This window comes from Osmerus eperlanus, chromosome 24 (assembly GCF_963692335.1).
Source record: "Osmerus eperlanus chromosome 24, fOsmEpe2.1, whole genome shotgun sequence".
In the NCBI taxonomy this organism is placed as follows: Eukaryota; Metazoa; Chordata; class Actinopteri; order Osmeriformes; family Osmeridae; genus Osmerus; species Osmerus eperlanus.
Genome location: NC_085041.1, coordinates 9,031,835 through 9,176,013, shown reverse-complemented (window position 1 = coordinate 9,176,013; position 144,179 = coordinate 9,031,835). Strand labels below are relative to the sequence as shown.

The 144,179-nt window shown below is 38.9% G+C and overlaps 1 protein-coding gene across 7 annotated transcripts; it reads left to right on the top strand.

Moving 5' to 3' along the window:
* Positions 1 to 26,687: 26,687 nt before the first annotated feature.
* adgrl2a (adhesion G protein-coupled receptor L2a) lies at positions 26,688 to 120,913 on the top strand. Of its 7 annotated transcripts, XM_062451011.1 has the most exons (28): positions 43,822 to 43,987; positions 58,816 to 58,885; positions 63,797 to 64,010; positions 74,578 to 74,687; positions 76,010 to 76,069; positions 79,214 to 79,228; positions 80,323 to 81,123; positions 96,262 to 96,558; positions 97,164 to 97,267; positions 97,705 to 97,890; positions 98,581 to 98,619; positions 99,960 to 100,143; positions 101,039 to 101,161; positions 101,629 to 101,834; positions 102,648 to 102,821; positions 103,248 to 103,457; positions 104,219 to 104,439; positions 105,197 to 105,263; positions 110,217 to 110,308; positions 111,658 to 111,702; positions 111,996 to 112,022; positions 112,673 to 112,841; positions 113,025 to 113,153; positions 113,959 to 114,055; positions 115,633 to 115,761; positions 116,467 to 116,484; positions 117,664 to 117,716; positions 118,678 to 118,795. In XM_062451011.1, exons 1-27 carry the CDS (start codon positions 43,946 to 43,948, stop codon positions 117,699 to 117,701), a joined length of 3,867 nt encoding a protein of 1,288 aa, XP_062306995.1. In that variant the 5' UTR covers positions 43,822 to 43,945; the 3' UTR covers positions 117,702 to 117,716; positions 118,678 to 118,795. The 7 variants fall into 7 exon arrangements, with proteins under 7 accessions (XP_062306990.1, XP_062306995.1, XP_062306989.1 ...); XM_062451006.1 differs by lacking the exons at positions 58,816 to 58,885; positions 117,664 to 117,716 and adding an exon at positions 26,688 to 27,270 and having other exon boundaries at positions 43,810 to 43,987; positions 118,678 to 120,913; XM_062451005.1 differs by lacking the exon at positions 117,664 to 117,716 and having other exon boundaries at positions 118,678 to 120,913.
* The last annotated feature ends 23,266 nt before the right edge of the window (positions 120,914 to 144,179 follow it).

Here is a 144,179-nt window from a genome sequence, read left to right as displayed (position 1 = left end):
TTTTCAACGTAAAAATTAGGCTCCGAAATCTACATATGCACCTAATATCACTCGTCAGAGGACGACAGTTTACCCATGTATTAGCATTCTGGTTGGACAAAGCTTCAACTTCAAGTCCATTTAAATAGGTAAATATGAATACCACCAAACCCAACACATTTCAACAAATCATCTCAGCAGCAATAAACACACATATGTAGCACCTTTGCCCTTAACAACAAACGCAATTCGGTCACTCGAACTAGTTCCCCTTGTATACACTTCAGTCCCTCGGACTGGCTCAATCTTTCTAATCACTTCTTCATAACCCTTTACATATTTCTTTAAACAACAGTAACATCTGTGAACTCCCACAAAATTAAAAATAAAACCATCGAACATTTCCAGACATAAACAAAAATATTCCTTAAACAACATAACATTTCCGTTTGAACACATAACTTTCTATAAAAGTTTCAATAACCCCGGGATTGTAATTCTTAAAATGAATATCGCTTTTGTTGCCAAAACTGGCCTTTTACCAATCATCCTACCCAAAAAAAATTTTTTCCAACGCATTATTCCACAACGAATCAAGCTCATAATATAGAAAATCGGTCTGTACATAATTTCCAAATCAAGAGTATGGCAACTCACAATATTTTCTTAAGTTCGACAAAGAAACAGAAACACACATCTGTTTTCCCAACCAATATACTTCACAATTCAACGTCAAATTCTCAATAAAATGAGTGAAGTTTTTTTGTTTGTTTTTTTTGCACTCATGTGTGGGCACTGCACGCAGAATGAGCTTCACTGAAAGAATCAACTTCCGCTAGGCTCAAGCGCATGCGCCTCTTTTCAAGTGGAGAATTCAGTCAAAGAATTAACATTAGCATTTTCAAAACAGAATGTCTCCGTCTTCAAAAACAAATGCCTTCTGGCGGTAATCAGACCGATGTAAAGTCTAACATCAAACATATAACGGTTAACACAGAGTTGTAAAACAATCGTCTCTCCTCTACCAACAGTGTCAACCGATAAACATTGTACGCCACCATTTCGGAACTCAACTTCCGGTCACGAACCCCTCTGATTTGAGAGTTTGCTCACAATTTCCAAAAAAACTTTCAACAGTGATGACACATCTCCGGACATTCACGTACATTTTGCTCAAATTCCCACAATTAAAGCACGCATTTTGGATTGACCATACCTAGCAATTCGTGCTGGCCTACATGTTTTCAACAGCATGTCAACACGCTCTGCATCAGCTTTGACCATAGCCCACAACACGCTTATTCCAAACACAACAGGGACTCAAACCCTTTGTTCCGGAGAGGACTTTAACCTTTCCTTCTTGGAAACACAATGGCAATTGCAAGTCAAGGCACAAGCTTCAATCTTTGCGGGAATCCAAAGCAAATCTATAAAAAACATTCCAGGATCCTACTTTCTTGACTTTTCCTAGATATAACCGGCTGTCAGAAGAAATGGCAAATGTCTGACCTCTTCGTATTCTGTTCTCGCATTCCCGCAAACCCTCATGCGCCCGCGCATCCTGCCGCAACACCCCTGGCTGCGGATGAGGCGAAATTTGTTTGCGGAACAGCCAGAAAATCTCAATCGTGAATCTGTGGGGAAATAGATAAAAAATTCCCCACACTATTCTGTCCTAATATTTCTTTATCCCTCTACCTATCTCCATCCAATCAGAAAAAAAGCTCTCCAATCAGGCTAAAATCTATTCTTTTCTCCACTTCAAAAAAAATCGTGTATCTATTTCTCTCCACGAACCCATTTCGCAATACAATAAGGTCCTTAAAACAAAACGACTCCACACTCGAAAATCCACATTTATCAATCCATATTTGCATTTGCAATAAACTATCGTTACCATACTTTTGCTTCATGTAATCGATGTTTGGACAGGTCAATTCTGTCTCCAGACCATTCATTTTCAGAATTACAATCCATAAACGATAACCAACAACGGAAAATAAAGACACAATTACCCCTTTTCTTTTCTAAAAACAATTAAATTCCGACTTCACAACTTTCAATGAAAATAACTGCACAATCATAAATTACAAATATTCAAACCGAAAAATAATTAAAGTTATGAAAAATAATTAAAATTTTGATTTTTGTAATTTGTATATAGGTTGAATAATAGACACCATTAGTTACTCATACTTCTTTTAACCTCAAAAAACATAACTTGCAATAAAAAAAATAAAAAAAATGAACACGCGTGTTGCAAACTTAAAACCTCTACTTTGAAATTTCACAGGCCCATACTTCCTATTTTTTTTTTTTGTTCTCCACCTTCAGGGACTCAAACCCTTTGTAAACACTCTCACTCACACAGCTGACTAGTATACTTTTCTCTCGGGACTTAGAATCACGTTTAGGCCGTAAATAAATAAGAACTGTTATGACCACCAAAGCCAATACAATTTCTCAAACTATCACTAACCCAACATATTCTAATCCTAGGGTCTCAAAAGACACATAACACGATATAACATGTGAATTTATCACCCTTTTGTGCGCTCGTCAGCACACTTTCCCTGCATGCTTTTTTACGACTTTCACGTAAAGGATAAGTTCTCCGGCCTTACCCGATTAATTTGTACGACTTGCACGTACAGGACAAAAGCTCTTCTCCGGTCTCCGCCCTATTAATTTCGTACGACTTGCACGTACAGGACAAAGCTCTTCTCCAGTCTCCGCCCTATTACTAACTAAACCGAATTATTGACCATAGTCTAAACAACACACATTTAGACAACTCAAATTACACAGAAGCCACAAAAGAATATTTACCGGTTCTTTCAGGATCCCGCGTCAGTCAAAGCGCAACCAGTCAAGCACCCCCTCGAATCGGCCCCGCTTTCTCTGAAAATTTTGGATAGAGGTTGCCGGATTGATCAGATCACCTTTTCTAAGGGAGTCCTTGTCCGTGATACGCCGAGCAGACGAGGATCCCCTTACGGGCCACCAAGTGATATGGTAAAATTCCAGTGGCACTGTGTAGATTTGAATAGTCAAGAGATGGCGGTTACAATAAATTTATTTTGCTTGTACAAATCAAGATTTAACAAAGTACTTTGTGATCAGTCTAACGAAGGAGGTGCTAGCCACAGGTCGTTCGCCAGAGTGATGCAGAACAATCACAAACGCTACCTTATATACACGTTAGATCAAATGGCATTCTATAAGGTCAATCCATCAATGTAATCAAGTCTATGATTGGCTTACTCAATTCAGTGACAGTTTGAAACAATACATCTCTGTACCATTTGTCCCACAATCCTTTGTGCAGGCCACTTCAAACAAGTTTTTGATTATAAAACTGCAAATGGCATCTCTACCAAATGGGTTGAATCGACTGTCACTGTATTAAGCTTCTTCAGACTTCCCTTAAAACTCATTCCTCATATAAAACACACACATTATAACTGTATTCCAAAATTTCCATGACACTTCCTGCTGCTGTGAGAGTATACAACCAGCACTGCTCTACACACACACACACAGGATTCAACCACTCCAAATAACTCGTGAAAAACTCTTAAAGTGCAAACTACTGTGCAATATTTATATTTGTTTATTTATATTTGGTCTCCATATGCAACTGGTGTTATCTTTTTATATCTTTTTTTATAATATCTCGTACTTACTTTGTAAATTGTATGTATACTTCTGTCCACTTTGCTGCTGCAATGCCCGAATTTCCCCATTGTGGGACGAATCTTATTAGGGCGCATCGAACAGCACCCGGGCCATTTTCAGTCCAACCAATGTTACATATCCTATTTGCAGACCTTAAAGAACATTATAATACGGGTGGATGAAATCAAGCATTCTGATTGGTTGAGAGGGAGTTCCGGGGTGTGCATTATTGAGCGATAAAGTACTGTGCGCCTTTTTACATTTACCTTAAAAGGGAAGCGTTCCATATTAGTGCGCACTTAAAAAGTAACTGTACACCTGTTTACAATTAAGCTGAGGAGCGTTCCGTATTGGTGCGTTATCAAAATAACGGTTAGATTGTGCGCGACCGTTATTCATTTCAAGCTTGACAGTAATCACATCAACAACATGTTTCGTGTTAACTTCGATCTTTTGGGGGGGATGACTTTTGATCAATGGTTAGCCGAAGAGGATGATTCAGGTGGGCGTCATGCTCTTATAGACAAAAAAGAAATTGAGGTCTTTGAAATGTTGCCCAACGAAAGAAACACTGTTTGCCCTTATTCTATCGAGTAACTCGTAACTATAGTATAGCCTATACCCAGTGCAAATTTGAATGATTTAGAATGTTTAGGCCTAATGTTTAAATTAAATATTATTTTATTGAAAGTGTCCCACGTACTTTATTGACGATAATGTACTGCCTCGAGTACCTTATTGCTTAAGTGTGAAATACCCTATAAACCTTTAATCTTTTTTTAGAAAATGTGTTTTTGCTTTGTAGTCATTATTTAATATTCATCTACCCGAGACAACCATTGAGTCTGCGAAAAGTGAAAAATGTATCTACAACTCGCAGATAGGCTGAAGCACATAAAACTGCCTTGGCTCTGGAGGCCAGTAAGCTGATCTTCTAGAGCTATAAGGCCCTGTTGGGTCACCTGAGCCTGTATTCTGTCTGAAACAGGAGTGGTGTGCTGACAACCAATCACTCAGAAGTTATGGCCTTTCAACAGTCTACACACCAGCCCTTGACATACTGAGTAACCCTACAAATGGGGGAAGCACACAGTATGTCAGCACTGTCATTGAGATATTTTATGATCACATACACAATTGTATCACTCTAGTCTGGGATACAAATTCCACTGTACTGGGAGATTTCCTTCAATTCACTATGTTTAGCTATAGTTAGCTATACCTGTGTGTGAATGTCAATGTATGTTCAGCAGTAGCCTATGTATGTTTTGTAGACATGGGCCCTATATTGCACCGAGCGCAATTGACTTTGTCAATCAGTATCATTCCTAGTTTGCACTCGACGCTAAGCGGACTTTTTCCTCCATAGACACACGTCGATAAATTAGGGAATGACCTTGCGCTCCCGGGGGCGGTTCAGCGAAAAAAGGAGGCGTGTTCCGGCGCAAACGTTCCCTGGTGCTATTTTGCAGTTTCAGAAAAACAATAGGGTTTACGCGGAAAACACTTCCGTATTCGGTAAAACAGACATCATCACTTCCGGATCTGTACGCTCTATGCTGGTGCTGTTTTACACAAGATGTAAAGATCTTGGTGAATTCTGCGCCAAAAAGGTTGAGGATGGCAGCCAGGGAAGAAAAAGTGATTCCCCATTGATCTGTCGACTCAGAATTTTGATTAGGGTCGTGATAGTCTTATTTGAGTGAGAACGGCTCGCCCGTTAGACTGCATAGTCTTAGGCTGCTGTAGGCGGCAGCCACGTCTCGTTCGCGTCATGTCACAAAGTAAATCATTTTACATGTCAGTCAATTTTACCCCAAAAAGGTCGAGGAGGGCAGCTTTCAAGATATATGGGAATTCTGCATTTAGCCAGGCGGTACGACATCAGGTCATCCGGACATTTCACACTGAGATACGCAGTAAAAATCACTGTTCGGATTTTCCCGCATCTGGTACTTAACCCTCGTGCTGCCTTCGGGTCACATGACCCAAAGGTTCATAACGAACCATCGTTGTGTTTACCCAATTTTACCCAATACAAAAACAAATAAAAATAATTTTCTTTTAACCTTCGCAATGTGGGGGGTCTGAGACAGCCCAACGGTTAAAAGAAAATGCTTCACTTTGTTTTTGTATGCGGTAAAGTTGTTGCAATACGACGGTGGGTCACAATGACTGATGGGTCAGAACGACCCGAAGATAACACAAGGGTTAAACGGTTTGGATAAATACATGGTCTTCAAAGTGAAATCATTTAAACGCCCAAAATGCTCATAATGATAATAATGTTATTGATTGTGTGAACTAGCTTGGTTTGCCGTTTGGTTAGCACAGCAGCGGAAATGATTACATCTGTTTTCCGGTTCGTTTCCTGGGCACTCCGCATAACCCCTATTTCGCCTCAGACCAGGAAAAACGTAGTCTAGAGTCAATGGCGCGTTATTCAGATGCTATTTTAAGGGTGCATGCTTGGCCCGTGCGCACTGCTGGCTAGGCCAGGGTCTTCTTCCTGCGAAGCATTACATTGTTTTGATTTATTGTATGGCTGTGTTACATTTCTTTCATGTGAATAATTAAAGAGATTTTCATGAGAAATGTCGATGTACGTATGTGAACTTAATTTGTAACAATTGTTACGCCTGTTTAACCAAAGCTAATTTGGGTGGGTTTCTTCTCACATCCCAATCAGAATCAGAATTCGGTTTATTCGCCATGTATGTTACACAAACACAGAATTTACTGTGGCAGGAAGGTGCAAACAATAAACATATACAGGTCTTAAATTAAGTTTAAAAAGTACAATGGTTAAACTAATTCTAAGAACTAAACAATTAAAACATATTACAATTTTAAAAATAAATAAAAATAAGACTAAACATTTGTAAAACATTTTCCTTGTTTTGCCTGTAGACAGTTAAGGTATCTGTGGAATTCAAAAGTGGCTGAAACTTCCTGGATGTATTTTGAGTGAACAAAATCACAGCATTTATTCCCTCTTTAAAAGTCCCACCACATCTCCACCCATTAGCTTGTCCACAGGCCTGTGAGGAAGAATGTTGACATGGAGTATACATTTTCCTGGATTTGACAGGTCATACATAATAAACATATTAATAATATACATTTAAGGTCCCATGGCATGAACATTTCACTTTATGAGGTTATTTAACATTAATATGAGTTCCCCTAGCCTTTGCTCCCCCAGTGGCTAGAAATGTTGATAGGTGTAAACCAACCCCTGGGTATTCTTCTCCGCCTTTGAGAAAATGAAATCTCAAATGCTCCGATCTGAAAATCTTCCCCTTATGTCGTCATAAGGGGAAAGGTTACCTCCCCTTTCTCTGCTTTGCCTGCACAGAGAATTTGGCCCTCAAATGAGAAAATGAGCTATGACCATGCGAGCGCAATATTGTTTTTTCCTCGAGAGACATCATGGCTTGCAAACGACCGAACCATGGCAGTTACCCTGCCTCTCTCCTCCTCGTAGCATTTAAAGCTACAGACCCAAAAATGGCACGTCCTAAGGAAAGCTCATTATGGGACTGCTCGTAGTGGCTGTAATTATGCACCAAGGCTGAATTTCAGGAAAGAGACTTCAGATACAGTATTAAGGGAACACTAAGGCCTATATAAAAGCATCCCAAAACAGCATGCCATGGGACTTTTAATAAACAAATACATTTTAAACTTATTATTCTTATCATTATAATTTATACAAAACTGTTCAGATCAAGAGGTGAACTCATGAAGGATATTCAAAATAAAATCACCTGTCCTCACTGTAGCCATGTTTTGACGAGACCATGTTATTTAATTGTTGCATATGATGATGCCAACTCTGTGACACTGATGAAAATTTCAATCAGTGTTGCAACTCAAATTAGTTTGTAAAAAATGCATGATTTCATAACAGTGACAACAAACAGAGATTCACCTTTGCAATTATACTAATCAGGAACAGCCCCCATGAGCAGAATAGTGATCAATATACCGAGTCTTTGTTCAAGCAATGATTCTTTCAAATCACTTCATTTTCATGTTCACAGTGAGTTGCTTTCAGATTAGTAATTTATGACCTGCTAACTGTGACTCGAAATTTGCTGCCATGTTGTGCTTTAGTGTCTAGCTGTGTTTCTATGTGTACACCCACTTCTGAATGTGGGGGATGGTCGTGGTTATTGAGGTGATTATTGTATTGAGTGTTACCGATTTGACAGCTGTTGTACACAAGGGGAAGCATAAGCTTGCCTCTCGCGGTTAAGAATAGGCTGTAAACAAGTAGGGAGTGAGAGCTGGGGTTAGAAGAAAAAAAACTTTGGACATGTTTTGAACCTGTGACTGAGGAATTACAAGGTCAGCTTTGCTATGTCCTTTACTGTTCCTGACCATCTCATTTGAAAATCCATACAAATGCATTTCTGTTTTGAATAGCAAATGCTTAAGTATGCTCGCCATAGTTTCCTAATAATGAATGACTGGGCTACGTACATACCCACTGTATGATACATAACTGAAACTTGAACAGAGATGCACTTACACACAAATCATTGCGAGAAACACAAACACACCCCTGTGTACACACATACACACTTTCTTGCTCTCTTTGTCTTTCTCCCCCTACCCTATCTCTCTTTCTCTCACACACACACACATCCGTATGCCCAGTAGCTGATAGACTGATGGACTATGTATTATAATATTTTTGGGACCCTGTACTGGGATTAACAGCTCATTTGGCAGGTGCATGCTTGGCCTTTACACTATCCCTTGGGAGGGAGACAGCTGTGTGGGGGTTATTTTAAAGAGATGTTTGTGGTGGTGGTGGTAGAGGAGTCAAGGGTGTATGCTTATCTAACACCACAGGGTAAATATGAGATGGCCAACACCACCCCAAGCACAACACACCACTGAACTTAATTGAGATGGGGGAAACTGCTGATTTCCAATTGTTATGAGACGCCTTATATCTGTTATCTATGGGAGATTGAACACCAAAAGAGTGGACATTTCTGGAATTGACTTATTCATTTAGGTTTTAGCTTCAGCTGAAGTAGTTATTTTAAATATAATGCAGTACTTTTAACGTATACATATCTTATATATCTTGTATATATACTTCTAATCCACTACTCCTTAGATATCCAAGAAACCTACTGTTGGTGATTAAATCCAAAAAGGGCTTACATTTAGTCATTTAGCAGATGCTCTTACCCAGAGCGACTTACAGTAATTAAAGGTCCCATGACATGAAAACTTCACTTTAGGAGGTTATTTAACATTAATATGAGTTCCCCTAGCCTGCCTTTGGTCCCCCAGTGGCTAGAAATGTTGATAGGTGTAAACCAATCCCTGGGTATTCTTCACCGCCTTTGAGAAAATGAGAGCTCAAACACTCCGATCTGAAAATCTTCCCCTTATGTCGTCATAAAGGGAAAGGTTACCTCCCCTTTCTCTGCTTTGCCCGCAAAGAGAATTTGGCCCTCCAATGAGAAAATGAGCTACGACTGTGCGAGCGCGATATAGTTTTTTCCTCGAGAGACATCATGGTTTGCAAACGACCGAACCATGGCAGTTACCCCGCCTCTCTCCTCCTCGTAGCATTTAAAGCTACAGACAAAGAAATGGCACGTCCTAAGGAAAGCTAATTGTGGGACTGCTCATAGTGGCTGTAATTCTGCACCAAGGCTGAATTTCGGGAAAGAGACTTCAGATACAGTATTAGGGGCCCACTAAGGCCTATATAAAAGCATCCAAAAATAGCATGTCATGGGATATTTAATATGAAAATGTGAGAGAACAACACAGGCTATAGGAAGTAATGTCCCCACACTCCACAAGAAATAAATACCCAGCCTGAGACACTGTAAATACATTTTAAAATGTTGGTTACTTTTTCTGTAATCTGGAAACCAGTCTTCACTTCTGTGGACATCTGAAGTGACAATGTGTGAATACTCGCTTCTGATATCATGAACTATGTTGGTGTTTGGCTCAGCGGTGAGGGAGTCGGACTAGTAATCTGAAGGTTGCCAGTTTGATTCCCGGTCATGCCAACTGACGTTGTGTCCTTGGGCAAGGCACTTCACCCTACTTGCCTCGGGGGAATGTCCCTGTACTTACTGTAAGTCGCTCTGGATAAGAGCGTCTGCTAAATGACTAAAATGTAAAAAAAAATGTTAAATGTTTTTCCCCATGTTCGACAGCTGTTCCTCTTTGCTTCTATTTGTTTTCCATGTATATCCATTCTACATATCAGTATGTATAGTATCTTCAAAACAATATGAACAAGTTTTAATGATTAGACAGTAAAAACAAGGCCCCATTCTATATAATAACATATAATAACAAATTTGGATGCCTTTTAGGTAATGTGGTTACCTATGCCACCTACGGTCTTCTTCTTCTTCCGGTCCCAACACAAGCTCTTCTCCTGTCTGGCCCCCCAATGGTGGAATCAACTCCCCACCTCCATCAGGGACACTGACTGTCTCCCCACCTTCAAGAAAAGGCTCAAGACGCACTTGTTGCAAGAGTACAACGGCACTTAGGAATGATTGGCGGGACCTGATGTTAGTTTCCTCCAGGATCACAATGTCTCTTGTTGAGAGACTTGTTGTTTTTGTTGGTTTGTTGTAACTGTCTTAAAATGATTGTACTCGCTGTGAAATATATTATTGTTGTTTGCTTTTTTCCACAGGTACACTCTTGCACTTTTGTGGTTCTTGCTGTTTAATTGTAACTTGTCTAACTACATGCTCTTATTGTTCTTCCTTTTGGGACTTATTTGGTTTTCACAATGTATGCATCATGTTTGGCTACCCGCAATGTTTGGGGCTATCTCGTTGTTATGATCAGTGACCTATGCACTTTTGTAAAACTCTCTCTTGGAAGTCGCTTTGGATAAAAGCGTCTGCTAAATGCATAAATGTAAATGTATTGTCGATGATGCACAAATGCCTCCTCAAACCTTGTTATTGCAAGTTAACATTTCAGGTCTGCTGATGGGCCCGCTTCTGCAGTCCTTTAAAGTCAAGAATCCCCTCCAAAACAAACACACAGGCTCCAGAACAGAGAGGAAAAGGGTAAACATGTGAAAATAGTGAAAAAAGTGTTATTTGCTTCAAGAAAATCTCAATTTGACAGCGTAATGCAGTATGACAAGGGAGGGGAGTTACTCTGTTGCTATTTCCAAGAAACTCCATATGTTCTTATGTCAACAATGGAACATTGTACTGTGCGTTATCCTTTCTATTGTATCAGGCACCATGAACTGACTGTAGTGTCATTAACATTAGAAATAGTCCAGCAAATCCAGGTTCCATCGCACAGTAAGCTGTCTCTCTAATCCAATCTAGACCAATGGTGTAGGCATGGCTGTACCAAGGCCTCAGCAGCAGGGGACTGCTTAGAGAAGAAAGGAAGGCCTGTATGATTTTGTGCAGTAAACCATGCTGAGGTCAATGGCTTTGCTTTGCTGGCTTCCTCTTGCTGTGTTGGCATGAGGTATGTTATGTTGGTGGCACCAGGGAACAATTATAGAAATATAAAACCCCAAATTAACCCAACTTTAATTGATAAATGTACTTCATGAACAAATAATTGATAAAGACAGTTGTTAAACCTTATTCCAAAATGGATTCAATTTATTGTTTTACTCAATTCTACACACAATACCCCATAATGACAAAGTCAAAAAAGTTTTTTTTATTAATTTTTCTTATAGATTTGCACAAATTTAAGAATGAATATATAAAATGTACATAAGTATTCACAGCCTTTGCTCAATACTTTGTTGAAGCACCTTTGGCAGCAATTACAGCCTCAAGTCTTTTTGAGTATGATGCTACAAGCTTGGCACACCTATTTTTGGGCAGTTTCTCCCATTCTTCTTTGCAGGACCTCTCAAGCTCCATCAGGTTGGATTGGCCATTTTCAGATCTCTCCAGCGATGTTCAATTGGGTTCAAGTCTGGGCTCTGACTGGACTCGAGGACATTCAGAGTTGTCCCAAAGCCACTCCTTAGTCATCTTAACTGTGTGCTTAGGGTCTTTGTCCTGTTGGAAGATTAACCTTTGCCGCAGTCTGAGGTCCAGAGTGCTGGTTCTCATCAAGGATTTCTCTGTACATTGCTGCATTCATCTTTCCATCGATCCTGACTAGTCTTCCAGTTCCTGCCGCTGAAAAACCCGGTGGTTCCAAAGTCTTCCATTTACAGATGATGGAGGCCACTGTGCTCATTGGGATGTTCAATGCTGCAGATTTATTTCTGTACCCTTCCCCAAATCTGTGCCTTGATTACAGTCCTGTCTCAGCGGTCTACAGACAATTCCTTGGACTTCATGGCTTGGCTTGTGCTCTGACATGCACTGCCAACTGTGGGACATTATATAGACAGGTGTGTGCCTTTCCAAATCATGTCCAATCAGCTGAATTTACCACAGGTGGACTCCAATCAAGTTGTAGAAACATCTCAAGGATGATCAGTGGAAACAGGATGCACCTGAGCTCAATTTTGAGTGTCATGGCAAAGGCTTTGAATGCTTATGTATGTGTGATTTAGAAATTTTGTTTAGATTTGAAAAAATGTGGAAAAACCTTTTTCACGTGGAACATAACGTGGAAAAAGTGAAGCACTGGGAATACTTTCCCAATGCACTGTATTATCAACCCATTATTATTATTATTTACGTTCCGTTGCATGGTTTAAGTAGAAATTGCGTTTTTGTGGTGAAAAGTGAAGCTAACGGTGGCTAATTTGCTAGCCACAGTCACTGACGTTACTAACGTCACTACGTCACGAAAACACGCGTGACTACCTGTAGCAGAACATTCGTTTCACGTCTGTTAACTTGGGGGATAGCTAGGCTAACTATAGCTTTACTGCAAGGCAGCTGCAGGAACGCCACAAGCAAAGAGGCCAGGGTGATAACTATTTACTCATTTTACTTTGTGATGTGAAACACAATTATGAAATGTAATGTACAATATTAGCTGATATTATTAAGGAAGTAGGCCCACATCTACTTTTGGAAACGGTAGTCTACTATTTCACTGAAGCATTAGCATCATGACATTAGCCTCTGTTGCCCGGGCAACACATACTACAGTGGTCTATGATGCATCTGTTTTCAATCTTTAAAATAAACATTCCTCACAAATACATTTTCGTTGTAGGATTTATTATGACATTACATTAAAAGTAAACGATTTGTGGGTGAAATTATCATTACCTGTGGTTTCAAACCAGTGTTGCTCACTGCAACGCTGTAGCCTACGCGAGACACTACAAAAACATCTACACAGCTGTAGGAAGTCAAACGGCGACAGAACATGTTCGGCACCCCCCTTACTTAAATCAAAAGTCTATCTAACTGCTAACCTTAACTTCATTGCCACAGCCTAAACTTTGTCAATCTGTTCATGAAAATAATTCATTTCAGCTTAAACCGTACAACGGAACGTTAAATCCAATTCAACCAACGCAATCGCTACCAAGACGAACACAGCAGTAGTCTACTGTACTGTAGTAGTACAATTTAACGGGGCAGCTTCTCCACACAGGGCTATATCGCACTTTGCGTTGTTACTGACAATGATCGCTACCAGTGAGCTTTTTATGAAAGCGATTTTCCACTAAATAAATGTCAAGCTTATTTACGTTTTTGGGGGCATATTTTCAGTTAGAAGATGGTACTGTTTGAATCGCGATTCAATCTTCTACTGCCGGTAACGTCGTAGAATAATCTTCAAAGGGGGTTCTTTATTCATGAATGAATGCAATATGAGTAGGCTAAATGCCTTAAAATATCACGAGAAGGGAAAAACATAAAAGGACGTTTACGTCATAGAGATTAGGTCAATTTTTACACCGGTCTGACAAATTTATTCGTTTTGATTCAATGATGAGGATGCCTTTTGCAGGGGAAATGAGAATATCTATTTCATTCTACACTTCACTCGTATTTTCAGTTGTAAATGAGCAGCAAAAAAAAAATGCTTTTAAATCTATGTAATCTTTATAAATAATAAGTATGCATTTTTATATAAAATATACAGAAATATCAGTTTTAAAAATGTCATTCAAAAACGGACCCCTGTGCAACCGACGCAAGCAAGCACACCCTACAATTTCCCCAGAAATTGTACCCTCTCTAGTTGGGTGTGCTTTGCCTTCGGCAAGGGCACAACCTTTGTTCTCTCACATATATATTATTTATTGTGAGAATGCTGTTCAGCATTCTCACTATTGTTTTTCAACTTCTTAGTTCTTCCGCTGTTTTTTAGCCTTTAACTAGTTCTGCATACTTTCACCGATTCCTACAATTTATGTATCAAAACGTTCAGCTCCTTCAGGAGATGTTGGCTATGACTTTTGGTATTTCTCACCTTTATACTTTTTAAGACATTAAGGTTTTTGTGCAAATTATTCTCCCATTAAAAGTAATGGTAAATCCTTTCAAATCATTAAAAAGCTTCCTCCTCTTTCAAACGTAACTACTTCAGCATACTTTCAGCTAGAGACACCATTCAACCTTTAAAATGTTCACAAGACATTCAGCTATTCCCAAATGATTCAGCATTTTCAAATATTCAGCCAATTTTGAATTATGACAGTTTGAAATACATTAAAATGTTTGCTCCTTCTTGATTTTTATGAATGAGCAGCTGGCTGCTCTTTTTCTGATATTCAACTAATTTGTCAAACAAATTCCTCTAACGTTCATATAGTTTAACTTACAGAAACAAGTTATACCTTAAAATGTAGGAAAAATTGTCCTCTTTCAGCCAATGTAACTACTAAAGAGCTCACATTTACAGATTTTCAGCTATGAGCCTTGAAGCGAGAGCAGCCTTTCAAATTCTCTCACTAACTTCAATGGAGAGGTGAGTAAAATCAGTCAGAGAAAGCAAGAAGGAACAAGATTTTGAAACTGCCGATAGAGTCGTATTTCTGACCGCACAGACATATAAAGGACATCTCTGGTTTCGGCAGAGTCTTGGGTCTCGGAAAATATCCTTATATTTTGGATTGGACGTATAGTTTTGCGTCTAGGTCAACTTGTTTGAGGTGTGGATGCTAGGTAAATGTTCGTTTTTCTCTCTGCCTAGCTCGTTAGCTATCACAGCTGCGCCATCACCGTGGCAACCAAACAAACAAGCACCAGGAAAGCAAAAGGAACACGTTTTTGAAACTGCAGGTAGAGTCGTATTTCTGACTGCACAGACATATAAAGAATATCTCTGGTTTCGGCAGAGTCTTGGGTCTCGTAAAATATCCTTATATTTTGGATTGGACGTACAGTTTTGCGTCTAGGTTATCTTGTTTGAGGTGTGGATTCTAGCTACATTTCTCTTATTCTCTGCCCTCAGCGCGTTAGCAATCATAGCTGCACCATCACCGTAACGACAGACACGCACCACTCAGTCTCTCACACAGGTGATTGGTACGTTTACTTGACCATGAGAAACACGATTACTAGCAATTGTCGGTTTATGCCAATAATACGATTACTCCGTTTACATGTGTAATTAGTTATGCGATTACTCAATAAACACGTCTACATGATTCTTTTTTATTAATCGTTGTATGCTCCACGGACAAAACTTGCACCATCATCCTTCTGCAACAAAGTGTCGCCGTGTCTTCCTGTATCGGTCCTACTGCTGTATGTTTCATTCCATCAACACATTGAATCCAACTAAGAAAGCCGAGTAAACGCATAGGCTACATCTGCTACTGCTAATACTATCCCAACTATAATTTAATCTGTTAAAACGATAATATTCTTGTTATGACTAGCTAGCCTACTTCTTCTGTTTAAGATGATGCAGTTCAGCTTCCACACTGCCTCTTTTGTGTGACTCACACATTTTTGAAATTCATTTCAGCTTGCGGGTATTTTCTCATTTCTCACTTTTATACTTTTTAAAATATTAAGGTTTTTGTGCAAATTATTCTCCCTTTAAAAGTAATGGTAAATCCTTTCAAATCATTGTTGGAATGCTGCTCCAGCCCCTTTCAAAAATACCTTTCGGTTGCTTTGAAGCTTCAGCTTATAACTTTCTACAAAATTTTCACTATTTTCAGCTTTTTTAGCATGGTCAGCTATCCCCATTCAGGTTTTCAGCATTCTCACTGCTGTTTCGCAGCAACAGCCGTTTCTAGTTATTGTGAGAATGCTGTTAAGCATTCTCACTATTGTTTTCCTGTTTCTCTTTATTGTGAGAATGCTGTTAAGCATTCTCACTATTGTTTTTCAACTTCTTAGTTCTTCCGCCGTTTTTTGGCCTTTAACTCGTTCTGCATACTTTAACCGATTCCTACAACTTTTGTATCAAAACGTTCAGCTCCTTCAGGAGATGATGGCTATGACTTTTGGTATTTCTCACTTTTATACTTTTTAAGACATTAAGGTTTTTGTGCAAATTATTCTCCCATTAAAAGTAATGGTAAATCCTTTCAAATCATTAAAAAGCTTCCTCCTCTTTCAAACGTAACTACTTCAGCTTACTTTCAGCTAGAGACACCATTCAACCTTTAAAATGTTCACAAGACATTCAGCTATTCCCAAATGATTCAGCTTTTTCAAATGTTCAGCCAATTTTGAATTATGACAGTTAGAAATACATTAAAATGTTTGCTCCTTCTTGATTTTTATGAATGAGCAGCAAGCAGAGTGTGCCACTCTGCTTGCTGCTCTTTTTCTGATATTCAACTAATTTGTCAAACAAATTCCTCTAACGTTCATATAGTTTAACTTACAGAAACAAGTTATACCTTAAAATGTAGGAAGAATTGTCTTCTTTCAGCCAATGTAACTACTAAAGAGCTCACATTTACAGATTTTCAGCTATGAGCCTTGAAGCGAGACCAGCCTTTCAAATTCTCTCACTAACTTCAATGGAGAGGTGAGTAAAATCAGTCAGAGAAAGCAAGAAGGAACAAGATTTTGAAACTGCCGATAGAGTCGTATTTCTGACCGCACAGACATATAAAGGACATCTCTGGTTTCGGCAGAGTCTTGGGTCTCGGAAAATATCCTTATATTTTCGATTGGACGTATAGTTTTGCGTCTAGGTCAACTTGTTTGAGGTGTGGATGCTAGGTAAATGTTCGTTTTTCTCTCTGCCTAGCTCGTTAGCTATCACAGCTGCGCCATCACCGTGGCAACCAAACAAACAAGCACCAGGAAAGCAAAAGGAACACGTTTTTGAAACTGCAGGTAGAGTCGTATTTCTGACTGCACAGACATATAAAGAATATCTCTGGTTTCGGCAGAGTCTTGGGTCTCGGAAAATATCCTTATATTTTGGATTGGACGTACAGTTTTGCGTCTAGGTTATCTTGTTTGAGGTGTGGATTCTAGCTACATTTCTCTTATTCTCTGCCCTCAGCGCGTTAGCAATCATAGCTGCACCATCACCGTGGCATCGACAGACACGCACCACTCAGTCTCTCACACAGGTGATTGGTACGTTTACTTGACCATGAGAAACACGATTACTAGCAATTGTCGGTTTATGCCAATAATACGATTACTCCGTTTACATGTGTAATTAGTTATGCGATTACTCAATAAACACGTCTACATGATTCTTTTTTATTAATCGTTGTATGCTCCACGGACAACTTGCACCATCATCCTTCTGCAACAAAGTGTCGCCTTGTCTTCCTGTATCGGCCCTACTGCTGTATGTTTCATTCCATCAACACATTGAATCCAACTAAGAAAGCCGAGTAAACGCATAGGCTACATCTGCTACTGCTAATACTATCCCAACTATAATTTAATCTGTTAAAACGAAAATATTCTTGTTACGACTAGCTAGCCTACTTCTTCTTCTGTTTAACAGTTCAGCTTTCAGCTTCTCCCACATTGTAGGCTATTTTAGCTCTTAGCTTTGTTAAGATGATGCAGTTCAGCTTCCACACTGCCTCTTTTGTGTGACTCACACATTTTTGAAATTCATTTCAGCTTGCGGGTATTTTCTCATTTCTCACTTTTATACTATTAAGGTTTTTGTGCAAATTATTCTCCCTTTAAAAGTAATGGTAAATCCTTTCAAATCATTGTTGGAATGCTGCTCCAGCCCCTTTCAAAAATACCTTTCGGTTGCTTTGAAGCTTCAGCTTGTAACTTTCTACTAAATTTTCACTATTTTCAGCTTTTTTAGCATGGTCAGCTATCCCCATTCAGGTTTTCAGCATTCTCACTGCTGTTTCGCAGGAACAGCCTTTTCTAGTTATTGTTTATTTTCGCCCCCCTAAGGATCAGTCAATATTTGGACTACATACACAACGGCGGTGTCAAAAGGTTCGTCTTGGTAGCGATTGCGTTGGTTGTATTTTTATTTACGTTTCAGTTGCATGGTTTAACCCTTGTGTTATCTTCGGGTCATTCTGACCCATCAGTCATTGTGACCCACCGTCGTATTGCGACAGATTTACCGCATACAAAGACAAAGTGAAGCATTTTCTTTTAACCGTTGGGCTGTCTCAGACCCCCCACATTGCAAAGGTTAAAAGAAAATTATTTTAATTTGTTTTTGTATTGGGTAAAATCGGGTAAACACAACGATGGTTCGTTATGAACCTTTGGGTCATGTGACCCGAAGGCAGCACGAGGGTTAAGTAGAAATTGCGTTTTTGTGGTGAAACGTGAAGCTAACGGTGGCTAATTTGCTAGCCACAGTCACTGACGTTACTAACGTCACTACGTCACTAACGTCACGAAAACACGCGTGACTACCTGTAGCAGAACATTCGTTTCACGTCTTAACTTGGGGGATAGCTAGGCTAACTATAGACCAATTATTTGTTTGTAAACATTCGGGATGCGCGCGCAATGTGGCTGCAGAAAACCGGGAAAGGATAGCCTTTATAATGGTTAGAGAAGTACACGGATTATACAAATAGTACGATTTAAAAAGACCAAAAAGGTCGAGAAGGACAGCCTTTAAGAGAAAAGTCGATTCCCCATTGATCTGTCACATCAGAATTTTGATTTGGGTTACGAAAGTCTTGAAATTTGAGTGAGAATGTCGCCCGGTAGACCGCATCTCATGCGGCAGCTATGTCTTCACGTCACAAAGTTCATAATTTTACAGTTTTACAGTCAATTATACACCTTAAAAGTCAAGCAGGGCAGCTTTAAAGAGATATGGGAATTCTGCTTTTAGCCAGCTGGTCCGATTATTTTTGTGATTTGTGTAAAACTGGCAATCTGAGTGAGACTGCGTCCCCGTTACACTGTTTTGACGTTGTTAGCCTCAGTTATACTCGGGTCGCTCACTGGCAGTGTGCACAATGTTGTATTTCACTCCATTCTCCAACGTCAGGGAGGACTGCCTTTTGTAGATACAAGCCTGCTGAAGATAGCCAGCATCTCGGATTTCTTTAACCAAGCCTGTTTCATTCATCATTTGCCTGAGAAAGCGACCTTCGTTAGCCAGGCTAGTTTTGCCCGAGCCAGCCTAGTTTTGCCCGTTTACTCCATTCTACAGTAAAAACATCAGGGAGGACTAACTTTTGTAGATACGAGCCTGCTGAAGATAGCCAACATCTCGGATTTCTTTAACCGAGCCTGTTATATTCGTCATTTGCCTGAGAAAGTGACCTCCGTTAGCCAGGCTAGTTTTGCCCTATCACTCGGTCAGGATATTTAAGGTATCGGGGGTCAAGTGACTTTTGTGCATGGACAAATGAAACGTAAATGTACTTGACCAAAGGACAAGTGCCTCAAAAAGTTAATGTCAATACCCTGAAATCCAGTGGCCAGAGATATATGATGACCTGATCGAAACTCCAAGTGTATTATACCCGGGAGAAGTTTGTCTTTTGCATCCGACATGCGCAGTTGAGCATGCTTGACAGTCGTGTGACGTAGGGTGCAAAAGGGTCTATAGCTTTACTGCAAGGCAGCTGCAGAAACGCCACAAGCAAAGAGGCCAGGGTGATAACTATTTACTCATTTTACTTTGTGATGTGAAACACAATTATGAAATGTAATGTACAATATTAGCTGATATTATTAAGGAAGTAGGCCCACATCTACTTTTGGAAACGGTAGTCTACTATTTCACTGAAGCATTAGCATCATGACATTAGCCTCTGTTGCCCGGGCAACACATACTACAGTGGTCTATGATGCATCTGTTTTCAATCTTTAAAATAAACATTCCTCACAAATACATTTTCGTTGTAGGATTTATTATGACATTACATTACAAGTAAACGATTTGTGGGTGAAATTATCATTACCTGTGGTTTCAAACCAGTGTTGCTCACTGCAACGCTGTAGCCTACGCGAGACACTACAAAAACGAAGTCAAACGGCGACAGAACATGTTCGGCACTCCCCTTACTTAAATCAAAAGTCTAACTGCTAACCTTAACTTCATTGCCACAGCCTAAACTTTGTCAATCTGTTCATGAAAATAATTAATTTCAGCCTAAACCGTACAACGGAACGTTAAATCCAATTCAACCAACGCAATCGCTACCAAGACGAACACAGCAGTAGTCTACTGTACTGAAGTAGTACAATTTACCGGGGCAGCTTCTCCACACAGGGCTATATCGCACTTTGCGTTGTTACTGACAATGATCGCTACCAGTGAGCTTTTTATGAAAGCGATTTTCCACTAAATAAATGTCAAGCTTATTTACGTTTTTGGGGGCATATTTTCAGTTAGCAGATGGTACTGTTTGAATCGCGATTCAATCTTCTACTGCCGGTAACGTAGAATAATCTTCAAAGGGGGTTCTTTATTCATGAATGAATGCAATATGAGTAGGCTAAATGCCTTAAAATATCACGAGAAGGGAAAAACTTAAAAGGACGTTTACGTCATAGAGATTAGGTCAATTTTTACACCGGTCTGCCAAATGTATTCGTTTTGATTCAACGATGAGGATGCCTTTTGCAGGGGAAATGAGAAGATCTATTTCATTCTACACTTCACTCGTATTTTCAGTTGTAAATGAGCAGCAAAAAAAAAATGCTTTTAAATCTATGTAATCTTTATAAATAATAAGTATGCATTTTTATATAAAATATACAGATATATCAGTTTTAAAAATGTCATTCAAAAACGGACCCCTGTGCAACCGACGCAAGCAAGCACACCCTACAATTTCCCCAGAAATTGTACCCTCTCTAGTTGGTGTTGCCATAGCAGTTTGAAGTTCAGATGGTGAATAGCCTTTACAATAAAAGAAAACCATGACATTCATGATATTCTCTGCTTCCTGAAAAAGGGTCTTGTGAGAGCTTAATTGAATGTGACATTTGAAAATAAGCTAAGATTTTTTATATTTAATATATTGAATTATTCAGAATCGGACACTGAACATTGAATTCCACTTGATTCACAACCAATTCAATTGTTCATCTGCTACACAGTTTTAGTCATGAGAGTATGATAGATACAAGGAGGATTGTGTTGAGGATCAAATGTTCAAAGGAACTGGATCTAAAATGTAATCTAAAGCACTACAGATCTCAGCGCATTTACAGAGTTACAGCTAAACATCATTGTCATGACAGTGGAGAGAATTAAGAGGAGGACAATTCCATTAACGTATTCTACATGCATGATCTGTATCTGACAAAACATACTAAAGTTGGGACATCTGTTTGACTTCAGGTCATTAAGCCTATAAGATAAAGCTTGTTGAATTTCAGATGTTCTAATTTACTGATGTCCTTTGTCCACAGAGGTCAAGCTACAAGAGGTTTTGCCCCCTCATCTGATGACATGCTATGCAAAGTGGATGACATGATTTTATAGCACTTCCTCATCTGATAGAAAGGATTCGTTTTGTGCCTACGAGCAGTCCAGTCAATTATTCTGCAAGTATACATAATGAACAATGTAACACTAGTCAGAATTTAATCAAAGCTGAGGCTGGCGCAAGTGCAGATGAGAAATGATTAACACAGTTAATCAAATGTCCAAGTATTAGTTTAACCATGACAAGCCTATCCTGTCATCTGAAATATGTATGGGATCCATTGCATATGGCAATTTTTCCATTTCCTTTTGCCTATGATCTTTTATTGCATCTATTAATTTGACGATTACTTATTTAGCTTCTTCAGTTTCTACAACTTTACCATTGACACCACAGAGTATTCATATGGTTTTGTCCAGCACACATTTATGTGATACTAAAGCAGTAGAGCACAGTATAGCAAACATTCAAAAAACAGCAGTTGACTGCAATTCATTATTATAATTTGGGTACTTGGGCAAATTCAATGCTACAGTCAGGAATCTTCCATTAACAGCTAAACCTGCCCTCGTCTGACAAGCAGACTAAACTACCTTTAAAATATGTCTTATCTTTTGCTTAGTTGGGAGGCTCTCAAACACCCATCCACACTATCTAATGAGCATTTTGGTGTTGTAGCTGGATAAAGTGGTGTTTTAGCTGTCTTCATTTAGGATTGGTGTTTGTGGTAGACTCCCAACATCAAACCCAGGAGAGGGCAACTAAGGGAGGAAGCATGATCAATGTAATGACTCTAATAACTCAGTATTTATGACACATTTTTATGGTATCATGAAGCCATATTTTTCCTTCAGATTTTTCTTTTTTTTGCAGTCCTTTGTGATGACTGGAATATATGAGGGAAGACATTACTGTTACCCACTTGCTAGAGTAATTAGAGATGATTTCAAAGTATCTCTTGAGAAACAAGTATAGAACAATTCTATTCTTTGTTTTTAATTTAAACATTGGGATGTGTTTCATTATGGAGCTCTGCATTTTATACTGACAAGACTTACTCATCTTTTGCGGGGAGAAACTTGCTGGTTCATGGTTTGATACAAAAAACTGGGGCTCAGTAATCAACATTTTGGACACTGATTTCTGTTGCCAGTACAAACTCAATTTAGCTCCTAGGGGGCAAATTAATTAGTGTTGACTAGTAAAATGTTCAAGCAAGTAAAACCAAGCACAATTTTAAACTTTTTAGGCATTACTAAGCAGTCCTTGCATGTATTTAGAACAATAATAAGCTATATGTACTTAAAACTTTTATAATTGCTGTCCTTTATACTCACACAAAGAAGTTACTTTTAAATTAACAGAATTAATAGGAATGCACAATTGGAAGAAGTAATGTGCATTTACCATGATGAATGCTTTAGAAAGATTTTGCTTCAATTAAAATTGCAGGCAATTATTCGAAAAGATTATTGACCTCTAAAGGGACTTGTGATGTCACATATTTTCTTTCTCCTCTCCCTCATAGTGTTCATGTTAATAAGAAAGAACAATGTGGAATGTTTTCAGGAGTGTACTAACTAAACTATATTATATCCTTAGTATATTTTTATTGTCTGTTTAGGTTGGGATGCTTTGTCCACATCGACATGAACAAATGTTTATGATTTTAAACATATGATAAAAGTAACATGTATTGAAGCTGTGGAAATTATAATTTATTTTAATGAATATTATCATTTCATAAAAAAATAAAAAGTACTTCCTCAGTCAGTTTCATGTTACACTGAGTCCAGGGATGACCCTTTTTGTAAAAAAAAAAACGTGTCCACATTCACACAAACCAGAGCCCAGCTTTGCAAAGCGAAGCAAATTAAAACTGTTGGCTTTTGCTCAACCATATTATTGGCCACCATAGAACACTGTTTTGATAGGCCATAAGTGATGCACATCTGTTTCCACTCTGCCAAGTTTTCATGGAATATTGAATATATAATTTTTTTATATCTGTTGTTTCTATATGTACCACTCATCAGACCTACATCAGTCACATACATGAGCCATTTGAATTCTCTGGCAGATAAATGATCAAGAGTCAAGGTGGAGAGAAAGAGCAGTTGTTTTAAAGGATTAATCCGAAATTGAAAACCTACCTTAAAATGTACCTTACTTATTTACAAATGTACAACTCTTTAAGATATTTCTATTTGAATTAGTTTTTTTTGCATGTAAGCAAAGATAATGAAAGAGATGGGAGATGGTCAGGTGATATATAACTGCAAATGAGTGTCTGTCATGTCACAGTAACATGGAGTAATGTGCCTTATTAGTTAGTTAAAAACAGATATTATTCCATTAATATGTAACATATCTTTTATATATTTACAAAGCAGACTCAATGTTGAGAATCCGGGAGGGCCCTTTCAAGGAACTCTGCTGTGTTTATGCCATGATACATCTTGTTGGAATCATTTGTTTATTTAGTGTAGTTATTTTGACAGTTGTGTAAGCCAGAGTTTTATGTGTCTAGGTTGGTTCAAATTTGATCTCAAAGCCTCTTGTGTGTTTCACGTCTTTTTAATTGCTTCCTGTCTGCGTATCAAATTATGAGGAATGGTGCTTGATGTGGACATTGGCATAGCAGGCTTTTAAAATCCAATAGTGGTTAAATAACTGAAATTCAAACTAAACTAGTGCACGTGATGCAGTCGGTGATTAAGATCGGTCAGTGAAACACACAAATACAGATTCCTTGAACTATAGATAGTGCATAGTGCCCGTGATAAAATTGGTGGCACACACACACAGATTCCTGGAATTATAGATATATAGATAGTGGAAAATGTGTCTGCTGTTTCCTATGTTATAAATTGATTATGTTATGTTGATCAAAATGTACTGTATTGGTTCTTTTGTTTTTTGCTATAATTTGCAATGTGCAGGCAGTTTTGACATAAGTAAACACATGCATTTATGTAACAAAATTCACTGATTTACATTTACATTTGGTCATTTAGCAGACGCTCTTATCCAGAGCGACTTACAGTAAGTACACTGATCTATACTGAAAGTATATCCACTTTATATTGTCATTCTGTTAGCTAGCCAGCCCCTTTGAAAGCAGCTGAATATCGGTTGTAAAAGCATATTCGCTTCTAAATAATTGGTATTATTGGTATGACTTGGTATGACTTGTTGCAAACATATTGCTTGGGTACTTGAGCATCTTTTGTTGAAGTAATATATTGTATGATTGGTAAAAACCTGTATTGATTGAGAAAGGATTCAAGAAGACTCAATTATTGGTCATTGATTTTGGGTCAAGTCAACGTTGCATTAAAAAAGAACATTTGTATTGATTTTTCAATGCACCATACTATTATGTGGGGTAAATATTCAGAATAGTAAAACCACATACAGGGACATTTCATTGTTACAAAAAAGAGTTTGAGAATTGTCACATTTCTATTCTATAATATTATGATGCTAATGTTAATAAGCTTACATGGATCATTTTATTAAAAGAATATGTTGTTTTCTAAGATGAAGGACACATTTGAACCATGAGATTTTGGAGTTTGGGGGGGGGTAGCTTGTTTTGCATACAAGCAATGATTTTACCTTAACCTTTACCAAATTGTATGAATAACAGCATTAGAAACTGCATGTGCAAGTTAGAAATATCTAGATTTAGCTGTGAAGTACACAACTCAACTAATCCATAACCCATCATTAATGGAATGAGTACCAAAGTGACTGTTCATCTGTGTACAAGATGACAATCAACAATATTTTGAGAAAGCATTGTTCATGGGACAACTCAGGGTTAAGAACAAGTCACTAGAGACTTGAGAAATTAAATACATTTTTTTAATCTCAAGTTTACTTCAGGTCCTTTGATGTGCCTCCTAAATATCCATATCCAACATAAAACATAGATTGTAATTACATATTCACCTTAATAGAGACTAGATGGCATTATAGTACTTCTCATTTAGATTTTTAATTCATTTAAGTCTTTGTGTAAGTTATAGTTAGGTCAAGAAACATGAGCAGGGAAGAGGCTTTGTCATGTTGTGCATCTGCAGACTACATATTGGTTAGTGATTATGAAGATGATTGAAAGAATACATGCAAGCAGCTCATAATAAACACAAACTATATTTGTATAGAACCACTTTGAATAGAAGTTCTAGAACACTAAAATACGAAACAACACACAGTGTTTCCTCATTCTTGTACCATTCAAATAATGTAATGTTTATCAGCCAATGGTTGACCTTTATTACATATGTTTTCTATTTTTATGTCCATAAAAATCTGGATTATTATGTCCAGTTATGCTTATGAAAACACTATGGCCCTTCTCTTTTATTCACCTTCACCTATAGTGAACATGACTTGCATTCACTTTTCTTCTTAGCAGGTTTTATTGAAGCCAGGTGTAAACCAGCCTCCTGCCTGATAATGTCCTTAGCTAAATTCTTCAGCCAGACCAGAACATGGCATCCCTGGATCATGAGATAAACATAATGGTTTCACATTAATATTATTGTAAACTTTATTCAACTGTTATTTAATGGTTACCCCTAACTGTATTATTTTTGCATTAAAAACAGATCTTCGGTTCAGTAAAACAACACTTTGGGGTTTATGCAGTTGGTTAATAAGCCAGTGGTTAAATGATAGGCCTACTGTAAGATGAAAATGTTTGTATTTAGACAAAAATATTGTATTATCTGAAATACACAAAATATAATATAAACGGTCAGCACTGATCTCTATTTTCTGAATAAAACATTGCTGTTGAGTTTTGTATAGTGCAGTTTTCAAATGTAGCCTATTTATTTTTTATTTTGGGGCGCTTTGAGTAGGCTACCACAAGACTAGCCCAATCCAGTTCCATTATGTTGAAGTTGAAGTTATGTTGAATGTACCAACATAGATTTGGTAGGCCTACATATAGATTGCTTCGACAATCTACATTGATAATCTATGTAGGCTTGTATGTAGGTAACTATGTAGGCCTATTCTTGATTTTGGGGTGAACTGACCCTTGAACATTTGTACTCTACAAACTGTATTCTTCTTTCGATAGCAAGGGTTTAAAAGCATATAAGTGTTCTTGTTGAACGTGCAAATAGGTTCACATGATTAGTTCCTTCAGCGCTGGGCTAGCCAAATCCAATTCAGCGTTGATTTGGAATCCATGTCATGTTTTGAAGCTAACCCATTCACAGACGGCTAATGCAGAAGGCAGCCTGCATTCGACTTACTGCACTTGCTCTGTTTACTGGAACCCTGCTCCGCTGTTTCAGGCAAGTGTCTCAATGCTGCAAGTGGGATATTTTCCACGGGAGAGACGCTGAAACTTCGCAGTCACGCTGACCGCCATTCTCTTATTCATCGGAACAAGGAAAGGACCAAGTCCACGGAGAGCAGTCCACGGAGAGCAGTCCACATACAATTTTCCCATCACATCACTTCGCACTCTCTCTCGTCAGACTCGTTGCTTCTTGTTGTTGCTTGGACTGCAGACAATCGGGGAGCTGAGAACAAATGCTCGAAGTGAATAGTTTGGGTTAAGACTGAACAGCAAATTGTCATGGAAGCTGTGCCCGGTTTAGGTGATTGTATGGGCTAAAAGCGGGACCGGTCGGTTGATTAATCCCCCACACAAAAAAAACACATATCTGTCTCGGATAAGTGGAGCATGCATCAGAACTGCAGAGGTTCTCTCTACGCTGCCTGCTGTGTTCTGAGCTGGAGAGGAGTTCCAATTACAAGTCTGTCTGCTTTCAAACACATTGCCATTGTCCAACAGATTTTTCAGAATTCAGCATATTTAACCCAAACCGACGGTTATAATCAGTAAGGTAAGCGTTACGATTTTATTTTTTATAGCTGTTGATGACACCTTTGTAATATTCCCTTTATGGTCTATTTCACGTAGGGCTTAGACCTTACAAGTTGAGGAACATGCAGCAACTTATTTTAACGTTACAAAGAAATCCTTGGTCTGTTTCATTGACCAAAAGTTGCATTGTCGACTAAGAAAAGACATGCTTAACGACTTTAATCATACAGCTTATACATTTAGGTTTTTAAACCAAATATACGCCCTACCGAAATACGTCAGTTTATTTAAATGAATCCCTTCCAAGTCATAGGTTGAGTGGCATTCATCGCTGTTTTTGTAACTCTTCCGATGAGATGTTGGATTGGATTTAGGCTGTAGTTTCTCTTTAGGAACAGATATATGTGTGATTCTTGACATAAAGGAGAGTAGGAACCTAATCTCTTGGGCTTTGTTCCTGATTGCACTATTTTGTGAACAGGGAAATTCAAGAAGTTTGTTTTAGTTTTGATGCAATAGTTATATTTCTTGTTGGCTAATCCAGTAGGCTATAGGTTTATTATAATTATGTAGTAGGCTAAAGCCATATACGCTTGTGTGTCATTAGAGTGTACAAATAAAAGGAAAACTGAAATTCGCACTCAAACATCTTTCAGTGTATTTCAAGTCTAAAATACAGATAATTTTTATGTGGCCTACTTTCATTACCAAAGCCGCCTTGTCAACCATGTGTTAACAACCGGTGAAAAGCCACATGCGGAGAGGGACTCATACCCGGGTCAGTTTTTTTGTAGTCTATAGACGACAGTGTGTTGCAGTAGAACTCCGAACATTAGGTCATTGTAGTAGATTTGGCTGCAATCGTTTTATCCACTAAACTACACGCACATGATTCGTGATCCTTGTCTTTGTGAAGTTGTGCGCCTGATGCGAAAAGCTGACAAATTCCTGACTGGATTAACCTCGAATGCAGGCAATTAAATGCATTTGTTTTTCTGTAACACACATACAGTGTTACAAAAGAAAAGCATGTGCCAGTCCAACCAGGAATGAATGTAATACTGTTTAAGTTCTTAAGAATGGTCCGAAATGTGCACCATCAGTGCAAATTTGCATTGGTCCGAAAACTCCCAAAAGCTATGACCATGTTCAGCATGGTCAGGTCCAGCTCGTCAGCGGAATATACTGTATGGTGACTGAAATTCTTGCTCAAACTACTAATCACATTTACTTTAAACAAGGATAATGCTATGACTTAACAGTTTGGTCAGAATCCGACTTTAAATATTTGGTTAGACAATGCAAAATGAGAAACGTAGTCTTGTTAGCTGTCCAAGACCACATTACAAGTATCATATTCTTTAGACCCTCGCTAATAAACATGTTATTTCACATATTTTTGCACAAAATGCTTGAATTAATGCAAGTGCAAATTCTTGCTGTTTGGAAGGAATATATTTGCATATCAAAGTGGTCATAGCTCTTGCTGAATGGAAAGAACTGTAGCTGGGTCCCCCATTAGTTTTGACTGAGGACGAAAGGGTAGTAAAATAGGAGGGGGCTCTTCTTTGTAACCTGTCTTTAGCCCCTTTCTTTGTGTCTGAATCAAAATAATACAAATACCAGAATCTTAGCATATTTTTATGGAAGAATCATCAGTCACACACTGACTGGTTAAAAGTATTTGCCAAATATTAGATGGCACAATCCCAAACATTCTGTCATAGTTATAAACATGTCAGACGGGAAACCATCTCAGTCCTTCAAAGCCTGCATGGAACTAGTGTACAAAGACCATCAAATGTGTCTCCATTACCGCTGCAAATTTAACAGCTAACAGCTTTGGCCATATGCGCATTTTAGCTATTCCGTTTTTTTGTCAATAGCATCCTCTGACTGTAGTAAACTTGGATCGCTCAGTCAACTTGTCCTTAAGCATATTATAGTTTGATTCAAACCAAAAAGAGCTTTTTCACTACAGTCTTGCATGAGAGTGATAGTGCGGCTACAGCTGTTGTTGATGTTCCAGAGCCTGGATTGCTTTTCTGCTTCTCTGTTCCTTTCCACTCTTAGATCAATAGCTCAGTCTACTATTGTATGGACAAAGGGGACAAAGTGCCAAATATTAACACTCACTTTCTATTCTTACTTGTTTTAATATTATTCTGTCTTGTAACACACATTAAAATGACAGAATTAACCTTTATTTTACTCATAGTAGTATGAAAACAAAATTAAAAACGCATGCACTGCAATGCGATAATACAAATGTGTGTGTACTCTATATAAAACAAAGTAAAAGTTTATCAACCAAACTAGACTCTTTAACACTTGAGGAAACATTTGCCATCGTTTTTTACTATCAAAATGCTCACTGGATACCGGCTAGTGATCCAACTGTGAAACATATTTTTTGGTGGAAATCACTCTTTGAATCTGTTATTGCTTATGGGCAATGTGATAAGTGCTTAGTCTCTCCTAATCAGTGGTGTCAAAGTACTGCTGTGCCTTTGACGGTACTGTCCAGATTGCTCTAGGGCTGGGCTGCTTTTATTCACAATGTAAGGACCAGCAGTATGACCGTAATCAAGAGCACCTGCATTTGCGCTCACAACGTCAAACCATGGGTAAAATACGGCACAGGGAGTTATTGGCCTGACGTTCCTAGAAATACTGAGTAAACATGCCAACAACAAAAAAAGGTGGACGGAACATGGAGGTCTAGTTAGTCACAAATGAAAGAAAATGAATTAACTTTGTGTTCAGCTTTTGGGTTTGTGTTCAACGATACAATCATTTGGTGGATCTCCTGATATGGAGCCTTGCTGTGGGGATAACTGTTCACCCTTAAATGGAATACACAGAATTTAGGCAGATTTAATTTTACAATTGGAAATCGGTTAAACACCATCAGCCAGGGTGTTCCCTTCTCTGCCATTTTGTGAAAATTTTATTTTCACTTGCCAAATAACTTTGCGGCAGTGGGGATTCCCTCTTCCCTGAAATGGCAGGTGGAACATTACGTTGGCTAATTCAGTAATCTCCTAGCAGAATGTTGTAATAAATGGAGAAGTGTAGAGCATAACGGTGAATACAAATGTTTGTGAAAGGAATAATGTTATTGACAATTCACGTTTTCCACCTTGTCCAAGTAGTAACCTTCCATAGCTTCTTTTTGGATTTCATTTATTCATTTTGTTCTGCTCTGCATAGAATTGTAAAAAATATTTATACTTACTGTAAGAGCAACGGACAAAAGCGGGGCTGAAAAATTTATCGTTACATTGCTCTGTGGCAAACTAAATACACCTGGTGGCCGATTGTGTGTGTAATTTCACAGGTGTACACAATTTCATAGGCAGTGCTACTTATTACTATGGGTAATTCTATAATGTCATAGTAATTAAAATAACAACAACTATAATAACAGCCAATGCATTATTATGAAAATTTATTAAAATATTTATATTATACCATCATTATTTTATAAAAGGGCAAGTTGTAGTTACATAAAAAAAGAAGACTAATTTCACATTTATTGATGTCATGTATATTACTGACAATGTACAATACATTAACATATTAATAATGCATCACAAACACTTCCATTCATAGAAAGATACACGTGCACACACACACACACCTCTGTCTCATAAGTGGTGGTATGTGAAAAGGACGCGTCTTATCTGTGCACAGCTGCAACAGTATTTGGGAAAATATTCAATTTCTCTGTGACAGAGGAGAACCTGGGAGGCAAGGCTCTAAGTCAACAGCAGTTATTGCGTCTCTGCCATGGCAGCCGCGAGCGAGGGCTGGCTCAGAGAGAGTGGGGATCTACAGACGTCTGCCAGGGGAAAGAGTCGTGTCTCTGCTGGATTATAGGAGAGCACATCACATCCACACCTAAAAGCCCTTTTTCCAACAAGACAGGCCTGTTATTTAGGGACGGTGTCGGTAAACATAGGAGTGTGCAATATATCCTTCAGATTGTCCTTGACAAGTGGGACTCACTAAGTGAAAAGAGAAAGTTTGTACTTTAAGTTATAGGGCCTACAGTTGTTTTTGCCTATGGCCTTCTGACGATAAATATCGTCATTGATAGTAATCTCTTAAAGAATGACGATGATGTATAGATTATACTTTTTACAAGCATTCTTTTCTGACAAATAAAGATTTTAAAATGTTTAATTTTCACAAATTCGAGGGAAACTAACGTTAAAAGTATTTGTTATGCATAGACGTTCATCTAACCTTTTAGCATATAATTTCATCCCTTCAAGTCATCATACAGTCTCAGCTCTGAATCAGTAAAACTGTATTAATCAATTCAAGTCAATAATCAAGACTGTCTTTATTTGCTTGTGTGGTTTAAAAAAAGTTTTAGTTCAAGTTTGAGTCTCTTTGTGACAGACTGATGTTTTGCATCGACCTCTGCTTTGGGTGTGTGGATATTATGTTCCTGCAAATGATTTTAACACCCTCATAACATAATTAATTCCAGTATTGGAAAAAACAGTGGTTTAGTTCTTTACAGGACAATAAAAGGCATGTTATTACTGGATGGTGAATATCAATGTCTGAAAACAAACTCTTCACAAACTAAATGTGAACTAACTGAGCTAGCTAAAAGTAACTGAAAATGTGTGAAATCTAAGAGATATAACAAAGTCAGAGATGGTTCTATTTAAACACTCAGAATTTTTTTTTTTACAAACTGTCTTTTTTGGTCTATTTCCTTGGTGTGTTAGTATAGAGAGTTTCACATAATTAGACATCAAGTTGACGACAACCACCTGAGGGTGTAGTGCTGCCCATGGTGACATTTGGTGGATTTTCTGTTGAGGCAACCTTTTTCATATGAGATTGCATGTAATTACAAAGATGGGGCATTTTGACAACCAACGCTAACCTGCATTTCTCATGCTAAATTCCCTTTTTATCCAAGAGAAAAAAATTGACTTTAAAAGAAAATAATGCTGATTCACTTAATTAATTACGTTGCTTTATAACAACTCTGTTTGGGAGGATAGAGCAAAGAGGATGATAAAATAACGTAATGCTTAGAAGAAGAAGATACGGCATCAGGATTAGCTCCTCTTGACAAATATGTATTTTGAGGGCAGCCTATAAACCCTAACAATAAGTGGCTACATCTGTGAACCTCATCCTGACTACAGTGTGGGGCCAATGACAACACTGCAACAGTCACTGCTGCACCTGCTGCTGTCTCTGTAAGAGGCTCTATCGGTTTACCGTATCATTCTTCTCTGCCTGACAGAACAGAAAAGAACAGGCAATGAGCTTTGCTTGGGTCAACTTAAGAGGAACCTCTGAGACAAACGTCTCTCACTATGTGATGTTAAAATCAAATCAAAATGTTGTTCCTTAAGGATGAGATTTAGTTCCATTTGCGGCCTGTATGTAATGTCTCTCGACAAAATGTAGCATTCATCACAAGGGAAAAATAGACGTAAATAGAAGTATTACTGTGTGTAATAAACGTAACTGTCCTTCACTTCTCTATACAAACAACCTATTTTTCCATACAATACAACAGCAGATGTAAATATGTCTTTCTGATTTTTATTTTATACCATGGTAAAATTGAATATGTAGCTGGCAATGACCTCTAAGCATTCTGAGGTTTTAGCATGTAGTTTCTGCACACTTGCACGTCTATGCCGTGTTTGACAACATAGCGCTAAACATACAATGGACTTTGGTTTGAGAACCGTGCTTTTGTGGAGAATGGCCTGTGATGTCTCCAACTGTGGAGAATCCTTGTTTGGGTGTAAAAACCAGAAACAAGAAGTTACTGTGTTGTGCTGTGAGTTCAAATTGTATACGTTTAGCAGTGGGTGAAATGTAGCAACAGTGACTATGTTGACTCCTTAGTTCTTTGCATGTGGCGCCTGGCAGTAATTGACGTTTGCTCAGAGTGTGCTAAATGTTCTTAATAAAGGCAAATAATCAAAGCCTTACACTTTAAAAGGCAACTATCATCAACTCTGTTACATTACAGTTACATTAACTACCATGTAATTACATAGCAATACCTATCTTGACAACTATTTGGTTACATGGGAACCGCATGCTATGTTGTTACAGTTTATTTTGTATTTAGCTCTACAGTAGTGCACGTTGTTAACATTGATCTAGTTTTGGTAGCACAATCTTCAGCTGCCTCTTTACAACATCTACCTACCACTCGCACTAATCTCCATACTGTGCCTTCTGACACTTTTGTAGGAACCTATACTGCTAATACTTAATACCATTAATTACATAGAAATCCCTACATATCTACAATAATTTTACTAAACCTATTGCTAGGTAGGTACATGGCAATGAATGTAACCTTAATGTACAGTGTTGCCCAGCTATTGAAGAGGTATGACCTTAAACCACAGATCAGTTAACAATAATTTAAGATAATGATTACTTTTTTACTTTTATTCTGTTTGGAATACTCTGAATATAATAAACAATGTTTGATCTATACCCTGCTATATGAAGCTCATGAGCACATAACCCTTGGTTATGTCCAGGAGAGAAAAATCTATTAATTATGTTTCTTGCATCATTGATAAACTGTCATTATGCTGTTTTCTTATGCCTGCATAGCCATAAGTTAGTTCAGTGGTTCCAACACACCTGATTCAAATGAATGGTCATACGCAGGCTTCTGCAGAGCTGGCTAACGACCCATTCATTTGAATCAGGTGTGTTGGAGCAGGGAAACATCTAAAACATGCAGGACAGGACCAGAGTTGGGAACCACATAGTTAGTTCTTTGTAAGGTGCTACTAGGAAAGGCATGTGACACTAGTGTAGGTCAGAGGTCACAATATTACCAAAGTGTATAATGCCATGCAACTTTGAATGAGGAAAATAGAAGGAACGTCAAGGCCATTTCTGGGAGCCCTATCTAAAGACCTAAACAAAATCTATCTAGCATGCAGTGTCCTATATCTGTGCTTGTGAAGGCTATGCTAAAAGTATCCTCCCATATTGTGATACTATTTAACTCCCTTGATTTCCTGTATTCTATGTCCAGTCTTCTGAGATACTCAACTTGAGTGTATCAGACACCTGCATATGTAATAAATACGTTGATTTTGTCTTGAACTTGTAATTAACTATTGCCTTCATTGACTTGGTACTTTCACAGCAATTGGGTATTATCAAATACGTCTTCACTATCTTAACACATTTCAACATTTGCCCATTTATCCATTAATAAAATACAATTGGTACCAGCTACCACATCTACATAAAAACTCACTTACCTTTTCATCATGTTTATCCTCTTGGATTCCACTCACATTTACCCACTTCTTGCTGAGGCACTAAGGGATGAACAGAAAATATTTCTCATATTTAGAATGATACTGTTCTAAGAAAGGGCATGTCTAACAGTTGTAAATAACTCACTGGACTAATTTATCTGCACAATTAATAAGAACGTAATTTTAGATGTATTGTTTGTATCAAGTTGTATTGTCATTCCCTATTTTGTCCCATTCATACTAACTTGTGTTGGCCAGTGGGAGAAATTATTAAAAAATACAGACCAAAAAAGGGGCGTGAAAGTAAGGGGGTGTATTTTACTTCTTGCAATGAGCGGCACTGGTCGCTTGTGGCATTTCCATCATTCACCACCTACAGCTGATTACTAGTGAGTCTGGAGTTACGTTCTGACAGGATGCAGCTCCAGTACCCATTACCATCAGAAATAGGTCCAGCAGGCCTGGGGGCAGCCAAGGAGGCAAGGCTCAGAGAGAGGGTTTGTTCAGAGCTTCTGAAAGTTGCTTTGTTGTGGCCTGGTTAAAGCAAGGTAGCTTTTGTTAAAAATAAATAAAAAATACTGTTGTTAACCATGTAACCTTTACTAAATTAACAGTGTGTGAAAATGTTGCCTCCAGAGCTCAACCATTAGTGAGAGGGTTACAACCAAACCTCCTATACACCTATATGCACTGTCCCAAAACAATTGCTATACCTTTGAACAAGGGAGCTTAAAGCTTTTGAAACATTTCAGCCAGTGCTAACAATAAGAAGCTGCAATCATAATACGGATTTCAATGCAACTGCTTACCTTTGTCATGTATTGAACAGTAAGGTTTAATACAGTATTAAGTATTGCAGAGCATGTTGATGTAGCCTATAACAGCAACAAAGAGTACATGTATAATCATGGGTGTGTATCAAAAGGACCTTTGCCCACAAAACGTGTATAATCTTCCACACAACAATCACTGTTATCATTAGAGATTGGATGGAGGTAGCATCTAAGATTTAATACATTTTACATTACACATTCTGGCAACTCTTAAAAGAGACTAATCCTGCTGCATATGTTAGCTAAGACAATATTCATGCCAAGACTTGTTTATACCACAGGAAAGAATCTTGGGTTTGGCCTTTTTAAACAATTACCTTTGCTACAGCAACTTTATTCTTACAATTAGATAATCTTCTAGTGCCGTGGCCTAATGCTGTATTTTGGTGTCAATGTGTTTTCATGTCAAGAAACGTTTTGGTAGATATCACAGAGGCACTGGTTTATTCCAATGAGGGAATCCCTCCTAACAAAGAGCAATTGTCAAGGTATTACGCTCACTCCCTGCATGGAGCTGTCATATCACACTCCATATTCATATTGAGTCTTATCCCCCTATTGTTATTTTGTAGCAGTCGGAACTGTGGCAATCACACTTCAGTGGATTACCTGTGCACAGACACTTAGATGCAGATCTCCAGCTCATGCTGTCTCCATGCATACCAGTTCAAAGGTGTGACCCAGAAAGAAATTTGTAGAACAGCTTGTAGAACATGAAATTGGTCAACCTTTAAGGGTTTGTTTTATGTGTATATGTATGTGTGTGTGTGTGTGTGTGTGTGTGTGTGGGGGGGGGGGGTTGCCTTATGACAGATAGATAACTTCACCATGTGTTTGTTTTCTCTTCCTTGTTATCACAAAAGAGCAAACACATTGTAAACATACACAAGGTGTAGAATTAGTGATTGCTGTATCGGCTGTCCTACCGTGGGTGGTGACAGATGATAAGGTTGCCACTAATCCATCTACATTAAAATGTATTATTTTATCATACCAAGATGGATTAATGGGAAAATTAATGGCAAAATATTTATTGTAGAAAATGCACATATCCCTAGAAAAAAAATATTACAATCAGGCTCTATATTAACACTTGATAATACAGTGCTTAAAAAAATATATTTTGTCGCCTCTAAAGTTTAGCTGTTTGGTTTTACATTTACATTTATGCATTTAGCAGACGCTTTTATCCAAAGCGACTTCCAAGAGAGAGCTTTACAAAAGAGCATAGGTCACTGATCATAACAACGAGATAGCCCCAAACATTGCAAGCAGCCAAAACATGAAACATACATTGTGGAAAACCAAATAAGTGCCAAAGGGAAGAACCATAAGAGCATGCAGTTAAACAAGTTACAATTGAACAACATGAAACTCCCCACAAGAGTGCAAGAGTGTACCTGTAGAAAAATCAACAGTAAAAATATTTCACAGCGAGTACAAGAATTTGAAACCGTTACAACTAACCAACAAGAGCAACAAGTCTCTCAATACGAGTCATTGTGATCCTGGAGGAAACTAACATCAGGTCCAGCCAAGCATTCCTAAGTGCCGTTGTACTCCCGGAACAAGTGCGTCTTGAGCCTTTTCTTTCTTGCCTTTTCTTTTCTTAGCAGAGGGTAACAAATATAGTCATTGTGGCAAATCATTTAAACATGTATTTTTTAATTTTCAGAAAATAATACTTAACCCTTGTGCTGCCTTTGGGTCACATGACCCAAAGGTTCATAACGAACCATCGTTGTGTTTACCCAATTTTACCCAATACAAAAACAAATAAAAATTATTTTCTTTTAACCTTTGCAATGTGGGGGGGTCTGAGACAGCCCGACGGTTAAAAGAAAATGCTTCACTTTGTTTTTGTATGTGGTAAATTTGTCGCAATACGACGGTGGGTCACAATGACTGATGGGTCAGAATGACCCGAAGATAACACAAGGGTTAAAAATAATACTACAATCCCAGTGTTTTTGTGGGACAATAATTCCTTTCAAGAAGAAGATGTAACTCGTCTTTACATTTATGATTTACCCTGTATCAAAGTGCAAAGTGAGTCACAATCCCAGTCTGTAGTAATCAACTCTGGGTCCCACTGCCTTGATAATTCAGATGGGTGTGTTCGATGAGCCAATCCAATATACAATCCTTTGTATAACTCAGGCGAAGATATGCTAATGCCCCTGTAATGACTTAGAAGAGAGCTTAGTCTGAATGCTGCTGTCTTATTTCATCACTCTAAACAGAATGCAGTGAGCACTGGGATTGAAACCGACTGAACCTGTTTTTTCAGAGAACGATATAGCCACACACTTTGAAACAAGTCAAGTTATGTAATTTAAGCATAACATTCCTGTTCTTGTCTTTGTTTGTGAGACTATGCTTCATGTTCATTGTGGAATGGAGCATGTAAACCATTAATTTGTGGGCAGCAGCTGTATGGACTTTTAGGTTGGTCTGTGTCTTTGAAAATGGGTCAATATACCTTCAGGTTTAACAAGCTGCATTACCTGTCAGTTATGTCATAAGTGAGTGGAGATTTATGTCTGACAACTGATTGCTCTCAGGAAAGACTACACCCACTTCTTTTGTTTGAGCTTCCCAATGTGAAGCAATGCTCTATACTTTGTTTGGGATGCTGTGACATACACAATTTCCCTCGTCTTGAAAAGGCATTCAAAATAAGCAAATGTAACAGTACTGCAGCATTGAAATGTGGAGGTTGAGGCATGTCATGTCGGTAACCATGCTGGCTGAATGTGTTTGTGTTGCTCTACTGTAAAGGTCCTCACATGACTTTCTATTTTTGCAAATGCTGAGATTATGTGGTGTCCCTTATTTTGGTTTTATTTATCCTTCCTCTCAGCCAAATGGGTCAAACGCTTCAATCAGATGCCGTGCTTACGCAAAAAAGGGGTACACTATAAAAATTTAAGAAATTGGTACCTTTGATAAAATGTAACATTATATTTTTATATTTTATGATATCATAACTCTGCCACATCTAACAGTAGCCATTCCCTTGTCTGTGAAGCTTTAACAAGAACACTGATAAATTGTCTGCTTACTGTTTTACCCCCTTCCATTTTAGATGTGGCTTCTTCAAGTCATCTTCTCAGTTACCTTCCGCATATTTTATGTTGCCACCCACCATCTTAAAAATTAATCATCCTGTTGAATAATGCCTCACAATCATAGTGAATTATTTATAGGCCTCTTCTTTAAACAGGGGACAGAGCAGTTTTTTTAACCATTTGACTGCACATTTTTTTCTCATACCGAGAAAGAATGACAAAGCTGCCCGCTAGTGCAAGTCATGGTAAATGTCCCACAGTTGAATGATCAAAGTGTGAAGTCAAGGACTGTACCTCGGAAAATGGAAGACTTTTTAGGAAGCTGCTTCTCTCTTCTACTCTTGCACTTTGTACTCGTGCATGTACTGTGATGTGCGATTCAAAAAGGAATCTACAGCCTAGATTGGCCTTATGGCGTTATGCCATGGCCTGTGCAACCTAACAGATTCTATAACTGTGCTCTGTGTTGTGTTTGTTCGATTTCATTCCAGGTATGTCAGCACAGATTAACCTGACAACATTGACCTGACACCCAATGCTATTTTATGCCACATCCCCACATCCCTGCTTTGACATTGCTGACAATACTATACTGTATTATTTTTGAATTAGTACAATACGGATGTACCATATTAAAATCAAGAAGATGAAGTTTAGAGAAGAAGTCTATTCCAACAGCCGTGCTTCGTTTGTGATCGCTAATTTGCTAAAACTAATTTAGGCAAATCCAAACACACAACAGTGTTTCTTTGATTGTGCTCAATGCATTCTAGCTGAAATCCTGCTAAATGCCAACATTGTATCTCCTGACATCCACAATGTTAAAGCGGTGCATATTCCATTGATGGAGAAAAGGGTAATGTCAAGGACTTACTGATATTGATTGACAGGTACTACTGTATCACCAAGATTGCCCATATAATGGTAGGCTTCTAAATTCCTGTCTTTCGCATTTATCTTTTTGTATCAATGTCAGTCTATTAATTTCTGGGCAGAGAAGCATATGGCAAAAACACTATTTAATGGTTATGAGTAATTCTTATCTCTTTGGACCTGAAAGGAATAGTCTTGTGCTATCAGTAAATTGTAATGACATTTTACATTTTGATTCAAGATTATCCTCTTCACTTCCACTGAAAGATGAAAATGATGGTGGCTACCAGGTAAGAGCACATACCACTAAGGCTGAAACCATGAGCCACCCTGGGCCATTTCGTGCATGTCTTTCCGTACCTTTCCCTGTTTTCCTGTCTCTCTCTCCAGCTGTCTCTTTATATAAATCTAAAAAAAGTCCCACACAAAATATATATATAAAAATCTTGAAAGAAAGTTTCACATAAACTTTCTATAATTCACATAAAGATGCAGGTGTTGGTATCTTTCATAATGAGTTGGATTGATTTTGCATTTACTTGACTGAGTATTAGTTTATGGATTTTTTTCTATATGGCCACTGAGACTGCAAAACAGCACAGACCATCTCAGGATATTATTATAGAAGGTACTCTCATTCCCAACTTTTGTATTTACAGGTCGCATAGTCCACCAATTAACTTTATATTCCTCAAGAAACGGTGTAATTATTGATTTACAAACTAACATCCAGTAATGACAGCAAATTGTACAATACCATGTTAAATGTTGCTACCTAGATAATAAATTAGTTTGACATTTTAGTCAGTTGGATTCAAAGCCAAATTTTTCAACCCATCTGTTTCATAAAATGTTGTTGCCGATTTATCACTGTATAGTGGATCATCTAATGTGTGGTATACTTGAGGTCTTGATTGTTTTAGCTAGGAAATGTAAACATTCACATTACATAAGAGCAAAGCCATCCGAAAGAACGCCTCAAAATAATGACAGTTTTCAGCTAACTTTTCTGCCTCCGCACTCCTAGATTTGCAAAGCTATGTGTGTTTGACCTGGTATTTCACTGGCTAGGCCCCAGCAGGGTTAGGGGCTTTGTTCAGGGCAACAGCAGTCACACAGTGTTTGGTTGTGGTGCCAGTCATACCCCTTGTTCCTGCACTGCTCCGTGCTGCTCTCAATCATTCCCTCCATGGAGAGGTCAGTGACTGATTTTGTTCCCCCATATCTAACTCAGTGGGGCTCCAGAGTCATCTGATCACTGACCCAATCTCTCCCAACTGGAGAGCGAATTTTCTGATTTACTCTTACAAATTGTACATCTTCAGGAGTGTCAAAGAAGAAACGCAATCTCTTTTAGGAATATATTTCCTCAGCAGCCTGAGTAGAATGCTCTATCAGACTGGGTTCCAAGGTGTCACACATTTTACCTAAAAGGCATAGATATATAGCAACAGTAAAAGAAAACTTGTGTAGTATGAATTCATGTGCATCTGCCTTGTGAACAAAACAGAATGAAAACCAAATGTATTCCTATTCAACAAATTGGTGCCTCACTGTTCCTGATTTACATTTCAGTGAATCTCTGGACCCATTTTTCTTGTTTTTTTCCTTTCTATTCTTACATCCTTGATGTTGCGTGACAATTAACATCCTAACTCTTTCTTCAAGTTATATGAAAGCCTGTGGGCTAATACAAGGGTCAAGCAAGACTTGCAGGCTGTCAATCTTTTGTTGTAACCTAGTTCTCTCCCCCTCTTAGTTTCTTTGTCCTGTGTCCTCCCCTTTCATACAGACTTGGTTTAATAGAATAGCCCAAATATTCCCCTATTCTCTAGGATACCTCTCAACAGCATGAGAGGGACAACTGGGAGCTTTGTCCAATCGACTCGGCATTCTTTCACATCTGCCTCTTGTTTAAAGCCCCCTACCATTCCAATTTCAAACTGTCTTAATCCATTCAACCTCCCCTTTCCTTTTGACAGGTCCTTTCCGCCCAAATACTTAGCTCTTTTGCATTTTGATAAGTGAACGCATTGGGCAATTGCCCACTTTTTATCAGACTTGCATCCAGTTAAAAACGGTCTGCTGTCACTGCTGTTGGAAAAAGCAAATATGTTGCGTTCACATATGTTTAAAGCCTCTGGGTCCATGCCCCTGTGGCTTCACTAACTCATAGAGTACTTAAACATCTGTCTGCATTAGCTTCATATTCAGCCAAAACAATGAAGTGCCTGTTGACATTTGGCATCTGTGCTTAACATTTACAGAACATTGCCTCTATCATAGTATGTCTGTTGAATTAGAGGGTGTAATCATGATTTCCCCATCCACACTCATGCACTCATGCATGCACATGCACATTCTCCCTCTCTGTCTCTCTCTGTCTATAAATCTATCTACTCACTCCAACACATAGGCAAGCTGTATACACACAGTACAACAGGATGTGGAACCTTACAGAACCAGTTTGAGATCAGATCCACGGTCAAGGGCTATTTGAAGAAAAAGTCAGGGTATGAACACTGAATGTTGCTGTACAAGCTGAGAAGGAAAAAAGATCTCCAGCTAAGAAGGGATACCTCGGCCTGCTTAATGAGGAGAACGTCAGTTAGACAAACCCCTCCCCCCATGGTTGCCTTTGGTGTCAGCATCTTAAACACTCCCAGCATGATATAAAGATTCTTAAAGTATCGGACTGTTGTTGTTGATTTACATTAAACCCATCTCCATGTATTAGGGATCTTCTATCTGTATTTATTTATTTTTTATTTTCTATGTGGGGAGTCCTGGCTGCCTTGGATGCAGCAGCATTGAAGGCATCATGTCCTTTTTTACAGCCTTTCTCAGTAAATAGCTGGTGCTTGTCACAAGCCTTACCCTAAACGCTGAATGAGTCTAAAGCATGTTCACTTTGTTACAGGATAATTGTCTCCAGCTAACAAAGGGACATTTTAGGTAATTTTTATTCTGAACCCCTGAACGACAATAGTGATTTGCATTAAAAGTGTTCGCTGTTAAACTGGATATTGACCACACAATTGATCAACTTGGTTAGGGTAAGGATGTAAAATAAAGTAAAGACAGGAGTAGTTCCAGGTAGACCTCGATCCTTCAAAACATTCCAGAAGTAAGGAAAGGCTTGCCCTCAGGCAAATGTTAAAAATTTCTGAACATCTCAAAAGTGGTCATCTAGTCTTAATCCAGTCCTGATTTGGGAACTAAAAGATGATCTATGTGAGAAGGGAATCATACTCAAGGTAAGCCTAAACTCATGCGTGCCCTTGGCTAGTAAGAGTGGACACATTCATGTGTCGGCTTGTGAGCATCAAATTCTCATTCAAACTGAATGCCCACATTCCTGTGGTATAGTGTAGCATTTTATTTTCACCTGTTTTGAATAAATGCATGTTTTCACTGTGATGTGTAATACTTCACATAATAGACTAATCAAATATTGTACAATTCAATGAGACAAACTTTATTACCACTGTACCACATTTACAGTGAACAAGAAAAGAAACAGATGAGAGGAGTTGGGTCTTCATGTAGTAATGCACATCAGAAACAGGCTTTTTTACCCTGACTTTTTTCTGCATTCAGCTAATATAGTACCGCTGCTTGCACTGTAGTTCTACAGTTCACTATATGGGGATTTGAGGGATGTAGAAATGGAAAAAAAAATGTTGTTTTTCAGTCCCTCAAAGCCGTAAAACAATTTTGTAATGGGGGTCCTGTGTGCTTGTTACCAGAGTGACAGTGTTTCCCTGGGTGCATGTGCTGATGGTTCATGGGAGAACAGTATGGGCACAGTTTTCAATGCAAACACAGACAAAACGGGAACTGTTTGGGTTGTGAAATGCATGTCTAGGCTCCAAGTAAGCACTGCGTTTTGCCTGTGGTTGGCCAGTGTTTTGTTCACTGTATTCATGTCAGAGGGTGGCTGTTTTTGCTTGTGGCAGTGAGGAAAACCAAACAGGCCGGTACGTGAGAAGCAGTTGTGTATGGTTTGTGATGGAAGGAGAGTGATTTAGTCTGGAGGGAGTTGGGGCCCAAGGAGTTAATTTGGATTGTGTTCTCTCACAACAAGGCATTGTTGCTAGCCATCTGCTAGCATTGCTTGTTTGTTTGTTTTGGGGAGGAGATAACTGAATTAGCAGGACTGGCTGTTGGTCATGTAGATGGGGAGGGGCTTATCTGCGTGGCTGCAGCTCTAGGCACACTCCCCTTGAATGAAATGGTCAACACTTAGCTTCCATTAAGGGATTTCCCTTCTCAGTATTATTGACCTTCTGGCCTTTTACTGGCTTGTATGGATGTGTAGAATTTCACAGTTTGTGGTTATATTCTTGTTGCAATGAAAGAAGACTGCAATTGCAATGAGGGGGTAACAAGGATGTCCTAACATTATGTATATATTGCAAGGAGAAAAAATAACTGAAAACCCCCCTGGAAGAAATATGAGGCTGAACGTAGGTCTTCCTTTGCTTTGCAGGTGAGAGGATCAACAATGAACATCTTTGAAAGCTGCTGGCCTGGACCTTTTTAACCACTCTTAATTCAGCATAATTTTGCAGAGAGACCATCCACATATAGCATGATGGCATGCTTTCTTTGGAAACCAACCTTCTATGGGCTTGTTGTCGTACTGGCCCAAGTACATTCATCAGAGGGTAAGTACACATGGCTCTCACTCTCTTTTAATGACAGCACATGGATTGCAGTATTGAAATGTTTCAAACTTAGCAATGTTCATGTCCGTAGTGGCAATTTGTTTTGTGTCAACTTTTATATTAAGAGAATCATGTTCAAGATAGGAAGCATTTGTTGTCATTCTCATATTTAGCAATATGAACCCAGAAGGGTCACTTTTACCAGAGCTGTTCCTTTGATTGCCTGCTCTACTTACAAATAATACTGTCCTGAAGTGTCTCTATGGAAAGGGATAATCTGAAGTGGTTTCATTAGTTTATAAATTGTGATTCATCAGAGATTTTCTGCTTCAAAGCATCACTTGTCCCTGGTGACATCAAAGCAGAATACATGTTTATTTCCATACACACACGATCCGTCTCATGGCATGCATATATTTTCAATAGAAAATGTCATGTTTAAATTGTACTAAATTATGATTAAATTAATAAAATGTCAAACTCTAGAACTATATCTCATATACACATTCATGTGGCTTACCAGGAATTGCACATAATCTTAGGTTTTAAACTTGGCCTTTTGTCAATGAAATACTTCAGCACAGGCACTAGTATTTCAGTTGATTTGTGCCAACTGTTCACTATTCCTTTGTGTATTGATTGTAACAGACTTGCACATTGATTAAGTTAAGATGGAAAAGGGTTTATTTAGTCAAACCCCAAATCAGATATTTTGGCACAAAATTACATAAATAATTATCAGTGTGTGATACTTTACATACAGTACAATTCTTAGCCACATTGCAGTCTTTTATGTGATGTTTGTTGACGGTCTATTTCATTGCCTGTGGGCTGAATGGATTTGGGAATGACCAAGGTTAGCACTGACGCTAATCATTCGTCTTACATGTATATGTCTGAAATGAGAGATATCATCCTTAAAATCAGCCTTAGGCAAAGTCAGTGGTCACCATTTTTAAGTCTGTGTATATAAATAGATGCGTCTGTCTCAGTATGATTCAATTTGTCATTCACCTTAAGTTTAGTATACTGCTTAGAACCCTTTGTCATTCTGTCTCATTCCACATACAAGAATCAGTTCAGTCCAACAACAGTTCATTATGAACAATATCCCCAAGTAAACATGCTTCATTAAACTGCATCCTGTCCCTAATATCTTTTTAATGCATTTTTTTAATTGAATTAAATGGGTTACTGCAGCCGTGCTGTAAATAGCTATACATTTTCTTGTTTTTTAGGAGACTGCAAGAGTAATGGTACCAGGGGATTTTGCTCCTTGCAAACATCCTTCACAAACTCACTTTGCATCTTCTGCATCTGACTCCATGAGTGGACTGTGTGGAAGTGCCTGTGTCCTTCATCTCTTACTTTCCTCATTATAATCCTCTTCTAGTCCACTTCTGTGAGATCGCCTATAGTAGCTGGAGGACATATTTTTTTCTAGTATATGGTTTCTCAAGTAACCATTAACTTGTTGCTTAAATGAAGTTAAACATTGTATCGACCTACAGATCTACTCTCAACCCTATGAGATCATCTTATGTAATTTTGTGCTTGAGATCACTAATACCAAGGCTCTTCCACATGAGAAATAGATTCAGTCCTTACCGCACCACTCATAGGTATGCTGTAAGATAACTTCATATATGTTTTGACTGTTCATTCGATTTTACTGTAACTCTTTATAAGAGGGTGTTAGGTACTTAAGCTTACTGAATAAATTACACAAAGGCTGTATTGTATCTAAAAAATATGTTGTATATTCTAATGCTGTGACCAGTAAGCCTGGTCACAGCATTAGCAATTTAAAAAGCCTTTTTTAAATTTGATCTTAGAGAAGCCTTCAAAGTATGACATTGAATTTCTTTTTTTTTTACAAAAAAGCTCAATTCTGATACCCTTATTTCAACAGATGATGAAATTAGCACAGCAATTTACACACGATTTTGGACATAATTTGACCTCTGGAGTTTGTCAGTAATAGCAGAAAGCACTCTTAGATCCTGTGTAATTTATGTGAGCCTTAGACAGACAGACAGATAAACAGACAGACAAAGGGAGAGAGAGAGAGGTACTTGGCATAACCTTTTTAGAAGAGAAGTGTGCCTGCTTGTAACTGCATGTTTTTTTCTGGTATGTAATGTATTTCTTATGGATCCAACTGATGTAACATACAGTTACATCAGTAGAACCCCCCACCCCTCCAACCAACCCTCTTCATAGGGAGCAGATGATTGTTTGTTTACATGTCAGGTTAGAAATTTCTCCTGCTGCTTACCTGTTCATTCACATAAGTTAAGGTCACGTAGAGCAGGCCAGGGTATGAAGCTTTTTTCTAGCTCATTCAGTGGTAGAATATACGTGGGTAATGCTGACAGAGAAATCTTTTTTCTTCCACTAGGCCTGAAACCCTTTTCAGTAGTACTCAAGGGCAACAGAAAATGGCTATTAAATGTCACTCTTTTGTTGATGTCAAAATACTAAACGTTTATGACTTCCAGTTTGAACAACAAGGTAAGGGGAGAACATTTTTTTAAATCAAGAAAATAAAACAACTTTGCTAAGAAACTAAGGATTGGCGTTTGAAGGCGATTAGATCACCCTGATGTCAATCTCGATTGTTTGTGGCAGACTGTTGAATCTTTCTTCCTAGGGCCAGTGTTGGGCCTATGTACAAAGAACCATCATGCTGCTAGACTCTTTCATCATTGGCCAGCCATTGCAGATAAGGAGATAAGAGGACAATAGCCCCCTGAGAGCAAGCCATGGCAAGGTGTGACTGCAGGCCCCCTGGTCTCCACCCTGATGAGCACTTTAAATCCTCATTAGGATTTTCAGCAAAGGAAGGAGGGATTTAATGGATTAAGGCTTTGTCACAGCTGGCCCCAGGTTGGTGTTTGTCATGCAAGACCATGGAGGGGACTGTGACAATATTCTAAACACTCATCACCTAAACACTCATCACCCTGATGGAGTGCTCGCCCACCTACATAGCCAACAAATACCTTGGGAGTGGAAGAATATGAAACATAGTTTAACAAAGGGAACACTTGATGATGATGATTATTATTATTAGCCTAATCCCTTGCCTAGGATTTTATACTTTCCGAGATGCTCCATGTCAGGTTCCGACAGTTTGGGCTGCTGCATCAGCATTACTCCTAATGGTTATTTATACAGGGATAACCTTGAGAAGCATCATTAGTTTGCTGTTTGCTGTCACCATCTGTAACTCACTCTGATCTCCCCCATCATACAGATTTGGCAGCACAGGCAGTGGATACAGTGTCTATAAACTACATCCACTCTCTCGATTTGTAAACTTAACAGTTGCAGTGAAGGCTTGGCCAACAGTAGTTTATGATCTATTTAACTACCAGTTACTTAGTTCTGGTCCTTGTATTTTGTAAACCAAAGCTAAAGGGCTTTTCTACAGGGAGGTATGCTAGTTGTTTAATTAAGTAAATGACAACTCATGGATTTCAGGAAAACAACAACAGAATTGTGTTAGTTTGTTAGTATCTCTCATAAATCCCAGAGGACCCTTACCAAGTGGGGGCTCTGCTTCTCTCTCTCCCTCTCTCTGTCTGAGTCCATAACAAGTATATCAAGAATAATCAGCATACCTTAGTCAGATAGCTACATATTCCATTCTCAGAACACTAAAAGGGGGACAAACACATATCTCATCAATCTTTTGTGAAATGTCCGATATCAAAACCACAATTACATGGAACATTTGTTGTTTTGCATTTTTGTTGGTTGCCTCTAATTTATCTGTTGCAGACGTGGCATGAGAAATGTTTGTTGTTGGGAAAAAAAGATCCTTGAATTTCTAATTGAGAATGGTTAGTGGCTATACTGTGCCTGTTTGTTATGTGAATCTCTCCTTTGTGAGAATTAACAGAAGGAAGTTGTTGCTGTAACTCATTTTTCCAAAACAGTTTACTTAAAAAGGCTGGGCAATAATGCAATTCCCTGATGCCTTATATTTATCATTCACACAATGAGCACTCAAAGCTGCAGTGTCTTGCCTTTACACAGTTGTTTGCTTTGGCTTCTCAAATTGTTGCTGTATTTCCACAAAATACTTCAAACATATATGAAAACACTTTTTGGAGGCTCATAAGGGAAGAATAAAGTGTAAAGCCAGTGTTTACTCAAGGACAAACAGATGAGGGAAGTTGTGGATTAACTAACAAAGATGTGATATAAAACTGAATCCAGGATATCTGCTACATGGTGGGTGCACAAGCTCAGTGGGGTCACAGTTTAAAAGTGAAGCGGTTTCCTGTTTGCTACCTTAATATTGTGGAATTTTGAGGTGATTAGACTGTACAGAATTAAGGTCACACCAATAGCAATATTCATTTAATGTGACTTGTGTTAGTCTGAGCACAGTTCTTATGTATGGGGCTTATGACTTCCTAGAAACAACTACTTGGCACTCATGGCATAGTCCAGTAGACCAAGTTATGATTGGCAAAAGTATAATGGTCTTTAATTCTGTATTCTGATTTGCTTATTGCCCCTTTGATTTTGACCCTCAAAAACCTTCCTCTTAGTGAGTGACCTTTGAGGAAAAGAGGATGAACTTCTTGGTGGAACACAATTCGTAAAGCCTTCAATTTAGGGGCTATTTTTTTTCAGACAAATAAAAAACATGTAACGTCAGAGAAACTGCATGTGTTCTAAGGTATGCAATCAATTCTGACCATTGAGAGGCATGGGTACCAAAGCACCAAAGAAATTCACGAGTTTATGATTGCTACCTTCAACATATATAGAAAACCGATAGAGGAGGGATTCAATGATAGTCAGGCTTTAAAGCAAAAATAAACATAACATTATACTGTATGTCACATAAAATAGATACAAGAGCCTAACACATAGTGGAACCATTTTACAGATCAATTCCCATACAAATTCAAGAAAGCTAAGTATTCCTCCTTGACCTCAGTAAACCCCCTCTGTCCTCTTGCTTTCAGGCCTGATTTAGAGCAGCTATAAATCCTAAAGTGAGTCCTGTAAACCAGAGGCGGTAAGGGTAGACACATAAATATACAGGATTTAGGAGCAATGTCTTATGAAGGAACTCTGAGTACCCACTCAGGGTTTTTCCTGGCTCAAAATGAGGTGGAGGTGGTAACATCCTGATCATGTGCACGTGTGCATGTGTACCATGCCTTCAACTGGCTCAAGCAAACACTTTTTACAAGTAGCAATTATTCGTTCAAATAAATTATGATAAAAATTACAATTATCACGTTAAAGCAAACTGTATTTAACTTTGCTAAACAAAGCAAAGCTGAATACATTACACTGATGCGATGTAACGTTAGTTAACTTTATATAACGTTTTACCTTTTTATGAAATGGGACTGGCTTGGATCCAAAAGACACATTCACCTATATGAACAACCATGAACTATCAGGGCATTCCGCCTGAAACATTCTAGGAGAAAAAAAGATTTGTCAGCGCTTTTCCCGGTGCACTGTGCTTATTACGATACAGCTCAACCACATTGGCATAATGCCGCAATTAAAGTTATAGACAAAATAACCACAGATAGCAACCCTTGTTAGAAAATTGTGTTTTCAATGAAGAGACACAAGTTTTGTCAAGAGCTGGAGGCGGCACAAACTTTGCCCACTCATGGAGGTAGTTTTGCCCAATCATTTCCCCCCTCTTTGTTCTGGAGTTTTTTTTGGGGTCTCTTCTCTGTATACCAGCCATTACTTGACGTGCCTAATTTTTAATCAGTTATTAATCTATTTAATCAGAAACGTCTGTATTTGTGGCTTTTATTTTGAGTTGAAAGCTCATTAAGAGTTGATTTATTTTCTGTCAAGCTTAGCATACGACAGCCAAGTCCTTGATGTATTGAGGAATCATTACAACCTCACCCTGTGAGTCAGCCCCTGACCTTGTGAATCATTTGACCTCTGAGTCTCTTTGTGTGTCAGAAGCCGCAGGCCTCCACACTTTGGGATGATTCAGAAGTGAATGATAGTTATGCAAATAGTCATTAACTAATATATGGTGTGTATTCCCTTTAGGAATCCTGTTAACAATCAGTATCAAAGTAATAAGTTGTTCATAGCGATCCCTTTTGGTTTGTCTGCTAGCCTTTATGATACTGACTTATCACAGCTGGAGCTTTGAGCTGGGTTAATTGTTGCCTTGTAATCTAATTTCCAGTACTTTTTTGCAATATTTTGGGGGAATTTCCAAATATATATAAAAAAATTGTCAACAAGCAATAATTAAAGCTGATAAGCATGAGAGACATCTGATAAACTTTTTAAAATGGGAACATCAAAGTCCTCGTGCTGTGTCAGTTTGAGTGCTGAAAACAGAGAGAAGAATGAGAATAGTCAGAGGTACGCTTTGTCCATGCACTTGATTCAAGGAGGTTAATCCAAATTTCTTATCAGAAAACCTGGCGAGGGGAACCTTTTTGATGTCAGAACAATAGATTTGAAAAAATTATCATTTGAAACAAGATTATTGTCAGCCGCTATACAGTTATGAAATTGTAATGCTATGAGTCGTTTTACTTTCAGATACATTCAGCGCTTGACATAAAAAAATTTACTCACCAGCCACTGTGGCTAGTGGTTTTCCAAAGTTACTAGCCACTCAGTAATTTCATTAGCCACAATTTTGTTGTTGGGAAATTAAGTTTTATTTGATTAAAGTTAACTACGGTTTGCTCCAATTGACTTGAATAACTGGTTTTACAATCCTTTCACATGTAAATTACCATTGTCAACACCCAAATAAAGATTATAAAATGTATATGTACAAAATATATGAACTAAACTGAAAAAACCCACAAGCAAAACTTTGTCAACTTAAATATTTATAAACAACATTATTTTTGTCTAATCAATTCCGATTCCCAAATGTCCTACAAACAAATGTTTATCTTATATTGTATGTTTGTGTATGTGTGAAAGCGAGAATGAATGTTGAATTGCGTGTGTCTCACGGTCAATGCGTGAGGCTTGAGAACCCTGCAATGAGTTTATTATTTTAGATGTGTTTTGAGAAGACTAGCCTACAACAGGATTGCAAACTTTTCAAAACACCTTGGAGTGAGATTTGGTGGGGCTGATTAGCAACTGGTGCGTCGAAACCCTCCCTCTCCCGTTCCACCCCGCGACAGGGCCAACCAAAATTGTGCTGCGCATCCCAGCCCCGAGACGAGATTTCACGGGTGTTCCGTGTTCGCGCGTCGTGAGCTTGAGTGTTTCTTCACTCAGTGTATCTGCGACTCGTCCATTACTGGTTACAACCTTAGCAGAACTACTTGGTCGTTTCCTTCTCAGCGTGAGAAATACAATGTGTGGCGTGAGAGCGTGTGAATTGGTTGAAATGCGAGAGAGTTGGCAGCCCTGCTACAATAAAAAAAATATGTAGAGATATAGAATTCAACCCGCCAAAGTGGCTAGTAAGACTGACTGCTTTACCCGCCACAGACGAATTCTACCCGCATTTGGCGGGTGGGCGGGTGCTAATGTCATGCCCTGGATACATTCATATTTCCTCTGAATTACCAAGGTAGTATCAAATGGGCATTCTGTTGGTCTCATGTGCTTAACCTTGAGCAAGGCCCATCAGGAAGGAGGCCAGAGCATTGCTCTGAATTGGAACAGTATTGTTTCACATAGCAATCGGCCCAACCCAGGAACTATTCTAGCCCAGCTCCCAGCCTTAAGACTAGTGCATAAAGAATCCACCTTGCGCACAAGCATCATGTGGGCATGTCTACCCCGCTGGCCAGGGAATTTAAATACCAGGTGGGGAAGCTCAGTCTCAATAATGTGGCACAAATGTATTCTCGTACAGGGAGGAAATGGCACCATGGTCTAAGCAAGGAACTCCATGTGGAAACAGAAATGGAGCAGAAGGACCCTTCTCATTTGCGTGAGCTGCCACAGCTGACTCAAGGGGGAATGCTCCCTTATTGGGTCGAGGAGCATAAAATGGTTCATTGGAGCAGAGATTAGGGGAATTCTGCTCTCTCAGAGTCTCTGACTGTTATTTTTGAAGTTTTAATAGAGGAAATGAAGTAGGGCCAAGTCTAGGTCAACAAACGATAACGTTATTGATGAGATGATAATATCGGAAGTATGTCAATTATAAGGCTTGCAGATACAGTCAAAAGGTCTGCTCGCCACAACTCACAATAGTGACCCCTCTCTCTCTCGACTCAAATCAGAGTTTGGTTGAAAGCCGCTCTGTCCTGTTTCACTTATCACAACATATTGTAAAAAGGCCCTAGACCACAGATGGCTATTCCAAAAGAACACAAATTGTCTGATGGTCATCCTAGCCATGTCATTACGTGAAGATGTCCTTACTTTTTTGTGACCTGGAAAAAAAAAACCTGGCCTGAGGGCTATCCAATATTCAACTTCAGAATGACACCGCCTGTGTTAGCGCAGTCAGGCAAAACCTGCAGATGATATGTAGTCAATAATGCATTATAAAAAACTGAATTCATGACCTTGATGAGCCCCCTAGTGCCTAATTAGGCTTAAATGTTGATTTACATACAAGTGTACAAGGATACCGATGAGCTTTATTTCCCTCTGGCTCAATGATGTTCTATTTCAACATTGTGCAGTGCTTAATGCTCCCCCCTCTCAGAATTATGAATTAATATACGATAGAAACCTGTTATCAAACGTTGAGCAAATAGTGTAATATTAATATAAATATACTCATCTGCTATGTGCATTGCAGTATATTCTGTATTTTAGTGATGCTGAAACAATAATGTAGTAACTGGATTCCTTTGTTATTCTATGCAAATTCTGTATATAGGGGTTCAAAACACTCATTTTGTCCCTGTGTGGGCTTGTGTGTCTATCCAGAAATGAGTAGGAGAGAGGGTTATGAAATCGGAAAGATTCACTGACAGGGTACATTCTGTTTAAAGAGTCCCACCTGAGCACCAAAGGGGGAAAAACAGCATAAGAGGTTTTTATGATGTATTTTCTGAGATAAATGACAAGATATTTTTCAGAGTCATGTACCTATATCAGAGATGCTTCTGATATCCCTCCCGCTGTTGCTATGGAAGGAGAAGATGTAAATGAACTGGAGGGAACTGGCTGGTGGAGAATACAAATGAGGTTGGCATCCCAGCACTTCTGTGTCACTGTGGAGAACCGTTGCACATATACACATGGGGTTCATTCAAAAGCCTGATATTTCGCATCCATCCACAGTGAGGCACAATACTGTATAGGACACATGACAAATGTTATTAAATTATGATTACAGTTATATTCTTTATTAGTACGGAAATTATTGTAGATGGAGATGTTTTTTTTTCTTCATACTAGTGAAGTGCCCGTTGGTGGCGATTGCTAGTGCAGTGCCTGTTGGCGGCGAACGTGTATATTTATTTCTCGCACAATCCATGGCTGGGAAAATGTGTCCAAACTTTTGACTGGTACTGTATTTCTATGTATTTTTCACTCATCCATAACAAGGACATCCTTGGGTATTGAGCAATAAACCTGGAAATTGTCAACTTCATACAGTGCCCAGTTCTCAAGATAATTGAGCCACACACACACACCCACACAAAGAGATTCCTGCCTTTATAGTTGGATGTAGACATCCAGAGACACGTTTTTTTGCCGTGAGCGACAGTGGGATTTGGTTTAAATGACATGCAGACTTGTCAATGCTTCCTATTTAAGACATTGTACCAACATCCGTTTTCAGACTATAATGTGTCATATCTATTTTTTAGAGGCAAAAACCATGTCTTAAGTGAATGGGTTTTACTATTAGTCAGCCCCAATACACAGCATACCTTTTTACAACACTCTTATCAAATCCATGTCAGCTGTTAAATGTGCCTGTAGTGGAATGGTTTGCAAACTAACCTTATTGTCTCTAAATTCAATGGTTTAATGACAGGTTACCCAAATAATATTAAACAGTAAAAGGGTAACTTTATAAATATACTGTTTTAAAGCTGCCCAGCTTTTAGGCTGGCAATATTTTCCTTCTCATCCTCCCCTGAGTGAACCTGACTTCTTTTGAATACATTCTTTTGTAAAGGATATCTCTGGATTATAGACTCAGCACTGTGAGAAAAACTTGACTTTAGGTTTAATTTTCCTCCATGGACTTCCGTTGCCAGTGCTGTTGAGGAGGGAGAGAAAGAAAAACCTGAAGGATTCCAGCTGAGTTTCCTGTGGTTACAAACTAATGCTATAGGCTACACTCTTCTATCAAACTCAATCCCCCCCAGCAAACAACCTTGTCATTGGAAGAGTGGACAAAAGGATAATGCTAGTAAATGCTAGGTCATTTATAAGCAGCTGTTTAGCCTTCATCAGAACCGAGACAAATCAAAGGCTGAATTAAAAGTAGACAAGCATAGTGGAGCGTCCTTGTCACACTCACATTTCCACTGAACAGAAAACATTTTTGGTTTCTCATCAAAATAATCTGGAGATCCTTTTTGTGTTTGGGCCACATTGGCCACAGTATGAGCAAGTGAATAGGCCTTTTGATAAGGTTCAGCCCCTACTTTGAGAGGCTTATTGAGTAAAAGAATTGCCATTTCAATATCAAAACCCTATATTGTATGCACAATTATCCTGGTGAAATATAACAGTATCCCATTCTGCATTTATATTTTATGGCTGATGATAGTGCAATAGCCATTCAGCTCTTTAATGAATTCCATCGTAGGGTCATCATGAGTTATTGGTTTAGCTAGTTTCTCAATATGGTCTGTATGTTTGCTAAGAGTAATGTCCCTACAGCCCTGTGTGATAGAGAAGGCCTACACATGGCCAGTGGTGATCCTTATGACACATTTGTGTGAAATAGGAGATATTTTGTTCATTACCTTTGCTTCAGTAGCACTTGCACCATGGCAGATGGTCACTTTCCAATTGATTGGGCTCATTGGAGGAAAAAAAACAGAATGAAAACATTATAATACCAGAGAGACCATAGGTAATACGTCCCTTTTAATTTCTTATAGTCTTTACTGTTCTTTGGTTCTAGTATGTGCATTGGCCTAATGTCTTGCACAAATTTAAACATAATAGTTGGTGTCATTCAGCTGGGTCTTTGGAGCAGTTCCAAAGCAACAATAAGGGGTGGTAACCCGTGGAAACTGAGGTCCTGAGTACCAATCAAAATAAATTCGGAGCAGGTCACTGATGCTGACTACACATGATCTACATGTGTTAAAAAAAAGTGATGTAGAAAGAAAATGTAAAAAGATTTTAAGAGTTTATTAGTCCATAGAAAATGAAAAAGGATGGTATTTTCCCAAATGTTCTATGCTTATCTTTAATCAGGGCTTCACCATTGTTATGTGCTTCGTGTTTTTTTTTTTACCAGAGCTTACAAGTTAATCACAGTCTGTGGACTGAAAGAGTGGGCCGTGGTCCAGATGAATGCAGACTATTGAGGCATGGGGCCTGCTCACTTGGAGCTCAGGAATGGCTATATACGTAGTAGCCTGACAGGAATTGAAAAGCTACTTGGCGAGTGACTGACCAGAATCCCGGATAAGGTGCTGTGTCAACAAGGCCGGGGAGAGGGGGATCTCCGCAATTATGGCAACTGGACAGGTTGCCATGGACACAGCATGGAGCTTTCCTCAAAATATATTTTTGACTAGCTCTGGTTCTTGCTTGCTGCCATGTAATTAGTAGGGATTGAATGTCTGTGTTTTCTCGTCACCTTTCCGTCTTTGATTTACATGTTTCTTTCTTTGCAGAAAGGGTTTTTTAGTGCAGGTGTTAACACACTGTCAAACAGCGACACTGTGTCAGAGCTGGTGAACGAGGATTACACCTTTTGAGGAGGCAACTGAAGTGAGACATGAGTGAGAAAAAAGGGGGGGTTGAATGTGGCAGAAAATAACACAAATAAGATCAATGTTCTTCTCTATCAGTTTTGTCACGTTTGTTCAACTGGATCGGAACAGGGCTCTATGGTCAATGAGTATGCCAGGTTCCTGTTTGTACATTCTGTTGGTTCTACATTCCTTCTGCATGGCATCAAGCCTGGTATTAGACTAGTCCAAGAAGCGCAATATATCAAGATGCTCTCCCTTGATAGTCTTAAATGTAAACGTTTTAAATGTTAAAACCCTTTGTCCGCTTAGTGACAAGCCAGCAAAAAAACGAAAATGTGATGATATAATTGAACAATGACAGGTACAGTTTCATTCATCTAACTACTTAGAGAGATGGTAAAGTAGACATTATCGGTGCCATACTTTATCATTGCCATACTGTATTATCATTTTGAGCAAAATCATGATACCCCGTCCAGTCCAGTACTTTGCAGCTAAGGTGGCCGCCTATGCAACAAACGCCTGCCGCCTTAACTACGTTGTCAAAAACCCCCCAGCAATATTCGTTACTCTGTACTGTTTTCTCCCTTTCATTCCAAACCGTGACCAACGCCAGTCTCCCTTCTCTGCAGGATGCATTAGTCTATCGCACAAACTAGCCCCCCCCCCCCCCCCGGTCTGACGGCGAACCCCACCCTACCACCTTAACTAACACATTTTCTGGGGGAAACCCTGCCCGTCAATCTTTTGGATGATGCAATTATTATGTACAAAAAGACATCCTGACACAATCAGCATTGGTAACCATTGGTGGAGATCATACTATTCTTGCATAATTGCATATGCATTGTTGTACAAGGCTATGACCAATGGTGTTTTTTGTCCCTTTGTCTCCTCTGTATAAGTTTATAATAGGTCTTTGAGAAAAAGGCGACAGGAGTGATTCATTAAAGCATTGCATTCTTTGGTTAAAAAATATTTGGAATAGATCATTAAGCTTATCCAAATCCTTTTCCTGCATAGCTAACATTTCATTTTCTGAGGAATAGCTTTCCAACGGAATAAAGCAAATGTAATTGGTGGAATTAATACTGTTTGTATTGTGTAATTAATTTGAGAAAGATCACAGGTACATCCATCTTTATTTTAAATTAATATAATATCTATATAAAGACATTTTACACAATGTACTTTGCTGTTGCCTCATGTAACAACACTGAGCTTACAGATGACTAAAATCCACAGGGACGAAATTGGCTAGCTGACTTGTTCACCTCCTACCCCCCTGCCCCCTGCTCCTCCCAAGTATTGATCCATCCATGTCACTCACCCCTTTGTCCTAAAAGATCTTCCAACACCAGGGTGAAAAAGTAGTTCAGCCCAGGGCCTAATCAATTGAGAGGGATATTCGGATGTTGTTTACATGCCTCGACTCCATGATGTATGAATCCGTCATTGAGTAGTTTGCGCTGGCAGATGACATGCTTTTAGTTTTATTTCCAGATATTTAAACAACAAAATTACTGATCACTGAATGGTCAGTTATCCTAGCTAATGGATACTAGTAACAGTTGTTCATGGCTCTTGTGATGTACTTTGTTTACTGACTATGAGGCTCTGGATTCAGAGTCACTATTTAAATATAATCACATAATTTAGTCTAAGCCAGAAGATGAGTGTTAAAGGCATTTAAGTTTTGAAACAATGTAGCCTGAAACCAGATGAATTTGCCAGCTCATATTTTATTTCAGTCTGGCCAGTTTCTCCTTCAAAGAGATATCCCTCCGTCTAGAAACTGGTCGGGCCAATCACAACCGTTTATCTAATATGGGGCAGGTTAAATGCAATGATTGTATAGAGTAGCACCATTGAGGAATTTTTGTAAACATCCAAGATGACGTTTCATTGCTTGGTTGTATCTATCCAATTGCATCCAGAACCATTTCATTCACCCTTGATTACGCCCCTTGTAAAACAAAAATCAACTGAGGAGCTCCAGACAAATATGCTTTTTGCTAATTGATTTGGCAATGCTAGGCTAGGGATGCAAAGCATGGGTGGTTTGGCATCATACTTTGAGATCAAACTTAGAGGCCTTGTTTATGGCCCATGATCCAGATCTATTCTAGTAAAAAAGTGGGGCAGTGCGGGCTAATGTATCCCATTGCGACTTGAATGACGGCAACCAAATTGATCCATGTGACCTTTCTATTGAGTCAAACTGGAATGCAATACAATATAGGCCACTGAGAAGAATACTTGTCTGAATGGTCTGAAGTTTTACATAACTATACTACTTTTGTTTTCAAGATTGAAATTGTGGATAATTGTTTTTAATTATTTGTGTTTATTTGTCTTGACAAATGGAATAAAAAATACCTGAATAATGAGAAAATATATTAATTATGCCTAGTGTGTTCTCTGTTCTCCTTGAAAATATGTAATGAACTAATTGTTTCCTGCACAGTGGGAGTACCTAGTTTAAATCATGAGCAGGAATAAAAACTCTTAAAAGGAAAAAAAATGTATGTCATTGCAAGCATCATACAGTATGTTGTTTCAATCCGAGACAGGCTTTTTCAGATGACAGACCATGGGACAGAAAAGCAATAGACGTCTTCATTATATATCCTATAGTCTCAAGGCGGTGTATGAAAATAGTAATTTGCCATTGATTGATGTATTACATAGGTTCTCCTAGTTATTGCGTCGTGTGTGACGGACTTTTGATGGAGCAATGCTGGAGTGCATTGACATAAATGTAAGAATGGCTGTCAAGTCAGGTTCCCAACGTGCCATGTTTCCATTTTTCCCCACTTGAGGTTTGTCTCATGAGCAAAGACCTCTGATGAATTGTGTATCACCTAAAGCATTCTCTTTTTTTCTCTGCTGTCGAATGAAAAAGTCTGCAAAGCCTTTGAAGTATGGTGAAAGTCTTGACAGACTTGAATGCTTTTTCTTTTTCATGTCTAGTGGTCGCAAGAGAAGGTTTGGTGTCAAACAGACCAACAGATCCCCTATGATTTTACTCTTCCAAACAAAGGTAAAACACTGGGACAACTATCAGAGACAAACACCTATCCTACTCCATAGAGACACAGCGTTGTTTACTCTTAAGTCTACCTGTCTCAATGTAAAGTAGCAACGCCGCTTGATTGGGACATAGAGTGAAACACTATGTAATTTAAATTGACATTTATCTCTCTTAGGAAAATACCATTATAGCATTTCTACTTAAGGGCCCAATACTGAAGATTAATTATTTGTAACAACAGTAGCATAGCTTTAAATAAGACAATGGGCAATCGTGTTGGTTGTTAATTGATGAAGCTTCTGCCAAATCAACGGAGACTGTGGACCGATTCAACGCTGTTCAAATATTGCCTTCCTGTAGACTGCATTTGTGAGACACAAACAATGTCACTCATGACAAGCAAAGGCCCTGGGTAATTATCATGAATAGCACCAAAGGATTGGTCTGAGTTTCCAAGTGCCAGTCTTACCAAACAAATTAGTGTATGGAAGGAGTAATGACGTTTTATTCAACCACCAGACTGTGAACTGAGACTCATTAGAGAGAGTTGTGTAAACACAAACGACCTTTGCTTCCACCAAGACAGAAAGTTTCAACTAACAACACTATTATTTACAAGGGCAAGGAGTGACCAGAGTTCCCCTCAGTAGTGCAAATGCCAAATGTGGCGTCTGTACTGTAAATTGTCACGGTTATACGAGAGGCTGGGCGATTAATTGTTTGTTTTCTTTAAAAAAAATGTTTTTAAGATGTTGCCTCCCAATGATTACAAATACAAGAAAATCCAGATAAAACTATTATTGTGTCTAGATAAAATGACCATACCTTTTTACAATGGTACTCGTTTTGTCTTGTGTTATAAATCCAGTGCACCCCTTTTCGTTCGCCCCTTTTTAAAAGCCCAAACTCACTCTCAGCCAAGCTGTTACGTGTACACTACACCCACAGCTCGTTTGTATGGGTTGTTGTTACTACTTAGCTTACCCACTCTGCTATAGATACTAGTCAATGGGGAGTGTGGCAGTAACGTTACTGCCGCACTCTAATGACTACTGGTGTGTTTTTCAAGGTAATAATGTGTGGGTACAGTAACGCTAAGAAAAATGAGCAACATGACATGATGTCAATATTGACAAAAATAATTATGATTTTTGCTATAATCGAGCAGCCCTAATTAAAACACGTCATGATAAGCATCTGCGAGTTGAGTTCAGAATTTTGGTCAGTGCTGTTCTTGTTGTAATTAAAGGAACTGTTTTTCTTTTTCATTCTTCTTCCAAGAGTTGACATTTCTTTGCTTGACGAAAGCTGTCCGAACAAAATAATTCATTGGGAGTGGAGGGAATGCAGCAAAATAGTTCACTTTACCCCAAGCGCAGCTATTTGGCAGTGTTCACATTTGCAGAGCACAAAGCCACGATATTGATTTTCTTCTCACCCCCCAACTTACCTCCCGCCAGACCTCCCTTCGATTGTCAGTGCTGTAAAATTGATTAAATTACACTTCATGTTGTTGAGATGGTTGTTTTGCTGTTTATTCTCTGATAGAAAAAAGATTGCAATAAATCACAAGATTCCAATGATAGACTTTGTTATTGTAATGTGTACCACAACATTGGCCAAAGAAAGACAAAGGCACTCAAAGGGCCCTATTTTAACGATCTGAAACGCAAGTATCAAAACGCAAAGCGCAAGTAACTTTGTGGGCGGGACTCCGGCTCGGTTGCTATTTTGCCGGCGGGATAAATGACTTTGTGCCTGGCGCAAATCTAAAATGGGTAGGTCCGAAGTAGCTACATTACTAATGGGTGTGGTTTGGGCGTAACGTGCAATAAACCAATCAGAGCGTCATCTCACATTCCCTTTAAGAGCAGCGCTTGTTCCATGGCGGATTGCTATTATAACGGCGGATTTGCCAGGCGCACGCCAGGAGCGGTTCACAGCCGAGGAGACCAACGTTCTAGTCAGGGCCGTAACAGATAGAGAAGTGACATTGTATGGGAAAAGCAGAGCAGTTTTCTCATTGCACTAAATTGCCCGCTCATGCTGCTCATTGTTGGAATGCTGCTTCAGCATTCCAAGTATTGTTCTTTGAATCTTTATTGTTGGAATGCTGCTTCTGCATTCCAAGTATTATTCTTTGAATCTTTATTCAACTTCTTCTATTTCTTCCAAGACACCTTTCAGCGCCTTCAAATCTTCAGCTATTAAAACCGTTCAGCTATCAAAAAATTCCGCAGTTTCAGGCCATGGGTGCTATGACTTTTCAGCTTTGTACCTCGTATGCTTGAATTAATATAAATCAATATTCATAATATTTTTAACATGGGGTTCCAATTCTTTCAAATCCTCTCAAACTTCTTTAAACTTCTTCAACTTCCAAATCCTTCTTCTTCCTCAATCTTTCAGCTAGAGCCACCATTTAAACTTGAAAATGTTGACAAAACCCTAAACTATTTTTAAATAATTCAGCTTTTTGATATCTATTCAACTTTTTTCAATATCACTGATTATGTTTCATGACTTTTTCAAGCCGTTTCTGAGATTTACATGGGTGTGTACGTGAAACCCTAGAGTGCAGACTGAAACGCTTAGAGTGGAGGGCAGCTTCGGATGTCGTTGAAAAAATATTTCTAGTTTGCCAGCATTGCCACAATTTTCGCTCTTCATGCTTCATTTTTGGATAAATAGATAGATAATTTTTTGCTGGTCGTAGACAGTTGTCTGTTGAATCCAACAGACGTACACATTTGTTCAGAGCCCCACGAAAGCGAGACAAAGACCAACTTTCGCCCCATAGAGACCAATGCAAATCTGGTGACAAAATCGTCAGAGAAAGCAAAAAGAACAAGATTTTGAAACTGCCGGTAGAGTCGTATTTCTGACCGCACAGAAATATAAAGGACATCTCTGGTTTCGGCAGAGTCTTGGGTCTCGGAAAATATCCTTATTTTTTTGGATTGGACGTATAGTTTTGCGTCTAGGTTAACTTGTTTGAGGTGTGGATTCTAGCTACATTTATGTTATTCTCTCCCCTCAGCGCGTTAGCAATCATAGCTGCACCATCACCTTGGCAACGACAGACACGCACCACTCAGTCTCACGCAGGTGATTGGTAGCTGATTAGTGGAGTCACAAGACAGAGTTTGATAGTATTTCAACCTAATACAATTTACAAGAGGTGACTCTGCAGGTGCTGCTAATATCTCCTTTACTACTATTGCTAATGGAACTGTTTTATTCTACTACGCCACTGAGTGCGTTTACTTGACCATGAGAAACCCGATTACTAGCAATTGTCGGTTTATGCCACACGATTACTCCGTTTACATGTGTAATTAGTTATGCAATTACTCAATAAGCGCGTCTACATGACTATTTTTATTAATCGTTGTATGCTCCACGGACAAAACTTGCACCATCATCCTTCAGCAACACAGTGTCGCCGTGTCTTCCTGTATCGGCCCTACTGCTGTATGTTTCATTCAATCAGCACATTGAATCCTACTAAGAAAGCCGAGTAAACGCACTCAATGCACACATCTGCTACTGCTATTACTATCCCAACTATAATTTCAGCTGTTAAGACTATAATATTCTTTTTATGACTAGGCCTACTTCTTCTTCTGTTTAACAGTTCAGCTTTCAGCTTCTCCCGCATTGTATTTCAGCTCTTAGCGTTGTTATATGATGCAGTTCCGTTTCCACACTGCCTCTTTTGTGTGACTCACACATTTTTGACATTCATTTCAGCTTGCGGGTATTTTCTCATTTCTGTATTTTCTGCAATTTAAGAAAAATAATTTAATCTTTCAGCATTCCAATGCATTTTCAGCAGGAAATGCCTTTCTAGTTCAAATTCTTATTTTTATATAGCCTACCCTATATTTTATTTTTTAAATTGTTTAGTTCTTGGAATTAGTTTATCTATTGTACTTTTTTTACTTAATTTAAGACCCGTATATGTTTATTGTTTGCACCTTCCTGCCACAGTAAATTCTGTGTTTGTGTAACATAGGCTACATGGTGAATAAACCGAATTCTGATTCTGATGGAGATGGGAGAAAAAACCCACCCAAATTAGCTTCGGTTAAACAGGCGTGGGAGAAAATTGCCACAATTGTTACAAATCATGTTCACATACATAGAGATTTCTCATGAAATCTTTTTATAATCATTGAAGAAATGTAACACGCCATAAATCAAAACAATGTAACGTAGCTTCGCAGAAAGAAGACCCTGGCCTCGCCAGCAGTGCGCACGGACCAAGCTTGCGCCCTTAAAATAGCATCTGAATAATGCGCCATTGACTTTAGACCACGTTTTTCCTGGTCAATGGCGGAATTGTTTTTCTGAAACTGCAAAATAGCACCAGGGAACGTTTGCGCCGGAACACGCCTCCTTTTTCGCTGAACCGCCCACGGGAGCGCAAGGTCATTTCGACGTGCGTCTGTGGAGGGAAAAGTCCGCTTTGCGTTGAGTGCAAACTAGGAATTATACTTGCGTCGTTGACAAAGTCAATTGCGCTGGATGCAAGATAGGGCCCAAATTGGTTCAAATTATTTAAACCCATGAAATTGCATGAGATTTGGTCATGCAACAGTTAGTCCCAACTAGAATGTAACCATTATAACAATAGTTATATTATAAAAATAGTGCAAAAGCAGTGAAATATCGCTACAAAATAGAATAAAGCCAGCAGATGGATCAACTTTACTTGGTACAATATTTTACTATAGATTTCCACATTCTATAGACTTCTTAGAACTAATTAAACACAGTTAGGTTTCTGCACTGCAACAGCGCTAGTTTTCTGTCACCTCTTTTGAAAATGTTGTCTTCATGGTCTTTGTAGAACCGACTACAATTCTCTTTTTGATTTTCTTTTGCACTGATAGAAGACTCCTCTTCTCCCCCTAGGGTTCAGTCGGGCTGCACTGCCGTTCGGCTTGGTAAGGAGAGAGCTGTCTTGTGAGGGCTATCCAATCGACCTACGTTGTCCAGGAAGTGATGTCATCATGATAGAGAGTGCTAACTACGGAAGAACAGACGACAAGATCTGTGACGCTGACCCCTTTCAGATGGAGAACATAAACTGCTACCTCCCAGATGCCTACAAGATCATGTCACAAAGGTAACCTTTTGGAGATGCTAATAATGTTAATAATAATGTTTAGAATAGTGTTCTGCCTTGTTAGAAGTGTATTATAAGACTTTGTACTGATTGTATGCCATCATTAATGGAACTACATTAAACCTACCCAAGCCTACCCAAACATGACCCAACAAAATGTTCTTAACATGAAAGGGATTGCTCTTCTGTTGAGTTGTTTGCCAAATCCCATTGCTCAGATTAAGGTCAGACTTCCTGGCAAGACGGACCACTGGATGCCCCACTTCTTCCAAACGCATTCTGTCTGAAATCACACTGCAGAAGAGGACAACAGATTAACAGATGACACATACAGGCACACACTACCACAGAAAGACAGCACACACACTTTCAGCTCAGTGGAAACACCATACACCTAAACTCATTGTCACACAAAGCTGCCCTGACCCAAAGTGTATTGGATAGGATAACGTATGACTGCCACAGTCAAATATATTGGATGGTATGAGACTGTCAGCAACTCTGGCTATTTGTCTTGGGAAATAAGAAATAATGAAATAAAACAGCGTATAGCCCTTGTAGTCAGGGGGGTTATTGTCAAGCCATATTTGATGAAGTCGGATAGCTGACTCAAAAAGTCTGCATTCCCCCAACCTTATCTTTTTTATTCTTGGGATCCTGGCTAAAATGTGCACATTGTTCATCCTCAGAGTCCACCAATGCACAATCACTAGTCACCCTTCCTTGGACAATTACCGTCCATCGATAGCCCATCTATTTTGCCAATCTTTTGATATCATCACAGCATGATCTTTGTAGGAGTTAGAATTACCCCAGTATGCATTGCATTTTGTACATTCTTTATATCATTAAACTATACTCTGTGCATAAAAGATTACTTTAAATAATGCACGTCCAATGTCTCATACTGGATGGAATTGACACGTTTTGGAGGGGATATCAAATAATGACTGAGCTGCCAAAATCAATTGGATGCAAAAAGAGTCTTTTAGCCAGAATCTCAGATTATTTTACATGACTTTGAGGCCAAATGTTTTTTTTTGCTAAAACAAACTGAAGCATTCCATATTCGGGGTAGATGATATTGCTCAATATTTTCTTTTTTCTATTTTCTTCAATCTTTTTTGCTAAAGAATTCCATTTATTAGGAATAGACCCTGCTAAGAGTATACATCGCGAATATTTATTTCTAGAATGATCTCCACCTACTTATCGAAGATAAGTAAGCCCATTAGCACTTGTGAAAACTAGGTTTACAAAGTGTTGTGATCCTGAAATGTAGAGAATGGAGCTTCAATAAATTCGATGGACCTTGTTGGCACTAGAAGTAGTTTTTTCGGGTTGGCTTATTATATGAGCACAATCATTTTGTGAAAATAGCTCTAGGACTGTTGTGGCTCAATTACAATGTTTAGCTGCAAGCAATTAGTCTGCTCAAGTAGGTGATAATCTGTACAGGAATTTTACAGGGGTACCCCTTCCAAACAGATGTGAAACTACATGTGTGTACAGTTTGTAATAATGGTTTAATCTCAACAAATAGTTAACTCACGTTTGCCTGGTTTCAAAGACAAAGGAATAGTTGCATCACCTATGAATAATACAATCATAAATATTATAATTACGACTACTAACATACAAAATATTAACAATAAACAAAGCTACTAATAGTACTACAACTTCAACAACTGCTGCATGAACCATTATTAGCTGTAGGACCTGCAACCTTTATTAAGCAGATTTACTAATTGAGCTGGTATGTGGATAAAATATGAGGAAATAAGACACATCCCTCAATTTCTTTTGAATAAGAATGTTCACTGTGGGTATTCAATACCAAGGCCATTGATTGCAATAAAATTATCTCGTACTGTTGGGTTTTTGAGTCATAGTTTTTTTTTATGAATTTATAACAAGAATGATCCATGCATATGGTCGTCTAAGAGAGAATAATTTCCTGGGATATTCATATAAAAGGTTCCAGTTAGGCTTTAAATGAAAAGAATTGTACTTTTTCTTCTAAAGTCAGACCACTGAAATGTTGGTTCACCACTACTATCCAGTTATCATCTGATAAAATTTTATTTTGGCTTTTCATTTGCGCTGTTTCTAGAAGATAGTAAGGACAAACTAAAAGTGTCCACCAGGTCTTGAAAATTGAATAATGCTCTGTGCTTACACTATTTATATCAGTGACAGAAGTGCTTGCAGGGGTCTCTAAGGATGCCCATCTTTGCCGCTTGACAGCCCACAGTCTTGTACTTCCCTTCTGTACATATGGTGTTCGTATTTATTTAAAGAATCTCCAGTTTTCATAGAGGTCTAGGTACACGTTGGGTTCCAAAACCGTAGACCGTAGTTAATTTGCTACCTAAGTAACTTATGGAAAGTTAATTCCTAAAAACTTGGTGTATATATTTAATGATTCAGATATAGTTAAATGTATCAAAAAAAGTTTACAGATGATTTTGAAAGATCCCCAAATTGGTTTAATTGAAATGGATTTTGTTATAATTACATGCAGTAAAGTAAAGTTTGTATATCTCTTTTTAAATTGGTTTGTCAATTCATATGGGCCAACAAAAAGCAAGGCACTGTAAACCACCTTTTTAAACAATAGGGCAAAGAATATGTATTACATACTGGTGATTGAACAAATTTGGGAGGACGGGACTAAAACTAACCTAGTTGTTTGTGTCAATATAGCAATAATCCGACTAGCGACCTAATGCAAATTTACTATATAATTTGGGTAAGGTAATACATCTGAAGTGTATCCCCATCTTTCATAGCTCTAAGTAACAAATATATCATCATACTGTATAGCCTATCAATCATATTACAACACAAAAATATGAATATTAAAAAGGGGCTAGGTGACCGAAAGTGAAAGACGCATCTAATCACTGCGGGCTCCATATAGGAATGAACAACAACTTTTACTCAACACCCTCTGATTTAAAAAGTAAAAACAAGATACATACAAGGTAACACCTTATTAATCACCAGGTAGGCAAATATGATCGATTCAGTTGTACCCAGAAGCTTGAATCTTCCGTTGGCATTTACATGCTCCCTGCTTCTGTGATGCCAATGTTCTTAAGGTAGCAGCACCAGTACCCCTGGCACCTTCGTGCTTATAACAATTACATAATGTTTGCACATATTCTGTGAAGCCGAGAGACTAAAGGGGTTCTTAATTTACAAATCTACTACATCTTCGGTAGGGTTAGTTATTCTGGCGGAGAAAACTGCTTGCTCCCACACATGCTGCTAGCTACTAGCAGATAGCTAGTAACGTTAGCTAGTAGCCAGTTAGCTACTACTGGATATGGCAAGGCAAATTTTACTAGAGAGGGTACCATTTCTGGGGAAATAGTGAGGTGTGCTTGCTTCGGTTGCAGATTACATTTTTTAAATATTTAATTAATTTTTACTATATCAACTCCAAACCAATTGTTTTAAACTAATATCAAACATCCAAACATTTGGAGAATTTTCATGGGTATACTTACATTTTACAACTGATATTTCTGATTATTTTAAATAAGTAGGCCTATGCTACTTATCATTGATGAAGATTGCACAGATTAAATAGCATACAACATACATTTGTTGCTGCTCATTTACACTTTACACTACAAAATACTAAGAGTGAAGTGTAAAATGAAACATGGTTCTTTTCTCATTTGAAGAGGGAATGGTGTTATGTGGCAGCCTCACATAGTTGAAACAGTTGCATTAAAATGAATAAATTGGGCAATCCTGTGTTAAAATGGTCCTAACCTCTATTATGACTTAAACTTCCCCTTAAGTTTTTCCCTTCTAATATACATGCATTTACTCATATTGCATTTAATTAATAAAGAAATCCCTTTGAAACAATGTGATTCTTACCCTTTGAAACAAGCTGATTTTAACTCTGGCACTATCACTGTTGTCAAGCAAGTAATTAAGATACAAACGTTTGTTCATATTTTGGTGATATATTAATGTATTTAGTATAGTTTTATCGGAAAAAGATAAAACATTTTAATATTTCACTATTGTAATTTGTATGAAATTTAATTGAGGAGGATGGTCCTCATCTGAGTAGTCTCCACTGATGTACTATACATACTGTATGACGATACTATATCTGAATCAGTTAGTTGTGATTTATAGTTTAACTGCATTTCCAATTGGTTTTCCAGGAAGGGAGGTTGTGGCTTCTACAGCACCAGTGAAAATATTGTAAACATGAGCATGTGACAGTGATTGCATCCTCTACATTGGATGTTCCATCATCAATTTGGTTGGAACTCAAGTTCAAAGATGTTGTTGAATGTTAACACATTTCCTCCAACCAATATATTTGTAATCTTATTAAGTCACCCCTTAGAAACATGGTTTAAATCTCATAACTATGCAGATGACTGTGTTTCCAGGGGGTATTTTATATTTGTTCTTTTTTGTTACAATACGTATGTCTACTATTTGTGGTGATGGAAATGATCTCTTTCAGTGGCTTTCAAATCAGCAGGACAGCCCCAAGAGCAGCAAGTCTGTCTTGATAATTGTGCCATGAGCCTCATCAGCATTACAGATGAAATGTTACTAGACGGGTCACTCTGAGTTTAACAGACTCTTAATTCGATTGAAATTCAAAGAGGGAGTTCTTGGAAATACATTGTCCGCTTTTGGTGTGGCAACGTATTTTGTCACATCGCCTTTCTCCACTACTTAGCCATGAGTGTTTGTTTTTTATTGCCTCTTTATCAACTGTCTATCAATAAAATGTAATTTAGGTCCATCTTTTTAAGATTTAAGAAAGCAAATATGTGACAGAAATAGCTAAATGGTGAAACGGTGACTCATTCAAACACAGAAAAACCATCTGGATGTGGAACATGGATAGCATTTTTAAACTCTATGTAATTTATGAATCAATTAGCCCTTATCTTTTGTCCAGTTATATCTTTGACTTGCTTTATGATCTGAATGTAAAAGGTCAAATTGCATGTGGATACATGGTAGCAAGAGTGCTATCAGTTATACCTTGTTGGCATCTTATCAGGCACTTACTGCTGTCAGCCAATACTCATTTCTAAAAAGAGTGCAGCGTTCTACCCTCTAATTGTACTGATACCTGTCTTCCCCAAAAGGTCAGGGAATGTGGTGGGATTAAATACAGAATACCCCTACTTTCAAGCCAGCATATAGAAAATAGAGCACATGAAATCGAAGGTAGTAGCATATTCTGTTTCAGGTATGGTTGATTATAATTATGATAATGATCTGTTCATTCATCACATTATTAGAATCTAAGGAGTCAGTTGGCTGAGCGTTTAGGTAATTGGGCTAGTAATCCAAAATTTGCTGGTTCTATTCCCTGGCCGTGCAAAATGAGTCCTTGGGCAAGGCACTTCACCCTACTTGCCTCGGGGGGAATGTCCCTGTACTTACTATAAGTCCCTCTGGATAAGAGCGTCTGCTAAATGTTTAAAAAAAAGAAGAAGAAGGATCTTCGTCTGGCAACATTGCAAGTTCTTAAGTTCTTAACTATACAATAATAATTTTAATATTAAACCAGTTGTTAGACTAAATGTAGATTAATTTGTTGATAAATCCTTTACTACAAATGAAAACACTGCAGATATTTACCGTTCAATAGTTCAGTTTGTCTTGGATAATCTTTCAATTACACGCCTTTACTCAAATCTAGGGTTAGTACTGTATATTAAAAAAGTAATTAAAGCATTCTTAATTGGTCTCAGGAGATGCCCAGCATTGCAAATTAGTCTAATTGTAAGTCACACATTCCACTGGAGGAGGGTTCCTTGCACCCTAGCCAAAAATTAGGGTAATACATCACAACATTCTATAAAGACTTAGTAAGACTAAGTAAAATGAAATATTCAAGGTTATTTTGTATTTCTAATGCTTTCCCATTATTGACATACATTTGCTTGGTAGGCATAGACAGGTCAGTGTCTTTGTGAGGTTATTTAGTGTCATACTAATGTTTAATGTTACAAACCAGATGTTAATCCTCCATTCGTCTTGCAATATAATTTACATTACTCTCACATGACAGGTAATGCATGAGCAAAGATAAGTTATAATCAAAGTGACTACATAAAATATGTAAAATGCTTCACACTGCAGACCAATAAAACACAACCTACAAAAATAGATGTAAATAATGCTGTGTAGCACAAGGGACACAGTATGAGGTCCTACCTTCATATGTTATCACACATTAGGGTTGTTGATAATGTGGGACCAGTATGAAATACTTCTGCCCCCAGTTTCTCCCCAGCTTGAATAGAGTCTTAGTGGCTGTTACAGTATATGGTCGGCCACCATTGTCAATATATTGGCTGTGAAGCCATATGACACCGTTTAAATGGGATTTTGCACTGAGCTTTAACTGCTTTTACTAATTCCAAAAGCAAAACAAATTACATTTGACAAAGTAAACATTCACCCTCTGCATTTGAAGAAGATGGAGCATAATAATATTAATTGTCAAAGATGCTGACTGAGAGGAAGAAGAGCAAGAAGAAAAAAAGAACGAGAGATTAATTGTCTTCAGGCCTGGTCAGAAAAACATCTAATGGCTAATTCAGCTTCCCGCTGTTATCATGATTTAGTGGGCTTTTGTGGGCTTTTGATTTTAACAGAGGCGCCGTTTGTTAAAGTCAGGGAATTTTGTGCTGCAGAGACTAAACATCGCTTTGTGTTGAAGAAAAAACAAAAAAACATAAAAAATGTTTTGTATTTATTAATTGGTGTCATTAACCCAATTATAATGTTGCCAGAGGTGATCAGCTGTAATTCCTAGGATCCTTAAGAGGGGTTATAGCCACTACCACAAGGGGCGCTGAAGTTAGTGACCAGTTGCTCAGTGGTCCGTTGCGTGGTCCTTGTGGTCCGGACCACTGGTTACTGCCTCTAGGGGGGCAGGTGGTCGGAACTAGTCTTTCAATGGGCCTTGTACTAACAGCTAACAGTGTAGCCAACACCGACAGAGAAGGGAAAAGGTGGATTAGGACCACAAATGCCACTCCACAGACCACTTACTAACGGTCTGGACTGCACTGGTTCATAAACAGTAAAAAAAAAAATATATATATATATATATATACGATTGCGATAGAGAAAAAATCTATAACCACAAACGGCAAAAAAACTGTGCAACAATAACAGTATAGGCATAATCGATAATAGAGTAGGTCAATATTTAATAGAAAAAATATTATGATTTCTGACATTTAGTGTTGACAACAACAGTGTTATCAACTCAGCCAGAGAAGGGAGAAGGTGGATTAGGACCAAAACTACTACTCCACGCAGACCACGCCGATAGAACACTGAGCAACTGGTCCAGACCACGAATAACACGCGTCCGTGTTTGCAACCATGGTCCGTGGACAGACTACTGCCGTTATACACTAGTGCGTCTTTTTAAATGTGTGTGAAATACCATACTTTACTCTTTTTTTAACAAAGACCTTCAAAAGTATTTTGCCTGTATGCATAAACACAAAACACAATCTAGAGAGTTATGACACTCGATTGGATTTTCAGAATCTTAAAATGTGACTGCTCACCAAAAGAACGAAGGGGAACCCACTTGTCTAGCAGATTAAGACATGTTCGTAGGTACCTGGCGAAAAGTAGCCTCAACTTTCCTCGACTTTTAGCTACGGTACTAATGCTGAAGGCTCGCTGTTAGTCTAGCACTTAGGTCCCTTGGTGCACAGAAGTCACTTTTTTCCACAAAAACTTAATTCAAGCCTAAACCGTGCAACAGAACGTAAATCCCAATAGAAGCAACGCAATCGGGACCAAGACGAACATTTTGACACTGACTTTGTCTATGTAGTCCAAATTTTGAGGGATCCTTAGGGGTGGGAAAATAATATTTGACTAGAGAGGGTACAATTTCTTGGGAAATTGTGGGGTGTGCTTGTGTCGGTTGCAGATGGGTTATGTATATCTGAGTCCACACATTCGTAGACATAGGCCTACGTTTCAACTGTATGGAAACAGATTATGAGGTCGAACGGATTAAATGAGCGAAAACGAGACACAATTTCCCCTCATCTGTCCCTATGAAAATGCCTATGGCAAGCTGACTAGTGCTAAGGCAGGGCATGTTAGCCATTTTCACAAACAGATTGGTGCACACAGTCACTTTTTGCCACAAAAACTTAATTCAAGCCTAAACCGTGGAACGGAATGTAAATCCCTATAGAAGCAACGCAATCTCTACCAGGACGAACATTTTGACACCGACGTTGTCTATATAGTCCAAATATTGAGGGATCCTTAGGGTTGGGAAAATACATTTTAATAATAAGGGGGGGATGAGGAAGGGAGGGGGGGGGGCAGTGTGGAGGAGGGAGGGACAAGCGAGGGGTTTGCAAGATGTCGGTTTAAGTTGACTGAATAGCTCGGTCATGTGACTCCACTAATCAGCTAATACCAATCATCTGTGTGAAAGACTGAGTGGTGCGTGTCTGTGTGGTTGCCACGGTGACGGCTAGATTGTTATCGAGCTGATCGAATGGCAGAAATGTACATTTTACATAACATTTACATTTATGCATTTAGCAGACACTTTTATCCAAAGCGACTTCCAAGAGAGAGCTTTACAAAAGAGCATAGGTCACTGATCATAACAACGAGATAGCCCCAAACATTGCAAGCAGCCAAAACATGAAACATACATGGTGGAAAACCAAATAAGTGCCAAAGGGAAGAACCATAAGAGCATGCAGTTAAACAAGTTACAATTGAACAACATGAAACTCCCCACAAGAGTGCAAGAGTGTACCTGTAGAAAAAACAATCAACGGTAAAATATTTCACAGCGAGTACAAGAATTTGTCACCGTTACAACTAACCAACAAGAGCAACAAGTCTCTCAATACGAGTCATTGTGATCCTGGAGGAAACAAACATCAGGTCCAGCCAAGCATTCCTAAGTGCCGTTGTACTCCCAGAACAAGTGCGTCTTGAGCCTTTTCTTGAAGGTGGGGAGACAGTCAGTGTCCCTGATGGAGGTGGGGAGTTGATTCCACCATTGGGGGGCCAGACAGGAGAAGAGCTTGTGTTGGGACCGTGCGCCCTTGAGCGGTGGGACCACCAGACGGTTGTCAGAAGAAGACCGTAGTTGGCGGGTGGGGGTGTAAGGCTGGAGGAGAGACTTGATGTAGTCGGGTGCAGTCCGTTCACCGCTCGGAATTTACCTAAAATCCACACCTCAAACAAGTTAACCTAGACCTAAAACTATACGTCCAATCCCAAAAATACAGATATTTTCCGAGACCCAAGACTGCCGAACCAGAGATATCCTTTATATTTCTGTGCGGTCAGAAATACGACTCTACCGGCAGTTTCAAAAACTTGTACCTTCTGCTTTCTATGAGAAATGTTGTCAGAGAAATTTAGAATGGAACATTATATTCTGAAAATACTGGTGCTAGCATTCCTTGCCAGCAGAGAACCCTCTCCCCACATGACCTATAGATGACACTAGGCTTACGTAAACAAACTGACCTAGGTTGACCATTGTCATACTACAGGTGCAATAAACCTTATCTGTGTTGAGTGAATCATATGGTCAAGCCTAGGGTCGGAGAACGCTTGTAAGTTTCCACGTGCACGCGCACTCTGTCTCTGGGATCGATCATATTGACAGCTGATATGCAGGGGAGGAGACTTCTCACCAATAAATGGTCTTACCTGAAGACTTGTGAACCAGACAAACTTTGTAGCACAATGGCTACAAATGTTTTTGTCTCCTTGTGGGCCGGCCGCAAGCAATAAATCTTTCCTAAACTTGTTCACCGACTAACTGTGCAATGCTTGATAGATTAATATTCCTGACAAATTTGTCACCAGATTTGCGTTGGTCTCTATGGGGCGAGAGTTGGACTTTGTCTCGCTCTTGTGGGGCTCTGAACAAATGTGTAAGTCTGTTGGATTCCAAGACAACTGTCTACGACCAGCACAACATTTCCTATCTATTGATCCAAAAATGAAGCATGAAGAGTGAAAATGGTGGCAATGCTGGCAAACTAGAAATTTTTTTTGTACCAGATTTTGAATCTCATCTCCACTCTAGCATTTCAGTCCGCACTCTAGGCTCTCACATACACAGCCATGTAAATCTCAGAAATAGATTAACAAAAGTAGTTTAGGGTTTTGTCAACATTTTAAATGGTGGCTGTAGCTGAAAGATTGAGGAAGAAGAAGGATTTGAAAGTTGAAGAAGTTGAAGTGGATTAAAAAAAAAAACTCAATTGGAAAACCATGTAAAAAATATTATGAATATTGATTTATATTAATAGCTGGAAACCCCTGAAACTGCTGAATTTTTGATAGCTGAACGGTTTTAATAGCTGAAAACTTGAAGGAGCTGAAAGGTGCGACGGAAGAAATAGAAGATGTTGAATAAAGATTCGAAGAACAATAGTGAAGCAGTATTCCAACAATAAAGATTCGAAGAAGCAGAATTCTAACAATTACTTTTGTGCTGTATGTAATGTATTAAATAGCTGCCGTTGTCCTCCAGGTGCAACAATCGAACCCAGTGCATAGTGATCACAGGCTCTGACGTCTTCCCTGACCCATGCCCAGGAACCTACAAATACCTGGAGGTCCAGTATGAGTGTGTCCCCTACAGTAAGTATGAAGAGTATTTAATGAAACTAGATGGACTCTTCATTTATTCTTTCTTTCTCCACTCTGTCTGCCTCTCACTATCTCTCTCCTTTACTCCATGCATATTCTTGTACTGTTATAAAACAGATAAAAATACAGATAAAAATAATACCCAGGTACCAGGCTTTTGATCTCTATAAGGGATTAAGACTTCTCATCCAAATGGCTCAGTAGACATTTTTAACAACAGGTGTGGGAGATATTACATAATTTTCTTTCAACACAATAGTATGGCACCATAAATACAATTCAACAAAGTAATATTACCAACATTTGGCTGCTCCTTGGATGCTAAAATATTAAATACTCTTTTGACTATACCATGCAGTATCATGCCTTCCATGTTGTTTCCTTTCAATAACTTAAATCTAATATTCCTTGCCAACCATAATATACACAGTAAATGCTGGTACTGGACCACTAGGAAAGAAGGCAAGAAGATAATATTTTGTCAAATAATCATTTTTCATTTGTTTGTATAAAGCAATCATAATCTAAAACATTTAAAAAATCTGTTTATATAGTTGTTTGCAGTTGATATCAAAATCTTTATTCATATGCTGCCCCATGTCTGTAAATACTGTATACCCAAACTACTTCCCTTCTTGTTCCATCTGAATATCTGACTGAACATAATTAGAAAGTGAACTCAAAACATTTGAAGGGGGTGTGGTGTACAGTACTTGCAAAGATATATTGCGATTAGTATAGTACATTCTATACTATAATGTTTATCATTCAAAGTGTTGAATTTGAACGAATTAATTTATAATTCATTATTGTCAATCAATTTAAACAGCCCAAAATACAGCAATCACAAAATAAGGACGCTTATAGATTTTCACCTCCTTGGTGAATAAGTTCCCTTGATTGTTCACAAACACAATTTCTTCACCTGGAGGGAGTGTCCTGATTTAGCCACTAAAATCATGTAATTATTTTTTTCTTTTTGTATATAGAAATATGGAATGAGTACTAGTATTGAACTTACTCAGGCCAGACGAAAGTGTCAATTTCATGCTGAAAATCTCTACCAGTGTTTTTATTGGTAGAGCTTGCTCAACTCATCTCAGGTATTTGCCAGACTTTAATGATAGGATTAACTTGTAGGTATACCTAAATACATAAATACATTATATTGTAAAGCAGTGAAACAGATGATCAAGGTACCACAAAACCACTGGCTGTAGTGACTTTTTTGAGAAGAAGAGCATCATTAAACCCTACAGAATCATAGAGTAAATATCTGCAGGACCATCTTTTTGCTTTTCGATTCTTGTAAGGTCCATGCCCACACAGAATTGGACCAAGAACACAGAATGTGTCGTATCGCAACTGCCCTGGTAAGTTCTTAGTGTACCCAGTCCAGTCTCTTCTCCCAAATTAGTCAAAATAGCCTGTTCTGTGATCCCTGCGATTGTTTTGGTATTTTACCCACACCAACCCTTTTGTGTCTCCCCTCTCAAACACAAACCCACTCCCTGTGACTAGTAATTCCACTCCACAATTTTTTTTGTAATGCATCATAAATGTAATTGACTCATTGCAGGTTGCTAAATGCAATACAATTCTAAAATAAAAAGGTCTACAGTCTACAATAATAATGATAATAATACTACTGCTACTACTACTACTACTACTGATGATGATGATGATGATGATGATGATGATGATGATGATGATGATGATGATGATGATCATCATCATCATCATAATAATAAACAGTATATGCCAACATCAGACTAAACAAAACATTTCTTTTGACATTGTCCTTTGATTTGGTAGAAAAAGACCACGGTTATTTACTTGATAAAGTCCTCTTGGTACCCCACTGTTAGGGTGAACAGATCCAAAAATATTATGCTGATTTGGACTTTGTTTATTTTTAGATTGTAACCAGGTCTCAGATACTTTTTCATTAAACAAAACCAACAATCCTACAGAGATGTACCAATCAATCCCTTTGCCTTTACCACTGGTATGATGTAACATGCTGTGTAATTTATTCATTGCTCTTGTCAGAGCTTTCTATTCAAACTGCCTATCTTGGATCTGGTGCTTTCAAAGTAGTCACTACCAACCACCTACAGTATTTTATTGAATACGGTACTTCTCTTGGTCTAATTTAGTTAATGTCAAGAGCTACCCTATTTAGCACATTATCTCAGTGTTCAGATAGTGGATGCAAATTTGGCCTTCACCTGGTATTCAGTAGCCTTCTGAATAGGCTGCATTAATTGCTTTGAAACCGGGCAACATAAAAGCAAAGAATTGTCTTCATTAAGGCTATTCTTTGCATACCATGTCGAGATGGCAAGGCTAAAATCCACCATGGCTATTGCTATGCCGTCTCATAAAAATTCAGCCATGCAAACCCATGCTAACTGGCTGCCAAGACAGACTTAATTTTGCTGAATGTCATCATCACCAGCTATCCTCTGCTAGCCTACCAACTCGACCACACAGGCATGCAAAGGTTTATTTTTTATAGTAAAGAAAAAAAACAGTGCTCTAGTTTGTGTTCAATCACATTTTAAACCAACCAATTAAACTGAACTATGTATTTGCAAACCATTGGTTGTGTAGTACTGTGTCCATAATATTGTCCATTAAGAGTTTAAATCATTTGACAATTGAATTTCTGCTCTTTGGAGCCAGTGATTGAGTCTGTGGACAGACATCTTCAACTAAGGTTTGCAGCCAGTCTAACAGTCTAGCCATTTTTGAAAGTGCATTACATTCAGGTTAAAGGAGCCTTAGCCTCTAGCATTTCCAAAGGCTTTGTTGGAGCACAACTACAGTAATGATTAAATAAAGATAGAGTTAAAAATTATCAATAGGTTCATATTCTTAATAGTCTCCAAGCAAACAGGGACTCTTCCACTGCAATGGTTTGAATGTGTATAGCGTTTTGCAATAATGCTTGTGGAGATTCGAGGAGGGTGTGTTGTTTGAAATGTTGATATTTCAAATGTAATTCACTCTTGTCTTCCCTTGTGCAATCTGCAGGAAACCTTCTTGGCACCTTGAATTATTCTCTTGCTCCTCTGACCGGTTTCTGATCACTCTTTACCTTTCCACTAACGTATGCTCAGGTCTTCCGTCTGGTCCATTCTTCTTTCCAGATTGTACTCTCTTTTCCTTTATCTGGCTGGCTGTGTGAAACTCAGCTTTGTTTTAATTTGTTTACTGCATTTGGTCTCATAGGTAGCCTGAGCCCTTCTCATTCTATCTCCAATTTCTTTATTCTCAAATCACTTTCTATTTCTACATAGGGGAGTGGTGTACTTAGGCCTCTGTGGATCCTTATTCTTTTACATCTCTCCTCATTCATTTGAGGAGTGTATGCCATGAATAGAGATAAATATTTTATACATTATGACTTCAGAATATTTGTCTTGTATAATTATAATACTACATATCATAAAGTGTACAAGCTCAAAATATACATTTTCATGTTAACAAGATCATTATATGGGTTAAATGTACATACAATTTGTACGGCTTTACAGGGTAGAGTAATATGTCTTCTTGTTTTAATGTCTAACAAGCTTCACAGATGTTCTTACTGTGTTTAGATTCACATAGCAGGCTACATAAGTTGGTGAATTGTGAATGTTGTGTAAACCATGCTAGATGTACTGTAATCTTTTCGTTACAATGCTACACCATGTAGTCCACATGTCATGTAAAATAAATTTAATATCCATCCATCCATCATCTTCCGCTTATCCGGGGGTCGGGTCGCGGGGGCAGCAACCTAAGCAGGGAGGCCCAGACTTCCCTCTCCCCGGCCACTTCCACCAGTTCTTCCTGGTGGACCCCGAGGCGTTCCCAGGCCAGCCGAGAGACATAGTCTCTAATCTAATATTAAAATGCTTACATATTTTTACATATTTCATTAATTGCCCAGTACTGTTGGAATTGTTTGTGTAATTTAATATAGCTTTGGGTTGTGAGTAGATTGTGTAAGTCTTTTAGTCCTAAAGACAGTTTAGGACATTTTGGCAATGAGAACAGAAGCTTATATATTGTTAGTATTGTTGTTAATCCAATATATTTGCATTCCTTTGTTATGCTTGGTTTTATGATAATTATTTTGAGGCATTATCATGACCATTTCCATGATTGATTTATATTATTAAACATGTATGCAATTTGTACCAAGGGAAATTACACTTGGCATGGTAACCAAACTCAACTATAAACTAATCTTACAAACAAAGCATAACTTTGCATGAATGCTCTTCCTGTACTTTTGGACCACTTTCAATGTACTAACCTTTTGCCTCAGCACTGACATAGGGGCTTCCATGCGGTATCTAATTTCAAATCTATTTTTGGTCTCACAGACTAGGTCTACCCATCTCTTGTCCATGTCTCATTACATGTTACTGCATATCTAACCATCGAGATGACAGTTAATTCACATTGATCTCTTTTCTTCCTTGCACCCCTTTCAATCTCTCTTCCAACGCTTAAAATAGAAGTGGAGCAAAAAGGTAAATAACTGACACAATCCAAACCCTAGCTCCTTGTTTTGTGGCATATGGTTGTTAAACCTTCCTATCCCCACAATTATGTCCCAACCCAGAGTATGACATACCTACAAACTTATCCCCATACCAGACAAAGCTAGTAAATTTCAATGAGGGGAGTAAGAATGATTTGATTTTTTTAAAAGATGACACAACACTACTAGAAGTCAAAAAATATGAGTGGGTGTATATTGACTCTAGACCATGGTTGCTTGTGCTACTCAGCACAATCTAATATTTCTTGGCTTTGAACCCTCCTTCAGAGTGTGCCATGTTAACTCATTCTGGCCCTTAAATCTATTGCTTCTACTGTCTTTTTTCTCTTTTGTAGCTCCCCCTTCTCCTCCTGCCTCCCCTAATCCCCCCCTGCCACTTGCTGCTCTTTTCCTCTGTTGATCTGTATGCCTCTGTTCAGAGCAGCAACAACAAAAACACCTCAGGAGACCCACACTCTTAATTTGTTTAAACTTTAATGGTTGTGACATTTGCACCACTTCGTAACAACAAGCCTCTCAGGTATATACTGTAGCAAGGTGTTGTGACAAAGTGACAAATGTCTCAGTACACACAGTTACAGGCCTGCTGACTCCTGCTCTCTCGTAACCTCCTGTCTGTTGCCAAGTGACTTTAGTTGGCTACTTTTTTGTTTACAGGACCAATATGTTTTTTCATTTCTGTTCCGTTCTTTTATCCCCTTATTTGTTTTCTATTCCCCTACAGTAGATGTCTAAGAGGCAAGGCTTCTTTTGTTTCAGACAATTAATTACATTATAACTTCATATATTATACATTATGCTTAACAACTTTCCTATTCCTTTTTTCTTTCTATGCACAAAACCAAACTCCCCATTCTGCTTGTGAACATTGGCTATAGCAGTAGTCGTCTTTTGGCCACTTTCAATGTGTGTTTGTCCCCACTCTTCCTGGACAACCCATATTTCAAAATGGTGAAGAGAGCTGAATAGAGCTATATTGAAAATAATCTGTAGTTTTTTTCTGATTCACATGAATGTGCTGTGACCAACATGTTTCTTATTCTACTCTTCTCCCATCACTAGTTTTTGTTTGTCCCGGGACTCTGAAAGCTGTCGGAGATCCTTCCTTTCTCTTTGAAGCGGAGCAGCAGGCCGGGGCATGGTGCAAGGACCCATTGCAAGCAGGCGACAAAATCTACTTCATGCCCTGGACTCCATACAGGACAGATACTCTCATTGAGTATTCTTCTCTTGATGACTTCCAGAATGCTCGGCAGACCATCACATACAAGCTCCCTCATCGTGTGGATGGCACTGGATTTGTGGTATATGACGGGGCTGTATTTTTCAACAAGGAGAGAACCCGCAACATTGTAAAGTTTGACCTACGGACTAGAATCAAAAGTGGTGAGGCCATCATCAATAACGCTAACTATCATGACACATCGCCATACAAGTGGGGCGGGAAAACAGACATCGACCTGGCTGTGGACGAGAACGGCCTCTGGGTGATCTACGCCACCGAACAGAACAACGGCATGATGGTTATCAGCCAGTTGAACCCTTACACCCTTCGCTTCGAGGCTACCTGGGAGACGACTTATGACAAGCGCTCAGCTTCAAATGCCTTCATGATCTGTGGAGTACTCTATGTAGTGAGGTCCACTTATGAAGATAACGAGAGTGAAGTCAGCAAAAGCCTGATAGATTACATTTACAATACCAAACAGAACCGGGGCGAGTACGTGGATATCCACTTTCCTAACCAGTACCAGTACATTGCAGCTGTGGATTACAATCCAAGAGATAACCAGCTATATGTGTGGAATAATTTTTACATCTTAAGATACAATCTGGAGTTTGGTCCACCTGATCCCGCGCACGGTAATTCATCTTTCACTTCTCCTCAACACACATCATGCACTCCTCAATACACATTACTGGTAAATTGCATTTTTGACATTGTGTTTTCAGCTGCCTACAAAGTGTGCTGGCATTCGTGGGTTTCCACACTGCCTGTGTGTCAACTGTCACGGTTGACAGATTTTTAATTTAGACTATAATATGTGTGAGATATGTTACGGAAGCTCTACAGTGTATGAAGTATCAAGGAGGGGTGTGTGTGTGGTGGGGTACTCTTCAGTAAACAACGTCTCAGAAGCCAGTTACCATATCAAACGGGTAACAGTATGTGGTGTATTTATGGAGGTTTACAACACAGACTTTCTCCAAGTCTCTCTAGTGCAAAGGCCCTGATAGTCCTACCTATCCTCTCTTCCACTGGAACCCTACCTGCCTAGACAGGTACAAAGTCTGCCTCAGGGCTAGGTTAGATTTTTCCCACAGGTACCAGAGCTTTAAATCCTTGTTGGCCGTTAAACAAACAGTTCACATTCTGAGGATGGTGTGAAGACCCTGTGTGTCTTCTGTCCGAGGTATACAGACACAGAGGGAAAAGGATCGATCACTTTGGTCATGTCAGTCCAGCATGTTATTAATTTAGCGATCATCAACTGAAATGAAGGCTGCCTCGGCCACAGATAGTCTTTGCATTGAGAATATAATAACTGTAATTGTCCTAATCCCTCCTCATCCAAATGTTTTAAATTCCACATAATGCTCTGTTTAGAGTGTGATAAGTGTAGAGGTCAAGCAACATTTCTACACATTACATGGCTCAATATTTATGTATTTGCTTGTCCACTTTAGTATTGATATGGTCAATGCGGTCAAACATGAACACCATAGTGAGACGCAGACAGGCTCTGTGATGTAGCACACTAATTTACACTGAAGCAGGCCTAAGGGGGAATTAGTATTCAAAGGTTGAACTGCATAGGATTGCAGCAATCAAAAGGAGAAGGAAAATTCATATTTCCCTTTTTTTGGTTTGTGAGCAACTTCTTTGAAGTTTTTCCCTTGCCTATGAAAAAGCATCAGCAGATTTGATTGAATATTTGCCGCATTAGAAGTAAATTGCAGTTTCAATATGAAATGTGTATAAGCAAAGCCTTGTTTCTTGTCTTCGATTTGTCATGATCTGATACTCAAATACAAAGGGGTGGCAATTAGCTTGAATACAAATGCTTTATTACAATAATGTTTACATATAGCTTTGGTAATAGTTGTATGAAAAACCCCTGGCAGTTCCTAAATGTACGAATACACTTTTACAGTACTAATATGCAGCAATAAAACTACAGGGATTAAACTGTAACACATATGTGTTCATGCCTGTTGGAGATTTGTGGAATAGGTTGCAGTGTATTTATTATTTTATTAGTATTTTTGCTTGGTTCAATGTACATTGATTGCTAATATAGAAATTCAAGAAAGAATGTTGCTGCTTGAAATAAGACTTTGTTTTTGTCATACAAATGTCAGAGTCATTTACGCTTATCTCTCTTGGTAAACATAGCCAAAGGGCTAAATTTAGGAAGTTCTAGTAGATTTAGCTGGTCTCTTAACCTGACAAGTGATATAAAAGATTCCACAGGCTGCTGAGTAATGTGTGTTGAGCTGCCGTCAGTGGGTGTGTGGAAGATGGCCTACAGTGATCCACAGGATGCCAATAAGCGTGTCCTCCCAAATAGCCTGCCAAAATATAAATGATGACACTTTTTGTAGCTGTCACAGGGGCCTTTTTCTGACATATTCCCTCAGTGAGCACACATTATCCATATCTAGCCATTGCTTCACTTTACACAGAGATCAAATGATTTTTTGTTGGTGTTAAAGACTAAGAAGAGTAATTGTAGTAGGCATCATGAAATAACTCACATAAGTAATATTTTTTTCTAATGTCTGTGATCCCATTTCTTATGTACAGTACTACTGTGTCTGAGATCTCTGATGTAAGTGCAATCACATTGTTATTTTACAGTAAGACAGTGAGTTTGAGTTATTCAGTTAGGTCCTTGTCAAGTTCAGATGCTGATCATGTCAGCGCTGGATAAACTTGTAGGATTATGTGGGAGTAGATGGGGTTGAGTCCAAACATTTACATTTACATTTAGTCATTTAGCAGACGCTCTTATCCAGAGCGACTTACAGTAAGTACAAGGATATTCCCCCCGAGGCAAATAGGGTGAAGTGCCTTGCCCAAGGACACAACGTCAGTTGGCATGACCGGGAATCGAACTAGCAACCTTCAGATTACTATCCCGATTCCCTCACCGCTCAGCCACCTGACTCCCATCAAACAGTAGTGGTTGCTGAATACGTCAAAATGGGTCAGTCCCTTTTTTGTATAACCAGTAATACCCAGATGTCCCCACTAAAGCTGCACTGTATGTTCCATGCTTTTCTCATATTGTATACCTCCACATCTTTTTCCCCTCTTTTGAAGTTGAAGCTTGTGAAAGATACACAACTTTTGTAATGACTGAATGACTATAATGATTGAATCTAAATAAGACGTGCATGAAAACATATTCAATATTCACTTATATGGGCTATTTATGCATGTATTTGTACTGTATGTCTCGAACTACTGAGTAAGCATCTAAAAATAAGCTTTTTGACTGAAAGACTGACCAGGTCCCATTTTACAACTTCAATGGGACACAGGTGAGTTAGGGAAACCCCTTTATTTATCCCGAGCTGTGCAATTATATTGTAGATTACCTCCATAAAAAGACCCTTTGCTGCAGTTAACACCCACACAACTCACAACTGCCTCTTTAGTTGTTTGGATGTCAATACATTTGCATAACATTTTCTCAGGGAGGCCTCAAATTACACATTCACAAGTGGAGCTCATAAGGCACAGAATGACCCAATTTATTGTAAATTACAATGTAGAACTACAACAAGCTGGCTGTGACACAACATGCCAATTAGCTAACCAGTCTCTAACTATGTGGTAAAAACATTTAACTTCTGCAATTTCTTTATTATTCTGGTTTAGTATTGTGGGGTGCACAATCCAATTACATCTAAATGTTGCAAGTGTTATCTGTTTTATACATTTGCAATTTATTAATAGACCTCTCCATAATTTTTTCTCTCAATAACATCAGATAATCCATAGAATCATTCAGTTTTTCAGTGTAAATGTGCACATTTTGTCAGGTCATAGCCAACTGAAATGAACACTGTGTATGGACATATTTAGTTAAGCTGAGTAAGGGTGGAGAGGCATAGCAGGAAAGAGAGGGAGCTTGTATAGAGGAGGGCATGCTTCCTCATGGTCATTGAAGTCACTCTGCATGGGAAAGGCGTTTACATCCTCTGCCATAGGTCCCCGATTCACACACAGAGACGGAGGTTCATTGGAAACTATTAAAGATAGTTTTGTTTGTTCATCCAAGTGGAGACAATATGAAAAGGAGAGCACCGTGTGGAAAAGGACCATTTTGTTTCTAGGTCCCTCCACCCCGCACACCACCCCCTCACCCTCCCCACTGCGGACACATGTCCGTAGGCCCAGTTTTACTGCAATTGCTGATAGCGAAGCCCTCTATTGTACTCCATAGTCAGCAGCTCTAGTGGTGCCATTTTTTGTCTGGATGAGATATGTGTCTGCTGGCCCTGATCTGACTAGACAGTGGCTCTCCGTTCGTACCCAGAGGCAATGGTTTGTACCTTTGCTCCTCTCCAGACTCAGATACCCGCCAGCAGTGTCATACTCCTGACTGGTGGTCTCCCTCAGCATCTGCAACAAAGGAATTAATTACCTATGAAATATGCACTGGGGATGGGAGCAACATTCTAATTCAATGACGGATTCTCCGTCATACAGTACATTTGTTTGATTTTTTTGTTTGTTTTTCATCTAATGATACCCAAGTGTTGTTATACCAAGATGTAGGAGAATTTAATTTGTTCTGTGGCTGGGATGAATATTTACAACTTTGTTCATGCCAATCATAACATTTTCCAATGTGACTCAATTTAAATAGTAGAGGAATTCAAGCAGTCCATGAGAGACTTTCCTAGAAATGTAATTCATGTTTCTTATTCTTTAAGAGTAGACAATTACTGTATTTTTGATGGTTCTATGTATTGTATGATTTCTTTGATGTTTAAAGTACTAACAATATTGATATTGAACAGCTTATGAATAGGCCTCTTCTGGGTCATGCAGTCTCAGCAGAGTGCCGCAAAATCAGCTCTCCACTGACGTACAATACTGTATGGGTGCAACAATGAGCCTGGGGATGTGTTTTAGAATGTCAGTGAGAGATGTGTTACATAAGAGAAGGATTACCGTGTTCTCTGAGGTCTGGCCAATGGGATCTGCTGTCTCATGTTTATTTACTGTTTGGAACAAGGCATATTAAAATAATAACTTCAAAGACGCCTTATAAGCCCCCCCATAACAATCCTCACTGCCTTTAAGGAAGTTTGCTTCACATCCTTTGTGTTTGTGTATGTATTCTTTTGCATGTGTGCTTGTATGAATTTACTGTGAAATAGACACCTGCTGAGCATAGCATCAGTATAGGCTAGTTTAGCACACTTGGAGCTAACACTTGAAATGTGAGGCACGTATAGTAGAGAAATAAAAAAGCAGACTCAAGTCTGGCAGCTGCTGTGTCTACTCTCTGTACTTTGGTGTGAGAGCCATTGAGACAGCTTTAAATAACAAGTAAACCAGCTACAATATTTGTTCATGTTCCCTCAGACGTCGACACAGACAAAGACACAAGGCTCTGAATTCTGGGAAATGTTATGAAAAAACACTTTGACACTGTATGTGTCAGGTGGCTGAGCGGTGAGGGAAGCGGGCTAGTAATCTGAAGGTTGCCAGTTCGATTCCCGGCCGTGCAAAAATTACGTTGTGGGAGAATATCCCTGTACTTACTGTAAGTCTCTCTGGATAAGAGCGTCTGCTAAATGACTAAATGTAAATGTATGTGCGTCTAAAGCAAACAATTCTTTGTAACGTGTTCTTTGTAACAAATAACGTGTCATGTAAGGGTCCTTGTGTATTATTGATATGAGAGGAGTATGTTAGAATTTATTGAGAAATCACTACATTACACTACTTCAATTTCAAACTAAATAATTGATTTAAAAGACTGTTAACTGTAACATACACAGTGACATAAGTGTACATTTCACACATTTTTGCATAAAAAGGACTTTATACCTTCCTGTTAGTTAAAAAGTGTCCTTCACCTGATTTAAATGGGGCTAAAAAAGGGTTCATTCTTTTAATGACATTTTTAAAGCTGATGGCATTTTAGTTTATTTCCTCTGCTTGCTTTTCTTAGCCTTTTTCAAAAGGATCTTGGCTCTTTTTTTCATCTGAGAAACAAGGTTTTAATAGTTTGAGCCACTGTAGATTTTTTTTTGTCAGCTATTACTCTTCCATTAGTAGGGGTTTGTCACATTTCAGTGTTACTAAAAGCCATCTTCAAAAGATTCCTTCACTTTTAACACTGGGCGAGCAATCACTATGAAAATCCCCTCAAGCATCTTATTTTACATTAGGCCCATATATTCCTGAGACTGAAAGCAGTGGAATACATTGAATTATAAAAATGACTCTTACTGATTTTGTAGGGTAAAACATTTCTGAAACAATTGTCCTACACAGCTCCTGTTGGTTTTCCTCTTTTTTTTTTGGCTCCCTCTGAATATAAACAGCTCCTGATAACGTGTATGAAACATTACTCTGGTGAACAACCATGCAGTGCACATCGTAAGTGCAGCCATTAAGCATAATATAAAAGACACACTGGCTGTCAGTTTTCATTTTTCACTCTGGTGTGACTAGTGAGGCCTGGAGAAGTCCAATCTGGTCTATGTGGAGTGCTGACAACACTAGACACCTCTAACCCCACCTCTTCTTTCCCTCTCCTCTGCTCTTCCCCTTTCTTCTGCATTATTGTGTCATTGTCTCTAGAGAATCCCAGAGGCATACTCTAAATCCCCAATGGGATAAAGCACAAACTCTGTGGGCTTTAATCATAAAGATCTTATGAATATGTCAATTTTCCCTATCTCCACAGTACTTTATAGGATATCTTTCATTCCACCAGTTCTCAATGACAATTGAGTGTCCCTGTTCGGCTGAGTGACACACATTAATTTAGGATCCTCTATCTGTTTCTGCTATGCAGATAGAAACAGAAAGAATGAGTGAGAGTGATTTCCCCCGATGTAATCAAAATAAATTTGTATGAAAAGGTATTTGAGGCTATCAGACAAATGTTTGTAGAATAACCAATGAATTTGAGCACCCAGAAAATATGTTTCATCTGCATGTTACATACATACTTAATAAAACCTTTGCTGTGTCAGCAGAACTTATAGTCGTCAGAACAAAACACAGAGGTAGGCCTTACATATATAACTGTCTCATGGACAGTCTGAAAGGAGTATCCATTTTAATACCTGTAGAGTTAATTCCTCCCCGTTTTCATTGGATTAAGTGAAGCTACAACATCAAGGTAATGAGATTATGGGGCTATAAGGATTAAAGACCAACAGACTGTGTACACTTGCATATCCCAGCATTGCAAAACAATATTTTGGTATCGTAGGCATTTCCATCCTATTGTGTGGCAAACTACTGCTTTATATTACAATGTGTTATGATATTTTATTACTTACACTAAACATGAAGTCTGAAGTAGGCTACCTTTAAGATTTACTGTTATAGCAGGAGCCCGCAATTCATTTACTGTATGATTACAGAAATGTGGTAACATTGCTACCAAAGCAATTGTGTTCTATGGAGCAAAATATGATTAACCAGACTAGATCGTCTGTAATGTAGCTTCATAGAAGAGAGTGTAATAGCAGATTACAATTTTTTATTCCAGAATTTCCATTACAAGAGACAGGACTGCACAGCAACTCTGTTAACTGTGTTAACCTAGCACAATTACTTCAAGAGCAGGTTTTCGGAAACAACTTCAGAGACACAATTGTGTTACATCTCTTAGCATAAACTACAACATAGAGCCCAGTACTTGAGCAAATTACTACAAGTAGTTATGTGTAAATGGGTGTGGATAATATACAATAGTCAGCTAACATGCTAAAGGAATGTGCTTGAGTTACAGTGGAAGCCACCTTGATTTATTGAATAGTAAGTCCCTCATCTTAATTCATGTCATACATTTCATACATGTCATTCATGTCATTCATGTCATGTCACAACGAGACAGGTTGGAGTCGTTTTCATTTAATTTAGCCTGGACTTTGATTAACTGAGTTTTTTTTATCCCCACCTAGAAAGATTTTTTTATCATTGTCTGTCACAATCTGTAAATGCATAGCTGTCACGTATAATGTTCCTGACATTTTGCCTACAAACCCCTCATGTTTTGTAACCCTTGTTCATTTGCATTCACTTTGACCCAATGTACACAGACCTGTGTATCTATGGAGGTGCCCATTAACATGCATAATACATAATAACATCTCAAGAACAATTCTAGTTTTCAGTTTATTGCTTTCATCTCTTAAAGATCAGCAATAGTGAAAAATAAAAGGAAGGTATTTTGATTGAGGAGCAAAAAAAAAAGGTGACATGCTCTGGTGAAAGGGGCCGTTGTCGGCCAAGGTCATTTCAGTTTTTTTACAGATTATGAAAATGCAGATTGTAAGCTTACAAATGATGTGTCATACATTGAAATCTGAAAATAGTTGAAGATACGCTTATCTGAATGTTGGTGAACCTGGAATGCTCAAGCTGAGAAATCCCCCCCCCCCTCCAAAGATGCTAGACCTTTTTACGCCTTCAGACAGGGCGTGAATGTTTTGGTGTTAATCATTAGAAGTGCCCAGAGCCGCTCATTTCACCGCAGTGAAGAGAAAAATATACACTACCAGTCAAAGGTTTTAGAACACCTCCATTTTTCCAGTTTTAATTGAATTTATGCAGTTTAATGTCTCAATGTACTCTGAAATTAAAGCATAGAACAAATAAACAATAGGAAATAAAAAAGAAATCATGGAATTGTTTTGTTTAACAAAATGTAATCAACATTTTTGACTAATCAAAGTAGCCACCTTTTGCAGATATAACAGCCGAACACACTCGTGGCATTCTTTCTACAATGGAAATCAAATATTGTTTGGAAAGTTCTTCCCAACACTGTTGCAGAAGTTCCCACAAATGTGTTGCACTTGTAGGTTGCTTTGCTTTCACCCTTCTGTCCAGTTAATCCCAAACCAGTTCGATGGGGTTTAAGTCTGGAGACTGTGCTGGCCATTCCATGATTTGAAGCCTACCGTCTTGTTATTTTCTTCTTAGGTAGTTCTGACATAGTCTGGAGGTATGTTTTGGGTCATTATCTTGCTGTAGGATGAACCCCTGACCAACTAGGCGTATACCAGAGGGTATTCCATGGCGCTACAAAATGCTGAGGTAGCTGTTTTGATTCAGGATGCCACTCACTCTGTGGAAGTCACAGACTCTGGATCTAGATCCAGCCCCAGACCATCACGCTTCCTCCTCCATGTTTGACAGTTGGTGTCACACACCGAGGAACCATCCTTTCGCCTACTCGACGGCATACAATAATCCTGCGTGATGAACCAAATATTTCCATAAGACCTTCTTCCAGTCTTCAGTAGTCCACATGCGGTGCTTCTTGGCCCAGGCAAGCCTCTTTTTCTTATTTTGCCATCTTAGCAATGGCTTTCTTACTGCCACTCGACCTGTCAAACCTGCAGCTCGAAGTCTTCTCTTCACAGTTGAAACTGAGACTTGCTTACTTTGACCAGTGTTAAGCTGTGCTCGAAGCTGTTGTCCTGTGAGCCGCCTATCACACAAGCTGTTGACTCTCAGAAACTTGTCTTCCTGTCAGAGTTTCCTTCAGTTTCCAAGTGCCTTTGGATGGTGTAGGAAACTGTACTCACTGACACCTTGGCTTTCTTTGCAATTTCTCTAAAGGAAAGACCTACACGTTTAAGGGTTATAATGGTCTGTCTGTCTTCCTTTGTTAATTGCCTTTTTCTCGCCATTATGACAGCAATATACTACTTCCTGCAGTACAATACTGTCCAAATAATGCTCAAGAGGGAGTAGTAACACAGTCTGTTCCAACACTGCTTTTATACAGACAGAGGGTTTGTAAATAATCAACAAATGTTGGGACACTTGGAATTGTTAGTATCAACTTTCAAGGCTTAATTTACTTCCATTGCTGCAGAACCGTTGTAAATTCTTAACCCATTACTGGTTCCCTGAAAAAGGCCTTTTACATTTAGTCATTTAGCAGACGCTCTTATCCAGAACGACTTACAGTAAGTACATTCCCCCCGAGGCAAGTAGGGTGAAGTGCCTTGCCCAAGGACACAACGTCATTTTTGCACAGCCGAGAATCGAACCGGTAACCTTCAGATTATGAGTCCGACTCCCTAACCGCTCAGCCACCTGACTCCCTTTTGGTATAATCAGAATCAGAAATCTCGGTTTATTCGCCATGTATTTTATACAAACACGGAATTTACTGTGGCAGGGAGGTGCAAAACACTAAACATATACAGATCTTAAATTAAGTAAAAGTACAAAAGTTTAACTATTTCTAAGAACTAAACAATCTAAGAATACAACAATTTAAATATAAAATAAAATATATATAAAAATAAGAATAGAATGAGCAGCGTGAATGGTCAACATAGTGCAATCGGATATGTACATGTAACTCTGAAATGTACATTATTTTTCAGTTTTTGGGAACCAAAACTATATATTTTTTTACCTCTGGCAGTTTACCGCTTACCTTTGTACCATTTCAGGTTATTTACTGGATTTGAGCTGCTTAAATTTAAAGATAAGTGGAATTGAAAAAGAGTTCATCACACCACAGAAGAATGTGTTGTTAACTACCCATCCAAATTCGAATGGGAAAAACACTGACAAGTATCTTTTTGACTTCAAAGCCGTATCGGCTTTGAAGTCGTGAGAAAATCAGCAGTCTTCTCTGATTAAGACTGGGGGGGGGGGGGGGTGTCGCCTGAAGGAGCTGAATCTCCGCCCCCTCGAATTTATTGAATTTAACACTAGCTAAATCAATTGCAAATGTCAGAACAGACCTACCTGCAGTCTCTGAGTGTTTTATGTATTAATTACTTATACCAGCTGAGTAACAAAATGCAGCCGCCTGTGATCTGACGTAGATAGGTCGCTGTGACGTAGATTGGTCGGGTTTTGGCTCTGTCAAACCTGAGCTGAAAACGGAAGATAAACTGTTCAACGGTGTAACTCCACATTTCAGTGCTACAACGTGTTTGCGCTTTGCACATGCTTTCAGGAACTCAATTCACACGTATATATTGTAGGCTACTGAGAAGCAAATCATGGAATTTGCTTTACAGGATCTTTAAATAAAAACTGGAAAAAATGGGGGTGTTCCAAAACTTTTGACCGGTAGTGTATCTTCGCACTCGATCAAATTCCAGGATCCTACTTTCTTGATATACTAGATATGTGTCTTTTCTCTATGTATTTTTTTCTCTTTAAAATAACACCATGAAATGCTAGTTTAAAGATATTTTCCTCCTGTCCAATTGTTGCCGGCAGCGCATTCGCCCATTTTTTCCTGTCTGCCAAGGCTATAATTCGCTTTTCTATCAGCAGATGTTGCACGGACTTCCTTGCACAAACATGTAATTCAGACGGTTATATTGTTTAAATATTTATATCCTATAGCTAAATATGTAGGCCTATAGCCTATGCAATTATGACAGATATATTTTATTGAATTCTATGAAGTTCACTAGCCTACATAGCCATTTGTGTGTACAGTTAAGTGCAATTCTTATGTTATGATGACATTAGCGGCAACAATAATTGTAATGTTAAAAGTTTATGGATGTAGGCTAAAACGAACATAGGCCATGACAACAATGTAAGCCAAACACGCAGAAGGCATTCTTGAAAGTTGACAAAACTATAGTGAAACATTATATTTAAGGGTACTTGATTCAAGACCTAATCTGCCGATTCACTTGTTGATGAGGAGGGGTTATGGAATATCACACTTTGTATAGACAAACACAGCCTACATACCGTACAAAACATTAAAGCTAGTATAAAATTATTGACTTTTATGGGAACTGCACTAGAAAGATAGTATACTGAAAGGAGTTGGGAAATAGGGGTAGAGTTTGCTTCTGTTATGATATCATGTTAAATGTCTATCTGTCTTTCTAGTTGTTGTAGATAGGCCACCAACCTTATTTATCAAATGCAAATTCTGTTTGCACGCATAATGCGCTACTGCTCATGCGTAACCCGAGATCCACACTTCCAGTGTTACAGTAAAAAATAAAAGGAGAATAACATTTCAGAAGATATTTTAGAATTTTCAAACAAGTTACACTTGCCTCTCATATTTGCAATAAGCCTACTAGAATGTTGATTAATGTCGAGCTACGCATTTATAGACCAACTGCAGTCTAACCCTCAATGTGTGTGGCATTCTTTATAATAAATATCATTTTGCTGAATGATTAAAGGGTTAAACAACAATTGTTCTAATGAAATAATCACTGACTACCAACACAGAAATTAATGATTGACGAAGGCCACTTCAGTTTCCGACCTTGCCTTGGCTGCGTGGATCATTAGGGGACCATTGACCGCCTATCCGCGCTAAAAGTAGCCTAGGGAAAACCGTCTGCAGCGTGAAACAAATCATATCGCGTCACGCATGGCGTGTCCACAACTCAACAGGAAGCTTAGGTAAACAAGAACAAAATCTGAGTATTTAGTCATCCTAAACATGTTGTTTAGTATATTGAATGAATTCTTTAACACTTTAACTGTTGTAATATGCAACAAAAAAAGATATATACTAGTGCTGTCAGTTAAACGCGTTATTAACGGCGTTAACGCAAACCTATTTTAACGGCGTAAAGTTTTTTATCGCAAGATTAACGTTTTTTTTTGGCCTAGCAAACGTTTTTTTCACATGCTTTTGCAACAACTACTGACGTTAGAAGAGTTACAACACCACACCGGATCTAGCTAGACCGGAAAAAAAACAACAGGCACGCCGCACACACTTGTTTTGGCTTGCGAGCCGGCTAAAGAGTAGTAGGCTAACGTTCACTTTGAGTGGATGGCGAGAAGCCAAAATGGATTCCAATAAGATTCTGAATGGAAAGTTTACTTTTAAAAAGTTGCCAAATGGTTCCATTGACAAGACCAAAGTTATCTGTGTTTTTTGTCGTTGTGAACTGAGCTATCATTGCAGTAGCCTGGTCCTAACCAGACTCTCGTACATTTCATTTGTACAGAGAGTCTGGGCTCGCTCCATTGACAAGCGTTAACTTCTTTGAAGGCGGGTACTCTGTTGATGTTTAAAACTATTGGATCTGCCCAGAGCCACTCTGGATCTGCCATAACCAATCGCTAGCGTTCGCCTTAAGGCCGATATATGCTTCTGCGTTTTTCGAAAAACGGACACATGGGAACACCCTCGTCTCCGTGGAACGCCCTCTACGAGCTCTCCGTCAGCCCTCGGAGAGCCCCGGAGAGCACCTCCTGAATTTTCTAACTATCCGTCGTAATTTCGGAGAGCGACGGAGAGCTACGGAGACCCCCTTGGCTGTGATTGGTCAGTATTAAGAACCGCTTGCGTCAGGGGCGGGGTTGCCGTGCACAGGACGAACAGAATCCTTTGACCGCCATTGCTGTAAGTTTTTAGAATTCATATTTCAGCTAAACAGTACATGTAAATCAGCATCTGAATTAAGATGTGACGAGAAATGGGCAGTGTAGTTGCTGAAAATGTGCGTATTTTATTGATGAAACGGCTAATTTGTAAATTTGCTCCGACTTCTCGATAACCTAGGTAAATAAACACTCGACGACGACTTACAAAAAAACGTTGCGCCACCTACTCTTTTGGCGGTGAATTGTTTTCAGCATCCACAGCCTACGGAGAACCATAAACAAAGTCTATCCGTCCGTATCCGTGCGCCCGCCCATCCGTAAACGGAGACGCAGAAGCATATTTCGGCCTTTAACCAACTCCTTCACGACTAACGGAGCTAGCTGAAAAATCAAACGAACCCCGTGGGGATCAAAGATTGTTCTTGCTCCGGCTTTAACTTCTGGATATTCGGCAGCGTTGCCACAATGGACCGAATGGCTTTGCTCGCATCTTTCTCTGCCGCCATTACGGAACTACAATAAAAGTAGCGCACAACATCAACGTCATCGTTCTCAGCCACTCCCTCTGTTCGCTGATTGGACAGGTAGAAAATTAACCGGAGACATCTGACTTACGTACCTCAAGCCCAGACCTAGTACAGAAGCAAAATCAAAATTGAGCAGAAGTACGTAGGAGGGCAGAGCCAGGCTATCATCGCAGCACGTCCAGTCTGAAATACCACTTGATGGCCAAGCACACAGCTGATGCGAATTGTCCGCCCCCTCGTCAAAGCCAGGCGATTGCAATGTTGTTTTGAATTTAAAAAAAAATTGCACTAAGCAATCCGATCCACTTTTCCATGTTGATAAGAGCATTAAAATGAGAAAAAATTATGGGACAAAAAGAAATCAAAGGACATTTAGAATAGATAAAAATGTGCGATTAATCACGAGTTAACTATGACATTAATGCGATTAATCGAGATTAAATATTTTTATCGTTTGACAGCACTAATATATCCAATACAAGCATACAATTTCACCAGAGCATGTCACAAATACAGTCATGTTTCCCAGCTAGCTAAACGGGGGCTCTGAGAGAACACTGAGCACTTATTTGTCTCTCAACCACCATGACAGACAGGTATGCAGTTTAGAATTGCCCTGTGTTGAGTATAGATTTTGTTGGTTGAGGGAGGGGGGGAGGGAGGGATCAAATCTGCCTTCAGCAAATACCTTGTTAAAATGTGTAGTCAGTCTGAAAATGCCTTCCTGTCACTGTCTCGTGCCCATGTTAAATAATGTTCTCCTGCTCCAGCAGGCCCCTGCTAGGAAGGAGACTGTTGAGTTGTCTTCACCGGTCAATAGAGACTAATTCCCAGCAGGTAGCAGGCCAAGCTCAAAGGCAATCCCTTCAGCCAGGCTGTGCTGATGTCTCCCATCCTCACCATGGGCTATCACGGGGGCACAACCAGACAGACATAAACTATTTCCATCAGCCAGTCCCATTATCCAATGGAAGGAATAGATATGGTGGTGCTGATGTCTTGTCTGACTCCCCTGCGGACAGGGCTGCCTCCCTCCTTAATATTTATCCGTCCCTCTTACTAAATATACTCAGCAGTTGTTTGACGGTCTCTTTTACTTGATTAAAATGGATAAAGCTACAGCAAAATCCCGCTGTGAATTCCCTGGTGCAGCACAGAAAATCAAAGTGTTCAATTATGATTAAACTTCACACATATTAGTATTCTGTCCCTTTTGCAGTTTGAGAGTGCTCTGCTAAATACGTAAACCACATCACAGTAGCTGGAGATGTGAAACATTTTTATTATCTGTATTTCACTGGTTGAAATGCTTTAATTTAGAACTTAAGGATATATATATATTTATACTATATTTACTAAATGTGATGCCATTCATCCCTACAAGAAAATATCTGATGGACCGTTGCCATTAGTGGTTCATGTTAAAGGTAACAGTGCAGTTTTTTTTCAGTTTCCTCTCACAGGAATGCATTGTTTTTGCCCTTGGCATGAAATGATTTACCACATGCTTTCTCAAAAATACAGCAGGCTACACAGAATAAGGGTGAAATACTTCAATGTAAGGCCAAGACCACACCTTGTGTTTCATGTGAAAATTAACCAGCCTTGCTTTAAAACCTCTCAGGCAAGACTGACTGTCAGGCAGAAAGATGTTACTGTAATTATCGTCTTGTTTGCTGTAGACTGATTTTCTTGGTAAAGACGTTGTCCAGAAAAGCAAATATATTCACAAAAACTGTTGCTTCCACCATTGTACTGTACAAATGTTGTACATTGTACAACATAATGTACATCTATACTGTAATATAATGTACCAAGACAGTATCTTACAGTATAAGTAGGCTTAAAGAGTGGAGAAAAAAATAAAATAAAGAATTCACACTAACCATAACCTTTTATCCACAGCTCCCCCTCCATCAGAGGTAACCATTGCTCCTCAGCCTCTGAGAACTACAACCACCACAACAACCACCACGATGCACAGAGGTGTAGCCAACACCACCACTCCAACAGGGCACAAGGAAGGGAGCAAGGGAGCAGTGAAACCCCCTTCGGAGGTTCTCCAGACCACGGTCCCTCCACCCCTGGAGAGCTTCCCCCTGCCAGAGCGCTTCTGCGAGGCCACAGAGAAGAGGGACATCCTGTGGCCCCAGACCCAGAGGGGCATGCTCGTTGAGCGACCATGCCCCAAGGGGACACGAGGTAAGCAGCCTGTTTACCTCAGGGCCTCATGCTCCTGCTCTGTGTTCCCAGGCAACAAGCCGGGCCTCAAGAGAACATTATGTGTTTGGTACATATCTCTGCTGTTGTTGTATTGTAGATGACTGGATCACTTATTGGTAGAGTGCACTAATTTGATGTGTTGAGGAAAGTATTGCAAATATAAAAAATATTACAGCTGTGTGAATAATTTACTGAGCCATTCTAGGCAAAAACATTGTTTATCAATCTGAAAGACAGCCTCAGCTGCTTTACCCAGATTGCTTAAAGATATTCAAGCCTGCCTAAATTGTGTGTAAAATTGTGTTACATTCAGAGTTTACTAAATGTGGTGTTATTGGAACGGAAGAAAATAATTGCTTTTACTTCATTTGTAGTAAAACTGAAATTGGGCTTTAAATGCTCTGTTTCAGGTAATTTCGTAGCTCTTTGACCAAAGACAATATTGGTGAATTATATTTTTTGAAACGTTCATGATAGGGTCCCTGTAACAGCTTGTTACTTTCAAATGTTATTCATACTGGAAAGGAAAATACTGTACGTGTCAAAGTTTAAAGAAGGCTCTTCTAACCTTCTTTCCCTAACAGGCACAGCCTCCTATTTATGTGTTTTTGCCTCTGGGGCTTGGCACCCAAAGGGCCCGGATCTCAGCAACTGCACATCCCACTGGGTCAACCAAGTTGCCCAGAAGGTCTGTACGAGTAACTCTACCACTGTTTTGATATTGGTGTTGATGTTTGCTAGCTGTAACTTGAGACTTTCACAGCTGTTTAATTTATGCAGAAGTGTTTTTTCCCCATTTCAACTTGAAAGAGTTATTGGCCATATATAGACATATACATATATGTTGCTCTCGTTGCTCAAATAAGTTACAAGGGATTTAAATGTGCTGTCATTTAAGCACAGACTTAGTAACACTCCTCACACTTCTAAATTCCCAATGTTAACAACTCACTATTCACATGCACAGTGTTTTTTATTATCTTTTGTCCAACTGCATCATCTGTTCTGTAGTGTGAAAATGTATTTTCATAATTGCTGACTAACTCATTCACATTGGCATTGATATCAAATGTTGAGTCACGTGCATTAATGAGCCTAATGTGTGATTGTCATCAAACCCTCCAGATCCGTAGTGGGGAGAATGCTGCTAACCTAGCCAATGAACTAGCCAAACACACCAAAGGCCCCATTTTTGCCGGCGATGTGAGCTCGTCAGTGCGTCTGATGGAGCAGCTGGTAGACATCCTAGATGCTCAGCTCCAGGAACTGAGGCCCAGCGAGAAGGACTCTGCAGGACGCAGCTTCAACAAGGTAATTGTCACTCCACATCTACACCCATCTCCACAATTGACTTCTGAAATCCTTGTTTCTTATTATGTAGTTATCTGTAATGGTGATGAATATGTGATTCGCCCCTGGTGCTCTCTGTGTCTCAGACACTGAGGACGTCTGAGGTGCTCTATTGAGTCGGTTGTTCTCTGATTTTGATGGTCAAAATGTGATTCCTCTCACCTTGCAAAAAGATGATGTGTATGATTATTGTCCTCTTTTTGTTTCTCCTATTAGTTATCCTCTGCCTTTGTCTCTGAAAGTCAAGTAAAAATATTGAACCGACAAAAAAGAAGGAAAACAATTACACTGTTTTAGATTCTGACACTCAGAAAGACAGATATTTGCAGTTATATTTGTTCATTTGAGATAATTGCTATAATTGGCTCTGCCAAGGCAATAGGTCTGTGATGGGTCAGGCGTCAGAGAAAATATAGCATGCCATAAATGGGAGTGCTTTTGTTCTTGAGGTAGTGTAGCCCACAACATAAGAGAGAGCACTAACTGAAAAGAGAGGGATTATCGGATCAGTCAGTCAGTGAGTCAGTCAGTCAGTCACAGCCTCCACTGTGAGAACACAGTGGAGGCTGTGAACACTTGTGCTCAAGTTCAGTAATTGTGCTAATTGTGTATTTCTTTGTTTGATATCTTCCTTTTTTTGGATGAAAAAAGCTTCAAAAACGAGAAAGGACATGCCGGGCATACATGAAGGTGTGTGAGCTATGCTACTCTAACACTCTGCTTCCACCGCACACCTCTGTCCACCTCCCTGTAGTCCGCCCTCTGCTCGGCTGCATGCACCCTCTCTAAATTGTCATGTAGACTCCTCTCCTCCCCTGTGCTTCCTGCATTTTTTTGTATTGCCTTCCAGACATTGATGTACCAGTAGAGTACATGTACGAAAGTGCAAACTACGTTTTGGAGATATCAATTGCAATTTCAATTGTCTTCTTTTTTCCTTGTTTTGTATTATAAATAAAAAAACATGCTTCAATTAATGTTTTTTGCTCATTCAAAATGCCTGGATGTATTGAACTTTGTAATATTTTTGTATTCCAGAAATATCTACAGTATTCTTTGTTGTTGATGCTAACTTCAAATGTCTCACCAATATGTGAGACCATTATCCGGGTTCAAGGGTAGCTATGTCATAATACCTGGCCATATTCCGACCTTTAAACTCATATTTCATGATGATTCATACGTCAGATTTTCATTTGTGTCATAAATTAGAGGAGTGAATGTGTGACTCTGTATGACTAATAAGACTGGAAGGCAAAACCAATTTGTGTCCTATTTTTTATGGCTCCAGCCCTCCACTTCCAGAGTATTTTGGCCCTATTCTCCCCCATTAGGGACATCTCCCTGTCCTCCACCTGCCTCTAAAGTCAAGGTCTCTCCCATCCACGTAGCTCCTTGGGGATGTGTTAAAATGTATTTGGCTAATTAGCCCTTAGATGGTCACCACTCTCGTAAAACATAAAGAAAAGGAATGTTACAGCACATCATGCCATATGGTACATAATCACAATCTGTACTTTTGTTTAAGTCCGTCGTGTTGCATGTCACTGTGGCACGTGGGTAATGTTTATGAATTCTTTTTTTGTTTTGGTTTTTGGGTTGATTTTTTTTAACGATTTCAATGAACATAAAACTGTTTATATGTTACTAATGACAATATGAGGGGATGTTTGGATGCCCAATAGAGCCCTTAGTCAGCAGCATTAGATGTGCAGACAAGCAGGGTCCTGCCGTTAATTATTTAATTAGACTGATTGATTTGAATATTGTCGGAGGATAATCCACTTATGTTTGATAGGCGTCTTGTGGCCACTATACCTTTCAAATACTGACACGCAGGTTTAGATGCTTTATTTGGTAACGGCCAAATAAATGTCATACTTAGATAAGCTACAATATCTGAAATGGGCAAAATTGATGTTTTTACTTTTGTTTTTTGTTTTGCGTTCACGTCTTGCTTCATGTGTAAACTTTTGTTGTGTCCAACATTTACAAAAGTGCTTATGTCACTCTCTTCCTGGTGGATACAGGCAATTGTGGACACAGTGGACAACCTTTTGAGACCAGAGGCTCTGAAATCCTGGCAAGATATGAACTCCACAGAGCAGACACATGCTGCCACCATGTTGCTGGATACTCTTGAAGAAGGAGCATTTGTCCTGGCTGACAATCTCATGGAGCCAGCTATTGTCAAAGTACCTGCTGACAATATAAGTGAGACAATATGTTGTTTTTATGTAAACAAATTATGCATTTTGGTTGAGTAATGCTTTGTGCAAGCTAAAAACTCTATTTAACTGGTTGTGCTAATGCCATGCTTTAGGATGGCGCAAGTTGAGGTTTGCAAACCCTGCTCGGCTTACGTGCCAGTTTCAGTTAAGATGTATACTTACATTCTCTTACAGTATGCACAAGTGTGTTATTTAATAGATGTATCTGTTTGATCTTTTTCCACAATGAGCCTTAAATGAGTCTATTAGTGACAATGTGATGAATCTCAGACAATTTAAAGTACTGGATTCTCTGATGGGGATTACTTAGTTTATCGATGTGTGTGTCCAGACCTTGCAACTCTATTCATGTATGTAGCATTATCCCAGCTGTAGAGTCTTGTAAATGATCAAAGATTGTTTAGACTTTGTATCCTTTAATCTAAAAACTTTCCGTTTATCAGGGGAAGGAATTTATTTTCAAATTTTCTGCTTTGGTATTTATCTGCATTTTTCAGTGACGTGTGGCTCAGTGGTGTAAAGATTATATTTGGCTTTTAGATTTTAACTTCAAGGCACACGTTAACATAGATCAATTGCAACAATGTTGGCTGTGTATAGGCTTGCACGGCCCCACAGTCTCATTCAACTGAGGAATGTAAGGAGGCAGTCCTTGGCGTAAACATCTCCTATGCTCTCTTTATTGCCCTCTTGTTAAACTTAAATCCATTGTAACGTCATGTATCTCTCCATCTCTCTCTTTATTTCTTTCCCTCCCAAAATTTCAATCCCTCTTCCCTATTCTTCCTTATTACACTTGTCTACCCCTCTGAACCTCTCACTCCATATCTCTATTTCTCCCTTCTTCATTGGGCCTGACCCGACTGGTCAAATCCAAGTCCTGGATGTTTATGTACTCAGCACTGATGGCCAGGTGCAGGACTTCAAATTTCCTCAAACCAGCAAGGGTGGTATCTCTATTCAACTGTCCTCCAACACTGTCAAGCTCAACAGTCGCAATGGTAAGTCTCAAACACGTGTGCAAACACACACACACACATACTGACACAGTACAAACACCAACAAAAAAGATCTCTCACTTCATTCACGCAGCTGAGGACTGTGAGAGTTGGCTTTGACGTTTGTTCCCTTTCCTGTTGTCTATGAAAAGGTGATGAGTCTTGTCAAACCAGTCTGCCAATACAGCCTGTCAAAACTGACTATATAGTGTGATTATTCTGCAGGAGTGCAAAAAAGGAGCACCACTGAGGATTTGATCTCTAAAACACAGTGCTATGATATTGCCTGAAAAATGACAGGGCCTACTTAAAAGTTTTTTTCTCTCTCATTCTCTTTGTGTTCCATTGTCGAGTCCATACTTGTATTTTTCATCCCCTTTCCTCTTTTTTCACACAGCAGTGTGTTCAATGTGATCAACTGTAAAGAGCATGTTTTCTTCTCTTATATTCTATCTCCACTCTGTGTTTAGGTGTTGCCAAGCTGGTGTTTGTCCTCTACAAAAACCTGGGCCAATTTCTTAGCACGGACAATGCCACGATCAAATTGACCAACGAGGCCTATGGTCGGAACATGTCTATGGCTGTAAACTCGGACATCATTGCCGCCTCCATCAACAAAGAGTCCAGTCGCGTGTTTAGCAATGACCCTGTTATTTTTACCCTGGAACACATTGATGTAAGTAATTTCCACTGTCTAAACTCAATATGCCCTACCCTCCAGCAATTGTAAAGATGTTTAGCAAAGTAGAAGAAATAACTGTAGTCGTCCCCTATCCAATATGCAAGTGGCTTCTTTTAGCATGTTGCTTAGGCCTATCTAATCCTCTTAGATTCCCATAAGGGTTTTTATGAAAAAAGCCGAGTCAAATCCTGGGTTTGAATTGTAAATGTCTAGCCAGGTCATCCTAATTAAGTAATTTAACATTAAATTATACTTGAAGTATTTTGGTCCTAATTGAATTTGTAATGAAAAGTAATTCCATAATCAACAGTAGGATATACATAATACAATTGTCTTTCTTTTAGTGTGTGTTTGTGTGTGTGTGCGGGTAAATTAACTCCAAGATTATCCGTACAATGTAGGAAGAAATTACTGAAGCACCAATTATCTTCTGTCTTTAAAGTTGTCACAAGAGAGATCCCGCAGGGCTTCATGTGATTAATCTCATTTATCAACTAAATTATGCAACTCAAAAGATGTCATCAAACAATGATATCCCCACTTTATAGCCTGGGATGCACTACTCTTGTCCATGATGGCCTGGTTGATTTAGAAAGTAACTAAATGAGATTAAATGCATGGATGGGTTTAAATGAAATATAAAACACTGTTTTCAAAGAACACAATGTGTTGTAGACCGTAGTTGCTGTGTTTAGGGGTTCAACAATTTTATCTTTTCACAGCTCTAATTTGGACAGTCAATTATGTCCATACTTACTGTACTTAGTTACATACTGTATACATACTTACTTACTCTATTATCATCAGATGGAGCACTACTTCAATTCCAATTGTTCCTTCTGGAACTACTCAGAGAGGAGCATGATGGGGCATTGGTCCACCCAAGGCTGCAAACTTCTGGATTCTAACAAGACCCATACCTCCTGTTCCTGTAGTCACCTCACCAACTTTGCCATCCTCATGGCTCATCGAGAAATTTCTGTAAGTAGCTCCATTTTTATGTATATTTCTGGGGCCTCTCTGGAACTTATCTACAGAATCATGTTTGGGATCTAGTAGTTCCAATTCTTGCTAGTTTTATTCAGCTTTCCATTAGAAGGGTTCCAAAATAAGGAACCCATCTGGCCTATGTTCTTCAAGTGAAGATAATCAAAGGATTTAGCCTATATATATTGTAACTTCAACAAAATGTTACTTTAAATGCGTCCCTAGTCAGTTCTCATCTATTAACCACTGATCACACTCATTTAAAGGGCTGGGCTTCTGATTGATGTGCACCTTTTCTGGTGTCTCCTGTGAAATAGTACAACAAATTTCCACCGACTGCTTGGCAAAAGTTATGTATGGAGGCTTCTTGCTTTATTGACAAACAGGTATATTGATTTGTCATATCCATTATCCCAACAGGGCAAAGATGGAGTGCATGAGTTGTTCTTGACTGTCATCACCCGTGTAGGGATCGTGGTCTCGTTAGTCTGCTTGGCCATCAGCATATTCACCTTCTGCTTCTTCCGGGGCCTTCAAAGTGATCGCAATACCATACACAAGAACCTGTGCATCAATCTCTTCATTGCAGAATTAATATTCCTGATCGGAATCGATATGACAGAACCAAGGGTAAGCCCTCCAATTGTACTGTACACATTTTTTTGTATCAATTATTTGTTTCACAGACCCAAAACAAAACAGTTAGTGTAAAATTGATGTGAATTTAAGCATGCACTTTGTTTCTCACCATCAATGCTGGTCTCTAACATGAGTGGGATAGTCCTGTAAATGTGCAGAGTAGTTGATACTGTTGATACTTTACTGTGCCTAGACAGGTTTTTTTGTAGTAAGTGTAGCGCCTCTGTCCTCTATACTACAGTTCTTTTCTACACATATACAACTCACTTTTTAAGGGATGACCTTTCTGAAGGTATATAAATGATATTCTCCCCTCCACACAGTCAGTAAAAACACTCCTCTGAGACCATAAATCACTGTAATTCAAAGAGGTTGGCCATTGGAGCCTAGTGCTTCCTCTTACAATACAGCTGTCATCCAGTACAAGCTACTGTCAGTACAAGGTTGAAACTTGTCTTTGAGAGAGCCCCTACATAAATCTCATAATTCTTATCTCAGGAAGGTATTATACAGTTTCTAATGGTTTTCATTCAAATGCATTTACATTATTGAATGTGTGATAACACCTAATTGAATGGCGTATTTTATCAAATGGACTTAACTGATAGTAAGTTTATTTCAACTTCTCAGAAGTTTGACTTTCTTTTTCTTCCAACTTTACATTAGTAATAATATGCAAAATTTTCAGGAACTATGCACCGTTACATTTAAATTGTACAATATTTCTATTAAACAAAACCACCTTTTCACAGATTGGTTGTTCCATCATTGCTGGGATTCTTCATTTCTTCTTCCTGGCATCTTTCTCCTGGATGTGTCTGGAAGGGGTTCAGTTGTACCTCATGCTGGTGGAGGTTTTTGAGAGCGAATACTCCAGGAAGAAATATTACTATGTATCTGGATACCTCCTTCCAGCCATCATAGTTGGTGTGTCTGCAGCTATTGACTACCAAAGCTATGGGACTAAGAAAGCGTGAGTGAAACTTACTGTCCTGTCTTACTTTGGTCTTTTCTACATTCTTCCTTATGTACTTCTTTACTTGTTACATTCCTTACTGTTGTAATAATGTATTTGTTACCTCAATGAAATTATTCAAATGAATAATGTTGTAGTATAACATGATGTTTATAGTTCTATAGGGTAACATATGGTAACCTCTTAATACAAACAACACGTTAACCACCCTGATTGGGGGAGATAGATTTAATTGTGTTTACCCCTGAGATCACTCCAAACTGATGTAAGCTCCAATTCCAGGAATGCCTTCTCCATTTTCTCAATGTCATTTGAGAGCAGGCTGACCAACACAACACTGTGGTTTTAGGGGGTCTTGTCTATGTTAATGCCTCTCTACTCAAAGACCCTCCTGTGACCTCTTGTTTCTAAACACTCTCTTAAAGAGAGGAGTGCTGTCCGGGAAGAGCCTTTTACATAGATTAATGATTGTATTTTAGCTAAGCTTCAGTGCTGAGACAAGGCAGAAGAGCAGCACTTTGTCCTTCTTGTTGGATCTGTGTGAGTTCAAGGCTTAGGAAGATGGTGAAAGTTTTTATTGTTTTTTGGAAATCGTTTACTTTGCTGTATCATGAGCGCTAGGTTCTGTTTTGACTCACAATCCATTTCCTTGCATTCATATTTGGCTTGAGGAGGTTGATACTGGTCTTAATTTTGTTGTAGTTTTTTCACCCAGATTTCTGATATAATGTTTATTTGTATACATTATTTCTAGTTGCTGGCTAAGAGTGGACAATCACTTCATATGGAGCTTTATAGGACCTGTCACCTTTATCATCATGGTAAGTTTTCTTTTCCTTAGACTAATAGAGAAAAATAGAAGTAAGGGGGTGGGAGAGAGATAGAGAAGAGACAGATAGATGGAGAAAGAGAGAGATATACACAGAGACAAAGAGAAAGGAGAGTATCAGATTTTTGTCAATGATGTGATTGCAATTACTACTAATGTCTGATGTATATCTATAGTACCAATGCCTTTTCATTGGAATCCAGTATCCACTCCTCCTGCTACTCCATGGTAATGGTTATGGTTAAATAAAACAGTTTTATTTGTATTTTAAACAGGGCCTTCTTGGATATCACCCCTATATTCTAATATATTATCATACAGTGCTGTCAATCTAAAACAGTCCTGAAAAGTTTGGAGTGTATAGTTTGTATTTAGAATAGATGAGAATAAATAATACAACCTGAAGGCTTTGGTTTTATGAAGATTTTCTATGGCCCTCATAGCAACAAATCCTCAATTTGAATGAGAGGATCCAGTGATTATTACATTCAGTTGTCTCTCCTCTATGTTTGCCTTAGTGTGTGTTCATTTCATGTACAAAATTGCTGATGACTGTCACAAGCTAGTAGCAGAGGCAGGCAGAGAAGCAGACTCTCTTGTTTGGTGAAGGACCACCAGGGTGAAGGACACACAGTGTATTATATTGACAAATGTGCTGTTTAAGCGTGCAATTATTTACTAGTCATGACATTATTATCTCTGACTCGATCAACAAGGACTCTAAAGGAACAGACCTGGGGGAGGTTTTTACTCCCCACAGTCAGGAAAAATATGGAGTAGCAGGTGGCATTCGTCAAACAGGCCCTCTGTGCCCTTTTGCACCAGTTATTACTTTGTCCCCTTTCACACCAAAGGGTGAATAACAGCTTCAACCCATGACCATAGAGTGAGGAATATATTTTTTTTAAATCAGTGCTGTGTTGATTATCTGACTTAATGTCTAGTATGTTCAGATGACACATCTTCCTCACTACATTGAAACAATTCTGGGTTCACAGTGGATAAAGAGGAGGGGGACTCTGTTGGTCACATGATGTTAGTTTGCCAATATGGGTAGCCAGAATTTATCACACAAATTAAATATCCCTTATGAGGACACACGCATACCATTTTTAACCAGGAAAATTATAGCGTTTGTCCTGTCAGAAATTATCTTCCACAGGCAGCCAGACCAAATTTATTTTCTCTAAATTGCATCCTCATTGTATTTCAGATTGTGAGTTGCTTTCAAAATGATTTGAATGAAACATGGATTGGTTGTAAGACGATGATCTAAATTCCAGTCCTAGTGACCTGAGACATAAAAACATGACCCTGATGTAGCTTATGTATTGTTGCAGTGTTCAAGTTAGACAGGAATGAGTATTTGCAGTGCTTTTGTTTTGTTGTTTGCAACAATTGACAACTACAGACAAAGCACAAAGGTGTGCAAGTGATCTCAAGGGATTGTGTGTAGGAGCAAGGTCTCCCACTACCTGTGACCCTGGTTCTTTTACAAATTGGCTTTGTCCTTGTCAATTAGAAAGAGAAAAATATGGAGAACGGTGAAAAAAGCTGAAGATAGAAAAAAGCTCACAATGCATGCAATGCAATGGCAGCCAAGGCTTCTGCCTAAAGCCCCCCCTGGCTCCTGCTGTGTAACTTTTGGTCTGACCTGAGGTGGTCTATCTCAAAGAAAAGCACTCAAAAACATGTTGTTTTTTCTCCTCCGCCCATGTATTTTTTTCTCTTTTCTTTTTTCCACCCTTTTTCTTTGCTGAAACCCTGTCTTAAAGTGAGACAGGAGTGAGTCTTGAGGAGGCACTTTGAGCCATGTTCTCAGGCAAACATTGTACGTGTCTTGAGGCACAGAGGGTATTAGCTCCATGAAAAGGTACATGGAAGTAATGAGTGTTGGGAGAGAGCCATTAGTATGCCTGAGATGCTTCAACGCAAGCCCCTCAGATCATGACACGTCGCGAGCAGTTCTCCTCATCCGGACAGCTCCATCTGCACCTTTAATATTTCATCCGGTTCACCCGGAGTTCAGTGTGCACACATACTCATGCTCTGGCAAAAAGCTTTCTCCTCAGTCCCACTGTGGCTAGGTGCTTCTGCATGGCTAGCGGTGATGATTCGGGAGGATAGAGAAAGGAAGGAGGAAAGAGAGAGAAGACAAGTGAGACAAGGTAACCAGGGAGTCCCTGGGGAGGGCCAAGAAAGCGTGTTGTGGGGGGCTGAGGGGGTAGGGACATGTGCTGTGAAGCTAGGTTACTTTAAAGTACTGTGTCCCTTTCCTCTGTCTCATCATATCCATGTCAGCACTTCGGGCTGTGTGAAAGGCATTTTCAAAGCGGCCCCTGCGACTCATACAAGGAGAAGAAGAGTGATATAAAGATGATGGCTGATGGCTAGGCAACAAAACACATTTCTCCTGATTCTGTGATATAAAAAGCCTGTGCCATTTATGTTACTCTCTTTTTTTTCTTCCTCTGTTCGCCTTTCTCTCACTGGATTATTATGTGTGGCTTCATGACTGGGTGGTGGAGGGGAGTTATTGATTATCTTTGGCCTTTTTATAACTATACTGAAAGGTATGACATACCATAGGAAGTGTGTTGGTGTGAGTTGCAAAACATGTAATTGGGTGTGCTCAAGCCTTCGGCGACAGCACAACCTTTGTTCTCTCACATATATATTATTGGGTGTGCTTTGCCTTCGGCAAGGGCACAACCTTTGTTCTCTCACATATATATTATTGGGTGTGCTTTGCCTTCGGCAAGGGCACAACCATTGTTTTCTCACATATATATTATTTTTATTTTTATTATTTTTATTATTCTTTTTGCCCCCCTAAAACTCAGTCAATATTTGGCCTACATAGACAACCTAGGTGTCAAAAGTTTCGTCTTGGTAGCGATTGAGTTGCTTCTATTGGGATTTACGTTCCGTTGCATGGTTTAAGTGGAAATTAAGTTTTTGTGGCGAAAAGTGAAGCTAACGGTGGCTAACTTGCTAGCCAGAGTCAATGACGCTACTTACGTCACTAACGTCACGAAAACTCGCGTGACTACCTCTAGCAGAACATTAGTTTAGCAGCTCGTTAACTTCTGGGAAATGGCTAAGCTAACTGCTTTACTGCAAGGCAGCTGCAGAAACGCCACAAGCAAAGAGGCCAGGGTGATAACTATTTACTCATTTTACTTTGTGATATGACACACAATTGTGACGTGTAATGTACAATATAAGCTGATTTTATTAAGGAAGTACATCTACTTTCGGAAACAGTAGTCTACTATGTCACTGAAGTATTAGCATCATGACATTAGCCTCTGTTGCCCGGGCAACACATACTACAGTGGTCTATGATGCATCTGTTTTCAATCGTTAAAATAAACATTCCTCACAAATACATTTTCGTTGTAGGATTTATTATGACATTACATTACAAGTAAACGATTTGTGGGTGAAATTATCATTACCTGTGGTTTCAAACCAGTGTTGCTCACTGAAACGCAGTAGCCTACGCGAGACACAGCTGTTTAGGAAGTCAAACGGCGACAGAACATGTTCGGCACTCTCCTTACTTAAATCAAAAATCTATCTAACTACTAACCTTAACTTCATTGCCACAGCCTAAACTTTGTCAATCTGTTCATGAAAATAATAAATTTCAGCCTAAACCGTACAACGGAACGTTAAATCCAATTCAACCAACGCAATCGCTACCAAGACGAACACAGCAGTAGTCTAGTACTGTACTGTAGAAGTAGAATTTACCGGGGCAGCTTCTCCACACAGGGCTATATCGCATTTTGCGTTGTTACTGACTGATCGCTACCAGTGAGCTTTTTATGAATGAGCGATTTTCCACTAAATAAATGTCAAGCTTATTTACGTTTTGGGGGGCATATTTTCCGTTAGCAGATGGTACTGTTTGAATCGCGATTCCATCTTCTACTGCCGGGCAACGTCGTAGAATAATCTTCAAAGGGGGTTCTTTATTAATGAATGAATGCAATGAGTAGGCTAAATGCCTGAAAATATCATGAGAAGGGAAAATACGCAGACCCCTGTGCAACCGACGCAAGCAAGCACACCCTACAATTTCCCCAGAAATTGTACCCTCTCTAGTTCTCTTTATTTTTTCCCATTTTGTCTTACCAATGTTTAGACATTGAAAAGATAAACAAATACTTTTGAAAGGCTTTATTTGGTCATAAATGAGGGTGTTAGTTGATATTGTGAACCCTATTGATTGATTTCCAGGTTGTAAACATACCAGGTTGTGTGAGTGTGTGTGCGTGCGTGCGTATGTACATGGATGTGGCATATAGTCCTGGAATAAATATTTAAAGAGTTATTTGGACCTATTTTTACTTTGTGTCTCTAAATCATGATTTTGACTTTCAAGGCCCCAAATAAATGCTCTATGAAAGAGCACAAAGTATGCTTGTCTGAAATTGATATGCACCACTGACTCAGGATTTAATGTGGTCTTAAATAAGGAAGTTGGAGCAGCTTGAATCTCCATCTGTCTTTCTCTCTCCTGTACACAATGTGGAAAAACATACCTAATTTTTTACATTTTATCACTTGTTACATGTTATGATATTTTATGTAATGAATAAATGATAGGCAACTGTACATGCTTGTTTTTCTCAAACAACAACACTGTCTGAAATGCTCATGTCTGTCAGCTCTACACAGTGCCGGACTACAACAGTGTATGTGGGGTTTTTTGCACTGCAATGGATTTTAATGGATTTCCTTGCTCTTGATTTAGAATGGCACTAAATTTGGCGCCAGTCTGCAGTTTTGTAGGACGATAGACTTCTATTGCATTAGGCCGTCTCTGAAGGCACTCCTCTTTTAATAGTTATAGAAAAATTAACAGTTTTTCTTCTCCTCCTACATTATGACATCCATCGTAATGTATTAACATGTCATTACTCTATTTTGACAGCTCAATCTCATCTTCCTGGTCATCACCATGTACAAAATGGTGAAGCACTCAACTACCCTAAAACCAGACTCCAGTCGGCTGGAAAATATAAAGTAAGTAAAGCTAATCTGTAACCCTTATACACTAAATTACTGGTAATATACAGTTATTTGTACTTCTTCTTGCCCCTTCAAACACACCGTCAGGCAGTCAGAGCCTTTTTTTCTTCTAAGGTTGAGGAAATATTTTTGGACGTGATAACATTTATGGGAAAAAGCATTATTTTTCTCTTTCATGTCAAATTCACTCTCCCTGACTTCTTCTTGTTCACAGTATCTATCTTTTTGGCCCTCTGGTAGAAATTTAAATTGTCCAGACAGAGCATTACCAGAGGAATTTAAATTCACTCCAGATATATACAATTTTACACAGAGGCTGGTGGTTTTGAATAAGAATTATCGCATGACCGTCCCATAATGATGACAACATTGACTTTGCGAGTGGTTAAGTCTTTGTTCTGTTCCACTGTGCTGCTGACCACAGGATTGTGTTGGCATGGAACACAGCACTCGGAGTCTGTGACTCAAGTATGCGCCGTGAGGGCGAGCCGAATGGAACAAAACATGTTTATAGTTCCAGCCCCACCCCCAACTCACTCCACCCCTCTAATAAGTTTGTTTTCCTCAGTTGCTTTACAATTTGCTAAATGTTTTGGTTTGTAAAACTAAAGAGAACAATTATTTTCCATCCCTTAATTGTTTGTTTATTATCTGTTAATAGAGGGTTGATTTCAGGCCTCCTGACAGCTGGGAGTTATTTTTATTTCCATACCTGTGTGGTATCGCAGGCTCCACTCCCTTCAACCCCATATAGGAGCTGCATATCTTTCTACTTGTATTTCCTTTTATTCATTTTCTTGATAATTATGTGTTGTAAGTGTGTTCTCCATTACAGTGCAGTTGCGAAACTACACCCATGATCAGTGGTTAATCTTTGTTGACTAATTAAGACATTTACCCTGTTTACTTTTGCAAGCCTTCTCACCAGACAGAGCATCACAGCTACCTTTTAGCATTGTTTAACATTGTAGATTTTTGTTATTCTGGGTTTTTCAGGCAATACAGCTTGTCGTAATTATTTTTATATCTAAACAAATATATAGCAGATCATTCAACGTATTTAGTATGTAATATATATAATATAAGTCTTGAAATACAGATTACACTCTTTCCAATCAAAATAAATTCTAAATGCAAAAAGACAAATTAAAACAGTTTACATCCAATTCTGTAAGGATGATGCTCTTTATAGTATTAAATTGCCTATGCCAGTTCTCAAGAGTTGCGAACCATAAAGTAGATGGGGGATCATTGAATGTTGCATGGTAAGAGAAGGCTAATCCACAGCGTCTCCTTTCTTTTCCTGTTGCATTTCCCCTTCTCTGTCCTTTCATTCACACCAGTAATTATCGCGTTTGTGATGGATACTATAATACCGATTTGCCAGGGTAAGCCTCCACTGTGCATCCTCAATGTCTTCCTCACACAATACACACACTGTAGCACAAATGCTAATTCCACCAAGTAGATAGATACACAGTACCAGGGATCTGACAGGATCCTTTACATACGGGTTAGGGTTAAAAAGCCCTCTGTTCTTGTTAGCTTCTTAATTTTATTATGTTTGTAATTTCTCACCCATCAAAGTTGAAGAACTTTGACACAAAATGGCAACCTACCCACGCTGTGATGCATCTGATCTAATTTGTGTTTCTCTTTTCCTGCTTATCATGCTCTCTAGCTATGAAGATAATAAACCATTTATCAAGTAAGGAACACTTAGCCCAGAAGTCTGTTCTCAGCTTGTAGTTGACTCTTCCTCAACATTCGTCCTTCAACTTTTTGTTTTGTCTCTCTCACTTTATCTCTCAAGCACTCTGCCCCAAGGCTATTCATACCATTGTCCTCACTTCCATTGTCCATCGTCTCTCTGTTCAGTTTGGTGTTGTGTATCTGTACAACCTTTGAACTTTAACCTTTAGGGGTGTCTGAAGGCTTCATAGGAACCTTCAGACACCAGGCATGGGTTTCCTTCTCCTCTAACTCTTTCCTCAGCTCCGTAGCTGCCCAGTTGTCAACGTTACCCTCAGTATAAATAAATATGGTGGAGACTTGTTGAAATAATTTCAAGAAGCTCTAGGAATAACGTGGAACACTCAGTCCACTTCCTTTTTTGGAAATGTTGCCCCAATACCATCTTAGCATTGCGTAATATGGACAATTTTGTCCTTCATTATGAAAAATAAATAAATGCAGTCTTTTAAATTAATCTGATTTCCTCCTTAACAGAACGAAGCAAACAACTATTGTAATCAAGCCTTATGATTTGGGTTTCTATTTACCCTTCTTGATTTATGCAGCTGTTTTGAACACTAACTCACAATGGATTTGTCTCATTGTGTGTTTGTTTGAGTCTAGGTCCTGGGTCCTGGGAGCCTTTGCTCTGTTGTGTCTGCTGGGTCTGACTTGGTCCTTTGGATTGTTCTTCATCAATGAGTCCTCCGTGGTGATGGCCTACCTCTTTACCACATTCAACACCTTCCAAGGAATGTTTATCTTTATCTTCCACTGCCTCCTCCAGAAAAAAGTAAGTTAGTGGTCCTATCCTGCACAAATGTGACAATTTACTCATGCAGTAATAGTACATTAATCACACTTCCGTTTAATTACTGACATGTTTCAGTTAAAACAATATTGCCTCATTTTAGCAAAGGTATATAGAGCTGTAATGTACATTGTAGCAAAACCTTTTGAATAATTGTGCACTCAGGTCCGTAAAGAGTACAGCAAGTGCTTCCGACACACATACTGCTGTGGTGGCTTGCCCACAGAGAGCTCCCACAGTTCTGCTAAGACATCCACAGCCAGGACGAGTGCCCGCTACTCCTCTGGCACACAGGTACGGTTTCTACCAGATTAGCATCCATAAAATAGGCATATATTGTAGTTCAATACAGTACAACATCAAAAGTGAAATAAGGAAATCAACTACAGAAAGTAACAAACATTGTTACCAAACTCCCTATGTTGTTATGATTGAGAAAGTAAGATAATTAAAGACAACATATATTTCAAATGTCGTGGGAATTATTTTCTACAGTAGTTACAGATTAGTGTAAATGGTAGCTGTGTCTAATTGTGCATACTGGAGAATAATCCAAGAATAACAAGCAAAATCTAGTATACTGCATGATTTTTTTTTTGCTCCTCCCCTTAGCACCTGCTTCTTCTTTTTTCTCTCACTAATGCCACATTCATGGAAAATATGAATGCACTTTTCCAAAGCATTATTTACTTTTTTACTTCAAATCATTAGTTTTTACTTAAAAAATCGAAATACCAGTTGATGTGAATTATTTCCCAAGGGCACAATACTTATTTTGGATAGGAGAAAATGTTCCAACCATTGAACTTAAAATGTGTAAAAACCTTAGCAAAATTATTTTTGCTTAAATCACAGGATATTCCCCTTTTAACTTCTAAAGCAATGGGACACCACGTTTTCATCAACTTCAAGATTTTGAGTATTAAAATGGTCATTTGCTGTTAAGATAATTCAGGAAGATCACATTAGGCACGTGGTACACTGTATAAGCTTAGGTCATTTAGGGCAAAGCTTACAATACCAGACGTAATGAAAGGGGATCTTTGAAGTGAAAGATGCTTCTTCAAGTCCGAATAACTATTCCTTGTTAATCTGACAGAGCCGTATCAGGAGAATGTGGAATGACACCGTAAGAAAGCAATCTGAGTCCTCCTTTATCTCAGGTGACATCAACAGCACTTCTACCCTTAACCAAGGTCAGTCACACACCTCTTTATTTCTTCACATATACCATTTACATGATAGATAGATAGATAGATAGAGGTCCAATACATACAATTTCAATTAAACCTGTTTGGCTTGATAGGACTTAACCATAGGAAGGCTAGCATCCCTGTGTCTGCCAACTGAGGATTACAGAAATCCCTTCTTCAAATACTTTGAGCGTTTTCACGTTGGGCAGCAAACATCAACCATGAATTGGGGGCAGCGCGGTGCTGTTTGTGCTAAAGTGCTGGCCATTCAAAGTTCAGACCTCAATCCACGAAAATAAAAAAAATGTCCTTACTCCAAACAAGTTATTTCTGCACAAAATGGTGTGCTTTACTAGCAGAGGCTCATTAATTGGTTAGCATGTGAGGTGGCTTCTGCTATAACAGAGATCCACGAGTAGAGTAGAGGAAAAAAACTGTCATTTATTATTTAACTTGAGCACAAATATAATTATGAGAAGATGATGTTCAACTCTGGGTGACCCTGAGTGCTTAGTGTGTTGTTCAGCTATGCTGCCCTGCCTCTATCTAAAATGGGTCTCCAAGCATGCATGGAAAAGTGGGGTTACAGTGAGGTAGTCTAGACTTTAAACCCATTCACTCCCCTGCACCTCCCCCCCACTTTTACTCCCCAGCTCTTCAGTCTGCACAGGGTAGAATGGTTACGACAGGTCACATGCCAAAGCATCAATATCTATCAGTACAGTTTTTAGTTTTTCTTTCTAGAATAAACCTTATGTTATATGTTAATGTTAAGGCTGAGTATCGATCCGTCTCTGGTGTGCTGTAAGATCCCTGCCTAGTTACCCTTGAGTATAGTGTACTAAAGAGGGTTCTATCTGAAGGAAGCTTCCCTTGTCATTAAAACATCCTCCGAGACCGCCTGACAAGACAAATGGCATTTCACACAAAGTGATGAATGGGACTGGAAATGCGTCATAAGGCTCTGTTCCATCTACAGAAGCACTACTACTGGGAGTGAATTTTAGTGTAGGATGAAAATGACATGGGGAGTTAGTAGAGCTAATCATAATCTGAATTAGTCAAGGAATATTCAAGCAATACATATGAGGGCGAGGCTAAGTTAGCCTTTCACATTGGGGTTTATTTCAGTTTAGGGGAAAAAAATCGGAACAATTATTTAACATTGCAGTACTTTTGTGGGTAACAGGTAAATAAAGGAAAAAAGCAGTAAGTACAGTGGCATTACATTGCCCCTCTTACTAAACAAAAGAAAGACGAAAAGCTGACGTAATAATTGCCTTCTGTAGTATAATGTTGCTTTGCAACTAATTTGTGCTAGATATCAGTACAATTCATCAGGAATAAAATCACAAGTAAATGTGAAGTAAATCTAACAGTGTAGATTTTCTTCTTTACTCATCGTCATTTAATCCTTAGCTTGATATCACAATGTCACGTTTCTTTAGTCATAATTAAACTAGCCCATAGATAAATGTCTTCAAAAAATGAATGAATAATACCGTATTTATTAGGAAAAAAATATTTGCCAATGCCTGACAAAGGAACCTGATCTTTCTTCTTCTATCTTGCTACTCCAGGAATGACGGGCAATTATCTACTAACAAATCCTCTTCTTCGACCACAAGGCACTAACAACCCTTATAACACCTTACTGGCTGAAACAGTCGTATGTAACACTCCTACGGCTCCTGTGTTTAACTCTCCAGGTGTGCTTGCTTTAACACTTAACACTGTTAATTCTCACTGTGCATTCTCTGTTTTGTATAGCAACTTTCTTATCTTGCTTGTTGATATCAACTGATTTATTGTGCCATTATTATAAGCAAAACAAGGAGTATCAACTTCTTCACTGTATAATACTTGCACTTACTAGCATTCACAAATGAATAATTGACACAGCACATTATTACCAATTTAGTGAAATTCATTATTATCTACCCCTTCTGGTGTGAGATTTTTTAAATAATCATAATATTCTTTAGAATAAAACATAAAGATTAACTTGAGGAAGAGAATACCGTATCTTCTGCCTTGCTTGAATGAGGAAAATGAGCTACACTCTAAATTGCATGATTATTTGAAATTTAAGTTTTAAGTCTATGCTTTTTTTCTTCTGTTTTCACGAGGATATTTCCCCTAGAGGCCTGCATGCTACCATGCAAGCACAACATCAGTTTATGATTTAAATTGAATATGTGGGTTTCGAGTTATTTATTGACAAGGAGTTGTGGTATCGTAATCAAAACCATGAAAAGCCCTAAAACATCCCTCGGTATTTAAGGGGTCTAGTTTATCCAGTATTTCAGAAATATGTTAAAGGACAATGAGTATGTATTGCAATCATGTTTTAGAAATTGAAATGACATTTTCTTTTTGTCGTGTTTTTGCTTTTCCTTTATGCTTTCCTCCAGTGACCTACAGAGAGACAAGTATGGGAGTAAAACTTAACTTTGCCTATCAAATGTAAATTTTGTTCAGCATGCTTATTAAAAACAACCAAACCCTGGCACAATCAATGGTTTATTTAAGGTCATTGACATATACTCAGTGGACAAGTGGTTCACAAACTATCAAATTGTACTTTTCATTCAATTCAGTCTTGAGTGTTGGTTGAGAATGGATTTGGGAAATTTCACTTCCCATTTCTGTATCTTTCTCTTTTTTAGAGAAATAAAGAGAAAATACTGCTTTGTTACCTTGTAGCAAAGGATAATATTTAGGAAATAGAAGGGGTAATGTACCTGCACAGGTTTTTCCCTGTAGCATTGAGCTGTCTCAGTGTCCAGTTGTATTCCCGTCACATCTGTCCCCAAGTGTCCAGACGTCACCTGTCTGAAATCAAATTGTCTAATCGCAATGCGTAAACAATTTGTCTGTATGTCATTGTGCCGGTGGTTTATTTTTCATTATCTTTTCCCTTTCATATAAATTTGTTCCTCATACCTTCGATAACTTTGTTGATACTTGTTTTATTCATCTTTGTGTCTGCAAATAACATTCCCATCTTTTATCTGAACAACAGAGTGTCACCACAAAATACCCATTCCTCTTAATCTCACTCTCGTATCTCTGAATTGATCTTAATTTTCTATTTTTGCCTAACCAACTATGGCAAACTCACTCACTTCTCTGTTCCTTTTCAGCCTTTTGTCCATCTGACTAATATTTGTTCTATCACTCCTGATTTCCACAACCCCAGTGCTTGCAGACATTCTTGAAATGACTGCCATTGACCTTCCTAGCTGTGTATTATTTTTTGGGGGGGACTGCTTTTAGAGTGACTGGGGCTACACTGGAAACTGTCACTTTGATGGATGCCGAGCACAGGGCAGCAGACTTGCTCTGACCTTTGCCAGCCTTGGGCACATACTGGCATGGAACAATTGGTACCAAACTTAAACAGGCTCAAAAACGTAATGAAAATATAAACCCTCAAAACCTAAACTGTTATCATTAATTCTGAAAAACCAAAAAGCCTTGATTGCTTGTTGATTTAATTTGCTGAACCCTTGGTCTGACTAAGTTGCAAAGTTTTTTTATTTTTTGTTATTGTCAGTGATTCTTCATCATGTTACAAATAAATCATTTTATTTTCTTTTGTACATCAGCTACTCTTAGGCCAGATAGCCTGAGCAGACAGACATGATGTGAGATGTCCAAAGTGAGTCTTTTCCACCTGCTGTGTGTGATGATGTCAGATGGTGCTTGTGGGCCTCCCCATGTAGTGAGAAAGATGGCTGTCCCGTGTTGACCATTACTTATTTCTCTGTATACGTCCATATTCTCCCAGTCTTGTTTTGATTTCCCCCACAACTCATCCTATAACGACTTGCTAGAGAATCTCCTGTCAGTGTTGTAGCTTACCCATTTGTGGCTACTCTTGTTACGTTTAACTTTGCTGTATGTTTTCTGATGGTCATGATTATTATTTTTTCTCGTTTAATGTTGTTTGGGATCCCCTCCACCCCTTTCTCACTAGTATGTTAGTCAAAGGCAACATGCTTGAGTGAATTGGAAAGGCTCTATACTTAACATTAAGTTACATCTACCATGTAATTACATAGCAATACCTGTAGTAACAACATTGTAGTTACATATGAACTGCTATGTAGTTATATTTCAGTTTTGCGATAATTAAATTAGTTATTACACAAAAAATTGAATATGGAGGAGGTTTGGATTTCTAGGGGTAAGTAGATGTTAACACTGATACTGTTTTTGTAACAAAATCTTCAATGTTTTTTGAAACATCCACTTACCTCTTACACACATCCCCACTACTGTGCATTACACTTTTGTAATAACCTATACTTATCATTTAATTACCTAGCAATTCCTATGTATTTGCAAGGTTTTCCTAGGTATTGTTGTGTAATTACATGGTTGTTAATGTAACCTTCATGTAAAGTGTTTTGATGCTGTGTTAGGTGCATGCATACATATTCTTAAAAAAAAGTTATTATATAGAGATAAACAACTTTTTGTCTTATGTCTTAACTAATGAACTGTCCTGTACAGCATTGAACCAGTTTTCTCACATAATGTCTCTCTCTCTTACATTATTAGAGAAATGGTTTTGACTAATATAAATCCACTCTACGTGTTTTATTTTCTTTCTCTAGGACACTCACTGAACAACGCGAGGGAAACAAGTGCAATGGATACTCTACCGCTAAATGGTAACTTTAATAATAGCTATTCGCTCCGCAACGGGGACTATGGCGACAGTGTGCAGGTTGTAGACTGTGGCCTCAGCCTAGATGATGCTGCCTTTGAGAAAATGATCATCTCTGAGCTGGTGCACAACAACCTGCGGGCTAAGAACAACCACCACCAACAACAGCAGCACCACCACCACCTTCACCCAGAACGGATCCCGCCCAAGGTGACGGTGGGTGGGAGTAGCGGTGAAAACAATGCCATCATGGCAGACGCCTCCTCCCTGGTGCATGGTGACACAGCGGGCCTGGAGCTGCACAGCCGAGAGCTGGAGGCACCTCTCATCCCCCAGCGGACTCACTCGCTTCTCTACCAGCCTCAGAAGAGAGTGAAGACCGAGGGGATGGAGAGCTGCGGAGGTTTTGTCAGCCAGACGGCAGAGCCAAACAACAGCCTGCAGTCCCCCAACAGAGACTCCTTGTACACTAGTATGCCTAACCTGAGGGACTCTCCATTCCCCGAGAGCAGCCCCGACGTAGAGGAGGACCTCTCCTCCCCCTCCAAAAGGAGTGAGAACGAGGACGTTTACTACAAGAGCATGCCTAACTTAGGATCTGGACACCAGCTCCAAGCATACTACCAGATCAGTCGAGGGAACAGTGATGGTTATATTATTCCTATTACTAAAGAGGGCTGTACACCTGAAGGAGATGTACGGGAAGGACAGATGCAGTTAGTGACAAGCCTTTAAGATTGAAATCACCATCTTTTCTTCTCCGTACCAGCCCTATCTTTTGGAGGACACACTCTGAGAGAGGTTGTGGAAGTGGCTAGAGCCCAAACCAAACTGTCCCACTACCATCCAAACAACGTCCCCTTTAACCCTCTTTTACCCTTACACAGACAAACAGACTTAAGTGCACAGCAACGGCAGTTCAGTGTTACTCCGATCGCTGTGAAGTTTACACAGAATGTACATACAATGCAGAGTCAATTTCAGTTTAAGAAATGAACCAATTATGTATTTAAATGTGATGCTGCTGTTGAATAACGGATACAAAAATATATATAAAAACAAAAGAATAAAAAAATAGGCTATTTCAGATCAGAAGTTTTCACTTCCATAATCCTTGTCAAAGCCTGTTTTTGTATCATATACAAAATAAAGCTTTTGGGCCAGGATGAGGACAACAATTTAACTGAGACGTTCCTGATGAATTACTTAATTAGGAATATAAGGTCCTAGAGTTACCCCCCATCACCGTGAAGTTTGGATTGTATAACCACTAGCAATCAAGCCCCTGGCCTTATATTTTCTCAATTGTACATTGAGCTGTTAAAAATGACAAAAATAGATATATTTTGTTGTATTGCTCGAGGAAAAAATTAATAAAAACAGTACATATAAAGAAACCTTTTAATTGAAAATCTAACATTTGAAGAGACTATTGTGTAAAAGTTGCACATGTTATAAAATGTGTTAATTGTTCTTACACTTCATTCATCTACATTTGAAGAAAAAAAAGATAATTAAAACAAAATGAGTCAACAAAGAACTTGATTAATGCATATTCACTTTTTCCACTTGTGAACAGTGTTTTCCTGAATGAATTTCATATTGTCAATTGCACTGGGTTTATTTGATAATGCCAAAACATGAAATTAATCTTTTCTGTCATTATATAGGTTCATGGGCAGCAATCACTTAAAACCATCTTCTGACAATAAAGTTTATATTCATTATATTATGTATTTATTACGCTTGGGTCTGGACATTAATTTATTGAAATATTTCCAAATAATGAATGGAGAATGAGCAAATATTTTCCAGCACTGGTATACATAGCTCATCTTTTTCTGTAAACTATTAAGGGGCCTATCACTATACTGATGTAAAGTTCAACACTTGTTTAACAAAAAAAATAATGTGAGATTTTTTGTCAAATGCCAGTTCCTTTATTAATTTGTGTTTTTGTACTGTTTAAGACTTCAGCTTTGATTATTTTGCTATAGACAAAATATATTTTTGACTCTTGTTTTCCTTTAGGCATTGCAGGTTAGTCAAGCTCATTTCCCCTTTGTGTTGGAGAAGCCAAATCTTTTCATGTAATTTAATAATGAGAACTCAGGTAGGGAAAATTCAATTGTAAATGTTACTCTGTGTGGTTGTAACACTCCAATAAAAGTTCCAGTAAAAATTACATCGGTTCACAGCATTGTCCACGTAGCATATTATTGAGCACTGCTCCAGACAACATTAAAACCTGCCGTAAAACATTGTATCTCTAGCTGGCTTCAGTATGTTGGTAGGGAATTAGTTTTAAGGGTCACTGTTACAGTTTGAGAAATGTGAAGAAAATTCATCATAGTTAATAAGTATATTACTTACACAATGTCTACTCAAGAAGTCAGTCTGACATGGCTTGACATGGCCACAGCTACTACTAAATGATGGGTCATTTCCATATGATACCAACTGAAGCAGAAAACAGCTCATGGCAGGGGGGCTGGAATTTGAACTGTTTACCACTGAAATAAGTTCCTCTGACACTCCCCTGTCAGAGGAATGTTAATGTTAATGCTGTGTGGGCTGTGTGTTGATTTGGCTTTTGATATAATTGAATATAAAACATTTTGCTAAATTCTTATCGGACATTATAATCTAAGAACTGTCTTGTTTTTCATTGATCCACACTTTGTTGTTGACCCAAATTGTTTGAGTGGTCAGCCAAATTAACTTAGCTACAATACGCAATACTACAAAAATGTACGGTAAATAATACGTTGAGTATATATATGTCATTCCTTTTTACAAATAGTTTGGATGAAATATTCTTCCTGATTCTACAGTATATTTCTCAACAAGAAGAAAAGAATAGATGTTACATCAGCTTGTTTTTTTGTTAATTGAAGATTTTTTTTATCAATGCAAATGTTCATTGATCAAAAAAAAAAATCCCTACTCCATTTCATATTTGATATAGGAACAAAACAAGCAAACAAATACACAACTCTCCTCACCTCCTCTCTGTAGTTTATTTACCTGAGCGCAGTGACCAAGAGACAATATGATCTGGGATGAGCCCTTCAGTCTGAAACAAGCTGTCTGGAATCAGCCCCTGCAACCCTGTGTGTGGCCTCCTTGTCGTTTGAGACCCTTCGTAGCTCCCGCTCCTGCACTGGGGAGTCTCACTCTTTGTCAAACAGTGATTTAGATGTAGGCCAGCAGCCGAGGGGCACTCGGCTCTGTGTCTCCCATAGAAAAGAGCCAGGAAACAGAAGGAGGCACCTATGCATTGGACTGAAAAACTGGAAGTATAATGCAGTGAAAGCAATGGTGATTGATAGTTGACTTAAAGGACAGCCACACTGCCATTTGATGAAATTGGGATAGAACATTGCAGTTGCCTTTTGGGATTTATATTTATTATGACCGTTACTAACATGCACACATATGTTTGAAATTACTTTTTGACTAATATTTCATTCCTATGTCAAATACATGGTTCTTTTTTTCTGAACGGGAATTGGAACACTCAATGTGTCAGCTTTAAAAAAAACAGCAACGTTTTAAACTGATTATCTGTTTAGAATAAACATGTATGAGGTTATTAAATATAGAGAACATTGTCCTGTCATACACTGTTGTGGATTTTACATCTGTACAATGTACACATTGTAATAACATCTACTTTATTAATACTGTCATTGCTCTCAAACGTCCATGTCATAGCAAATGTCATAGCAAACTGATCTACAGCAATTGATAAATAGTTCTATAAGCCCTTCTATAAGACTGATGAAGACCATTACCCCTATACATTATCTCAGCACATGTATCCTTATACACGTTATTACTGTATATATTGATGGCTTTGTCAAATATGTAACATGTATATGAAATATACATGTTGACCAACATATACCAATTTGTGAAACATCTGTATATATAAAAAAGGTTTTTAAAGTTGTAATCTGGTCTGGTGGGACCAGCTTTACCCCTTAGATTCCCTTAATTAATATTGGCATGCCATAGGAACCCCCTTTTAGACCAAAACACACCGTGCCAAATACTGTATGGTTGCTGTCAGTTTTGTGGATGGTGATTTGATCCTTCTGAGCATTACAGTGCAAAGTAACTTTAAAACTCTTTTAGTTAAAGGGGAACCTTTAACTATGCAGGCCTTTTCTTTTCCAAGCACTTTTGTCCTGTCCAACTTCAAATGCGTGGATTTGTGGCCTGTTGGAGACTTAGATCCAGTCCCTCAGAGGTGAAAACCCCAATTAACCTGCAGCTCCAGCCGCCAGCTCGATAATCCCCTCCCATAATTATGAAATTACCAGATACAGGATTTTGAATTTAAAAAAGGATGAGAATTTCCTCCACTGAAAAGCAACAAGGTGAAATAATGCCAAGCCAACATTGTTGGCAAGTTGATATTTACCTGAAGGAATAGAAGTTTTAATTTCGGATCAAGGATCAAAGGTGAAGCCCAATTGCATCTAACATGATTATTGTGGTCCTAAAAGTAAAAGTTGCAGATCATGGATAAGCCTTCAACTGGTTTTGTGTGGTAGGCTTTTGTGTTGCTAATAATGCATGAACACCTACATTTATGAAACATCAGTGTCATTTTGATATTTTGGCAATGTGCAATGCTTTTTTTAGGTTGAATACAAATACAATGACCCTTGTTAAATGTCACATTATTTATTCATTCGAATCAGGAACAATCTATTTTCACTCCAGGTGTTCAGGAGGAGAGCGCACATCCTCAGTGTCCTAACATTCACCTGATAAACTCATTGGCACTTGCTAGAAGGAAGCCTCAGGCTACAACCACTGAATCTCCTGCTCTATACAAGCTTCTGTAGGGCTATATGGGAAAATGCCTGTGTAATAAACAGCCCTGCACTCAGGCACAATCGAACTAAGGATTTTAGCTGTATTGTATTTGCATTATTAGCCTAACTGACATTGGAGTTAGTGATGGTTTCAATTTCTGCAAGGACTGTAAATACTTAAAGTATATAGTATGCAATCACCTCATAAGATCTGCTTCACTGTACATAAATGTGTTAGTTAACGTTCATAATGTACTTTGTAATGGCACCATCGTCTCATTGTTTTACTGGAGCAGTAAAGGCAATAAACTTTGATTCCAGGGAGAATTTGCTAAATTGACACTGTTCATGTTTTTGTCTTTGTTTTAATTGTGGCTGACTAATGTTAAAAAAAACTACTTTACTGAATAACACATTTTTGTTTTTTGGACAGATAATTACTAATTAGTCTTAAATATAAAATGACTTCTGTGTAAAGATGCATATGCTGTAGAATTCGCTGTACATTCTGTTTGGGTTGGTACTCTCTCTTCATTTGATCAGTGTTTTCACCTAATAAAAGAGAATGTTTTATACTTTCTTTAATATTTAAAGGCTTTTGGTAGGCACCACAAATATGTTATGAATTAATAACCTCGTCAAATTTTTATAACATGTTTTGGCCCATGAAACATTCAAACGTAGAATCCATGTCACAACTACTAGTGTTACAGTACAGTCTGCAAAACATGTTTTGAAAAATAAAAGGACTCGGATTATGATGAATCAAGCCACATGTTGTTGATTCTTATATATCAAGCTTGAGTGACAGTTACTTAGGATTTACAATCAAACACTGTCTGGGTATTGAAATGGGTGCAGATAAGGACAACAGAAGCTGGGACTGGAACTTTTTGTAAGTTCCCTTGCTGATGGCAAGAGTACAAGGTGACCAAGAAGACAATACATGAAATATAGTATACTCTACCTGTCTCTGATGTGTGTCGTCTAAATGTGTCTTTTTAAAATCTTAATCAAGATTCAAGGAAGGCAATCTGGGAGAAGCTGGTCATGCTTACCTTATTGTCTTACAGGCTTCCCTTAAAATTGGGAAAGGGTTGTAGAATATAAAAAGTTATTTTCAATGGGCACAGAACTGTTGGCCAAAGAAAAGTGAATCAATACTTTGTCAAAATATTAAAATGCATTTATAGGTATTTAAAACTCAAATCAGTGTCATGTAAATCCAATATCATTTGATTTGGATCAGTTCATTTATTGTAGTGTATTTATTGCACCTTTGTCATCTGGTTCACATGCAATATGCGTATATGTTCACAAATAATAATGCAGTTATGAGGCAAGCATCAGGGAATAATATATAAAGCATTCTCAGCTGGTTAGATTGAGGAATTCTTCCCCCCATAATTTAATGTTTTATGAACCCAAGGTCACTTTCAATATAACATGAGTGAAGTGTGGCGAGATCTAATCGAATTTCAGTTTATTAAAATAGGAATACATTTAAAGAAATCAATTTTGCTTTTTGATGTATATTAAAGATATTATTTTAGATAGCATGACTATCATAGCCATTAAATATCACAACCACTGTCCCTGTCTCATGTATTAGTGTGCCATGATACTGGTATAATAATGAAGTGCATCTCAGTTATAATATGTATCACATGACAATACCATTTATAATAGGTAAGGATGCACATTGTTTTATTTGATCTTACATAAAGTATTATATCTTCAATAAAACAACATAGCTTGTCAGCACATTCGCCAGCTTGCATCTGCAGAGCAAGCCCAGAATTATTTGTCAAGGATATTTTAAAGTATTAAAATACTTTAGTATTATCAAACTGCAGGTAGTGTTGCATTGACATCGCAAGAATAGAAAATGTTATCATGTGAATGAATGGCCAGACTACAGAGAAAGAGTCACACAGACAATGAATGCTGTCTGAGCTAAGGTTTCAGCAACCTTAACAATTAAAGAAAAAATTCTAATGGTCACAAGTTCCATTTGAGGAGCATTTCCATCTCTAAAAAATAATTCTTATGTTAATACAAATGGGTAAATTGCTTTGATCTTATTTACAATAATCTTACCAACTCCTCAGTAGTCTAAGTGGTTCCTATTACATGGTTGATTCTGAAATAGGCTATTAATTATTTCAATAATGATAGGACTTGGTATAGCCTATTGGATTAAGGTGGCACTGGAAGGCAAATTGATTTGTCTCACTTTATGTACACCATATGATCTTAGTCGCTTGCAGATTTCCTCAGATAGGATGCCTATAACACTCTGTGACTTGACAGCAATTCAGTGTGTGCAATGCTGTAATGATTAGTGGAGATGATCATTGCCTGTCTGTCTAGCAGGCTTAGGAAAATACCCTCTGAATGCATGCATTCTACCGTGCCATTAAAGCACAGCCGGGGGGATCTTAACAGATGTTGAATGGTTGTTTTGTCTTGAGTACATTAGGGTTTTATGTCTTGAAGGTGATATCAAGTATAAGACACATTAGCTGTTATATGTTACAGCTGTTGCTTGCAGATTAATACTTATTAGATATGCAGTAGATATTCACTGTGATGGTGGACATTTGTGTGTTTTGAGATCTTCAAATGTGTGGAACAGAAGTACTTGTTGTAACATCCAATTGACAGAAACTGGCCTTTGCAAAAACTGAAAGGTACATTTGAAATCTCCATTGACAATAATAGCTCATCCTAGGCAAAATTCCTTGTTCACTTTAGGTATAAACTAGTGTCATCCATTTAGCATTTATCTATTGCATTTGCATGCTTCTCCTACCTTTAAACCGTTAAAATTTGCTCTAAATCTGAGATGACCAGCAAGGTCATTAGTATTCGCAAGTATTCTACCTGTAGGGCTTGCCTTTATGTGCACAATGTGCCAAAGAGCTCACAGGATCAGCAGCCATGGAGAATCACAAGTGGTGCTCGGGCCTCTGCCGAGTATCAGCATGTGTCATCTGTAGAAACATGTCAATTTAAGTGTGCCACATCGCAACGTGTTGTGCCTTGAGCTGTGCTCCTCCGCATTAATTTCCTGTTCGGGAGTTCAAAGTGTTTGTCACCCAGTGTCAGTCACATTGTGGGGCTCTCCTGCACTGCTGTGGGACTGTTTGGCAAGAGCAGGAAATGTGTTCTTCCTTTACGCTACACTGAGTTACTTGGTCAATGGTGCAAAAGGTCCTCCGGGGTCAGGGCACGACTGACATGGGTGGGTCTGCCACTGTTCCATGATACTCAGTAGACTTCCTGCTCCAGACCCCTATGGTCTCCCCATGGGGGAAGAGGGTGAGATGAAAAGAGAACAAGAGAAGATAAATTACTATGAAAGCAAAAAACAAATATCCCAAATTAGAACATATTTGCTAGATATGCACTCTTTTGTTGCCTTGTGGTCAACCATTATGTGGTGTTTTACATTTTTGTCACTGAATAAAAATGTTGAGGGTATGACCCACAACTTTATTTGGGGTTCTCAGGCAGGGAGATAGGCTGGGAGACAGACAGGTTATTGGTGCTATGTTGAAACATTAGGCCAGGACAGTGGAAGACTGAGTGAAGGCACACAGCAAACCTTTTAGTAAATGTTTTACCTTTTTCACCTATAGTCACACTCTTAAAAGTATCTCTTAAGGTGTTTTCACTCTAACACCTCAAACACACCTTAACTCAACACACCTCCCACTGTTTTCACTCAAATGCTTTTAAATAATGATGAATTCATCCACATACAAAATATAGACATTGTAAATGACTTGAAATTGTTGAGAACTGGGAGAACATGACTGGGAGAGGGTAGAGGAAGAGGCACAGAACCAACAACATTGGTGGAGGTAGCTACTGTGCAAGAGTCTGAAGACAAATGCTGTTTATTTACTTGTTAGGAGTCTCCTGATTAATAGGGAATCAGCGTGTAAAGGAACAGAATCTTGTGAAACACACTAAGTAGCGAGGACCAATATGACGCTGTTGTCAATTGACTTGACTTCATGTACACATTTGATGTAGGGGTGATAATCAAGGGTTGAGAGTTTAATATGAATAATGAGCAGATACTTATTTTGCATTGAAAACCTTCTATTCTTGATAGTTTTCGGCATAAGGCAGGTTACCAACCACTTGTTGATTGAAAACGATACAAAGTCGTGGGTTCTGAGACACAATAGCAAATCAGTAAGCAATCAGTGTGCACTCTAACCATATGCTTACTGTTCTCTCTTTCAATGAAATTTGATTGATTAAAAAAAATTATAATTTCGGACAGCGTGCGTGGTTGCCTGTCGTAGCGTAGCACATTTATATTTTATTTATATTTTTATAACAATATATTGGGGGGGACATTTTGACCAGATATATATTATGATTACGGCCCTGTAAAGCAGGAAAATACACTTGACTTACAAAAAAACAAAAACTTGCTTTGTCCCAATGCGTTTTCATATCATACAGAGATTATTATACATATTCAGCGTTATTTGTGGGTAGGGCCGTCCAGTGGATTTGGACAGGGCCTAGAAATTAATTTGGGCAGGGACTTGTCAGAAAGTTATGAGGTATGTGAGCTTTAAAGCCATAAGCAACTTTGATAACTCTCTGAACACCCTCTCCAATTCTTTTTTTGAACAAGCAATGGATGTTTTGGAGACAAAGGTTAAATTAATTAACTTGAGCTTATGGTTGATCTGAGAATGAAATAAAAGTTTTTAGGAGGATGTAATAAGCATAAAAAAACTACAACAAGCAGAAAAAGTTGGATATGGAAGGCACACTGAAATGAACTAGCATGTATGTCATCCATCACAGGTCCGTCTGGTGGATTTCCGTCCATCAGATGCACCAAAGGAACAGTAATAAGATGCATTATTAATCTATTGTTTTCATTTAATTGTAAACTGTGAGGATGGACAAACCTGGCTGGTGTAGATATTTTCCACTTAGCACTCAAGCAAAGGATATGATTGAGATTAAGCAAAGGTTCAAGGGACCACAATTTGGGGGAAAGAATACGAATATGTTGAGATAGGATAACTTCAAACAATTTCTTTCTTTTTAATTCTGGATAGCCAAAGAATCCTTAGAAGTTGACAATAGCCCTGAACTGCATTGACTTTCCATCAAAGGTGGTGATCAGTTGAACTAGTGGTCTGTGTAAAATCTCCACCCCAAAAGCGACAGCCACATGCATTCTTTATGTTAAATATAAATTAATTACGCCAAGAAACAATCAAAATTATTCTCCATATATGCTGTGATTTAACTCATAATGTTATCAGAATCAGAATCTGATTTACTGGCCAAGTATGTTAACTCAACAAGGAACTTGGATATGATCATTGTTGGCTCTCAAGCAATACAGACAACATACAATGTACATTATAATGAACAGATAATTGCAATATACACGCAATATACTGATTGTATAGAAGACAAACTGTAGACATAAAGTGCAAGTGTGTGTGTGTAGTACAAAAAGTACTAACAAAAACTAGAGAGGGTACAATTTCTGGGGAAATTGTAGGGTGTGCTTTCTTGAGTCGGTTGCAGATGGGTCCGTTTATTAACTGTAATTTTTACAACTGATATGTCTGTATATTTTACATAAAAATGCCTATTTATTATTTATGAAGATTGCATAGATTTAAAAACATTGCCTACATTGTTGCTGCTCATGTACAATTCAAAATACAAAAAGTTAAGTGTAGCATGTCCCTGTACTTACTCTAAGTCGCTCTGGATACGGGCGTCTGCTAAATGACTAAATGTAAATGTAGAAATAACCTAACCTATATGACTTAAACGTCACCCTAAGTTTTTCCCTTCTACAGTAGTGATATTTTCAAGCATTTAGCCCACTCATATTGCATTCATTCATTAAGAACCACCTTTGAAACTAGCTGAACCCCCTTGAAACAAGCTATTCTAAGTAACAACGTTGTCACCGGCAGTATTAGATGGAATCGCGATTGAAACAGTACCATCTGCCCCCCAAAAACATCAGCACACATTAGCAATAGTGATGGGCATTCCGGCTCTTTTTCGTGAGCCGGCTCGTATGGTTCAGCTCACTAAAAAGAGCCGTCTCTTTTGGCTCCCGAACGGCTCTTTAAAATATACATGTTTTAACTATGAATTTGACTATGATAGGTGTGAAAACAATTTGAATTAAATTATTAAATGAAATCATACTCGACCGTAACCACATATCTTTAAAAATGCATTGATTTGTCATGGCTCTCCTCCCAGTTTTGACTACTCTCTCACTGTGTGTGAGTTGGCTCGGCCCTCCCTCATGCAGGATTGACAGGAACAGAATGTGAGGATGACCGTGTGCGCCTTTAAGCCTACAAGTATTTTTTTGTTGTTCTTTGAATTAGTCAATTATTTTAAATACAATTAAAATTCATTATTTCATAATAATTTAGTTTTTATAGGCTGTATTAATCTATTAAAAATAGAGTCGGCTCTTCAGATATGCGAGCCAGCTCCCGACATTCACCTTCAAGAGCCGGCTCTTAGAGCCGGATCGTTCGCGAACGACCCATCACTAATTAGCAACCACGCATATATACGACGTGCATAGATAGATGACTGTTGCGAACAGTACTGAATCATTATACGTTTAAGTAATTCAAGACTTGCATGTACAGTAAGTAATTTCACATAAAATAATGTATTTAAACTCAAGCTTGTGTGGTGTGTCGCTGTCTTTAATGCCACAGACTAAACGTTTTTCATTTCCGGCGCATTCAAACAATCCCCTTAAGTTTGGCTAGCAACAGCAGCTAGGCTAGCTTGCTCGTAGCACAATTTACCGAGGTCAACTTCTCCACCGTGCAGGGCTGTAGTCTAAGATCAAAAGGTCCTATTTGGCCGTGATGCCTTTTATTGAGTGTGCTTTGCCTTCGGAAAGGGCACAACCTTTGTTCTCTTACATATATCTTATTATTTTTTTTATTTTTTTTGCCCCAATAAGGATCCCTCAATATTTGCGCTACATAGACAACTGATTCCCTTTTGGCGACAAAAGTCACTTTTCGCCATGCTTTTCGCCACTAAAAGTTAATTTCAACTTAAACCGTCCAACGGAACGTAAATAAAAATATAAGCAACGCAATCTCAAACAACACAAAACTTTTGACACTGGCGTTGTGTATGTAGGGCAAATATTGAGGGATCCTTAGGGGGGCAAAAATAATAAATAATAATAATAATAACTAGAGAGGGTACAATTTCTGGGGACATTGTGGGATGTGCTTGCTTGCGTCGGTTGCAGGTGGGTCCGTACTCTAAGTTTTTCCCTTCTAGTGATATTTTCAAGCATTTAGCCAACTCATATTGCATATTTCATTAAGAACACCCTTTGAAACAGCTGCGAACCCCCTTTGAAACAAGCTACTGTAACAACGTTGTCACTGGCAGTATATTTCAGATGGAATCGCGATTCAAACAGTACCGTCTGCTAACTGAAAACATGCCTCCCACAACGTAAATAAGTTCGACATTAATGTAGGGGGAAATGGCTAATTTAAAATAAGTATGCTAGAGGCAAGCTAGCTGCTGTTGCTCCACATTTCACTGATTGTTTGAAAGCGCCGGAAATGAGAATGTTTCTTTTGACATAAAGTTTAGCTGTGGCATTGAAGACAGTACTACACACTGCCACTGGGCGAGCCGAGTCTGACTGAGGCTAACGTCAAAACAAGCCGCGGTGTCACTCAAATTCCAATTTTTACACAAATCACAAAAATATGCTGACCCGCTGTCTGTCTTTGCAAACACTGCCCTTCTGATTTTTGATGTAGAATTGACCCTGGTACGAAAGTAAGAAAATACTGAGATCGACAACAGCTGACGCAATCGTCAACGGAGGCTGACGGGGCTCTCAAGTAGCAAACCAATCAAAGTTTTTACAGCAACCTACATTAAAATCTCACCATCTGGCTGTCTTCACAATAGTCATATCGTCATAACCTTGCCCTCCTTCTGTTTTTTGGTGTAGAATTGACCGAACTATAAAATTACGAAAATACTAGACTACTATGACGCTTGCATGGCTGCCGCCTAGGCAGTCTCACGGGCGACCCGCACTCTCTCAAATTACAAAGACTTTCACGACCTAAATCAAAAATCTGAGATGGCAGTTCCACTCGAAATTGCTTTCTCAACAAAGCCCAATGGTTGGTAATTTTGGGGGTTGGCATTTTTCACTCATAATCCAAGCTCCAATTTTCGTGCTAGAACGTCTCTATCACGTTGAATCCATGCGTCGTTGCTAACGTGTGCTGACGTAGTGACGTAGGCTAGCACTCAGTACCCTTCGTTGACAGAAGACACTTTTTGCCACAAAAACGTTGTAACCTCCTAAACTGTGCAACGGAGTGTAAATTAAAATACAAGCAACTCAATCGCTACCAAGACGAACCTTTTGACACCTAGGTTGTCTATGTAGTCAAAATATTGACTGAGGCTTAGGGGGGCAAAAAAAAAAAAAATATATAGCTGCAAGCAGCGATGCGGGTTCCTCCGCAAAATGGAAAAATATTATAAACATGTACACTGTAGAAGATCAAGACTTGGACAACAAGAGAGCAAACCTACTTCATGTTTGGCCAACAACAATAGGCTGAATGGGGATTTGAACTCATGAGCATAAGGTTACAAGTCAGTCTCTCTGCTACACACCAACTGCTGAGATTTAATGATTAGTAAGGCCTGAGTATTAACTTTGTATAGGATATTTACATTTAGTCATTTAGCAGACGCTCTTATCCAGAGCGACTTACGGTAAGTACAGGGACATTCCCCCGGAGGCAAGTAGGGTGAAGTGCCTTGCCCAAGGACACAACATCATTTGGCACAACCGGGAATCGAACCGGTAACCTTCAGATTACTAGCCCAACTCCCTAACCGCTCAGCCACCAGACTCCCTTATATTCATACTCTTCTTGAGTTGATCTCTTTCCAGACTCTCAGTCAATGCACAACTAACAATAGTCATGTGGGCAACTGGGCTAGGGCAGAGCTCAAATTCAGCTCCTTGCGAGAATAGCCTGTGACAGTACAACAGCCGACTCTCTGGTCCCATTAAACTACATAACATGCACAATCAGGGTGACCAACAACATTATATTAACTAACCAACAATAACACTACAAACATCTAACTGAACGAACACAACAACTGAAATCCCTCGCACGGCTGTTGTAAACAAACTATTATCCACAAGTCTTTGCGTTTTTTGACACGCCGCACTGCATGCTGGGTACCCAAGGGTGCTGACGCTGATTATCTAGCTGTGCTCCGACTGCGTGATATGAGTATTAGTTTTTGGTCAGCTTTGGGACAAAGGTTAAGAAATGGTTGACATTTCAAGGTGAAATTGCATGAAATTGTGCATGGTATTTCAGAATGATGTCTGCCTGTTTAACTAAACAAGTAATCAAACTGGGTTGCTGCTGTATAGAATAACTTTCTCATCGTTTTTTAAAAAAGGTTGTTTGGAGTGCCATAACTTGTCATGGAAGGGAATTTTAAATCAATTTACAACCGGAGGATTGATCGATTGAAAAACAATGCCTCTGACTGGTTTTGAACCTACAACCCTTTGCTTACCAACACATCTCAGCCAATTGAGCCATTCCCAGACATGGAATACACAAAACTGGATAATAAAAAAAGCTGTTTCTCCAATGGCGAGCATTGTCAGATTTGGTCGAAGTTCAAACAGCTGTAATTCAGTCATATTTCGACATATCAAGGTGAAACTTTGCATGGTACTTCAGGGGCATGTCACCTTAAAGCCTATTAAGTTTGAACCATCCTTCAAAAATACATTTGATTTAGTGACACAAACATATTGAGGCAATGTGGACATTTACATAAATACACCCATTTTGTACTTGATTCAATTGCCTTAAGTAACGTTTTTAAATACGTCAATGATACATATCTGTACCAAATTTCAAGTCAATTTCACCTTTGGTTCAAGAGAAGAGGAATTTTGAAGGTTTTCCCAAATTATCACAGTACAGGAAAATCCATCATGGCGGACCTTATGGGTCCTTGAGGCTTTTTTGTTCCTCATGAAAAATGAGGCATGCACACCAAGTTTCAGAAGAATCGGAGCAATGGGGTGGAAATGCCATCACTTTGAAAATCGGACTTTTGTGCGTGGCCTGTGGCGCCCCCTATGGTCCGATGTGGCCCATATTTGGTGTGGGGGTACCCACTTGGATGTAGTATCAATGTGCCAAATTAGAAAATTTATGACCAGGGACTTTTTGAGATATTGGGGCGCAAGGAGAAGAAAAATAATAATAAGAATACCAACAATAACAATAGGTTCCCTCCTACCGGAGGAACCTAAATATAGCTGCAAGCAGCGATGCGGGTCCCTCCGCAAAATGGCCAAATATTATAAACATGTACACTGTAGAAGATCGAGACTTGGACAACAAGAGAGCAAAACTACTTCATGTTTGGCCAACAATAATAGGCTGAACGGGGATTTGAACTCATGAGCATAAGGTTACTAGTCAGTCTCTCTAGCCTCTCTGCTACACACCAACTGCTGAGATTTTATGATTAGTAAGGGCTGATTATTAACTTTTTATAGGATACTGAAACTCTTCTTGAGTTGATCTCCTTCCAGACTCTTAGTCAATGCACAACAAACAATAGTCATGTGGGCAACTGGGCTAGGGCAGCACTCATATTCAGCTCCTTGCGAGAATAGCCTGTGACAGTACAGCAGCCGACTCTCTGGTCCCATTAAACTACACAACATGCACAATCAGGGTGACCAACAAGATTATATTAACTAACAAACAATAACATTACAAACATCTAACTGAACGAACACAACAACTGAAATCCCTTGCACGGCTGTTGTAACCAACTATTTTCCACAAGTCTTTGCGTTTTTTGATATGCCGCACTGCATGCTGGGTACCCAAGGGTGCTGACGCTGATTATCTAGCTGTGCTCCGACTGCGTGATATGAGTATTAGTTTTTGGTCAGCTTTGGGACAAAGGTTAAGAAACGGTTGACATTTCAAGGTGAAATTGCGCATGGTATTTCAGAATGATGTCTGCCTGTTTAACTAAACAAGTAATCAAAATTATGACAGGCCAAAAGACTGTGCCTCGAAACGAACCTGTGGCCTTATGCTTTGCAGTACAACGCTTCAACCCATTGAGCTACCCGCAAGGCTGAGAAATTCTGATCAGTTTCTGTCCCCCGAAAAAAAGATGTATATCCTGTAGCATGGCTTGTTTGATTCGGCCAAAGCTTAAACAGCTGTAATTCAATGATATTTTGACATATCAAGGTGAAATTGCGCATGGTACTTTAGAACGATGTCATCCTGTTTAACTAAACATGTATTCAAATTAAGATAGACTCAGTGTTGCTGGATTTGAACCTACGACCTTGTACTTTGCAGGTCACCGTTCCAGCTCGTTGAGCTATTCTCAGTGTCGAGTATTGGCATGTTCAGTTACTCTACAAAAAAAAGCTGTTTCTCCAATGGCGAGCATTGTCAGATTTGGTCCAAGTTCAAACAGCTGTAATTCAGTCATATTTTGACATATCAAGGTGAAATTGTTTATGGTACTTCATGGGCGTGTCACCTTAAAGCCTATTAGGTTTAAAAACCCATCATTCAAAATGAACTTTGATTTAGTGACACAAACATATTGAGGTAATGTGGAAATTTACATAAATACACCCCTTTCAGCTATTTAGTATTTTATTCAATTGCTATAAGTAACGTTTTTAAATACGTCAATGATACATATCTGTACAAAATCTCAAGTTAATTAGACCTTTGGTTCAAGAGAAGAGGAATTTTGAAGTTTTTCCCAAATTATCACTCTACAGGAAAATCGATCAGGCGGACCTTATGGGTCCTTGAGGCTTTTTTGTTCGCCATGAGAACTAAGGCATGCACACCAAGTTTCAGAAGAATTTGAGCAATGGGGTGGAAATGCTATCACTTTGAAAATCGGACATTTGGGCGTCGCCTGTGGCGCCCCCTATGATCTGATGTGGGCCAGTCTGTGTTTGGGCCGTAGTTGTGGCATGTTGTATCAATATGCCAAATTTCAAAACTTTTTACCAATGTGTTCATGAGATAAATTACTAGAATAATAATAATAATAATAATAATACCAACAAACACAATAGGGTCCTCCTGACGGAGGAACCCTAATAATAAATATATATGTGAGAGAACAAAGGTTGTGTTCTCGCTGAAGGCTTGAGCACACCCAATAAGATATATGTAAGAGAACAAAGGTTGTGCCCTTGCCGAAAGCAAAGCACACCCAATAAAAGGCATCACGTATGGGAATGAAATTGAACAGAGAAACAAGAGGAGCTATGGCATACCAGATGATACTCAGCATGAGGGGATGGTCTTTTGTAGTTCGTAGTCATGTCTTGTAGGCCTCTCCACGCTGATGTATGGTCATTGGCTGAACAGTTGTTGCTTTTTTTAGCCGCTTCTTTGTCAGAGAGGTTTTGGCCTGCGTGTACAGTTTTTGTCTTTGTCTGGATTATGAAAAGTGAGTCTCTATGTTTTTGTTCCAAACCATCTCGTCGGTAAGCATGACATTTATTTAGGGGGAAATGGCTAATTCAAAAGAAGTTTGCTGGAAGCGATGATTGTCAGTAACAATGCCAAATAGGACCTTTTGATCTTAGACTAGAGTCCTGCACGGTGGAGAAGTTGACCTCGGTAACTTGTGCTACGGCAAGCTAGCCTAGCTGCTGTTGCTAGCTTGAAGATCCTGTAAAGTAAATTCCATGTTTTGCTACAGTACATTATATACGGGTGAAATGAGTTCCTGAAAGCATGTGCAAAGCGCTAAAACTTTGTCGCACTGAAATGTAGAGTTAGACCGAAGAACAGTTTCTCTTCCGTTTTCAGATCAGGTTTTAATGGGCGGAGCCAAAAAATGCCCTATCTACGTCATTTCGCCCCATCTACGTCAGATCACTGAATGGATCCTCCTGCTGTACTGTTATTGTAGCCTACATCAGCTAGCTAGCTAGCTTCAGGATGACTCCCACCACCCGCAACTGCATCTTCCCTGGATGCAAGAACTCCAGCTGCGCTGCAACGCCATTTAAGTTCCCTGTTGATAATGAAAGGAAAAATAGGTTGATAGATTTTGTGAAGAGCCACGCTCATGGAAAGCTTCGGATAAACTCCAACAGCCGCCTCTGCGCCACTGACCATTTCACGGCGGACAGTTTTAACATGGACCAGAGACAGACAGGGTTCACCAACACACGGCTTCTCTTGCAGCGCGGAACCGTACCGAGCATCGCCCCCCCGGCCGTTCATCCTCCGGTCGCACCTGGACCATCCACCGCCGCCAGCAGTTCATCACTCAGTTCTGTGTGCTTGTTATAATTATACTAGATAACTTTTCCAGAGGTATCTCTGCTATAATTAGTGCAAACCGCTAACTTGATATTAGGCTACTCGGTGTAGAATGATGGTATTTTGGTGAAATGGTAGCTAATGTGCTAGAAGTAGTTGGAGAGCTCACTGTCTGCTGTCTGCTGTAAATGTTTACTCCTGTGTTACAGCTCAGGGGAATATTTCATTTATATGCATCTGTATGTTTCACTCATTGAACAAATACATTCTAATTCTATACTGTTTTGTTCGGCTTGACGTAGCGTCCATTATCTGGGTCGTAGGTAGCTTACTTGAGAGAGGCGGTGCCTTCCAGCGAGGGGGCCGAGCTTCAGCTCCTTCAAGCGACACGCACCTCCAGTCTCGAACAGAGAAGACTGCTGATTTTCTTACAATTTCAAAGCCTAATTGAACATACTTGTCTGTGTTTTTTTTCATTCGAATTTGGATGGGTAGTTAATAACACATTATTCTGTGGTGTGGTGAACTTGAAACTCGTTTTTAATTCCACTTTACAGGATCTTTAAGGGGATTGAGGGGATCTTCTCTGGAACAAATTACCTGTCTCAATTAAGGAGTCTGATACTGTTTCGACATTTAAAATTAGGTTAAAAAAGTTATTGTTTAGTCAATTCTACGACTGTTAAAGGTAAGTATGTTACTAGTTGGAGGCAACGGGGGACGGGTTGTTTCCATCCTTATTCTATAAGTATAACTTATTTTAGAGTTCTCTTCCCCTGGAACAGATTTCATGTTCCAAACGAGGGGGGCTGTCGCTGTCTTGGTGTGTGGGGTTGCATCAAATTCCCCTTTTTTGCTCTGTTAAATTGCTGCACCAGTCCACACTTGACCGGTGGGGATCTCATTCTATTATGACTGTAACTGTTAGCTGCTCCTGGCATTCTCTAATCCCTGTTCTCCTCTCTGTCCCCCCCCACACACATCCCTTGTGGTGTGGGGGGTTTGAGTTGTCAGCACCTGCCTGGTCGTTGGACCTGGTCGCGAGTCTCCCGGTCCTGTCCTACATCTATAAAGTTGAACAATGGATTTTGGTGTTTCAAAACCCATCGACACTGTATGACTATGTTTAGCCTGTGTTCTGCTCCTCTCTCTCACCAACCGTCTCTGGAGGAGGGGATCCCTCTCTGAATTGCTCCTCCCAAGGTTTCTCCCATTTTTTCTCCTGTTGAGAGTTTTTTGGGGGGGAGTTTTTCCTTGTCTTCCTTGAGGGTTTAGGTTGGTTGAGGGGCAGTTCTATGGGCGTATGTGAAGCCCTCTGTGACATGCTTACGTATAAAAAGGGCTATACAAATAAATTTGATTTGATTTGATTGCTTGAATGCGCCGGAAATGAAAAACGTTTAGGCTGTGGCATTAAAGACAGCGACACACCACACAAGGTTGAGTTTAAATACATTATTTAACGTGAAATTACTTACTGTACATGCAAGTCTTGAATTACTTAAACGTATGATACTGCCAGTACTGTTCGCAACAGTCATCTATCTATGCACGTCGTATATATGCGTGGTTGCTAACGTGTGCTGACGTTGTGATGTTAAGCTTGCACTGATTACCTTTGGCGACAAAAGTCGCTTTTCGCCACAAAAATGTAATTTTAACCGTCCAACGGAACGTTAATAAAAATACAAGCAACGCAATCTCAAACAACACAAAACTTTTGACACTGGCGTTGTCTATGTAGCGCAAATATTGAGGGATCCTTAGGGGGGCAAAAAAAACAAATAATAATAACACAAAACTTTTGACACTGGCGTTGTCTATGTAGCGCAAATATTGAGGGATCCTTAAGGGGGCAAAAAATACAAATAATAATAATAACTAGAGAGGGTACAATTTCTGGGGAAATTGTAGGGTGTGCTTGCTTGCGTCGGTTGCACAGGGGTCCGTTTTTGAATGACATTTTTAAAACTGATATTTCTGTATATTTTATATAAAAATGCATACTTATTATTTATAAAGATTACATAGATTTAAAAGCATTTTTTTTTTGCTGCTCATTTACAACTGAAAATACGAGTGAAGTGTAGAATGAAATAGATCTTCTCATTTCCCCTGCAAAAGGCATCCTCATCGTTGAATCAAAACGAATACATTTGGCAGACCGGTGTAAAAATTGACCTAATCTCTATGACGTAAACGTCCTTTTAAGTTTTTCCCTTCTCGTGATATTTTCATGCATTTAGCCTACTCATTGCAGTCATTCATGAATAAAGAACCCCCTTTGAAAATTATTCTACGACGTTACCGGCAGTAGAAGATTGAATCGCGATTCAAACAGTACCATCTTCTAACTGAAAATATGCCCCCCAAAACGTAAATAAGCTTGACATTTATTTAGTGGAAAATCGCTCATTCATAAAAAGCTCACTGGTAGCGATCATTGTCAGTAACAACGCAAAATGCGATATAGCCCTGTGTGGAGAAGCTGCCCCGGTAAATTGTACTACTACAGTACAGTAGACTACTGCTGTGTTCGTCTTGGTGGCGATTGCGTTGGTTGAATTGGATTTAACGTTCCGTTGTACGGTTTAGGCTGAAATTAATTATTTTCATGAACAGATTGACAAAGTTTAGGCTGTGGCAATGAAGTTCAGGTTAGTAGTCAGATAGTTTCAACTATTGAAAGACTTTTGATTTAAGTAAGGGGAGTGTCGAACATGTTTTGTCGCCGTTTGACTTCCTAAACAGCTGTGTAGATGTTTTTGTAGTGTGTCTCGCGTAGGTTACAGCGTTGCAGTGAGCAACACTGGTTTGAAACCACAGGTAATGATAATTTCACCAACAAATCGTGCTACAGTTAGCCTAGCTATCCCCCAAGTTAACAGATGCGAAACGAATGTTCTGCTACAGGTAGTCACGCGTGTTTTCGTGACGTCAGTAACGTCAGTGACTGTGGCTAGCAAGTTAGCCACCGTTAGCTTCACTTTTCGCCACAAAAACGTAATTTGAACTTAAACCATCCAACGGAACGTAAATAAAAATACAACCAACGCAATCGCTACCAAGACGAACCTTTTGACACCGCCGTTGTGTATGTAGTCCAAATATTGACTGATCCTAAGGGGGGCGAAAATAAACAATAACTAGAAACGGCTGTTCCTGCGAAACAGCAGTGAGAATGCTGAAAACCCGAATGGGGATAGCAAGCGGAAAATTGTGAACATTTAGTAGAAAGTTATAAGCTGAAGCGCCTGAAAGGTATTTTTGAAAGGGGCTGGAGCTGGACGAAGGTATAAAACTAGGGAAAAGAGAAGAAAAATGCAAAAAGAGAAATAATTCTGAAGAATTTGAAAATTTAGCAGAAAATTATTTGCTGGAGTTTCAAAAGGCCTGAAATGTATGTTAGAAAGGACCTGCAGCAAGATGAAGGCAGAAAAGTACAGAAAATAGAAGAAAAATGCAAAAGTACTGGCAGTTGGAAGGTACTGCTGTGAAAGGTATTTTTGAAAGGACCTGGAGCAAGATGAAGGCAGAAAACAGAAGAAAAGAGAAAAAGAAGAAGAAAAATGCAAAACAAGAAGGGCAAAAATTCAGAAAGATGAGCTGCAGGAAAATGTGAAAATTTAGCAGAAAACCAGTTGCTGAAGTCTGGGTTGAACGAATTTAAAGGTAAAAGGACAACACTGGAATGACTTGAACTTGCTGGAAAAACGTAGCGACCGTTGGTCATTGGCAACAGACTGGCAACATTTCTAACCTAGAATCTAGGTTTCAGGTTCAAGACGGAGGAGAAACTAATCATGTGTGCCTGCACACCCAGTCCTGTTCAGACACTTAATTTAAGATGACATCAAAATAATAATTCATAGTGCAGGGTTGCCAATGTTGTCGTTGTCCCTGGTGAGTTTTTTTTATACTTAAATAAGAAGATCATGCTACATCTAACCAGCGGATCATTTCTTGCAAGTGTGTCAAAGTGGTATTTTTACAGACTGTATTAACACCGTAGGCTTGAATAATAACCGAAGGCGTGAAGCTAGAGAGAGGATGCAATGGAACATTTCCTACATAAGCTAGATCTACTGCTTCAAATTGAAAACGGAGACCATCTTTTGATTAAAGACAAGTTCCTTAACGTCTGTTGTCAATATCGCCAATAAAAAGTAAATACTCTTCAGTTACGAAGCATTTGTTTGTAGCTAGGTAATGAATGATAGTTATTAGACCGTATGTGACCTGGTTTCGCCGTTCTATTAGCAGCCATGATGACAGTAGCGTCACGAGAATGGCCATAACCATAGATATATATAAACACGTTTATATATATCTATGGCCATAACTAACAAAAGATCAAATATCGAATCTGTCCGCTGTTCTACATTGCCCACATAATTACGTATATTTCATTCCAAGACTCTGCCGAAACCATAGATATCCTTGTGTCTGTGCGGTCAGAAATACAACTCCTTTGGCAGTTTCAAAAACGTTCATGGTGCGTGTCTGTTTGGATTATTGATTTATTGATTTTATTGATAAGACTCTGCCGAAACTAGAGATGTCCTTTATATGTCTGTTGAAGGATTCATAAATCTATGTGTCTATTCCAATATGTAATGATGTTATTCAATGACACAAATCTGGGTTCTAGAAAGAGTGGTCTGGAGTCGCAGAGGTCCGATAATATCAGCTTTAATGCAGCAGTTGGAAATCAACAAGTACAGAGCTCTGGGGTTGTCTAAGTTTCCCTACCCGCAACAGAGTTTGGGCTGATTCACGAAGTCCAACTGGCTATCTGTCCCTCCCCAGCATATATTTATACAGTGCAATTGAAACACAAGTATCAAAAAAGGGTTGAGCTTGTTCTCTCGTGCATCAGGGAGTTGTTCTTGCCTACGCGTCCCACCTGCTCGGGTGCCGTCTCCACCCGGTTTCAAGGTTGTTTCTGAAAATGAAGAGATAGAGACACAAAGAACAGCCTGCTTCCCACACCCAGTGTGAGACCCAATGTTTTTATCCTGAGCACACTTCTAAGTTCATAACTTTAATAAGCACAATGCATAACTTTAATAAGCACAATATATTCTTTACTGTGCGGTCAGAAATATGTCTCTACCGGCAGTTTCGAAATCGTCTTGCTTTCTCTGACGGATTTTACCCACCTCTCCATTGAAGTTAGTGAGAGAATTTGAAAGGCTGCTCTCGCTTCAAGGCTCATAGCTGAAAATCTGTAAATGTGAGCTCTTTAGTAGTCACATTGGCTGAAAGAGGACAATTTTTCCTACAGTTTAAGGTAAAATTTGTTTCTGTAAGTTAAACTATATGAAAGTTAGAGGAATTTGTTTGACAATTTAGTTGAATATCAGAAAAAGAGGCAGCAGAGTGTGCCACTCTGCTTGCTGCTCATTCATAAAAAACAAGAAGGAGCAAACATTTTAATGTATTTCAAACTGTCATAATTCAAAATTGGCTGAATATTTGAAAAAAGCTGAATCATTTGGGAATAGCTGAATGTCTTGTGAACATTTTAAAGGTTGAATGGTGTCTCTAGCTGAAAGTAGGCTGAAGTAGTTACGTTTGAAAGAGGAGGAAGCTTTTTAATGATTTGAAAGGATTTACCATTACTTGGGAGAATAATTTGCACAAAAACCTTAATGTCTTAAAACGTATAAAAGTGAGAAATACCAAAAGTCATAGCCAACATCTCCTGAAGGAGCTGAACGTTTTGATACAAAAATTGTAGGAAACGGTGAAAGTATGCAGGACTAGTTAAAGGCCAAAAAACGGCGGAAGAACTAAGTTGAAAAACAATAATAAATAATAAATATATATGTGAGAGAACAAAGGTTGTGCCCTTGCCGAAGGCAAAGCACACCCAATAAGATATATGTAAGAGAACAAAGGTTGTGCCCTTGCCGAAGGCAAAGCACACCCAATAAGATATATGTAAGAGAACAAAGGTTGTGCCCTTGCCGAAGGCAAAGCACACCCAATAAAACACATCACGTATGGGAATGAACTTGAACAGAGAAACAAGAGGAGCTATGGCATACCAAATGATACTGGTCGGCTATTTATGAGGGTGATCACATGAGGAAAGCTGCTCCTGTGTCTTTCTGGTAGTGTTGGTGTATAGGGTTTTTTATTTGACCTTTATTTAACCAGGCAGAATCATTAAGAACAAATTCTTATTTTCAGTACCGTAACGATACGCGTCAGGGAGGATGGATGGGAGCAGGGCCGGAGTGATGGCATCACTAAACAAGGTTTTACCAATTGAAAAACGTCTTTTAAAAAACGTCTATCTTGCATCACATCAAACCCATACGTTTTAGGTTGGGGCTAAGCCCCGAATGTTTACAACGTCTGGCTCCGTGCCTGATTAACACTCGGATCATTAAGCAGTCTCAAAAATTGTATCAATATAAAAAATAATACGATCCCTTTCTGTAATGATACCCCCCAGAAAAGTTCACTGCACCCCCAGTCAAAGCAGGCTGCATCCGGCCCTGTTTGGTATACCAAAAAAAGTGGTCCGGTCTTGGGACTGAAACTCCCGGGCTGAAAAGTGGCCCCACTCCGGCCCTGTCCTGAAGTGTACAAGTCCTGGAGAGTAGGCAGGGGAGCACAGATGATGTTTCCTGCTGCCCTAGCTGCAGTCTGTTCTTATCCTGTTTAGTGGCTGTTCCAAACCAGACCGTGATGGATGTACACAGGACTAATTTGATGACTGTAGTGTAGAGCTGGCTCCTGTGGCAGATACAACTTCCTTAGTTGCTGCAGGAAGTACATCCTCTGCTGGACATTTCTGAGGATGGAGTTGATGTTGGTCTACCACTTCAGGTCTTGGGAAATGGCAGTTTCCAGAAACTGGTAGGTCTCCATGGTTGACAGTGATATTGTGAGGGGGGCAGGATTGTCCATTGTCATCTCCAGTCTTGAGCGTCTTCAGGTCCATGTTCTTGTCCTGTGATGTAGGGCTTGTTGGGGACCAGGATAGTGGTGGAGCATTTGAAGCAGAAGGGGACTTCACACAGGTCCGGGGATCTGTTGGAGATCTGCAAGGAGATTCCAGTTTGTCAGCATAGGCCTATAAAGAGTAGGGGAGACACCATCTGGACCAGCAATTTCCAGGTTTTGTTTCTGTAAAAAAGTCAGCTCACAACCTTTTCACATAATTTACTGTACAGCCT

Coding starts and splice junctions, on each gene's coding strand:
- adgrl2a (XM_062451005.1), top strand. CDS start 43,946: ATGGGCTTGTTGTCGTACTGGCCCAAGTACATTCATCAGAGG. Junction 43,988..58,815: donor CCAAGTACATTCATCAGAGG/GTAAGTACACAT, acceptor TTTCATGTCTAG/TGGTCGCAAGAGAAGGTTTG. Junction 97,268..97,704: donor TCAACCAAGTTGCCCAGAAG/GTCTGTACGAGT, acceptor CAAACCCTCCAG/ATCCGTAGTGGGGAGAATGC.